The 129236-nt window shown below is 49.7% G+C and overlaps 1 protein-coding gene across 2 annotated transcripts; it reads left to right on the top strand.

Annotated features, from left to right (window-relative positions):
- The first annotated feature begins 24168 nt into the window (after positions 1-24168).
- NF2 (NF2, moesin-ezrin-radixin like (MERLIN) tumor suppressor) lies at positions 24169-120316 on the top strand. 2 transcript variants are annotated; one of them, XM_056116576.1, is made up of 17 exons: positions 24169-24761; positions 63031-63156; positions 65099-65221; positions 68305-68388; positions 80063-80131; positions 81154-81236; positions 84193-84268; positions 87960-88094; positions 91756-91830; positions 95537-95650; positions 97910-98032; positions 98660-98877; positions 100568-100673; positions 105245-105372; positions 107279-107444; positions 109858-109902; positions 120093-120316. In XM_056116576.1, the coding sequence occupies exons 1-16, from the start codon at positions 24648-24650 to the stop codon at positions 109891-109893; spliced, it is 1776 nt and encodes a 591-aa protein (XP_055972551.1). In that variant the 5' UTR covers positions 24169-24647; the 3' UTR covers positions 109894-109902; positions 120093-120316. The 2 variants fall into 2 exon arrangements, with proteins under 2 accessions (XP_055972551.1, XP_055972550.1); XM_056116575.1 differs by lacking the exon at positions 109858-109902.
- Positions 120317-129236: the final 8920 nt, after the last annotated feature.

The raw sequence follows: 129236 nt of genomic DNA, 5'->3' as shown, positions 1-129236 counted from the left end.
GCTAACTTGAGCTCACCTTTTGCCCACCCTGGGCCTTTGTGTCCTTCTTGGTTAAGTGGGAACTCTGAACAATGATACCAAGATTTCTTTTATTTAAGTTTTGTTTCCTTGCCATTTCAGAAGGTGACCCGTCCACTACTCTGGGTATTATGCAGTGGCGGAGCTCTAACCGAGCCCTTCCCGACTGCTTAGCACACTCTCAGCCCTTTGAGTTTTCTGTCCACCAGATACCAAGATTTCTTTTCTTCTATTTTGGATTTGGAGCACACAACCCCTGTGTTTAGGACTTACTCCTGGCTCTGAGGGGATCATTCCTGGCAGTGCTCAGAGGATCATATGTGGTGCCTGGGATAGATTCTCGTTGACTGGGAGCAAGCAAGCACGCAACCCCCTGTACTCTCCAACCCCAAGATTTCATAACTGGGCATGCAATGATGTTCCATATGTGGGAGTCAATAAACCTGTGCGTTTAATATTCTTATCAAAGGAACAATGACTTAATAATTTGGAACAAGGGACAAGACTGCTGCAGTGGAAATGCTTTCTCTTCATGATCTTCCATTTTTTCATCTCCTTCTATCTCAATATTAGGGTCGCACTCCTGATTCTGGTGCTTTCCTGGGTGGCACACATATTTTTTGTTGGGGGGCACTTGGGCCACATCTAGCAGTACTCAGAGGCTACTCCTGGCTCTGGGTTCCAGGGTCACTCCAGGTGGAACTCAGATTATTGGGGTTCAAGCATGGGTCTCCAACATGCAAAACATGTGTTCAGTCCACTGAGCTGTCTCTCCATTTCATATCTGGGGAAGAAGCATTGGGGTGGTATCTTTTTTGCTTAAGGGCTTATCTCAGCTCTGTTCTTGGAGGTTGCTGGGGGTGGGGGGATGTTCAGGGGATCATTCAGTCCTGAGAGTGGAATAGGGGGTTGCAAGTATGCAAGGCAAGTGCCTTAACCCCTGTTCTATCTCTCTTGGTTACAGTGCACTGAAGGTCACAGTTGGCAAATCAGGTGTGGCAAAGGCAGTGCCAGTGATCTTCCCCAGCCCTGTGGAATAGTGCTGGGGATCAAAATCTCAAGCTTATGCATGCAGGCAGGTGCTCTGCCACTGAGCCACATTGCTGAGCATGGTACCATTTATTTCTTTTGTTGTTGTTTTTGTTTTTTTAGGTTTTAGGACCACACCCAGCAATGCTCAGGAGTTACTCCTGGCTCTGTACTCAGGGATCCCTCCTGGTCGGGCTTGGTTGACCATACAGGATGCTGAGTATCAAACCCAGGTTAGCTGCGTGCAAGGCAAGAGTCCTACACCATGTATAATTATTCTAATAAATAATAGAAATTATTTATTTCTAAAGGAAACTGCATAAATAATCATGATAAATGAGAAACCTGAATTAAGCATCATAAGCAGGCAAAACCATTAAAATAAACGCCAAGTAAACCACCATGTGACTGTTGCTTTGCGATTGTGCCCCTGAATCTTTCCCTGCCTGTTAATGAAGAAGTACCCAACCCTGAGAGAGATGAGACACAGCTGGGCCCAGTGGCTCCTGGGGGCTAGCAAGGACCAAAGAGAGTGAACACATCATTCCCAAAGTGCATAGATGAGAGTGCATAGAGGTAGAGCCGATCACTCAGGTAAAGCCAAAGTTGGTAGATGGAAGTCCACCCTTCAGATGTCACTGGTCAGGGAGATGGCTAAAAACACTGGAGGACATGCCTGGCATGCAGAGAGGCCCCAGGGTCAATATAGGAAACCATCTGATCCCTCTGGCTGGAGCAATAGCACAGCGGATAGGATGCCTGCCTCGCAAGCAATGGGCCCGGGTTTGATTTCTCTGCCCCTCTCGGAGAGCCTGGCAAGCTACCGAGAGTATCTTACCCGCACGGCAGAGCCTTGCAAGCTCCCCGTGACATATTCGATACGCCAAACACAGTAACAAATCTCACAGTGTTACTGGGCCTGCTCGAGCAAATCGATGAACAACGGGAGGACAGTGACAGTGATTTAAAAATTTTTTTAATTAAAAATGTTTTAATTTCACACTTAATCACTTAACTTCCCGTTAGTCGTCGATTTGCTCGAGCGGGCGCCAGTAACGTCTCCATTTGTCCCTGTTGCGTGCTAGTGTAGCCCAATGGCATCTCTTCGCTCCGGGAACATGGAGGGCCTCAAACCGATCGTTCATGAATTTGACAAAGAAGTCTGACCATCTGGTAGGTGGGCGGCCACGCGGTCTCTTGACATCCCGTGGAATCCAATCAGTAACAGCTCTAGTCCAACGGTCGTCTTTAAATCTCATTACGTGACCAGCCCATCTGATTTTCGACACCTTGGCAAATGAGACAGCGTCCCTGATCCTTGATCGTCGACGGATGTCAGAACTCCGGATTCGTTCTCTCATTTGAGTGAAACGTGATATTCCAAGCATAGCTCTTTCTATTCTTCTTTGGGAGACCTGAATGGCGTTCTCATCTTGTTTGCGTAGGGCCCAGGTCTCTGAGGCATATGTTAATGCAGGAAGAACAGTGGAATCAAAGAGATGTGCCCGGAGCCGGAGGTTCTTCGTCCTCTTAGCTATTTCTTCGACGTTCTTGAAGGCGTTCCAAGCCGCTCTCTTCCTCCTGCGCAGCTCGGGTGCCAGGTCATTTGTCATGTTGACCTCTCGACCTAGGTACACATAGCTGTTGCATTCGGAGATGGTCGTTCCATTGAGAGCGAATGGGGCGTCAGGAGGAATACGATCGACTGGTTCAGCACCTCCATGAATGTGCGAGGAACGCCAAGAGAGAGATAGCCACAAAAAGTCGCCTATCTTCGAAAACTCTTGAGCTAATTCGCCAGCGTGGTTTGGCGCATGCCGCAGGCAACCGCAAGCTAACGTCCGAGCTCGCAAAGCAGTGCAGAGATGCGATCAAGGAAGACCTCAAAGAGAGAAGAGCAGAAGTACTGGTAGATGCGGCAGAAGCCGGGAAAAGTATTCGTAACGCCCGCCTGTCCTTCGCCAACTACAAGACCAAGATGACTGCCCTCCGACGTCCTGATGGATCCATCACATCCTCCAGAACGGCAATGGAGAAGATTATCCATGACTTCTACTCAAATCTCTTCGATAGCCATGTCCACTTGCCGACATACCAAATTCCACAGGATGGGTATGTTGTTCCCAACGTTCTCCCCTCCGAAATGACACGCCATTTCGTTGGTAAAGAAACAAACAGCACCCGGCCCAGACAAGGTCAGACCTGAACACCTGAAGAACCTGCCGTCAGTACTCATCAATACACTGGCTCGGCTCTTCACTCGCTACCTGTCTGAATGCAAGATTCCGTCCCAATGGAAAACCAGCAGGACCGTACTACTGTTCAAGAAGGGAGACATCCATGACATTGGCAACTATCACCCGATCTGCCTATTGTCTGTCATCTACAAGTTGTTCACTCGAGTCATCCTAAATAGGATTGGCAGAACACTAGATGAAGGACCACCATGCGAGCAAGCCGGGTTCCGCAAAGGATTCAGCACCATCGACCATATCCACACGATAACCAAGCTCATTGAGGTTTCTCGGGAGTTCAAGATGCCGCTCTGCTTAACGTTCATTGATTTAAAGAAGGCCTTTGATTCTGTTGAGATGGAAGCGGTTTTAATTTAAATTAAATTAAAATTTTATTTAAAAATTTTGCTTTCTGTGCTTAAGCCTTAAACACTTTTATAAAAATTTACTTCCCAGTGAGGAAAGCATTTTATTTGTCTCTCTTTTGTCCCAGTAGTACTCAGGACTTACTCCTGGCTTTGCTGTCAGGGATCATTCCTAGTGGGACTTGCGAAACCATATGCGATGCTGGGGATCAAACCGAGGTCAGCTACATGCAAGGCAAGTGCTCTACCTGCTCGACTATCACTCCAGCAGCACCCCTTCTTTTTTTTTTTTTGCTTTAAACCCTCTCTTAAGAACTTTAGGTCTCTGGCCAGAGAGACAGTACAGTGGGTAAGGCACTTGCCTTACAGGCTGCTGACACTGGTTCAATCTCCAGCACCCCTTATGGTCCCCTTGAAATCAGTGGGCCCCCACAGGTGGCTTATGTGAGGTGGAAAGGAAACGTTCACTTTCTGACACCCTGAAACCAGCTGGAAAGTCTAGGACTGATAAAATCTGCAATGAGGCCCTGTGCAGCATGGATCAGAGTCCTACCAGCCACACCAGGTGACCAGCTTGGTCTTCTTAGCACAGGAGTTGATCCCCACCTGATTTCTCGGTGAACCACAGACTCAGACTGGAGCGAGAAATTGCTCTTTGCAGGGAAGGAAAGTCAGTCTTAGGCCTTACCCAGGGTTTCCAAGTCTTGCAGAAACGAATTTCAGGAGTAGATGAGCAGTCAAGTAAAAACAGATTTTATTTGGAGGATTTTAGGAAGGGGAAGGAGAGAAAGTGAGAGACTAATGCATTCAAGAGAGAAACGGGGCTTCCCCAAGGGCGGAGAGAGCCCCTACACACACCCCAGCATTAGATATGAAAGCATGAAAGTACACATCTCAAGAGGGGAGATGCGGACGCCACATGTGCTCAAGCACCACATGTGCTCGGCTACATGGGCACATACAGCACATGGGCTCAGCCAGCATATGCGCGCCCTTCCTTTGCTCAAGGTGGCTTTTATAGGGTTTTCCCCAAGCTATCCTATGTGGGGCTTCTAGCTAAGAAAACTGCTAGGGCAGTTGTCAAGGAGGGTAGATTTGGGGTGATCTTTGAAACTCCTTTTCTTGACCATTGTTCTGGATCATTTCTGTCAGATCATTGTTCTGACCATTTCTGCTGGATCTTCTCTCAGACGGGGATCCAGCCTTGTCTTGTCTGGGCTAGCTCCAGGTAAAGATCTTATCAGGTCTTGCTTCCTATCTCCAGAAAGTGGGGCTAGACGGTTTTACAACTCGCTAGAAATTGGGGGGGGCGGGTCCTGGGTTCCTGTCTACCTGTCTGCCTACATCACCTTGAGCCCACCAGGAGTGACCCCTGAGCACAGAGCCAGGAGTAAGTCATGAGCACCACTGGGTATGAAAAGAAAACAAAAAAGAACATTAAGTCTCATGGTATGAACTTCTTTAAATCACTTTAGGCATATGTCTACCACACACAGATTTTGGTATATAAGTTTTTCAAAGGTGAACAGCTCTACTGTATTGTAGAAGATCCCGTGGTGGTTATCCCAAATGCTGGACCACTCAATGCCTCTGGACATATTTGCCATTCATGCAGCTGACCCAGGTTCAATTTCTGGCATCCCTTTGATCCTCCAGAGCACCGCCAGGAGTAATTTCTGAATACAGGGTCAAGATTAACCCTTGAGCATCGCTGGATGTGCCCCACACAAAAATAAAATAAAAACCACAAGCCCCACTTCTTTATTTCCATTCCAGCCCCAAGGTAATTTTTTTGATAAATTAAATTAATGTATTTATTTATTTTTGGCTTGGGGGCCATACTCAGTTGTGCTCAGGGTTTACTCCTGGCTCTGTACTCAGGCGTCACTCCTTAAAAGGCTTAGGGGACCATATGCTGTGCGGGGATGGAACCCCCAGTTGACTACATGCAAGGCAAGTGCTCTACCTGCTGTACGATCTCTCCAGCCCTTATTGTTTATTTTATTGCCACCTCTTTAGACATTGAGATGTTTCCAAAGGGCACTTTTCCATTTCCGCTGACTCTAATGGGGCATGAGAGCCTAACATGGAGTCTCCAGGAAACCGGAGAGAGGTGTTAGAAATCCCTCCCACATCACAGCTCTGAGACTCACCAGCCCAGCCTGGTTGAGGTCTCTGAAGGTGATACGCTCTTTCCAGTCTACTCCTGAGTTTCCTGATTTTACTTTGTTTTTGGGCCACAGCCAGTGCTGCTTAGGACTTGCTCCAGGCTCTGAGCTCAGGAACCACCCCTGGAGGGGCACTGGGGACCTTATTCGGAGCCCGAGATCAAAACCTGATGGGTCATATACAAGGCAAGCATCCCAACCACCATACTATTTCTTCAGCCTTTTTTTTTTTTTTAAATTTGGTGATGGTGAGCTGTCCTTGGCAGAGCTTAGAGGCTCTCCCTGGGTCCGTTCAGTGTTCAGGACTGACCTCTGGTGGACCAACCAGGGTTAGCAATATGCAAAGCAAGCGCCTTCTCTCCATGACTTCCTCTTCCTCCCCCTCCCCACCCCCAGTTCGCCCAGTTTTAGCCCTGAAAGCCCCTCTCCGAGGATACCTGGGGAAATTCTCATTGTAGGGCTTTTCCTCTCCCAGGACACCTGTCTATGCCTTTCCAGAACCTTCCTGTCTGACTCACTCCATTTGTCTTGCTTGAAAGAGTGCAAGAGGGCTCTCTCTGGGGCACTCAGCGGCCAGTAAAGCTAGACACATGAGTCCTGACTATGACTGGGCCCCCGTCCCATGGACCGTGCATTCTGGGCAGCAAACCAGAGATTGTTGGACAACAATTCCACAAAGAAGGAATTAGATCATTTCTAATTACTGGGGAATAAATTACTCCAAAATTTAGCAGCTTGAAACACTAAACATTTATTAGCTCCCACTGTTCCCAGTGGGTCAGGAACTGAGAAGTGAGTGGTTAGCTGGGCTGGGGCTGGCTCAGGGTCTCCATGACGTTGCCTGAGGGCTGGAGAGATCACTCAAGTGATAGGGCACTGCCTGGCTTGTATGAGGCCCTGAGTTTGATCCCCCACCAATCCTAGGTAAAGCCCTAGCAATGCCCAGGCATTGCCAGTCTGCTCTGAGACTGCCACTGGGTGTCAGCCCTGCCATGAGGGGCCATTATGTCAGCTTGACTGAAAGGAGACAAACTCTTGGACTCTGGCTGCAGAATCAAGGTTACCAAAGAGGGAAGGACGGAAAGGGGACTTAGTGGACTATAGTGAAGGCATATTGATTGGTACTTGGGTGGTGGTTGTAGGGAGATAACATATATTTTTTTTAAATTTTTATTTATTTATTTTTATTAGTGAAACACCATGAGGTACAGTTATAGACTTACAAATTTTTGTGCTTGGGTTTCAGTTATACAATGATCAAGTACCCATCCCTCCACCAGCGCCCATCCTCCACCACCACGGGTCCCAGCATCCCTCCCACCCCTCATCCCCCCCATCCCACCCTGCCTCTGTGGCAGGGCATTCCCTTTTGTTCTCTCTCTCTCCTTTTGGGTCCTATGGTTTGCAAGAGAGGCATTGAGTGGCAGTCATGTTTGGTCTATAGTCTACTTTCAGCATGCTTCTCCCATCCTGGGAGGATCCTCCCAACACCCTTTATTTGGTGCTCCCTTCTCTATCTGAGCTCCCTTTTCCCCTAGCATGTGTGGCTGGCCTCCAAGCCATGGAATGAACCTCCTGGTACTTATCTCAGCTATTCTTGGGTGTTTGTCTCCTATTTTGTTACTTTATGTTCCCCAGATGAGTGCAATCTTTCTATGTCTGTCCCTCTCTTTCTGACTCATTTCGCTTAATATGATACTTTCCATGTAGTACCACTTGTATGTAAATTTCATGTCTTCATCTTTTCTAACAGCTACATAGTACTCCATTGTGTAGATGTACCAAAGTTTCTTTAACCAGTCATCTGTTCTCGGGCACTCAGGTTTTTTCCAGATTCTGGCTATTGAAAAGAGTTCTGCAATGAACAAACAAGTGCAGAATAACATATATTTTTGTGGAGGACCAAGAAATAGTACAGCAGTAAGGGCGCTTGCCTTGCATGTAGCCAACCTGGGTTCAATCTCCAGCATCCCACAAGGTCTCCCCCAGCACAGCCAGGAATGATTCCCGAGTATGGAGCCAGGAGTAACTCCTGAGCACTTCTGGGTGTGGCTCAAAAAACAAAACAAAACAAAAACACATGTTTTGAAAAGTGGTGAAGCTGTACCTTTCAAATATATAGAGTCTTGGGGCTGCAGAGATCATACAGAGGTTAAGGTGCTTTTCTTTCCTTTCTTTTTTTTTTTCTTTTTTTTTTTTTTTGCCTTTTGGTTCACACCCAGCAATGCTCAGGGGTTATTCCTGGCTCTGCACTCACGAATTACTCCTGGCCGTGCTTGGGGGACCATATGGTATGTCAGGGATTGAACCCAGGTCGGCCACATGCAAGACAAATGCCCTACCCACTGTACTATTGCTCTGGCCCCTAAGGTGCTTTCCTTGCATAGCATTGACACTGGTTCTAATTCCTGGCATCATAGAGTCAGAAATAGCCCCTGAGCACGGCTGGGTATGGTAAAAGATAAAAATAAAAATAAAATGTACTATAGATTTTTTATTTGCTATTAGGGGCTGCCCCTGGTATGATTCCTAGCATGGTGCTTTGGGGTGTCTGTGGTTGGATACTCACAAGCATGCCCTCAGACCTAAGTCATCTGCCCAAACTCACCAACCCAGATTGGAAGTTTTTCTTGGGAGGGGGTTGATTTTCAGGCAGGGGTGGTAGCCTTTGCATCCTACCCAGTGGTTCTCCAGAGCTACTCTCAGTTCATTGCTGAGGGTTGCTCCAGACAGTGCTCCAGGGACCATGCAGAGACTAGGTTCAAACTCAGGCTCCCAGAATGGTCCCCTGATAAATTGAGTGTGTTCAGCCCAACTTAATGATGAGGATGGAGCCCTCTGTGAAGAGGGTCTCTCCCTTTCCTTCCTCACCAAGCTCTCTTTTGCCCACCATTGTTCCTAATACGCTCTCATGTGCACCCCCCAGCCTCGCCACTCTGCAGACAGCTGACCCATCCTCTTTTCCTCCTTTTTTCCCCCCTCCTTAAAACTACCCTCATAGAATTCAGCTTCATAACTCTTTGCCAAGCCTGCTGCCCAACCTGTGAAATAAAATGAGAATAGCCAGGGACAATGACAGATGGGCAGAGCTGGGAGGAGAGGAGCAGACAGGTTCATAAGTGTAAAATATGGACAAACCTGCCATCATCTATTCCCGGGGACAAATAGATCATCACCAAATGGGCTGCAGAAGCGCAGAGACAAATTACCCAGCTGGAGCAGTGTCACCCACTCCTTATTGATGGGCTTTTATGCTTAGGTCCAACTGCTCTCTGAGAATTGCATCTCCCAGCTCCTATGAGACCCCAAATAGGAGTGACAGGGACAACGAAGTGATTATGGCTCAGTCAAGGCAGAAGATACACTGCCCAGTCCTGAGTACTGTGTAATATGCATCAGATGCAGATATGACTTATGGCACATTGACACAGTGCCGTATGAAAATGTTGCAGGCAGGAGGCCAGAGAGATAGCACAGCAGGTAGGGTGCTTGCCTTGCATGCAGTAGATATTGGTGCAGTCCCTGGCGTCCCATATGGTCCCCTGAGCACTGCCAGGAGTTAATTCCTGAGTGCAGAGCCAGGAGTAACTCTTGAGCATCACCAGGTGTGGCCAAAAATAAAAAAAAAATTAAAAATAAAATAAAAAACAGAAAATGTGGGGCTGGAGAGATAGCACAGAGGGTAGGGCGTTTGCCTTGCACGCAGCCAACCCAGGTTCGATTCCCAGCATCCCATATGGTCCCCTGAGCACCGCCAGGAGTGATTTCTGAGTGCAGAGCCAGGAGTAACCCCTGTGCATCGCCAGGTATGACCCGAAAAGCAAAAATAAATAAATAAATAAGAAAAACAGAAAATGTTACAGGCAGATATGTAGGGAGAACGCTGGTGATGTACTAAAAATAATAATAAATAAATAAAATAAAAAGAAGAGACTGCCAAGAAGAGATTGCCAAGTAGCTTAGAGACCACATCCCTTTGAAATGCAAATCCTGAGTTTTTAGGAGAGAAGTTGAAACATCATCCAGATGCAGGAATATAAGGCTCCACCCGGAGAATGGTGAACCCCTCAGAAAAGGAGAAGCTAGAGAAGATTCTGAGATTATGAAGGCACCAATAACAGTGGATGAGATTATGAAGACTGTCTATAAATAGTGCAAGGTCCAGATTAACTTCTATGTATGCAGAGAACTCCAAGAAAATGCACACACACACACACACACACACACACACACACACATACACACACACACACATTTGGAGGAGCTGGAGGGATAGTACAGCAGGTAGGGTAATTGCTTTGCCTCACTTGTCCTGAAATTCTATTCTGAGGAAGTGACAATGGATGTGGAATTCCTAAACTGAGGTTAGGACTGACTTTCCTTTGCTGCAAAGAGCAATTCCTCTTTCTAGCCTGAGTCCACTTCATGGCTCCTTGAATAATTGGGTGGGAGGGATCATTTCCCATTTTGTGCAGAACAAGTGAATTTTAGGTTTAGCTTGATAGCTGCCTCGAGGGGTTGGCAAGATGTGCAGTCCATACTGAGTCAGTGCTTGTAGCAGACTTCAGACTAGTCCCGACCAAAGCCAGGGGCATTCCCCCAGTGCAGGTGGCTGAGGTGGCATGAAGAGAAAGCAGGAAGTACTGTTTTCTCAAGTCTGTCTCCCTACCTCCCACTTTACCTAGCTTATAGCAACAGTAACATCCACAAAATGCCACTCCAGGGGCAGGGAAAAACTCACAGGGCGCGAGTGCAAGTTTTGCATGGGGAAGCCCATTCATTTGGTCTTGGTTCAAACCAGCAAGCATATTAAGCAGTAGAAAAAGAAGATGTTTGATTGCTTAGGTACTGAACAACTATAAAATGGCTGTTTCTTTTGTTGTTGTTATGTTTTGTTTGTTTTGCGTTGGTTGTAGGTTTTGGGGTCACATCTGGTAATGCTCAGGGCTGACTCCTGGGGTCTGCTTAGAGATCACTTCTGTGGTTGTCACAGGACCATATGTAGTGCCAGGGATAGAACCAGGGATGGCCACATGCAAGCACTGTAACCCCTGTGCTGTCTTTCCAGCTCTGTTTCTGTGTGTGTGTGTGTGTGTGTGTGTGTGTGTATGTGTGTGTGTGGTACTGGGGAAAACCATGAAGTCATAAATTTTACTACTGAGCCACATTTCCAGCCTTATGCTAGTTTCTTCCACTTGAGACCCTGTTTTTGCCCAAAATGTACCAGAAGCACTGGTGCTACCAGAAGTATCTCAGATTTGTTATGCATTTCATTTTGAATCGATTTTTGGTCATTTCATGGTCATAAACCTTTTACTACTGCGAACATTTTTGTGATCCCTCCACATTCAGTTACAGGACTCAGCATGATCAGCACCCATTGTTTAAGAAGTTAGGGGCAAGAGCCATACTATAGCTGGTTGGGCACTTGACTTGCATGCTGTTGATCTAGGTTTGATCTCCAGCATCCCATATGGCCCCTGAGCACTGCCAGGAGTGGTTCCTGAGTACAAAGTCTGGAGTAACCTCTAAGCACTGCCAAGTGTGGTCCTACAACAAACAAACAAACACTGTCCTCCCATTGTTCATCGATTTGCTAGAGAGGGCCCAGTAACACCTCCATTTTTTGAGACTTGTTGTTACTGTGTTTGGCATATCGAATACGTCACGGGTAGCTTGCTAGACTTTGCCATGCAGATGAGATACTCTCAGTAGTTTGCCGGGCTCTCCGAGAGGGGCGGAGGAATCGAACCCGGCTCAGCCGGGCTGGCTGCGTGCAAGGCAAATGCCCTACTGCTGTGCTATCGCTCCAGCTCACCTACAACAAAAAACAAACAAAAAGAATCCAAGTTATATGGGCTGAGCTCAAACTTTGCATGCAGAAGTTTCGGGCACCTCACAGTAGCCTCTAAGCAGCACTTGATGTAAATACCCACTTTCTCATCCCCCAAGAAAGAAACCAAGGTTATGTTACTACTGAGGCCAGAAAACAAATTGCTGCAATCTGGGTCCATGTCTTTATTGAACAAATTATGCTATTAGTGGGCTTTGAATTACTCAGGCAAATGTCTTTTTTTTCTTTTTTCTTTCTTTTTTTTTTTTTTTGGTGACTATTGAGCTGTTATTTTGCTATCATGATTTTGCTGTCATGATCAACCTCTTTAAAAAGCCATAAAGACATCACTCAAACATTCATGAACTAGAGATGCTGGTGCTGAAGAACCCGCCCCCCAATCAATCTATTTAGAGTGGATTTGAACATGATAAAACACCATAAATCCTGCACCGGCTCTTTGACAGACAGTATTAATTTAGTAGAGTGCCATGGGAAGAGAGAGCAAAGATACAAAGCAGCATCAAAAGAAAAAATACAGTATGCTGATTATAGATTTATGAGCTGCAAGAATGCATTTCAAAATAAAGTCTTTTAATTTTCTGATGCAGAGAGAGAGAGAGAGAGAGAGAGAGAGAGAGAGAGAGAATACATTTCAATGTATACACATTCATTCTGATGGAAGGAAAATCACCTTTTTTTTTTTTTTTTTTTTTTTGCTTTTTGGGTCACACCTGGCAATGCACAGGGATTGCTCCTGGCTCTGCACTCAGAAATTACTCCTGGCCGTAGCTCAGGGGACCATATGGGATGCTGGGAATTGAACCCAGGTCGGCCGTGTGCAAGGCAAACGCCCTACCCTCTGTGCTATCACTTCAGCCCCAGGAAAATCATCTTAGAGGGGGCTGAAGAGATAGTATATTGGGTAGGGCGTTTGCCTTGCACATAGCTGATCCAGGTTTGATCCTAGGCACCTCATAAGGTCTCTCGAGCACTGCTAGGAGTGATTCCTCAGTGCAAAGCCAAAGTAACCCCTGAACATCGCTTGAGTGTGACCCCAAATCAAAAATTAAAGAATTAGGGCCAGGGGGCTGGAGTGATAGTACAGCGGGTAGGGCATTTGCCTTGCACGCAGCTGACCCAGGTTTGATATCCAGCATCCCATATGATCCCCCGAGCACCACCAGGAGTAATTCCTGAGTGAAAAAGCCAGGAGTAACCCCCTAAGCATCACCGGGTGTGACAGAAAAAAAAAAGGCATTAGGGCCAGAATGATAGTGTGCACATGTAGGGCTCTTGCCTTGTACATGGCTGACCTGGACTCAATTCCTGGCACCCCAGACTGTCCCTCGAACCTGCCAGGAGTGATCCCTGAATGTGGAACTAGGAGTAAGCCTTGAGCACAGCCAGGTATGGCTCAAAAACAAAGACAAAGTAAAGAGGGGCCGAAGAAATAGTACAGCAGGTTGGACGCTTGCCTTCCAAGTGGTTGACCCAGGTTGGATCCCTAGCATCCCATATGGTCCCCAAGCACCAGGAATAATTGCTGACTGCAGAGCCAGAAATATCCCTTGAGCACCTCTAGGTATAAAACCAAAGGAAAAATAAAAAATTATTGTTCTAGAGCAGTTATTTTTATTTCTGTGCTATGGGCACTTTGAACCAAATTATTTGCTGCTGTGAGATACTTTTTTTTTTTTCTTTTTGGGTCACACCCGGCGATGCACAGGGATTACTCCTGGCTCTGCACTCAGGAATTACTCCTGGAGGTGCTCAGGGAACCATATGGGATGCTGGAATCAAACCCGGGTTGGCTATGTGCACGGCACATCCTCTGTGCTATCGCTTCAGCCCCTGCTGTGAGATATTTAAGAGCTTCCCTGACCTTTTTCCAAGGGAGATAAGAGCACCCCTAGTTATGACAGCCAACCCAAAAAAGCTCCTAAACCTCCACCAAAAATAACATTGCTAATTGTCCCCTGGAGGTGAGGAACCTCACTCTGAAAATGACTGATCTGGAAGAACTGAGGAATGGAATATAAATGAGGTGAAAGCTGCATTAAAACAGTCCAGGGGGAGAGATAGTACAGAAGATAGGGTGCTTCCTTTACATGCTGCCAAACGATTCAGTCCCAGACACTACATCTGACTCCCTGGCATCCCCAGAATAATCCCTGAGCACAGAGCCAGAAGGGAGACCTACGCACAGCCTAGTGTGGTCCAAACAATAAAATAAATAAAAACAAAAGTAAAAGATGAAAATTATAGCACTACCTTCGTTTTCTTGTTTGTAAACTAGGAATAAGTTCTTACCATAGGATTTTGATAAATATCAAAAAAATTAAAGTAGAGGTCTGGGGTGTGGCTTAGTGCTGGAGCACTTGCCCCGCATGTGTGAAGTTCATGGTTTGATCCCTGACACTATATGGTCCCCCCAAAACTGCCAGGACCAGCTCCCAAGTACCACTGGGTATGACCCCAAAACTTAAGTGAATAAAATAAAAATTTGCATGTGGTCTATTTGATCCCCAGCATCTTATTCCTGGAGCCCATTGGGAGTGATTCATCAGTGCAGAGCCATGAGTATTCCCTGAGCACTGCTGGTGCGGCCCCCCAAATAAATAAAATGTAAAAGATTTACTTTTTAAAAATTTTTGGGCCACACCCAGTGGTGCTCAGGGCTTACTCTTGGCTCTGTGCTTAGGGATCATTCCTGAGAGGCTCCAGGGACCATATGGGGTGCTGAAGATTGAACCCTGGTTGGCTATATGTAAGGCAAGTGCCCTACTGGCTAAACTATCACTCTGGCATCTAAAAAGAAAATTTGAAAGAAGAAGGAGTCAGGTCACCTGGGTTTGAACCCCAGCATCCCATATGGTCCCCTGAACATCACCAGGATGATTCCTGAGTGCAGAGGCAGGAGTAACCCCTAAGCATGCTGGGTGTGGCAAAAAAACCCAACAAAAAATAAAATAAATAAAATGATGTGTATTTAAAAAGTAAAAGGGGTGTGTGCAGAAATAAAGAGAGAGAGTGCATGGGGCTGGAGCGATAGCACAGCGGGTAGGGTGTTTGCCTTGCACGCAGTCAACCCAGGTTCGAATCCCAGCATCCCATATGGTCCCCTGAGCACCGCCAGGGGTAATTCCTGATTGCAGAGCCAGGAGTAACCCCTGACCATCGCCGGGCATGACCCAAAAAGCAAAAAAACAAAACAAAGAGAGAGAGCGCATACAAAATGTCTTGCAGGATACCTTATATGGTAAGCATTTGAGATATATATGTATATATATATTTATATATTATATTATATATAATATATATTATATATTGATAATATATGTATATATACATATATTATCAATATCTTTCCAAGTTGAGACTGTACATATTACTGTATATCCTACACCTGATCCAACAAATTTGGCGAGGGAGGGGGGGAGCCAATGCTTATTCCTAGATCTTCACTCAAATTCACTCCTGGGGGGGGCTTTGAGGTAAAAAGGATCCAACCCTGGTCAGCTGTGTGCAATGCAAATGCCTTACTGGCTGTATAGTATCTCTCCCGTGCTCTCATTCAACAGATATTAACTAGTAATTCTGTGTCAAGTTTTCTTTTCTTTTTATATTTTGGGCCACATCTGGGGTTCTCAGGGCTACTCCTGGCCCTGTGTTCCGAAGCTGCTCTCAGTGGTGCAGTGGGTACCATGCGGAGCCAGGGAACCAGCTGTTGACAAGAGTTCGTGTCAGGGACCGAAGCTGGTGGCACAAGCAAAAAATCCACCTGAACCAGGGTTGGTTCTGTCTCCAGCCCTAGTCCTAAAGTTTTACGCGTACTAACTCGCTTAAAGTTCGCAATAACTTCATGAAATAAGTAAAATTATTAGCCCTACCTCGATAGGAGTCAACATTTCTTCAAATGACAAACATAAGTATTAATGCTATGGGGCAGCACTAATAATTTGGGGGACGAGAGTTGGCCATGTAACAAGTGATTTAAAAGTATGAGAAATAATGAGGCCATCATATGTAATTATGCACAAATGATCACCCCGGGGCCTGCAGGGCTACCCTCGGTGGACGGGCGCGTGCTTGGTGAGAAGGGCAGCGTCTCACCGGACCCGGGATCGCCCTGAAACCTGGGTCAACATCCCAGCAGATACGTGGCTTCCCGGGAAAGGGTGGCAGCGCCGCACGGCCGCAACCAGTCCTGCTAGCGTGGGCGTGGCCCTAGAAACAAAAGCGATCTGAATGACTCCTTCTAGAGCCACTCAACGCCGAGCGCAGCCGCCCGCTTCTTGGACAGAACTTCCAATTGGTCAACTTCTTCTGAAGAAGGCGGGACAGAGGTGAAAGTCCGCCTCCCCTTTGGAGTTTTCAGCCAACCGGAGCGTTTGAAAGGCGGTCTGCCAAGCTATGCAGGTTCGGTTGAACTGTGCGCAGCGGTCTGAAAAGCAGGGGGGCGGAGCGGGAGCTGCTGTTGCAGGGAGTGGATGCGTCCCTTCGGCCAGTGGAGCAGACAGTGACAGCCACTCCAGCGTGTATGCTCCGGGCTAAAAATAACAGTGATGAGGATCGGGGAGGTGACTTTGTATGCAAGAGACCAGGGTTTAACTGTTCAGTTTCTCAGGGTCCCCGAGCACCAGGCCCAACTAACCCCAGACCCTGCCCCAAGACTACCCTGACAGGCAAGGGGTGGCGGTGGGGGCCAGGCACCCCAAGTCCCAAGTCCCTGGGCCGTGCTGCTGTACCGTTGGGGTCCTTCCTACATTGGGGATCAGCTCCGGACTCCCGCGTGTATTTCAGGCTCTCTGAGCCATCTCCCCGCCCGGATGGCTTATTATATATTTTTCCCCCTAGCCTGCACGAGGTTGTGCTCTGGCTTTATTCTAGCTCTGCGGCAAGGGATTAGATCTGGGGGTCTCGGACGTCCATATGAGGTGCCAGGGAGATTGACCCCGATTGGTGGTGTGCAAGACCCTTATCCACTACTCTGGCCACTGGAATTGCTTCTCGCCCCCTCCTCCCTTTCCCTGGCCCCTCACCCCTACCCTATCCTTTATTTTAATGCAAAGTTTACTTGTTGCTAGCAGGGGCTGCTTGAACCGGTTGTGCTAGAATGCATGTATGTAGAATGGTGGAGACCCTGGCAGTCTTTTACTGATTGATTGATTTGATTGATTGACCGTAAGGTACAGTAACAAAACTTTCATGTTTGAGCTTCGATCATACAGTCATCAAACACCCATCCCTTTGCCAGTGCACATTTTCCACCACCAAAATCCCCAGTTATCCCATTCCCAACCTCCCATTCTACATCTTCCCCTGCCTGTGTGGCAAACAATACTCTCTCTCTACTTTAGTTACCTTTAATATTTCGAGACCAGTCTCACCACCACTCATACCCACTGAAAAGGCAATGCTAGACAATGTGTTTTGTATTGCTTGTTATGGATACAATATAATGTCGCACAGTACTGAGAGTGGCCAGGCACTCTAGGAATTCTAAAATTTTAATAATTAGGGTCTGAAGAGATCGCTGCAGCAAGTTGCTCAGGTCTGAGATTCGTTTGTGTGTCTCTGGATCAGGGCCATGTGGGAGCTTAAGCAGACAGTGGCCAGGTGTGGTGTCATCTCAGAGTCTCATTGGGGGGGGGTGGATTGCCACCGCCACTCATACCTGGAGCTCGTCTCTGACTTCTAGAAAATGGCAGCCGCCAGGGCTCCTAGAGAGGAAGCAGAGGGACGGCCCCTGTCTGGAGTAGCCCAGCAGAAACGGCCTATGGCAAAGTTCCAGGCAGAGATGTAAGAGAAGGGAGCACCTGGGCATTTTGATAAGAAAGGGTGAGTATGGTTGAGTCCCTGTCAGTACCCCTAACCTTCATATTGTTCGAAGGTCAATATAATTGTACTTTGCAAACTGGGAAACCCTTGTCATCAGGAGGTTTAGCTGAACTCTATGAAGAATTTGTTCTAAGCAGTTTTCAGCCCAGCTTTAGTATTAAGAGTATGACTCCAGGAACTTTGCAAACCATGTTACTGCATACGCCCTAGAACTCCCTCATATAATGGTTCTAAAGTACACTTCAGGCCAAGAGTGGTATGAAGCTCAGCACATGCCTTGCATGTGTCATGCCCTGGCTTGAATTCCAGCACTGAAAAAATCCATAAAGCATACAACTTGGAATGTAAGCCACTGGACTACTAGAGAACTTTGAGATCAGGGACAGATCGGGGCCTCTCATTAGGTAACTAGGTATAACATATTTGGAGCAGATACACATTGTCCTTATTTTGTATATCTGTCAGTGAGCATAATGTAAACACGAGCAACTCCATCTTGTTCTCCACATAGAATACATTTTATAAATTACTTCTTAGAAAATAAAAGCTGAGACTACAAGCCCAGTGAGGCCTCCTTAGTTTGTCTGTATGTCAGAGGTGGGGTCCTGGGAAAAACTGGGGCTTCTGAGTGGCAGCTGCTTGTGGGGGGGGGTCCTTGGACCCCCTCACTGCTCTCTGTTTCTGTGCTGGGTCCCCTCGCAGCTGCTGGTAGACCACTGCCCAAAGAATCTGGGGCCGCTGCCGATATCAGCCCTTTGTCCTGTTGGCATATCACTAGAGGAGTTAATTTTTGTGGGGGAGCTTTTATGTTGAATTGGGATGAAAGATACTACTCCTTAAAACAAGAAAAACGGCTGAAGAAGGAAGAGCTATTTGTGGGAGTAAAAGTCTTAGAAAAAAATGAACGAGAATCAGAGACTGAACCATTAAGTGACAAAGTGAATGTGGAGTTCCAGAAAAGACATGGTAGAAAGGACTTGCTAGCAGGCTGGGCCTGGACATGACAGTGGGGAACAGGAAGGCCTGATAGCAAGTTTTGGAGAAGACCCAGGCAGAGCTGCTGTGGGTGAAGACCCAGTGCTCCCTGATGGAGGGGAAGCTGCCTTCTAGGCACAGAAGAAAGGAAAAGGAGTATTTTATTTTATTTTTGGGGGGAGGGGCTATACCCTGTGATGGATACTCAGGGCTTACTCCTGGATCTGTGCTGAGAACTCATTCCTGGCAGTGCACCGGGGACCACCTGGGATCAACCTAGGTTGACTGCACGTACAGTAAGCAACTTATCCACTTTGCTATCCCTCTGGCTTTGTGCTTAGGAGTCACTAATGGAAATATTTAGGGATGTCTGAGATATGGGGTGCTGGGGAACCAACTCAGGCCAGCCATGTTCAAGAGAAGTGCCCTACAGGCTGTACTATCTCCAGTCCCATAATTTTATTTTTATTTATTTTTAATTTAATTAAATTTTTTTTGGCATTTGAGTCACACTTGGCGATGCTCAGGGGTTACTACTCCTATCTCTGTACTCAGGAATTACTCTTGACAGTGCTCAGGGAACTATATGGATGATCCCAGGAATTGAACCTGGGTCAGCTATATTCAAGACAAACGCCCTACCTGCTATACTATTGCTCCAGTCCCCCATATTTTTTTTTTCGCTTTTTGGGTCACACCTGGTGATGCACAGGGGTTATTCCTGGCTCTGTACTCAAGAATTACTCCTGGTGGTGCTCAGGGGACCATATGGGATGCTGAGAATTGAACCCGGGTCAGTCATGTGCAAGGCAAGCACCCTACCCGCTGTGCTATGGCTGCAGCCCCTTCCCCCATATTCTTATTTTTATTTAGTTTTTTGGGACTTTACCCGGTGCTCATGAGTGACACTGATGGTGCTCAGGGAACATGTGCAATGCCAGGTATTAAACGGAGTCTGCTGCTTGCGCCTAAACTCCTCCACTATGTCTCCAACCCCAAATCAAAGCTTTTTAGCAAAAGCAGGATACCACCATCAAATCACTAATACCCAGTTGGACACTCTATGTCTAGACCCTGTCTTACCACACATTGTCCCACGTCCCCATTTCTCTCCATGTAAACCCCAGACCTCAGACTGAGAATAAGCTCTTGTTTTGGGAACAGGAAGGCTGACATCTTCTCAGGTTGCCAGCATCTGAATAAACTTGTTTTTCCCTCCACTGGCTTTCTAGAGGTGTCCACCTGGACTTGGCAACAATATCTGTGCTTGGCCACAATATCCCTCTTTATTTTACTGATATTTACTGAATACCTACATTGCTCATTTCCTGTGGACACAGGAAAATACCACAAACTTGGTGACTTCAAAACCACAGAAATGTATTTACGCACAGTTCTGATGTGTTTAAAGAGTCAGCCAGGTGACATTTCGGCTGGAGTCTGTAGGTGAGCATCCGTACCATGCCTTTTTCAGCTTCTATGAAGACTGGCATGGCTGGAGCGATAGCACAGCAGATAGGGCATTTGCCTTGCACGCGGCCGACTCGGGTTCGATTTCCAGCATCCCATATGGTCCCCCAAGCACCACTAGGAGTAATTCCTGAGTGCAGAGCCAGGAGTAACCCCTGTGCATTGCCAGGTGTGACCCAAAAAGGAAAAAAAGAAACTGGCATTCCTTGGTGTCTGCCCAAAGGAGTGCCTCAGTGCCTCGCTGGCACCTAGTAACCTTTCCATAAAAAGGAGCCATTACAGGTCATCAATACCACTTTCAGTCCTGCTGTGTGATCCACCTCCTCCTGCGACTCCTTGGGAGGTTCATAAAGTCACTTATTTTCCTTATTTTCCGTTAGGGATCATGGTGCTGGGTTAAAGACCTGATTTGTTGCCTTGGTAGGGAGCCCATAGAAGACTCCTGCCTGGTTCTCCCACCCGCTGGGAAGAACTGAAGCAGCAAAAATGAAGACACTCCCACGCCAGGCCCTGACTGCCAGAAACTACTGGTTTGGTGGGGAGAATCTGCTAGTGATAGACAGTACATAAAGTTCCCCATGGCAGTCTGCCCTTATGTGCCAGCAAATGATTCCAGGGACATGGCTGGTAGGTCATGGCACAGCAGGGGCTGGTGGGGGAAGAAGTAGATTTATGTATTAGGAGACAGTGTTTGGAAGTGCTTTACTTGGGACTGCCCTGGGGAGGAATTTAGAAATCACAGCCAGGGAAGCAGGGAGAGTGCAGTGTTGATACTTGTGGGTGCATAGTGGGAGGGCACTGGGTTGGGTCCCCCTGATCCTCTCTATCTGGGTGATGGATTGTCAGTGACTGACACACACACACACACACACACACACACACACACACATATTGCTTTTTGGGTCACAACCGGCAATGCACAGGGGTTACTCCTGGCTCATGCACTCAGGAATCACTCCTGGTGATGCTCGGGGGACCATATGGGGTGCTGGGAATCGAACCCGGGTTGACCACACACAAGGCAAATGCCCTACCCACTGTGCTATCACTCCAGCTCCAGTGACACAATTTGAATCTTTTCCTTAGTCTAGAATGAGGATGATGCAAGTGATAAGGTAATACCAAAATGCTTATTGTTCAGTTAAGATATGCTAATTTTTGTTTTTGGGCCACACCTGGTGATGTTCAGGGGTTATTCCTGGCTCTGCACTCAGGAATTACTTCTGGCAGTGCACGGGGTTGGGGGGGGCATATGGGATGGGGTTAGGGGTTGGGGTGAGCAAGACGGGCACCCTGACTACTGTACTATGGCTCCCGCCCAAGATGTGTTCATTTTTTTTTTTGGGAGGGGAGTGGGTCACACGTGGTAGTGCTGGTTATTTCCAGCCTGGCTCTCAGGGGTAACCCTTTGTGGTGGTGGGGAAATCACATGTAGTGCTAAGTATGAATCCTGAATATAAAACATGTGTTCCGGTCCAGCGAGCTCTCTCCAGCCCTGATCTCTAGTCACTTATTCAGTTATTTAAGGAATTCAGTATGGCTGGGAATATAGTTCAGTGGTAAAGCACATCCTATGTATTTTGGAGGCCTTGGGTTGGATCCTCTACCCCCATACCTAATCAGGTAGGAAAAATGAATGAAGTTATTTAAAGGTTTGTTTTTTGGGGCTGGAGTGATAGCACGGCAGGTAAGACATTTGCCTTGCACATGGCCGACATAGCTGGCCCGGGTTCGATTTCTCCGCCCCACTCGGAGAGCTCGGCAAGCTCCCTAGAGTATCTCACGCACAAAGCCAGGAATAACCCCTCTGTCCACTACAGACGAGTAGTGGCAAAGCCTGGCAAGCTACCTGTGACATATTCAATATGCCAAAAACAGTAACAAGTCTCACAATTTGTTGTGAGACGTTACTGGTGCCTGCTCAAGCAAATTGATGAACAGGACAGTGCTACAGTGCTACAATTCTTTATTTTATTTTATTATTTTTTGGTTTTTGGGCCACACCTGGTGATACTCAGGGGTTACTCCTGGGTAGCTATTAACTAAGGAATTATTTCTGGTGGTGTTCTGGGGACCACCAAGAGATGCAATGCCAGGGATTGAACCGCATGCAAGGCAAGCACCCTACCTGTTTACTATCTCTCTGGCCCTGTTCTTTTTCTTTTCTTTTTGCTTTTAAACTTACTTATAGCATTAAGGGCATTTCTGGTAGAAGAAAGAGTTTATTTGATAATATAGTATTTTCGATTTTTTTTTTCTTTTTGGGTCATTCCCAGAGATGCTCAGGGATTACTCCTGGCTCTGCAACCTGCCGTCAGGAATTACTCCTGGTGGTGATTTGGGGGTTATGTGGGATGCAGGGGATAGAACCAGGGTTCACTACATGCAAAGCAAACACCCGACCAGCTGTACTATTGCTGCAGCCCCTTTTGGGGAGTTTTGAGATCACATTTGGTGGTGGTTGGGGGCTACTCCCAGTTCTGTAATTCGGGTTTAGAGTTTATTTATTAATAGTTTTTAAATTCAGTTCATCAATCAGTCAATCTATGATGTTTTTGGTTTTGGGGCCATACCCAATAGTGGACAGAGGGGTTATTCCTGGCTTTGTGCCCAGGAGACTATATGTGGTGCCAGGGATTGAACTGGATTTTATGTTCAACATTTTATTAAATAGAGAACAGTGGGCTGGAGAGACAGCTCAGCACACAGGATCACATGCTTTGCATATATTTTTTATTTATTTATTTTTTGCTTTTTGGGTCACACCCGGCAATGCACAGGGGTTTCTCCTGGCTCTGCACTCAGGAGTTACTCCTGGCGGTGCTCAGGGGACCAAATGGGATGCTGGGAATCGAGCCCGGGTCGGCCCGTGTGCAAGGCAAACGCCCTACCCGCTGTGCTATCTCTCCAGCCTCGCTTTGCATGTAGGAGACCCAGGTTCAATACCCGGAACTGCTGGTCTCCCAAGCTTTGCCACAGAGCTGGTAGTAGCTCCTGAGTACTGCTGGGTATGGGCAAAAAGAAATGCAGAATATTATAATCACTCACCACATATGTAGTTATAAGCCATGATGGCTGAAAAATAAATACTGGGTGGGATATGTAAGTCAGCAATAGAGCACTTGTATAACAATGTATAAGGTCCTGCACAAATAAAGGAAAGGGAAAGGAAGAAAAGGGAAGTGGGGGGGCGATAGAAGGGAGGTTGGGAAAACAGGGTAAAGGGAGTATGGTTAGGGACTGGAGTGCCTCTTGGCACCCAAAAGGCCTGGTTCCCATCCCTAGCTCACAGCAATAACTTCTGAGCAATGTGATATGGAGTAGCCCCTGGTCACCGCAGGGTGGCCTAAATATCAAAGGGGGGGGGGGGGAACCAGTATGTAATTAGAAAATAGAAATCAAAATCAAGTTCACAACCAAAAACGTTTCAATCTTTCAGCCTCCTTAATCCATAAAAACAGAAGTTTCAAAAGATTCAACCTTTTGAACGTATGCTGTCAAGTCCTAAGGGCCCTTTTTTTCCCCCGGGGTGCAGGGCACCCCTGGCGGGGCTCGGGGTGGCGGGATCAAGCCTGTAGGCTAGGTGCAGATTAGTACTTTGCCCGCAGTACTAGCTCTCCGGCCCGATTCCCAGAGCTTTGTGTGTATTAACAAGCTTGAAGTCCTCAACAACCCCGTAAGCTAGGAACAATTATTTCTCCCCACCTCGGTCACAGTTAATACTTCTTACAATGAGAAGCAGAAGGATCCGGGGTAGTGGTGGCTTACGCGAGCTCCAAGACTTAAAAGTTTGAGAAAGAATGAAGCGAGTCTATGTCGTTAAGTGCCAAGCAGGAATAACCGTCCAGAACCCGATCTCCTGCGGGGCCACACGAGGAGGTCGTGCTGGGTCGCGTGGGACCAGGGACGGACCCTACTCCCGGACCCTTAGTCACTCCAGTTTCCCGGGAAAGGGCGCGGGGCCGCGTTGCCTCAACCAGTCTTGCTAGAGTAGGCGGCTCCCTAGAAACAAAAGCAGTCGGAGTGATCTCCACGGTAGCCACTCAGCGCTGAGCTGAGTCGGCGGCTCCCGCGGGCGAGGAACTTTCAATTGGTGGACTCGTTCGGAGGAAGGCGGGACTCGGAGGAAAGCCCGCCCCCTCTGGGAGCGTTCAGCCAACCGGAGCGCTTGGACGACAGCCACCAAGTTCGGTTGACGCGCGTGTGTGTAGTGGCTGGGGGCCTGAGGGCGGGGCGGGGAGCAAGCGGGGGGCTTTGGGGAGGGGACGCTGCCCGCGGGCGCGCGGAGCGAGGACGGTGACAGCCACGCGCGCACGTGCGCGCCGGCTGCAGCGGGGCCCGGAGACCTCTATCGGCCGCTGAGAGGCGCGCGGGGGCCGGGCCGCTGCCGTCCAGGCGCTGGCCCCCAGCCCTCCCCGGCGTCGCCCACCGAATCCCCGAGCGCGCGCCGGGCCGCCCCCTCCCCGCGCGTCCCCGTTCGTTCGGCGACCCCGGGGGCCGTCGGGCCCGCCCCGGCCTCCCCTCGCCGCTCTCGGGACGGGGGTCCTCGCGGCCCATGCCGGCCGCGGGGGGCCCGCGCCGCGCAGACAGCTCTCGGGCCGGCCGGCCGGCCACCATGGTGGCCCTGAGGCCTGGGAGGTGCCTGCAGGGGGGCTAAGAGGCCCAGAGCGCAGGCCGCGGGCGCGGGGGTCGCGGGCTCGCGCCGCGCGCCATGGCCGGGGCCATCGCTTCCCGCATGAGCTTCAGCTCGCTCAAGAGGAAGCAGCCCAAGACGTTCACCGTGCGGATCGTCACCATGGACGCCGAGATGGAGTTCAACTGCGAGGTGAGCGGCCGGCCCGCCGCCCCGACCGGCCCGACGGGCGCCGGCCAGAGGGCGCGGCGGTGACAGTCGCGGCGCGGGCCCCGGGCTTCTGCTCTGTCGGCTCTGGCGGAGGTGGGCGGGGGTCAGCCGCCAGGAGCCAGCTAGGCCCCGGCCCCTAGGTCCGGGGAACCGCAGCCCCCCCCCCCCCCCCACACACACACCCCGAGCACTTTTGGATTGGATAGCAGTTCCTGAAGGTTTTCATTCATTGTTTCTGGAACAGGCTGCGTGCGTGGAAGGCAGGGAATTCTGGTTTTCGGGATCCATCAGCCTTTATTGGCTCCAGTGCTCTCGCTGGTTTGGTTTTGTTTTCATTAGCTAGTACTTTGTCCCCCAGGTATTAAACATTGTTTCTCTTGTAATGAGAAGGCTATCCTTGTTTCTCTTTTTCACAGGTTAAATGTTAGGTGGGTGGGGGCTGAACTCTCTGAGGTTAGAGAGGTGGCGCCTTAACTTGGGATACAGTTTCCTTCAAGTCATCACTTGTTGAATGCTTTCTAAGTGCCAGACATTGATCTGTTTCATTCTTAAGGCAGTTCAGGGAGGCAGGTACTGCAAATGTTTCAGCTAGAAAATAACAGCATGCTTGAGTCAAGTTCTTAGCCAAGAAGGGCTACTTCTTTTTTCTTCTTCTTTTTTTGGCTTTTTTTTTAATCACACCTGGCAATGCTCAGGGGTTACTCCTGGCACTGCACTACAGGAATCACTCCTGGTGGTGCTCAGGGAACCATATGGGCTGCTGGGGATAGAACCCTGCTTGGCTGCGTGCAAGGCAAAACACACTATCCACTGTACTATTGCGCCAGCCCAAGAAGTCCTATTTCTCAAGTCATCTAACAGCGTTTCTCTGTGGGAGCAGGAGCCATAGTACAGTAGTAAGGTGCTTGCTCTGCCTGGTTCGATTCCCCAGCATCCAGTATGGTCCCTCAACCTAGCATCCCCCCACCCCTCAAGAGTAAGCCCATATGGTCCCCTGGCCCAGCCAGAATGTGACCTCAAAACAAAAATAGAACAAAAAAGCATTTTCTACTCAGGGTCATGAAGACAGTACAGGGTTAAGTCACTTATCTTGCATGTAGGGACTTGCCTAGCATGCAGGAACAGTGGTTCGAATCCTGGCATCACATATGATCCCTCTGATCCGCCCCCAAGAGTGATCTCTGAGGGCAGAGCCAGAAATAAGCCCTGCACAATGCTTGACCTGACAATTGGCCCAAAACAAAGAGAGGATGGTACTCAGAATTTGTTTGTTAACTACTTAATCTTCTTATTTGTTTGTTTGGGCCACACCCAGCAGTGCTCAGGGACTATTCTTGACTCTCTGGAATGACCCCTGACAGTACTCTGGGGACTCTAGATATTTTTAAAAATTTTTTTATTTTTAGAGCCATGCCCCATGAGGCTCAGGAGTTACTCCTGGCTCTGCACTTGGCAGTGCTCAGGAGGACCATACAGGGTGCCAGGCATCAGCCTTGGGTCGGCCCTGTGCAAGGCAAATGCCCTACCCATTGTACTGTCTCTCTGGCCCAGGATTCAAGAGTGGTTTGTCAGTAGTGAGTTGGGTAGGGGTTGGCAGAGTTTTCCTCTAAAGGCCTCATTGTGAATATTTTCAGCTTTGGAGGCTAAGGGTTTCTGCGACTCAGCTCTTCAGCCAGCTTTAGTAGTTGACTGAGGAGTGCCACTGACCTGCTCCTCTTAGAACTGGTGACAGTGATTACAAAAAAAAAAAAAACCACAAGAGACAACAAACCCTATGGAAATGCTCTCAAAGCAGACATCAAGGGAAGACATGTATTCAAGCAAACCTGTGAAAATGTGTTAAGAAGAGTCCGTGGAACCCAAGAGGTAGCTTAAGGGGCTGAGCACATGCTTTGCATGATTCAAGAGGCCTGGGTTTGATTCCTGGCACTGCATGGATTTCTGGCACTGCGCCCCCAACACAAGATTGGGAGTAGCTCCTCAGCACCTCTGGCTGTTGCTCCCTTCCCCAAAGGGGGGGAAAAATAACCCAACCAACCCTCAGAGCATAATTGAAGGAAGTCTGTGGGTTAATGAAGCAAGGCCAGTTAATTCTCCCCGCTCAGTACAAGGTGTCCTCTTCCCAGGCTCCCAGTCTTCCCTAGAGGGGTCGGACTTCAGCTCTCTGCATTCCTCCGGAGGCTCTTTGTGACTGAGGCCAAGTCATTGAAGTTGAAAGATGAAAGATGGGGCTTCCGTCTTTCAGTCAGCTCCTTCTTATGGAATGAAAGCTGTACCCTTGTCGCTGTGTGTGCTGCTTTTGTTTCACCCTTAGCGGTGAGCTAGTCATTCCAGCCAGGAGAGGAAGAGGACCACAGCATCTCTGTCTCCCCCCTTCCCCCTAGGATTCAGAGATTTTGGCTGGAGGGCGTAGCAGTCTTTAAAAATTCTATTTCCTCATCACTTCTTCAAAGTAGAGACTTTATTTCCAACTAAAGGGAAATTTACGCCTGAGGATTCCTTCTAGATCTGTGGAGGTTTTGGTTGCAAGAAAAGTCATAAGATAGGTGAATTTAGGGGCCAGATCAATAGCACAGTTTCTTGCATGTGGCTCACCTGGGTGTGACCCTGGCATTCCCTGAGGTCCCTCAGGCCTTCAAGGAGTAATTCCTAAGTGCAGAGCCAGGTGTAAGCCTGGAGCACTGCTGGGTGTGGCCCAACACCCTTTCCAATACCCCTCACCTCTCCCGCCACCCCTGAAAAACAAGCAAAACCCAAACCAACCACATTTGTGGATTTAGTGAAGACACAGCCTTTACTGCAGGCCAGCTTTTTTTGCAGGAGAGGTTGAAGTTGGAGGGGTAGAGTAGAAAGGAGAGTGGGAAAGACAGCTGGAAATACTCTATGTGTCAGAATAAATATCAAACATTGGTCTCAAAGCTTACTTCAAAAGTCACCTCTAGGGCTGCAGTAATAGTACAGCTGGTAGGGCATTTGCTTTGCATTTGGCTGAACCCAATTCAATCACCAGCATCCCATATGGTCCCCTGAGCACCATCTAGAGTAATTCCTGAATGCAGAGCTAGGAGTAACCCCTGAGTAATGTTGGCTGTGGCCCAAACCATTCCCCACCCCCAAAAGAGTTCACTGTTTAGGGTTGGAGAATGAGTTCAGGGGTTAAGGTGCTTGCCTTGCATACTACTGACCCTTGTTCAGTCCCCAGAGAACAGCCAGGCTCTAAATGCTCCCCACTCCCCACCAAAAAAATAAAAAGTCACCTTTTTGTTTGTTTGAGGGCCATACCTGGAAGTTCCAGAGATTGAACCAGGGTTGATTATGTGCAAGGCAAGTACCTTAACTTTCTCTCCAGTCACCCAAAGAGTCACCTTTTGATGATTAGAGCAGTTGATATCCCAGGGTATTATTAAAAATAATAGAGTGATATAGTACAGTGTTAACAGCTAGGTGTGATCAGGTGTGATCAGCCCTACTAAACCTTAGTCTGTCATCCAGGGTGATAGTGGGCATCATCAAATTTTTGTGCCTTGCTGAGGAGGAATGTCAGGGACCTTAACACCACTAGGAAAATAGAGTTCACTAGAACAATCAACTTAATTACTAAACAAATTAAGCAAATTCTGGCATACGGGAGATAACTAGTCCCCAGATTAGTTGTGCAACTAGTTATAACATGTTACATAAAGTATCTGTGGGGTGGGAGTAATAGTGCAGTGGGTAGAGTGCTTCCCTTGCATGCAGCCAACCTGTCTCCAGTTACCAGCACCTCATTTGTGAGTCCCCTAAAGCTGCCAGAAGTAATCTCTGAGTGCAGAGTCAGGAATAAGCCCTGAACACAGCCAGGTGTGACCCCCAAATCAAACAAAAAATTAACCCAACTACATCCAGACAAAAAAACTTTGAATCATGCAAGTAAACTTGGAAACTCGACCATCCTTTGTACAGTCATGTTACTTAAGAACTGGGATAAAGTTTTGAGAAATGCGTCATGAGGTGATTTCAACATTATCTGAATGCCATAGAATGTGATTACACAAACCTAGATGGCATAGCTTACTACACACCTAGGCTAGATGGAAAGGCCTGTTGGTATTACCTTCACAAATGGTCTGACCTTGATTGAACTGTCCGTTAAGTGGTGGATGTCAATGGTGGGGAAAAAGCTATCTTATAGCAGTTGTGAGTGCACAGATGTTAAATTTAATGAAAAGTTTTCAAAGTAGTAATTTGAAATATGTTTGCAAAACTAAAGCAAGGTTTGGTTGAATTTAGAAGGAAGGTAAGAACAGAACTGGAGGCATCACATTCTTTGATTTCAAACTACATTATAAGCCTATAGTAATCAAAACAATATGGTATTGGCATAAACAGAGATTCTTGGCTTTTTGGATCAGAAAGAGAGCTTAGAAATAAATCCATACATTTATGGCCAATTAACTTACAATAAAGGAGCTAAGAATATACCACAGGGAAAGATTAGTCTGTTCAGTAAATGGCAGGGAAATAGGAGAACCACCTGTGAAAAAATGAAACTGGGCTACTGTCTATTTTGGGGGAGGGTGTTACACCCAGTAATGCTCAGGGGTTATTTCTGACTTTGTGTTCGGGAATAACTCCTGGCAGTGCTAGGGGAACTGTATAGGGTACCAGGTGTTGAACTTGGGTCAGCCATGTCCAAGGCAAATGCCCTACCTGCTATGCTAATCGTTCCAAGGGCCACTATCTTACACCATCCAAAAATAACCCCAAACTAGAAGTAATAATTTGTAGTAAGTGCCTTGAAAGGGGTCTTGATAGTGACTTTCTTGGCAGGGGTGTGGTCACACCTAGCGGTGTATAAGACATAATTCTAGTTTTGTGCTCAGGATCACTGCTGGTGGGCTTGAGAGACCATATGGAGTGTTGGGGATGGAACTTGGGTAAGCTGTGTTCTACTGACCACTGGACTATTACTCCAGCCTGATAGTGATTTTTTTTCTATATCTGATACAAAGTGCCAAAAACAGCAAAAGCAAAACAAAACAAAACACCAGTGCAACTTTGCCAATCTAAAAAGTTCTGTATAGCAAAGGACATCATCAATAAAGTGAAAAGATAGTCTTTTTTTTTTTTGAAAAGATAGGACTAGAGTGATAGCACAGTGATAGGCAGCAGTAGGGCATTTGCCTTGTATGCGGCCGACCCGGGTTTGATTCTTCCGTCCCTCTTGGAGAGCCCAGCAAGGTACCCAGAATATCCCGGCAGAGCCTGGCAAGCTACCCCTGGCATATTTGATATGCCAAAAACAGTAACAACAAGTCTCACAATGGAGACATTACTGGTGCCCGCTCAAGCAAATCGATGAACAACGGGATGACAGTGCTACATTGGGACAGTGTGTTTAATGGAAGAAAATATTTGCTAATTGTGTACCTGAAAAGGGATTAAGATCCAAAATATGTAAAGAACACATTCAACTCAGTAACTAGAAAACAATCTAATTAAAACAATAAGGTGAAGATCTGAACAAATTTTGTTTTTCTCCCCTGGTTTTTGGACTATATCTGGAGTTGCTCAGGGCTCACTCCTTGCTCTGCACTTAGGGATCACTCCTGGCAGTGCTTAGGGGAACATAGTGGGTGCTGTGGAATCAGACCTGGGTTGGCCACATGCAAGTCTAATGCCCTACCCACTCTACTATTGCTTCTACCCCGAACAACTTTTTTTTTCTTTTTGGGTCACACCCGGCGATGCACAGGGGTTACTCCTGGCTCTGCATTCAGGAGTTACTCCTGGCGGTGCTCAGGGGACCATATGGGATGCTGGGAGTCAAAACCTGGTCAGCCGTGTGCAAGGCAAATGTCCTACCCGCTGTGCTATCTCTCCAGCCCCGAACAAACATTTTTTAAAAGAAGACATATAGTGACCAACAAGTACCTGAAAAGATGCTCAGCATTAGTTATGAGGGCAATGCATTTCAGAGTCAAAATGTGATATTGCTGCATACCAGTTAGAATGGCTGTTACTACAACCTTAATACGAGTTAATGATATGGGAAAAGTGGACCCCGCATACACTGTTGGTGGGATTGTAAATTGGTGCAGTCACTGTGGAAAAAAAAATAATGGAAACTCTTCAAGAAATTAAAAATGGAACTACGATATACTCAGTTCTACTTCTGGATGTTTATTGGAGGAAAATTAAAAACACCAATTCAAAAATATATTTTTTCATTTCATTTCATCATCCTGTTATTCATCGATTGCCTCGAGCAGGCCCCAGTAATGTCTCTTTCATCCTAACCCTGAGATTATATTCAAGGCTCTTTAGGAGAATGAGACCCATCATTGTTACTGGTATTTGGCATATTGGCCACGGGGAGTTTGCCAGACTCTGCCCTGTGGGCAGGTTACATTCGATAGCCTGCAAGTTTGTCCAAAGTAGGAATGAGATAATAAGATGTCATAAAAAGATGTCTTGATAGCGGCCGCGCGGTTCCGGGAGCTGGATTTTATAGTCTCTGAATCTTGGCCGTTGATGGGATTACACGGCGCCAGGGGGCCAGGTGGTGGGTGTGACCCCCGCCTACTGGAATTTGGAGGATCTGGGTGGAGGATGCTCGAATCCAATCCGAGTAGGCTGGGAGATCTCGGCCCCGGAACCCGCGTGGATTTGTCCCTCTGCTAGTTATATCCTAGCAAAAATATATACCTATCCCTATATACCTATCCCTATGTTCATTGCAGCCTTATTTGCACCAGCCAATAACACAGCCAAAAATACACAAGATATGGGAATAACCTAAGTGTTCATCAGTGGGCGAATGAATAAAGAAAATGTGGCACATGTGTGTATTATACACATGCTGGAATACTACTCAACATTAAAAATGAATGGAATATTACCACTTAACACAGGAAAAATTGTTTAAGCTTCTGTTATTTTTGTTTGGTTTGGTATTTGAGCCACGGCTGAACGTGCCCAGGGGCTACTCCCGCTTGGTGCTTGGAGAGCCAAGCACGAAAAGGGACCGAAGTCAGTCCTCCCGCACGCAGAGCATGCTCCCAACCCAACCTCAGTGTTCATCATGGCATTGCAGATCAGATTAATGAGGTACCACTTTACTATAATGAGAATCAGCCGCTGGGATGACTAGATACCCAACAGACCACACGTGAGCTGGGCTTTGCAGCGTAGTGTGGAGCAGTTGGCCTTGTGCTTGTGAGGCCTTGGGTTTTTGTTGCCCCGGTACTGTGGAAAGGACCAGGTGGAGAGAGAGGGGGGAGAGGGTCAAGGAAGATGTGCCTCACGTGGTAGAGTACATGCCTCCCCGGCACTACCCGATGTGCCCCCTCAATAATAGCAGCCCCCCAAAACGGCATATAATAAATGTTGGTGAGGGGTCAGAGAGCTAGTACAGCAGTAGGGTGTTCGTTGGCCTCGCACGCGGCCGACCATCCCATCCGTATGGCCTCCCGAGCACTGCCAGGAGTAATTCCTGAGCACAAAGCCAGGAGTAACCGCCGAGCATCACTGGGTGTGGCCCCCAAACAAAACAAAACAAAACAAAACAAAAAGCATATCTATGAGAAAGTGGAGACGTTGGAATCCTTTTGCACTGCCGGTAGGAATGTGGAGTGGAGCAGCCTCTGTGGCAAACAAGTCTGGCAGTTCCTCAGTTTATCCATGAAGGTCATCATATGACCTAGCGACTCTGCTCTTTTTTCCTTTTTGGGAGGCCACACTAGGTGATGCTCAGGGGACCACGTGGTCACGAGGATGGCACGTGAGACTTCTGTATGCAAAACATGCACAGCAGCCCTTTGAGCCATTGCCCCTGCCCAGCAATTCATTTCACTGGTAGGAAGCTAAGAAAGAGAACTGAAGATGTATCCTGTCATCAGAGAACCTTATATACAAACGTTTATGGCAGCTTTATTCATAATAGCTAAAGGTAGAAACAATCCCAGTGTCCTTTAGCTGATAGATGGAGGAACAGAATGTCGTATATCCATACAATGGAATATTTTTGGCAATAGAAAGAAATGAAGTACTAATATATGCTTTAAAAAAATGACTGAACCACAACAGCGCTGCACTAAGTGAAAGAAACAAGTCACAAGAGGGCATGTGATTCTATTCACATGCAAGTGTAGAATAAGGGCATCTATAAGACAGAACGTAGGTTTGTGTTGCTTAAAGATTAGGAAAAGGTGCTGGGAGAGTGGTAGAAGCATATAAAGTGCCTTTTTTTTTGTGGGGCTGGAGAGAGAATACAGCATGGAGGGCGCTTGCCTTTCCCTCACTGACTTGAATTTGATTCCCGACATCCTATACGGTCCCCTGAGTACCACCAGGAGTAATTCCTGAGTGCATAGTGAGGAGTAAACCTTGAGCATCGCCAGGTGTGATCCCAAAACCAAACCAAACTAAACAAAACAAAACTTTTTGTTTTGGTGCCACATATAAGCAGTGCTTGGGCAACTACTCCAAGCTTGGTGCTCAGGGGTCATCCTGGCTTGGTGCTCAGCAGGGATCCATGTTGTGCCAAGGATTGAACTCAGGCCACTTGTATGGAAAGCGTGGACACAGCCATTTGAGCTGCCTCCTGACCTAAATGGTAATGATAATGAGTAGATGGTTTGTCTTTGAGGTGGTTTTCAACATTTTAAAATTATGGTGATGATTCTACAAAAAAATTTTTTTTTGATCCACACTTTGGCTGTTCTCAGGGCTTACTCCTGACTCTGCACTCAGGAATCACTCCTGGTGGGACTTGGAGTCCATATGTGGTGCTGGGGATTGAACCCAGGTCAGAAGGTATAATACAAGCACCCCACCTACTGTGTATCTTTTCTAGGTCCACACTTAAATTTTTTTTTTTTTATCATTAGTTCTTGGGAGCTATGCATTGCCAGGAATAAAACCAAGAATGCTAAGCTGGGAATATGACTCAGCAGTTATAGTACAGGTCTTGTGTTTAATCCCCACCACTGAAAAACAAGTATACAACCTAGGACCTTGCATAGACATGAAAGGTATGTGCGTTCCCACTTGTTCGCACTTCTGAATTGTCCTTTTTCTTTTTTTTTTTTGAGCACATTAAGTAGTGCTCAGGGGTTATTTCTGGTCAGTGTCTGAGAAAGCATGTGGTGCTAGGGATTGAACATGGGCCTCCTGCATGCCAAGAATGTGTCTGGCCATTGAGTTCTCTCTCTGGTTCTGAATCACAAACTTATTTTTTGTTTGGACCACACCTGGTAGTGCTTACAAGCTCTTCCTCGCTCTGTGCTCTGGAGTGACCTGTGGCAGTACTCAGAGGACCGTGTGTGGAGCTGGAGATCAAGCGTGTTTGTGTGTTAAACATGCACCTCACCCCCTGAACTCTCTTTCCAGCCCCAATTCCCACCCAGTTATTAAAACATGTACAGATCATCTTATGTCTCAGACTACTGGTGGCAAGGCCAGAGGTGAGGTAGAGTGCTTACCTCATGTATGTGAGACCCTACGTTTGATCCCTCACACCTCAAAAAAGAGGTAAAAACCGAACAGGCAGCAAACAGCAGGAAACAGGTGGTGGGTTGGATTTCTCTTGTGGGCCCTACTTTGCTGATCCTGATTTAAGTTAGTTTGCAAAATGTGAAAGCTTGTGAGACTGACCCACAAGGAAAGGGATTTCGTATGTTTCTTTTGCAAGTCATAATTTTTTTGGGGTCACACCCAGTGATGCACAGGGGTTACTCCTGGCTCTGCACTCAGGAATTACTCCTGGTGGTGCTCAGGGGACCATATGGGATGCTGGGAATCGAACCCGGGTTGGCCGTGTGCTATTGCTCCAGCCCCGCCAGTCATAATTTTTATGAAAATCTTTTCTTTAAGCAGACCCCAGACCCATAGTGGGGGTCTGTGGTCAGCAAGGGGCTAGAGAGAGAGTACAGTGGGTAGGGTGCTTGTGACTTACATGTGGCCAACCTGGGTTCGATCTCCAACATATCGTCCCCAAGCCCAAGAGTGATCTCTTAGCACAAGTCAAGCCAGAGTAAGCCGTGAGCACTTCTGGGTCTGGCTTCCCCTCCCCCTGAGCCTCCTACATGCACACATATCAGCAATAGCAGGATTTGTCAGAATTAGCACTCTTCACATTTAGATAGGCTAATTCTCTGAGGTGCGTCTGTCCTAAACATTGCAGGATATTTATTTATTTATCTATCATTTTGGGTCATTGGGTCATACTCAGTGATGCATAAGGCTTACTTCTGGCTCTGCACTCAGGGATCCCTCCTTGTAGGGCTTGGGAGGACCATATGGAGTGCTGGTGAGCCTCGGTCAGCTGTGTGCAAGACAAGCACCCTACCTGCTGGACTATTCCAGCCGCACCACAGTGGGATATTTGATAGAATTGCTGACTTCTACCTTAGGGCCAGTCGGTTATGACAAACAAAAATGCCTTCGGACATTGGAAGAATCCCTAGGGTGGGTAGGAACATTCTCTCCACTCCCCACCTCCACTGTGTTGAGAACCACTGATCCGTACAAGGGAAGCATGCAGTGATATTCAGAGGGCAGAATGGTTTGGTGTTGGAGCTTGTCAAACTTTGGGCAAGAAAGATCGGGCTGGAGATATAGCTGAATGGTCTGAGCTCCTGCTTTGTTTTTTGGTTTTTTTTTTTTTAATTTTTGGGTCACACCCAGCGTTGCACAGGGGTTACTTCTTTTTCATGCACTCAGGAATTACTCCTGGCGGTGCTCAGGGGACTCTATAGGATGCTGGGAATCGAACCCGGGTCGGCCGCGTGCAAGGCAAACGCCCTTCCCGCTGTGCTATCCTCTAGCCCCTGACCTCGTGCTTTGTATGCTGGAAGCTAGGCCTTGATTCCCCAGCATTGCAGGGTTCCCCAAGAGCCCTCAAGCACTGAGCCAGGAATAGCCCCTGGTCACTGCCAGGTGTGGCCCCCAAACCAAACCAAACAATTCTTCTTTAAAATCTATTGAGTCACTTTGAGGTACAAAGTTACAGAGTTGTTCTTGATTGAGTTTCAGTCATGCGGTGTTCCAGCATCCCTCCCCTCACAAGTGTTCACTTCCCTTCACCAATGTCCCCAGTTTTCTTCCTGCCCCCTCGCTTGCCTCTGTGGCAGATACTTTTCTTTCTTCTTTTTTTCTTTTAGGCTCTGTGGTTTGCAATATATTTCTAAACGGGCATCATGCATATCACTTTACCTACTTTCTGCACTCCGTTTTTGTTTACAGTGATCATTTCCAAAATCATTGTCCTAGTGGTCCCTTCTCTGACCTAACTGCTCCCCCCCCCCCCCCCCCCCCATGATGGTGAGCTTTCCTCTAAGGACCTGTCCTCCTGGCCTTCGCTCCTGTTGACTTTGGGTATTCTCCTACTAAGTTTCTTTATGTCCCACAAATAAATGAGATTGCTCTGGTCTGCCCCTCTCCCTCTTACTCACTCCACTCAGCGTGAGGCCTTGTCCATCTATGTATCAGCAGATTTCATAACTTCATTTCTTCATGACGGCTATGTCATATTCCGTTGTGTAGATGTACCATAGTTTCTTTATGTTCCTCTGTTTTTGGGCACTTAGGTTTTGCTGGAGCGGGCCCAGTAACATCTCCATTGGAGACTTTGTTGTTACTGTGTCTGGCATATCGAATACTCTCGGTAGCTTGCCGGGCTCTCCGAGAGGGGCGGAGGAATCGAACTCGGGTCGGCCATGTTGGCCGCTTGTAAGGCGAACGCCCTACCCGCTGTGCTATCGCTCCAGCCCTTAGGTTATTTTCAGATTTTGGCTGCAATGAACAGGAATGCAAATGCATTTTTCTGTATTGTATTTTGGGACCCTTAGGGTGTATTCCAGGAGAAGAAACAATGAAACAAAATTTTAATGTGCTCATAAATAACCTGAAGATCTTGGTAATATGTGGATTCTGATTATATAATTCTGTGGTGGGACTGAGAATTCTGCGTTTCCTTCCTTCCTTCCTTCCTTCCTTCCTTCCTTCCTTCCTTCCTTCCTTTCTCCCTCCCCCGCTCCCCTTGCTTTGTGCAAGGTATTGAACTCCAGTTTTTACCACTAAGCTACGTCCTTAATGCAAGAATTTTGTATGCTTAACAAACGTTTAGGAGTGAGGAATCAGGAGCGGTGAATCTTTTTTTCTGTCGAGGGTCATTTGGATATTTATTTATTTGGCTTTTTGGCTCACACCTGGTGATGCTCAGGGATTATTCCTAGCTCTGCACTCAGGAATTACTCCTAGTGGTGTTCAGGAGACCAGATGGAGTGCCGGGGATAGAATGTTGGTAGGCCACATGCAAGGCAAACACCCTACCCACTGTATTATTGCTCCAGCCCCCCATTTGGATATTTATAACGTCAACCACGGAGTATACAATACAGACACACAGCCGCGGGCTGCTGATGTGACTGTCCCTTCACATTCCAGGGCTGGACCACATGATTCTTTGACTTTCTACTGCCTGTAGGTTGATACTCCCCACTCCTGTCTAAAATTACCGCTCAACAAACATTTCACACCTGTTGATCAGCACCTTTCCTGCATACCAGTCCTAGGACTGGGCACTGAAAACCAAGATAGATCAGTGGTTGAGGACCACTGTCCTTGATGATGCCACTATTACTGGGTTTTGAAATGAGACACACCTGGGCTTACGGTCAGCTAAACCAGGGCTTCTTAGACTTTTTCCACTTGCAGTCCCTTTCATCTACAAATTTTTTTTCCTTTGTTCTTTGGGCCACATCTATTGATGCTCAGGGGTTACTCCTGACTCTGCACTCAGGAATTACTCCTGGTGCCCAGGGGATCAAACCTGGGTTGACCATGTGCAAGGCAAGTGCTCTATCACTCTGGTTCCTACCTATGAAAAAAATTTTCTAATTAAAAAAGGTAAAATTTTAGGGGCTGTAGCGATAGCACAGCGGGTAGAGTGTTTGCCTTGCACGCAGCTGACCCAGGTTCAATTCCCAGCATCCCATATGGTCCCCTGAGCAACGCCAGGAGTAACTCCTGAGTGCAGAGCCAGGAGTAACCCCTGTGCATCACCAGGTGTGACTCCCCCCCAAAAAAAGGTAAAAAAGGTAAAAACATATGTCTTTTTGTTTGTTTGTTTTGGGGCCACACCCAGTGATGCTCAGGGCTTATTCATGGCTCATCATTCAGGAATGACTGCTGGCCGGTGCTCTGAAGATCATATGGGATGCCAAGATCAAACCTGAGATCAAACTTGGATCATCTGTGTGCAGGGCTAGCGCCCTTCCTGCTGTACTATGTCTCCAGTTCCCCCACCTGTGAATATTTTATGTGACCTTGGGTATATAGAACATGAGTACAAATAAACATTGTGGGGCCAGAGAGATAGTACAGAAGTTACTTGCATGTGGCTGATCCTGCTTCTACATATGGTTTCCTGAATACTGCCAGGAGTTACCACTGAATACAAAGCCAGGAGTAGCTCCTTAACACTTGGATGTGGCTTAAAAACCGATTGAAGGGGCTGGAGCAATAGTACAATGGGTAGCGCATTTGCCTTGCATGCTGCTGGCCCGGGTTTGATTCCCAGCATCCCATATGGTCCCCCGAGCTCCGCCAAGAGTAATTCCTGAGTGCAAAGCCAGGAGTAACCCCTGTGTATCTCTGGGTGTGACCCCAAAAAGCAAAAATAAAATAAAATAAAAACCAATTAAAAGTAAATCAAATACTGATGAGTCATAAAACAAAATTTTTGTAGCCCACCTCCCATATTCAGTTATGGGATCCCTCCCACGTGGGGTTGTGACGTACAGTTTAAGAAATGAGGAGCTAGGAGGCCGGAGAGGTACTTTAGTGGGGAAGTGCCTTGCACACTGCTTATCTATCCCCAGTACCCCATATGGTCCCCTAAGCTGGCAGAACCTGAAGAAATCCCTGAACATCACTGGGTATAGCCCCAAAAGCAAAACCAAAAAAAAAAAAAAAAAAGAAAAGGAGCTAAACTTCTAATTTGATACGGTACTGGAGCTCTTGGTATCTTAATTTTCATATTAGAAGAAGAGGCCTAGTGCTGGAGCCATAGTGCAGTGGGAGAGCACTTGCCTTGCATGTGGTCCACCCAGGTTCCATCCCTGGCACCATGCATGGTCCCCCTTTCCCCACCAGGAGTGATTCCTGTGCTTAGCATACACAGGAGGCAGCCCCGAGCTTCCCTGAGGAGGGGGAGGGGGGTAGAAAGAGGAATGGAAATGAGTCCTCTACAAGGTTGTTGTAAGAACTCAAGAGTAAGCCCCGCGCACTGCTGGGTGTAGTCACAAACCCTCCCACCCACCCCCCTTCTGCAAAAAAAAAAAAAAAATCATGGAATTATGTAGTGACTGGCAGAAAGGAAGAAATAGAAGGACGATTGAACCTAAATTGACCTAAAGAAGGAGGCCGAGGTCCTGAGCCCTGCCCTCTCATGACTTCACAAGCGGTTGCATCTCATTGAACAGCAGAATCCCAGGGGAACTACTTGTTCGTAAAAGAGACTCACAAATGATGTTGAAAGCAGCCATAAAGTGATTTATGATGATGGAGCCTCGAGAAGCAGTGAGCCTCCCCTTCCTGCTCTATTTTTATGTCGTACATTAAATGAGCCAGGTGGTAACAGGGCAGCGTGCACGTCTTGAAAAAAAAGGAAACGTGACGGCACTTGAAGAATTCTTGATTTTACTAAGGTCAAATGTAGGTGGCTTTCTAAGAAGGACTCAATTGCAGAGTCAGTGATAGTTAACATATGAGTCATGTTACCGTGTGCTAATGAGTCCCCAGTTTCTTGTTGCAGAGATGGGGGAAATCTTTCTTGCACTCTTCGCTGCATTGCACATTTGGCTTGATGCTTTGGAGGATTTTTCCACTTGAAAGATTTGATATTTGTCATTTTGAAAAAGTGGGTGCTGAACATAATTTGCCAGGAGGCTAAACAGTTATGTTATTTCTTATCTAGCCTGGAATTTTACTCTAATAATTCAGTGTTTCAGTAAGAAGAACCAAATGTGAAAAATTTCTCAAAACTGAGTTGTGAGAGAGTCCAATACCATCTTATTTTGAAAGCAAAGTCTCTTTCTCCTAAATGTGTTTACATACCCAAGCGGGACTATGATCGGATGAAATACCAACATTGTCAATCATCCATCATACAAGTGTCCATAAAGACGTCCATGACAAAAGAAACTTTCACAGCGGAAAACAGAGATAACAGTCCTGGTATTTTCATTAAGTGCCAAGATTCTGGTGAATGATCCCTTTCCAGACTGTTAATTGTCAGAGAAGAGTAATAATGACTTCATTGCCTGGTTTGTGCATAGTTCCAGTATTTTGTATTAGGACACCGAGAAATCTTTCCTATTTCGAACAATTATGCCTGTATTCTCAGTGACCTCTGCCCTGGCGGGGATGGTCTGGGTGCCTCTGATGCCACAGGATGGGACAGATGACTGATGAGTCAGGGGAGGGATGACTGATTGTGCTAGTGACAAGCGAAGGAAGCAGACCCTGTACTGCCGAGGGCTGCCGCCCCTTGGCCCTTGTGTCTGAGGTGGGAGGAGGGGCTAGGGAATAGCAGTTATGTGTGTCAAGTACCATGCCTAGGGCTTAGCACAGCGGTAGGGCATTTGCCTTACCCGCAGCCGACCCGACTGACCTGGGTTCAATTCCTCCACCCCTCTCGGAGAGCCCAGCAAGCTACAGAGAGTATCTTGCCCACACGGCAGAGCCTGGCAAGCTACCCGTGACGTATTCAATATGCCAAACACAGTAACAAGTCTCACAATGGAAATGTTACTGGGCCCACAAATCGATGAACAAAGGGAGAACAGTGACAGTGACAGTGGTACTTATTTATGTGGTGTTGGGGAATTAAACCCAAGGTCTCACACATGCACTGCAAGTATTCTACACTGGGCTATATCCCTGATCCCATGCTAAGTGCTTTAAATGCATCATCTCCTTTGATGTTCATAACAGAGCTTAGGTTATTCCTTAAACAGACATTTTATTGAATATGGACACTTCTAGGGCGATGGACATGACCTAGCAGTAATTCTGGCTCCCTTCTTCTCTCCTTTGCCCTCCCTCCCTCCCTCACTTCTCTCTTCTTTCCTTCCTTCATCCCTTTCCCTTCCTTCCTTTCTTTCCTTCCTCCTCCCGTCTTCCCTCCTTTCATCCTCTTTCCTTTCTTCCTTCTTCCCTTCTCCTTCCTTTCTTTTCTCCTTGCATCTTCCGTCCTTCCTCCTTCCCTCCTTTCCCCCTTCCTCCCTTCCTTTCCTTCCGCCCTTCTCTCTCCTCTCCCCCCATCCCTTCTCATTTCTGAGGGGAAATGGAGGCTAATGCAGGGTAATTAAAGTGCTTAAAGTCTACCTGAAGCCGTTGTCTATGTTCTACTAAAGAAAGTTGAGGACTGGGACAGGTAGGTAATGGGAACTGGATGGAGAAACAATTTAACTTAATAGTGATCAATGAGGCCAGCAGTTACAGATTTGAATGAGAATTTTAAGTAAGTTGGATTTTAGCTTAAATCTTTCTGTCTGACAGCAGAACCTGGAGTAGAGGTTTCCAAACTTATTTGACCCACAAATACCCCCAGTCTTCCTTTCTTTTTTTTTTCCCCCCTTTTGGATCACACTCGACAATGCTTGGGGGTTACTCCTGGCTTTGCACTCAAGAATTTCTCCTCGCGGTGCACAGGGAACCATATGGGATACTGGGAATCAAACCTGGGTCAGCCACAATCTTCTATTTATAGCCACAACTTGGTGATGAGGGCTTACTCAGGGATTTGGGTTGTGTGGTGCTGGGGATAGAACCTTGGTTGGCCACTTTTTTTTTTTTTTGGCTTTTTGGGTCACACCCAGCGATGCACCTGAGTAATTCCTGGCTCTGCACTCAGGAATTACCCCTGGAGGTGCTCAGGGGACCATATGGGATGCTGGGAATCGAACCTGGGTCAGCCGCGTGCAAGGCAAATGCTCTACCCACTGTGCTATTGCCCCAGCCCCCCCCCCCCAACCCCACCCCCCTTGGCCACCTTTAAGGCAAGCCCTACCAGCTCTAATATGCCCCTTCCCTTTTTTGGGCCACACCCAGTGGTGCTCAGCACTGGCTCTGCACTCCAGTCAGTCACCCTGGCAGGCTCAGGGAACTACATGGGGTCCCAGGGATCGAACCCAGTTGGCCGCGTGCAAGGCAGGCATCCCACCCACTGTATTATCACTTGGCCCCTGTACCTAGCTCTTATCGTACTGCTGTATCTCATGGACACTGTTCCCCTTGTCAGGAACGCCTTGCTCGCTTCTCTCCTGGCATAGATTTTCTCTTTGTGCTCAGGAAAATCCATTGAGAGAAATTTCCAGCTTTTCAGTATCTTTATAATTTTCTCAGAGAAACAAATGGGGAGCACCATCCTTCCCCTCTGTCCCAGGCCTGTGCCCACAGATACAGGACTGGAGCTTTCCTGGCAGTGGATCAAGTCCCCTTTGAGAAGGGGCTGGGGAGAGTTGTGTTCAGATTAGTTGGTTCAGGCCCGAGATGCGTGTGTATTTTTTTTGTTTGTTTGTTTTCTTTTTATGAGAGAGTCTCAACGGTCAGATCAAGGAGATGTATCCATCAGATGCAATGGGGAGCTTCGGGCTTTTTACTTGGAGAATGATGTAAGGTGGCTCTACCCAGAATCATTTGGAATGCTAGAGATCGGGGAGCTCTAGCAGGAAGCAGCTACTTGGGGCCCCTGAAACCTGCACAGGCTGGGGGATGGGGCAAAACTAGGCAGATATCGGGGTCTAGAGATTGCACAGGCTTTAGTATGAGGACAAGGCCGGATATCACGGTTTTCTGTGACCAGGAGTGAGTTTTGGGGGTCCCAAGATTTTGCAGGTGCCCATGTTCAGGGCTAGTCCTTGGCCCAACACAGTTCTTGTTGGAATCCTCGCCAGAGCTCAGCTTAGAATGTCTGTACATATTACTGTGTCAGGTCCTCATGCCAAGTCCGGGAGTTCTTGGGCAGAACCAGGAGAGCCCCGAAGCAGTGTTTGGATACCGGACGAGGTTTTCTGTGTGACCGTGAACGCTTCTTGTCTTTCCTCCAGGCCTCTGTGCTTTCTCTGAAAACCGAGGGAGATGTCCTGAATTTCAAAGCCTGTTTAACGTCCTATTTCAGGTGGTCTGTATTGAAGGAGCTCATTGCACTGCTCCCTCCACCGTATTTCCTTCTTCTCAGGAATTGAACACGTAGGGGTGAGAAAAATGTGCTAGGGGACAGTAAGAAAATTGCTTAAGGAACAAGACCTGTCATTCTGATAGAATGGAAACATCAGCCTGGAGAAAGGCCCCGCCACGGCCACCTGCTCTCAAGTGATCTTAGACTCAAGCCTCAGTGGCCACATCAGTAAAATGAAAAAAATTGCTTAGAGGATTGTTTGAAAGCATGCAAGAGGTGGGCCCCTTTAAGGTGCTCAGCCCAGGGCCCAACCATAAGATGCGCATGGTAAACATCTCATGCTTGGGAGTTTGGTTCGAAGAGAAAAGGGCTGATGCCATAGAAACTGTGAATATCATAATTTTTATTTTCTTTAAACATTTTGAAGATTTTTCATGCTTTTGTAATGGTAGATGCACTAAATTTGTATTTGTCTGAGTATAATAAGGTTTACCTTAAGCCTTGCTCCTATTTAAGGATCTTTTTTTCTTTCTTTTTTTTTTTCCTTTTTGGATCACACTTAGCGATGCACAGGGGTTACTCCTGGCTTTGCACTCAGGGATTACTCCTGGCAGTGCTCAGGGGACCATATGGGATTCTGGGAATCGAACCTGGGTCGGCCACATGCAAGGCAAACGCCCTACCCGCTGTGCTATCACTCCAACCCCTGTTTGAGGATCTTTTTTGGTGCTTTATAAGTGCTCTATTTTTCAGCCTTGTGTCCACCACAGCCCAGATTTTCTGACTTCTGCCAGTTTCAGTTTTTTTATACCCAGTGTATCATTTTGAAAGTTATCTCTTTTGATTTTTTTTTCTTTTTTGCTTTAGGGTGAGGCACTGGTGCACTCAGGGTGGTGTTGGGAGACACATGTGGTGCCAGGGGTCAAACCCAGATCATTTGTGTTTAAAGCATGTGTTCTACCATTGTACCATCTTTCCAGCCCCTAATGTTTTTTTCTGTTTTCTTTGTTTTTAATAATTCTTCCAGTAACTCAGTTTTATACTTCTATCCAAGCATTTTCCTCGTGTTTGATTTTTTATTTTTTGTGGGTTTTTTTGGGGGGGACCTCACCTGACAGTACTCACGGATCATTCCTGGTGGAGCTTGGGGACCATATGAGGTGCCAGGGATTGAACCCTGGGTCAGCTATGTGCAAGCTATGCAAGGCAAGCTCCTTACCATCACTCCAGCCCCAGTGTTTGATTTTAAAAAAAATTATGGCTCAGAGCTTTTGGTTCTGTGCTCAGGGATCACTTGGCGGGCTTGGAAGACTATCGGGGATGCCTTCGGCCCTGAGAGCTTATTTCTTTCTAATTTCAGAAGTTAAAGCAGTTGCATTCTTATTAACCCAGAAATGAGTTTTCTCAGTGCTGCTAAATCTTTCTAGCCAGCTGGTGAAAAGACTTCTCTGGTGTGTTGTAGAATGATTTAGATGTTGTAGATTCATTTACCTGTCTATGCTTTGTCTAATTTGGATTAAATTAATGTTGCAGCATCTTTTTACTATGTAAAAATTTATTGGGAAGGGCCAGAGTGATAGCACAGTGGGTAGGGACTTGCCTTGCTTGCCGTTGACCCGGGTTTGATTCCCAGCACCCAGTATGGTCCCCTGAGACAGTCAGGAGTGATCCTTGAGCATAAAACCAGGAGTCAGACCGAGAAAACAAAAACCAAAAACAAAACAAAACAAATTATGATTCATCTTGACCTAACTTCAGGTAGTAAAATAATCTTCAAGCAAAATCTTCGTCACTTGTGCTGAGATTCTGTGCTTGTCCCCGGTCAGGAATCTCTATGGCGCCACTAGGGGGGGTCAGAGCACCAGTTTCTAAAGGCTCTGAGCCCTGCCAGCTCTCATTCCTGTTCTTTTTTGTCTTTGCCAGATTCAGACCTAACTTTGGAAAATGCACAGAAACTTTGTTAATGAGTTCTGCTTCTCACAGCTTTATTATTCACCTTGCCTGTTTTCAGTCTCCCCCTCTCAGTACTTTCGATCATTTGAATTTCAAATAAAAAATTTTTGGTGAGATGCCCAGGAGCCATTCCTGGTTGTGCTCAGGGACCATGCAGTGCTGGGGATCAGACAAGACTCCTGCACGCAAAACTTGGACTCCAGCCCATTGAGCCAGCTCCCTCATCCTCAGAGAAAATTTGAACCCCAAGATTGGAGGAATTATTAAGCGTAATCCGAACAAATGAAAGGGTTTAAGTTTACCAGCCAGAGAGATAATACGGAGGGTGGGATGCTTGCCTTGCATGTGGCTGATTTCGTCCCTAGTACCCTAGATAGTCCCCTGCGCCTGCCAGGAGTGATCCCTGAGCGCAGAGCCTGGAGTAAGCCCGGAACACTGCCAGATGTGACTCCAAAACAAAAACAGTTCACCAGCCGTGTGCTTGTCTAGAATCCTGCTCATTGATTTGAGATTAAATCATAAGTGCGTTTAGTGAAGAATTGTCATCAGCCCACAATAGCCCATCCATCTGCAGAGATTCTTTCCCAGTCCTACCCACTCATAATTATACCTTCCAGTGATGTGAAAGTCAGCATCAATAGCATCGATGGCCATGAAATTTAATCAAAATGTCAAGCTAGAAAGAGGATGTTTAAATTTTCTTTCAGGGTCAGTCTGGGTTCTAGTTTTTTGTTTTCTGTTTCTCCCTCACATGGGGTGTCATACCCAGCGGTTGCTCAAGGATGCGACTTCTGGCTTAGTGATTGGGGGATGTTTGCTATGGTCCTTAAGGGGACGATGTGCCACCATGGCAGGGTGGCAGGGATCACACTGGAAAGCGTGCACTCCAGCCTGTCAAGCTATCGTTTCTCTGACTCCTAGAGGTGGCGTTTTTTTTTTTTTTTTTTTTTTTTTTTTTGCTAGTTCTGGGGACTGGCGTGATAGCACAGCAGCAGGGCATTTGCCTTGCGCACAGCCAGCCCGGCCAAGCCGGGTTCGATTTCTCCACCCCTCTCGGAGAGCCTGGCAAGCTACCGAGAGTATTCAATATGCCAAACACAGTAACAAGAAGTCTCAATGGAGATGTTACTGGGCCCGCTCGAGCAAATCAATGAGCAACGGGAGGACAGTGACAGTGAATTGGGGATCGAATTCAGGTATTGTACATGCAAGACAAGTGATCCACCATTCAGCCACATGATCCTTGGCCCCCAATGCAGGAATTCAGGGGTTTTCTTTTGTGTCTTTTGCTTTGTTTTGGGTAACTCTCTAGCAGTGCCCCAGGTGCCACTCCTGGGCGCAGATAAAGGGCCCAGTGGTGCAGGCTGACAGCGAGGTGTTCAGTTCTGTTCACTCAGGCTGGCTCCCAACAGAGCCATTCCCAGTGGCGCTTGGTGACTACCAGGACTACACATGCTTGTGGCCACGTGATGCTTCGAGTTGAACTTGGGGCCTCAGGCATGCATGCCGGCCCTTTGGGCTGTCTCCACAGTCCTCACTCCGGTTCTACATTCGCTGGTTTGCATGATTATACTTTGGTTCTGTTGTCCCAAGTCTTTTTGGAAGACTCGGCCTTATTTGGGGCCACACCTGTTGGTGCTCGGGTACCCGGCTCTGTGCTTGGGAACTGCCCATGGTGGTGCATCAGTACCCAGGGAAGTGGAATGGGGTCTGAAGGTTTAGTGCTTGGGTTCTGTTGTTTGGGGCACCAAGGCTACACCTGACAGTCTTTGCTTGGGGGCAGCAGGTCTGCATCCCGCAGTGCTAGGGTAGTACATGGGGGGATCTGCACACGGGCGGGGATCAGTCATACAAGGTATATGCTATCTCCTGCTTTGAGCAGTTTCCCCAGCTCTCAGGATGTGCCTGTAAGTGCAAAGTAGAGTCTTCCGATGTCCAGGGAAAGGAATTCATCCACTGGCTAATACTTAGTCGTGGGTTATGTTTTTTAGTCTATTAGTTTTACGTTGGGTTTAAGCATTTGAAATTTAGCTTTGTGTCTCCCTGCACTATGTTTACTATTGTTTGCTATTCATAGCTCGCTCACTCTCTCTCTGAAGAATTATTCTTAATATTTTAAACATTTGTAATCATTGTTAATTGCTGAATATCAACAGTGTGGTAAGTGCTAAAAAAAAACTATTTTTCAGCAGCATTATAATTAGCATTTTTGTTACATTAGAGAGTTCATTATTATACAGCCAACTCTTGATTATTAGAAATAAGGAACATGATAGTCATAGCAGTCCTGAGTAAGAGAAAAGAATACGTAGATTAAATGTTAAGAGGCATTTACATCTCTGGAAGTGAACTTAAGTTATAGAATGGAATGTTACAGGATTAAAAGAAAATAATTAGGGGCTGGAGTGATAGCACAGTGGGTAGGGTATTTGCCTTGCATGCCGCCGACCCAGATTCGATTCCCAGCATCCCATATGGTCCCCCAGGCACTGCCAGGAGTGCAGAGTGCAGAGCCAGGAGTAACCCCTGAGCATCGCCGGGTATGACCCAAAAAGCAAGAAAAAAAAAATTATATCAATGAAAAAAGTGTTGCCATGGCTTCTACAGAAACAATATCTAGATCTCAACTCAAAGCCTGCTAATCCTGGGGGCTGGAGCTATAGTATAGTGGGTAGGGCATTTGCCTTTCACACGACTGACCCGGGTTCAATCCCCAGCATAGCATATGGTCCCCCAAGCACCACCAGGAGTAATTCCTGAGTGCAGAACCAGGAGTAAGCCTGTGCATCTGCCAGATGTGACCCAAAAAGCAAAAAAAAAAAAAACAAAAAAGCCTGCTAATCCTGACTGTCCACTCGATGCTTATGGAAGTGGAGGCCTGAGGAGGTGAAAGAGCAGCGGGTTTGGGTGTTCAGTGAGCCTTGTGATCGCTCTCACATTGTGAGCTAAATTCTAAGATGGAGATGGGTTAGAGCAACGTGAGGGTATCATTTCTATTGCTTTGTCATCTGTCAGCTGACTTGGAAGCTTTCTCCAGAATTTACAGAATCATAACATCTGGGCATTGCAGGGTTATCAGGAGATTGACTGATGAATCAGTTGAGGGCCAGTTGAGCTCTTGGCTTACCTGAGGCTGGCTTGCAGTAGCGGGAAGGAGGGTGTTGGGGCTACACTTGCCCTCTCTGATTTCACAGCTGCTCTTCCCACCTTCCTTCACTCCAGCAGGAAACACGCCAGCAGCTGCAAACACAGGGCTCCCTGCCCACCCCCGAAAAAGCTGGAGTTCACTTTGACTTGAAAGTCTTGCCTGAGTTTAAAGACTTCCATTCGGTGTCTACCCAAGGTGGATGATGATTTGTTTCTTACTAGTCTCTTTTGTTCTGTGGGAATTTTTTTCTAGGTTGGTTCTTTGAGATTTTGATTTCCTTGCCAAGGTATTTTTAGAGAGGAAATCAGTACATGTCACCAAAGGGGGGGAAATATATACCTTAAGGCCTAATTATGCAATTAGAATTTTAATAAGGAGTGTCATAAATTCTTGCTTCATTGCAATCATTACTTAGAAGACTGTTCTACTCAGAAGCCTCATCTAGTTATCATCATTATCATCAGCTGCATTGCCAACCACAAGCATTTACAGAGTGCCCACAGATTGGACAGCACTTGCTTGGGTTCTGGGAGACGGGTAGGGGGAAAGAGAGAGGGAGAGAGAGAGGGAGAAAGAGGGCGGGAGGGACGAAGGGAGGGGGGAGAGAGAGAGAGAGATTGAGATAGAGATTATTTGTTGGCCCTTGCCTTCAAGGAGTTTGTGATCCACAGAATTGGAGGAAAGTCAGCAATCTTGGGGAAACATAGATGTTTCATTTTTCCCTTTTTTTTTTTTTTTTTTTTTTTGTGGCAGGGAAGGGATACCTAGCTGTGCTGTGGATTTACTCCTGAGTCTTTGTTCAGGGATCACTCCTGGTTGGCTCGGGGTACCATATGGGGTGGCTGGAGATTGAACCATGTGAAAGGCAAGCACCTTATTTACTGTATATTGCTTTGGCCTCTAGGTGCCATTTTTCTCTAGCAATAGGCTGAGTTGTAACAACAGGGCAGGACAATGGATTGAGAGAGGGATGAAGCAACTGGTAGAGGATCTTAAAACCAATCATTAATTTCATCATTTTATTTGGAGGGGGGCACTCCTAGAGGTCCTCAGAGCAGTGGTTGCAGGGGACTGTGTTGTCCCTTGGGGATCAGGCAGGCAGAGCATGCAACTGCATTCCATTGAGCTAGCTCAGCATTTTTCCACCTTTTATCCTGTTTGATTTTTTTTTCTTTTTGGATCACACCCAGCAATTCTCAGGTGCTCAGGGGTTGCTCCTGGCTCTGCACTCAAAAATTCCTCTTGGCAGTGCTTGGGGGACCCTATGGGATGCTGGGGATCAAACCCGGGTCGGCCACATACAAGGCAAATGCCCTATCCACTGTACTCTCTCCAGCCCCCAATCCTGTTTGATTCAAACCAAAGTAGATTTTAATGGAAATTAAAAAATTTTTTTTTCATGTCCTGCACAGCAAAATCTCTCTCTCCTCTTTCCATTCTGTTGTTGCGATGCCTGAGGGTTGCCCACGTGATTAGCTGTGGTGCTCCCTGGGGCTTGGACATATGGTCGTGGTGCTCAGCACTTGGTGCTGCGCCTCACCTGGGTCACGTGCCTTGAGTAGAGCTACTTGCCCTCAAGCTTTCCGCGGATTCCTTTCTTTTTTTTTCTTTTTTTAAAATTTTTATTAGTGAAACATCATGGGGTATAGTTATAGATGTACAAATTTTTGTGCTTGGGTTTCAGTTATACAATGATCGAGTCCCCATCCCTCCACCCGTGCCCATTCTCCACCACCACTCCCGGGGATTCCTTTCTTAAGACACTAGCTCATGCTCTAGGGAGACAATAGAGTGGGCAGGGTGCTTGCCTTGCACAGGGCCGAGGCAGGTTCAGTCCCCCGAATCCGGCCAGGATTCATTCCTGAGCGAAGAGCCAGGAGTGAGCCCTGAATGCCTCTGGGTGTGGCTGCCCTTCTGGCTGTGTGCTCACCAGGGTCACGCTGACTTGCAGGACATGTAGAGGCACATGCACTTCAGTGGCTGTGCTTGCACTCGCTGGGCTGCGTGGGCTTGTGGGCTGGAGCTCACACACTCTCTTGTGTGGTAGGGGTGTGCTGAACTGGGGACTGACGCACAGGCTCATGCTTGCCAGGCAGACGCTTCTGCCACAGTCATCCCCTGGGCCTTGCAGAATCATCTCTATTACGGTTTCTGCAGCGTTTATCTTGTAAATTAAGGTACTTGGCCTCTGTTTTCTTCTTTTTCTCAAAACTGACAATGTCAAGTTGCATTGAGGTTTGTCTCTGGCATGTTAGCTTTTTTTTTTTTTTTTTTTTTTTTTTTGCTTTTTGGGTCACACCCGGTGATGCACAGGGGTTACTCCTGGCTCTGCATTCAGGAATTATCCCTGAAGGTGCTCAGGGGACCATGTGGGATGCTGGGAATCGAACTCGGGTCTGCCGCATGCAAGGCAAACACCCTACCCACTGTGCTATCGCTCCAGCCCGATGTTAGCATCTTAAGCCATCAAATCTCCTGTTAAATATTTGTTCGTGGAGGCCAACCACCACTGCAGAAGTCAGTTAGGGATGAGCGCTGAGAGGGGAGGTCAGAGTCCTGGTTTTCCATTTCTGAAATGATGGCAGACACGTGGCTCATGTCCTGAGCTGGGGAGGCACAGTTCCTTCTGCTGCTGTATCTGGAAGGGAGCTAACCTTTCAGCAGTTTCTATGGCAAATGCTAGGGCAGCTTGTGAGCTAATTAGAAGAAACCCTGATAAGCTAATGCCACGTTCTTGTGTCTCTTTCATTTCCCGTGCAGTAGGCAGCTCCCCGACCAGCACCCCTTGTGTGGCTGGTCATACAGTAGCACAGATCTCCGTGGAGTGGATTGCCTTCTGTAGATGGTTTCTCTGTGGGTGCTAACTCACAGGAACTGCACGCCCGGCAGCCAGATTTGGTTCCCTGCCTTCAAAAGAGTTATTCCTGGGGCTGGAGAGATAGCACAGCGGGTAGGGCGTTTGCCTTGCACGCGGCTGACCCGGGTTTGATTCCCAGCATCCCATACGGTCCCCTGAGCACCGCCAGGAGTAACCCCTGTGCATCGCCAGGTGTGACCCAAAAAGCCAAAAAAAAAAAAAAGGAGTTACTCCTCTGCTCATGGGCTTTCCTTGTTAGGTGGCTGGCTTCCTCCTTCCCCTGCATAAGTTGTATCAGCAAGTACAAGGGGTTCCATTGTTGGTGGCTGCATGACTTTAAGAAAGAGATGGGAGAACTGTGCTTGGAGGCTGAGAGAGCCAAAACTGAAACAACAATTAAACAAACACCAAATCACAGTTTCAGCATTGTGAGTCTGAACCCTAAACCCATTCGTTCTAACGTGGCTGTCAGGGCTTTCCTCCTAATGCTTCCCCAGTTAATAGACCCCCATCAACCCTCTCGGTTATTGGTGCCAGTTGCTTCCTCCCCCATTTAAGTGCTGCATTCCAGCTCCGTTCCTGCTGCGGAGGGTAAGTGCTTAGTGCTATTTACTTAAAACATTCTGGGTTGATGAATTACAAGCACTTCACTTTGGGTAAAGCTCATAAATTCAGCCTCTACCAAAAAAAAATAATAACAAGCCGACAGCACTTAGTCCTGTTTATAAAGTTCATACACATCTGTCTTTGATCCAGCACGAGTCTATATTTATGGAATAGCACTGCAGCCTGTTACAGTAATGGGAGTGCGCAGCCACAAAGCAAGAGGCACTGTATTTCCACGCTCACTGTCATTATTAGCCCCTGCGCTTGAAGGGCATCTCGAGGACGAGGCCTGCGGAGGCCGAGCTCCCCTGCTGGGGCGTCCAGATCTGCGCTCCTTCCTGCCTCTCTTCTCCCTGCAATCGCCTCTCTCACTCTCCCCCTTCCCTTCTCTCTGCACAAGGAGCATTTGCCTCTTATTCTCCTGGTGCTTTACTCGCCCAAGAGGAGGCAGAGCGCTGTATGAGGTGTGTGGGTCTGTTGACCACGGGTCAGGTGCAAGGAGATGGGTTTAAGTGAACACTTAATCTGAACCGGACGTTGTTCTATTTTTGGCCGTCGGTTTGGGGGAAATGACAAACCTGAACAAAAAGCTCCGTAAGAGGTAGAAATACCATGTCTTGAAAGACAGATGCTCTTCGGAATCAGGAAAGGAAATAATAATAATTAAAAAATAAGCATGAGCAGCAGACCTGATCTGTCACTGGCCATAGATTCTTCAAGACCCAGCGGATGCTGTCGTGGGATGCTTGTCTACTTGGAGCCGGTGACTAAACAGTCCGGTTCCTAATCAGCTGTGGAGAGCCCAAATTGTCATCCACATCAAGCCGAAGCTGCATATCCAGTCCTGCACGGAACGTTCAGTACTGCAGATAGGATAATTACGCTGCTTGTCAGAGCCAGGAGAAGTGCAGAGAATACCACTTCACTTTGCAACAGCTCTGGACCCCAGGGGCAGACATGCTGGTCCTCGCAGGTGTTCTGGCCACCCCTTCTTCAGCCTTCCCCGGGGGTTCATCTACCGCCTGGCTTTCAGGACCCTGTTCAGACAGCAGCCCCTCACCCCTGCCACCCCCCCCCCCCCCCCCCCCCCGCCTCCGGGTCCCAGTTGTGTTCCCACAGTCCTCTGCTCGGTTAGCCTTTACCAGGTTGCATTTTCGCTATCCATTTACCTGTCTCCCTTGTCAGACATGAATAGGGACAGTGCCTTGTCCTGGATTCCTCATTTATCTCTGGTGCCGAGCACAATGACTCGGATGTTGTGGGTGCTCAATAAATGTTTGTCAAATGAGTGATAGCATGGTTAGCGGGATGAGAATTGATGGCGCCCTTTCTGATCCGTCATCCGTCATCCCTGGAGTGAGACCGGACTGGGAGGCTTTACCCAGTGTCACTTGAGACGATAGGGAGAGGAGGCAGGGTCAGAATGAATAATGGCAGCCCCTTATTAAGTATTCACTGGGGGCCGGGCACTGTCTTAGGCCTTTCGAATGTATTAACACACTTAATCCTGTGTTCGGTCTGCTAAGGTGCGTTCTGTTTCTTAGACCCATTCTGCAGTACAGAGAAGTTCAGTAGCGTACCCAAGGTCACACAGTGACGGTGCTGAGATTCATGAGAATTGTACCGGGTTAGATGGTCATCTCCTCTCTGTGCCTTTTAGACTGGTTCTTAAAAAGAATTCAGCCCTAAAATCCCGAGACATCCATCTTATTTAATGATTTTGTTGATGGCGGGGAGACCTCCCCAGCGTTGGGTCGAACTTGGGACCTCACCCATGGCAAGCTGTGCAGTGCAGCCTGTGAACTACCTCCCCCACCCTTATTCAGTTACTTTATCTTCCCTCCTGGAGGTCTAGAATGGGACTACTTATGTTTCACCCTTGGGGAAAAAGGAGGAAATACCCTCTCTAAGTACTGTATTTTGTGCTCCTCCTGAGGGAGGCGGGCCTAGACAGCAGACAGGTAATTGTTTTGGGGAGCCGGAGAGATAGGATACTGGGTAAGGCACTTGCCATGCACAGGGCTGACCAGGTTAGATCCCCAGTACCCATCTCCCTGAGTCTGCCAGGAGTGGTCCCTGGGTGCAGAGCAAGGGATCACTGAGTGTGGCCCCAAACAAAACTAACAAACAAAAGTAGTGGGTTTATGTCTTTGTTTTTATGACTCCACCCTCATTCCCTTCGCTGTTGTTGATGTTGCAATGCCTGGGCTTGCTCATGCCCGGTGGCTGATGTATGTGCTTGCCCACTGAACTGCATGCTTGCCGAGATTTGCGCTCCTCAGGTTGTGGAATTTGCACTCACGTGTGCAGGGAGTTGCAGTCCTTTGAGTTGTGGCTTTCACACATCTTTTTAATTTAATTTAATTTTTTGGCCTTTTTTGGGGGGGGGTTACACCCAGTGATACTCAAGGCTTACTCCTGGTTCTATATTCAGGAATCACTTCTGGTGGACCATAGTGGGACGCCGGGGATTGAACCTGGGTCAGGTGTATCCAAGGCCAACGCCCTCCCTGCTGGACTGTTGCTCCGGCCCACGCACATCTTTTTAAGTCGTGGTTGCCAGGGATTATGTGCTTTATGCGCTTACACACATCTGGCTTTAGTGTGGCAGGAAATTACTTGGGGCACCAAGGGTCACTAGAGATCACAGGTAGGCAGAGCCTCCAGGATCTTGCTGGCACGTGTGGTGGCACTGGAAATTAAAGGTTTGGCCTTATGCTTTCAAGGTAGGTGTTCTAAATCACTGAGATAGTCCTCTGGGCCCCAAAGGATCTACCTTGAATGATAATGTTGGCACTTTTGGAAGCTCAGCGGTGTTGTCCAGGCCCTATTTTTCAGTCAAACTGAACTTTAACCACCCCTCCCCCCTCGCTTTTCGCCTGACTTGGCAGTGCTGCGGGGTCTCCTTTGGGCTCAGTGTCTGAAAGTCACTCCTTGGAGGTGCTCAGAGGACTATGAGGTGCTGGAAATTAAACTCGGGCTTCCTGCATGCAAACCCTTTGTGCCATATCTCCCCAGTCCTGAACAGCAGTATATATATTTTTTATCCTGTATAGGGTTTATGTTCAATTTTTCTCTTCCTTGTGCACGTTGAACCTTTGCACTTGCTGTTCTTTACCTGAAACCTACTTTTCTGCTGCTTCTTCATCCTCACTCACACCCAGTCTTCCTGCCTCCTCTTTCCTACTACGAGAACAGTTTGGATGCAACATGAAAAATGCCTAGTTCCTATGAGAGTTTGTCCTGGGGCTCTCTAAAACTCTAGGGTATCTCTAGAATGGCTTCCACAGGTAACGTAGTGCCAAAAAAGACACCTGGAGTTAACTTGGGTGTGCTTGGTTGGTTGGGCCATACCTGACAGTGTTCAGGGGCTGTGCCTGGCTTGGTGCTCAGGGCTCACTCTTTTTTTTTTTTGGGTCACACCCAGCAATACTCCCTGGCTCTGCACTCAGGAATTACTCCTGACGGTGCTTGGGGGACCCTGTGGGATGCTGGAAATCGAACTCGCGTTGGCCGCGTGCAAGGCAAACGCCCTACCTGCTGTGCTATCACTCTGGCCTCACAGGGCTCACTCCTGATCATGCGTGGGAGACCAGGTAGTGCTGAGGTCGGACCCCCTCGGGGTAAAGCATGACCCCCTAGCCCCTTGAGCCCCCTCCCCAGCTCAGGAAATGACTTGCATATGAGACGAAGGACGTGATTTTCTCCTGTTTCAGGCTCTGGGCCTGTTCTGTGAGAAAATTCCTCTTTTCTTCCCTGCTTGTCCCTCTGCACCTGGGGCAGTGCTTGCGCGCAATGTGTATTCACCAAATATTTGCTGACCGAGTGAGTGCATGAACAGGGGTTAGTTTTGCTTGAGACGGTCTTGAGATGGGCTTTTGAGGTAGTTACGTCTGTTTCGTTGGACTGTCAATGTTTGCCATGTCTTGTATGTACACAGCTGCCCAGGCACCATGGGGAATAGAGAAATGACTGATGCTGCCTGTTTGGTTTTTTTTTTTTTCTTTTCTTGGGGGGGCGGGGAGAGGGCATACCTGGTGATGCTGGGGATTATTGACTCCATCTTGGCCGCTTGCAAAGCAGGCACCCTACCCAAACCTGGGTTGGCTGCACATAAGACAGGTGCCCTCCCTAAACCTGGGTCCTCTGTGTGTACGGCAGGTGCCTGCCCCCTGGTCCTATTGCTCTGGCCCCCTGATGGCTGTCTTGTTCCAAGTCACGTATAATCTAGGGAAACATTCAGATGAACAGATACTTCCCATGTCAGTGTGGGACGGCATCGCTGGGAAAACCAAACCTGAATGCCTTTACTTTCTGCACGGAGGAAGTCTCTCCCCCCACTCCCACTACCCTCCAAAGCCACTGGAGCGCCTGGGAACTGCCCAAGCCCCTGGGGCCAGAGGGACTTGTTTAAAAAGAATCAGAAGCCCAAATTAGACTGAGCAAGCTTCATGCAGTTGGCGGGGAAGGGCGTGTTGAAAAGCACAATCTTGTTAAGGTAAACAACATGCTGTAGGTTAGATTTAACCCTGGGGGGAAAAACTTCTTAATTACTAAAGGATGGAACATTTTATTTTATAAATAGAGCTGAGATTTGAAATGTATTTGGGGCAGATCTAACTGATTTCTTCAGACGACTTACCTTGTCTCAAATTCAATTGCCCATCTCTTACATCTTTCTTTGTGGCACCACTGGGTACTCAAGCCGGAAATTGTGATCTTGGTTCTTCTTTTCTCTCATTCCCCCCCCCCCCCCCCCCCCCCCCCCCCGCATTCCAGTCTCAGCTCTGTGGCTCTGCCTCTTTTCCCTTTCTCCGCCTGTCCTCTGTCCTCCCCTCCCTTTGTGAAGGGATTTGTTGACCTTTCTGCCCTCTTCATTCTGCCTCCCCCCTTCATCCCGCTCTCCGTCCTGTTGATCCCTTCCCATCCCTCCCGGGTCCCATTCGTGCCGTGCCCCCTGCCTCAGCTCTGCCAGATGACTTGCAGCTCCCCTATAGAGACGATGGATTTTTTTGTTTTTTGATATGTACTTGTATAAATTCTTTAAAGAAATTTCTGTGTTCTTATATGATTCCGGGCATGGCACGCTTGGTTGTGGTGCTCATGCATTTGGTTGTGTGGAGCCCGATTGCCTCTGTGGCACCGGAAATCATTCCCAGCAGGGCTAGGGATGCACTTAGCTATGTGTGTGTGTGGGGGGAGTGGGGGGTGGGGATGGAATTTGGGGCGCAGCATGTACTCTTCTTCACCACACCCCCAGGAGGCCAGGATGATGCTTGTTTATTGGTCCTATCCCCTTCCCATCTTCACCTGACTCTCACTTGTTCCTGAAGTCTTTTTTGGGCCTGAGTCCTTGCTGTGTTTCCTGCAGGGATCGTGCTTCCAGCACCGCATCCTTGTTATCTAACATCAGGTACCTGGGACGTGCTCTGGAAGTCCTGTTGAAGGAATAAATGAGAGGAAGTCAAGGCCATCCGTCACAGTGAGTCAGTCAGGAGCCATGGCTGGCTCTTCCAAGAATGCCTTTTATCTCAGGGCAGAAAGAGGATTGTTAAAACGCAGTGAAGACTCATTGGGACGGAGGCTGGAGGCTGGCGAGGACTGGTGGGAAGCAAGACAGAAGAAGGAAGTCAGCAGAGAAGGGAAAGAGGTGCTCGAGGAACTGGATTTTGCCGCCCGACGGCCGTGAAAAGGCCCCCGTCCCTTTCAGCAGGCTGCCTTTAGCGTCTGTGACTCAGTGTCCCGACATGTTCAAAAGGGGGGTAGGGCTACAGTCTCTAAGTGCTCTTGCTCATTTGCAACACTGCCGTTCCACAGTTCTCCGAGTCAAAGTTAAAAATCTAAGTAGGTCATTTTGAATCGGTGTGAGAATTTCTTCCCCTCTCCTCACTTTATAGCAGGCTCCACGGGAACCAGTTCTCGTCTCTGAATTCAACAAAGACAGTTCTGTATTTTAAAAAACAAAGAAGGAGTAGGAAACACAGAGCAACTGCATCAAGACAGTGTGTTTGAGGGTTTTCAGCTCCCAGGTCAGGATGCTCTCGCCGCGCGCTCTTTCTCTTCAGATGTGTGTTTCTCAGGCTCCCCCCAGCTGCCTTCTTCTCCTCGCCCTCCCCGCCCCTGGCCCACCGTTGGCCTCCTAGTCTCATGCGGGGCACCCCCATTTCTGTGACTTTTCACCTGTGGCTCCCTTGGGATAGATGCGGCTGCTTTCGATGCTCTGCACATCCATTCTGCACTTGCAGAAGCTCCTGGTGCCAAAGCCTGGCTCGGTCACAGGCGGGAGGAATGGCCGACTAGGAGCCCTTTCCTCGATGTTCAGGCCCTTGGGTGTTTAACTTCTTCAAGTTAATGTCTCTTCTTTAGTGTTCCATTATCTTTCAGCAAGGTAGTCATTTGTAATTTCTATACTATGTACTGGCTTAAAATAGAGACAAGAGGATAATCAGCATCCTGAAGCGTCTGGTTTTCCAAAATAACATTTCTTCAGTGAAATCTGCCTGTAGGAATTAAAAGCTGATGTGAATTTAAAAATCCTTCCCTGGGCCAGAGGGAGAGCTCAACCAGGCCGAGGGCACGGCCTGCGTGGGGGAGGCCCAGGCTTGGGCCCCAGAACCCAGACCTGGGAGTAGCCACGAAACACTGATGGCCGTGACCCCTTCCCCCCCCCCCCCCCATTGTTTTGGCGGGGTCTTGGAGTACGGGTGTGGCTTTGTGGTAGAGCTCTTACTTTGGATCCGTAAATCCCTGAGTTTGAACCTCAGCAAGGTAAAAGCCCTTTGTCTTGGGCAGCAGCTAGGGCAAAGGGCTTAGTGGCCAGGCTTTGTATGCTGGACACCCAGGTTGGTGCCCAAAGCACCTCAGGTGGAATAATCTCTGAGCACCACTGAGTGTGAACCCCAGACCAAAAAAGAGTAACAACAGCAACAACGACAGCAACAACAAAGCCTGTTGTCCTATTGTTAGATTGAGAAGTGGGTATGTTAGGCAGCATTAAGGGAGGGAAGGAATTTTGTTTTTGTTTTTGTTTTGTTGTGGGGCCACCCTGACAGTGCCTAGGGCACCCTGAGCAATACCTGAGTGTGGGGTGCAGAGTCAGGAGGAAGCCCTGAGCACTACTAGGTGTGGCTCCCAGAGGGAGGGAGAGGGGAGGGGGAGGGAGGAAGGGAGGGAGGGAAAGAGGGAGGGAAGGAAGGAAGGGAGGAAGGAAGGGAGGAAGGAAGGAAGTCAACCTTGGTACTGTTGCAGAGACATCACCGAAATCTCAGCGAGGAGGCAGGGCAGAGCAGGTAGGCATCCAGGAGACAGGGCCCTGGGGAAGGATAAAAGCCAAAGAATTTGTTCTGTTTTTTGGGACCACACTTGGTGATGCTCAGGGATTACTCCTGACTCTGCTTTCGGGAATTATTCCTGGTGGTGCTTGGGGAACCATATGGGGTGCTGGGGATCGATCGAACTGGGTTAGCCACATGCAGCCAAGCACCCTCCCCGCGATATTATTGCTCTGACTCCAAACCAAAGACTATTTCAACCACTGGTCTGCTGCGGTTGGTGTCTTTCCCTGACGGCTGCTTTGTCCTCTGCCTGAGGCTGCGAGCGGAGGGAAGGAACAGGCTCTCCTGCGTGGTGCCTCTTGAACAACGCACTGTTCATTCACGTGCATTGGCAATAGAAGGCCTGCTTGGAAGATCCCCGGTAGAATCAGCAAAAGCCAATCGAATATTAGAGGTCTCGCGTATGTTTTCCTTCTGGATCTTCTGTTAAGTCTCTAGACCCTAATTTCCCTCCCCATTCCTTTCCATTCGGTAGTCTACCAGGTTGTCCAAAGTAAGAATGAGATAATAAGATAATATTATTTTATCTGGCAGACTACCAAATGTAACCTGCCCACACGGCAGAGTCTGGCAAACTCCCCGTGGCGTACCCAATATGCCAAATACCAGTGACAATGAAGGGTCTCATTCTCCTAACCCTGAAAGAGCCTTGAATGTGGCACTTTTTAAAATCTCAGGGCTAGGGTGAAGGAGACGTTACTGGTGCCTGCTCGAGGCAATCGACGAACAACAGGATGATCGTGATCGTGATCGTGATTCCTTTTCATTACGCCTCTTCAGCGTGCCGGGACATTGGTGTAGGTTTCTGATGAGGACAGGAGAAGGGCAGATGCTTCTGTAGTTGAGCGGTTTTGCTTTCCCAGTGTCTGAACCCCAAGACCATGCTATTTTTTCTTTGACTCTAGTATCTTTTTTTTTTGATAATCTGTTTTTTTTTAGGAGGGGGGCATGTTGGGCCACACCTGGCTGTGTTCATGGGTTACTCCTGTGGCTCTGCACTCAGTAAACACTCCTGGTAGTGCTCAGAGGACCGTGCGGGGGATTGGACCTGGGTTGGCTGCGTGCCAGGCAAGCACCTACCTGCTGTACTCTCTGTCCGACGCCCTCTCTCCTTTCCCTTCAGTATTGTTGCAGTGGCTGGGCTGTGGGAGTCCTATAGCAGTTGGGTGTCACACAGGTTTTTGCTCACTGAGATTTGTGCTGCTTTGTGTAATATTTTTTTTGTGGGGGTAGGACTTGGGGTCCACACTCAGCGGTGCTCAGGGGCTATTCCTGGTTCTGTGCAGGAGTGAACCCTGGTGGTGCTCAGGGGATCAGCTGCAGGGCTGGGGATTTGAAGCCGAGTTCTGACTGCCCACACAGCCACAGATGAGGCAAGTGCTTCACACTCTGACTCTCGCTGTGTGCTCTGTGTTCCCGTGGTTGGGATTCTTGCACACGTGCTCGCCAGGGGTCTCAGTTGAGCCGAGGCACACAGTTACGCTTGTGGTGTGAGCCAGGGGTCACTCACTGTGGTGCTCACACATGCTCGTCACGGTGGCACTTCCTGGCCATGGCACTCATGCGTCATTTTAGCTGTGCTCCCTGGGGGTCGCAAAACCCCTAGTGATTCTCAGAGACTATGCCCAGCTCTGCTCTACGGTTGGACCCATGCTGGGGTGACCACACAGTGTCCTGGAGCAAACCTCCTCCATGCTGAGCATTTACTTACATAAGGGAGACTGCCAGGCTTTGCCATGCAGGCAGGATACTCTCAGTAGCTTGCGGGGCTCTTCGAGAGGGGTGGAAGAATTGAACCCGGGTCAGCCGCATGCAAGGCCCTACCTGCTGTGCTATCGCTCCAGATATTTAATACAATTATATAATATTTAATTTAATTTCATTATTTACCCTCACAGTAGAGCCTGGCAAGCTACCTGTGATGTATTTGATATGCCAAAAACAATAACAAGTCTCACAATGGAGACATTACTGGTGCCCGCTCGAGCAAATTGATGAACAATGGAAGGACAGTGCTACAGTGCTACTTAAGCTGCTAAACTGTCTGGCCTCGGACCCTCTTTTTGTCACATTATACACACTTGGCTGTGATGCAGCCAGAAATCATGGGGCGAGCTGCGGATCCTTGTTCCTGTCTTTTAAAAGGACTGTGTAGAGGCCGATGAGTGGGGTTTGATCCCCAGCAATCTATATAGTCTTCCTGAGCACCGCCAGGATTGATCCCTGAGGGCAGAGCCAGGAGTAAGACCTGAGCACTGCTGGGTGTGACCCCAAAACAAAACAAAACCAAAAATATTCTACAGGATAAGCACACTAAAGTATATTGGGTTATTATTTGTCCCCTGTATTTAGATATGAGTTGGAAATTGCTTAGTGTGACTTTAGGTGGGTCGTCTCCTGGACCTCAGTCATGCACATGTGGTCAGAGACCCGTATGGACAGACTGGGCTTTATGGTTCTCTTTCCTCCATGATTGATGACTTTGGTTATAATTTCCTTTCATACTGCTTTCCTTTTTTCTTTTCTTCTTTTTTTTTTTTTTGACCATACCTGTATTGCTAAGGAGGTACTCTTTCTGGTGCTTGCCACCGTGTAATACCAGGGATTGGGACCAGGGCTCTTGCATGAAAAAGCATGTACTCCAGGGGGCAGAGCAATAGTACAGAAGGTAAGGCACTTGCCTTGCATACGGCCGACCCAGATTTCATCCCTGGCATCCCATATGGTCACCCCATGAGCAGCACCAGGAGTCATTTCTGAGTACAGAGCCAGGAGTAACCCCTGAGCATCGCTGGGTATAGCCCAAAAATTTAAAAACAAACAAACAAACAAAAATCCCCAAAAATCCCAGAGCAAAAATGGAAAGCATGCCATCCAGTCCATTGAGCCATTTCCCTGCCTCTCAATTCTTTTGGGGGGAATAGCAGTGCTCAGGTGCTATTCCTGGCTCTGTGCTCAGGAGACAAGTGCTGCCAGGGATTGAACAATGTTGGCTGCCTGGAAGGCAAGTGTCTTAACCCCTGGGCTATCTCTTTGACTCCTCACGTCTCTTCTGTAAAAAGAAAAAAAAAGGTAGAGACTGAAATGATAATTTAGCAGGTAGGGTGCTTGCATATGGCCCGCCCGAGTTCTATCACATGGTACCTCATGTGGTTTCAAGAGCCCACCAGGAGTGATCCCTGAGCTCAGAGCCAGGAGTAAGCCCTGAGCACCATCAGCTATGGCTCTAGAACAGAAAACAAACCAAAAAATTAAGGAAGAGGTTGAGGATGTAGCTCAGTGGTAGAACCTCCCTTGCATGTGTGAGTCCCTGAGTTTGATCCCTGATGCTACAAAAAAAATTTTTTTTGAAGTAGAATTGATATATAACAGTTATAAGTGTACAACAATTTTATATCTGTGTGTTAAGAAATGGTCACAGTAAGTCTAGTTAGCATCTATCTTATATAACAATAATTTTTTTTTCTTGTGGTGAGAATTTTTTGGTTTTGTTTTGGGGGTGGTGCTCAGGGATTACCCCATGCACTACGGGGTGGTGGTGGGGAAACCATGTGGTGCTGGGGTTCAAACCTGGGTTTTTTGCACACAAAGCATGCACACTAATTCTTTGAGCTATCTTCCCAAATTTTCCTCCCCCCCACTATTTTTTCCTTTTTCTGCAGTACTTTTGATTGAACTCATGCATGCAAGACATAATGCTTCACTGCTGAACCACATCCCTGTACCTAAATAATGTCTTAACTAGCCTTTTTCCAAAGGGCCAAGTTGTGATTGGGGAAAAAAAAAAATTAACAACCAGATTTCAAGGAAATTGTCTCCCTAGAAGAAGGCCATCTTCCTGGGTTTACACCAGAGGCTAGACTCTCCCAAATGAAGCTGCTTATTTGCCAGCGTTCCTAAAATAGCAGGTTTGGGGATATGAAGATCTGTAAGGAACTGTCCAAGGGAGGTATTGTGTATGCTTTGCAGTGATTAAGCCATTAAGCCCTAATTGGTATTTTCCCACTCATGGTTTTGTGTAGGAAGCTTTAAAATTAGTTAGGAAGTCTGTGCTCACCGGCCATGTTAGTGTCATCCCCCTGTCTTGGAATCTGAGTGAGAGAATTCAGAGAAAAGGGTTTTAACGTGAACAAGTTCCGTCTTCTGCTCACAGTGCCCTTCCCTGTTGGTTTGTTGTCTTGCAGATGAAGTGGAAAGGGAAGGACCTGTTTGACTTGGTGTGCCGGACGCTGGGGCTGCGGGAAACCTGGTTCTTTGGCCTGCAGTACACAATCAAGGACACCGTGGCCTGGCTCAAGATGGACAAGAAGGTTGGGCGCGGCCTCCGTGGGCCTGGGGTGGGGGTGGGTGCTGGCGGGCCCTTTGGGGTTGGCCCTGAACCTGTGCCGAGATTATTTGTGCCTCCCGGAATGTCACGCAGCAGAGAACGGGGCAAGTGCTGACTTAAGTCATGCAGAAAGCAGGCCCTGGCGATGCTCCCCAGCCTCTTCCTCACAGGCTCTCCCGGACAAGCAGCAGCAGCATCCAGGCAAGGCCCAGCCACTCCGGCTCCTTCCCCGGGCTGCTCGCCCTGTCGCCATGTGCTGCTGATCACGGGGCCACTGGTCAGGTTTTGCATTATTTCTATGAGATGATCATTTCTATTATTATTTTTGTCTTTTTTCTGGAGGGGGGCAAACCAGGCAGGCCTCAGAGGTTTACTCCTGGCCCTGTGCTCAGAGGTCATTCCTGGCATTACTTGGGGAACCGTATGTGGTGCTGAGGATCAAATTGGGTCAAATGCATGGATGACAAGTGTCTCAATTCCTACGTACTATCTCTCTGACTTCCAAAATAACACATTTTTTTTGGTGGGGGGGAGTGTTTCTTGAGTCACATCCAGTAGTGCTCAGGGCTTCTTCCTCTCTCTGTGTAAGGGATCACTCTTGATGGGCTTGGGGGACCCTAAGGTCCTACCAGGGTCCCTGGCAGATGGGCTCCCAGGGATCAAATCTGGATTGACTGTGTACAAGGCAGCACCCTCTACACCTTACTGTTGCCCTGGCCCCCCTCCAGAGAAATTTTTAAAAAATTATTTTATTTATATTTTGGGAGGTACACCCAGGGATACTTGGGCTGTTCCTAGCCCAGTGCTCAGAGGACCATGCAGTGCAGAGGTGCAACCATTGAACTGTCTCTACCCTCAAGGTTTTTTGGTTCTTTAGCATTACCACTAATTAAACCCAGGTCTCATGTGTGCTATGGCTGCTATTCATTATTGAGCCACATCCCTGACCCTCAGTAAATCTTATTTATTTTTTTGGTCTTTTTGGGTCACACCCAGTGAGGCTCAGGGGTTAATTCCTCACTTGGCACTCAGGAATTACTCCTGGTGGTGTTCAGGAGATCATAGGAGGTGCCAGGATCAAACCCGGATCGGCCAAACACCCTACTCACTGTACTGTCGCTCCGGCCCCAACAGCAGAGTAAATTTTAAATCCTACCTGACTGTTGGCCAAATGGCTGTTAGATGGGGGCACCAGGAGCCCTGGAACCTGCTGCTCAGAGGAAGTAAATTATGACACATGTTAATGGAGCCTTGTAGCTGTCACATGGCATGTTTATGTCCTGAAATGAAATTCATTCTGGAGAGCAGATGGTTTGAGCTTTTCAGGGGGTGGATGAAATTGTTAAATTAAAGGGAGTGTGGTTTACCAACTGTGCTGAAGTATTTTTTTGGGGGGGACTCTCTAGAGGTTTCTTGAAACAAAGGGTTACCACGATGGACACGTTAACTTTTCTGTTGCTTTGTTAATGTATAGAAGATTGCACAAAAATCTAGTCATTATCTCTAAGCTCCATGGATATATGTGTTGGAGCCGAGCTGCAAGAAAAAAAAAGAATAAAGGGAAGATTCTATTACATGAGAAAAAAAATAAAGAAACCTTCAGCCTGTACTATAAAAGCATAAAGGGGCCCAAGATCAAACCAGAAATTTTCTCTGTCACCTCGAGAGCATTTTTGCCTTAATAACCTTAGTTCCAGTTAGCCCTTGGAGATATTGATTAATTTGGTTCAGAAGCACTATGTAGAGTGAATATTGCTTGTTGCAGATGGCTTCGCGAATGCTTAAAACTATAGACTCACAACCTTTGGGGAAAGTGATGAATTTAGAGGGAGAAAATACTTAGATATTCTCTGCAAGATTCCTTGATGGAGCCATGGGAGTAAGAGTTGCCGACGTAGCTTGTGTTTTGTTCTGCAATCCCGCAGGTGCTGGATCATGATGTTTCAAAAGAAGAGCCCGTCACCTTTCACTTCCTGGCTAAATTTTATCCTGAGAATGCTGAGGAGGAGCTGGTTCAAGAGATCACACAACACTTATTCTTCTTGCAGGTACAGAAGTCCATGCTGTTCCCCTCCCATACTCCTGTGTGCTCTCTCTCTGTTCTCTCTCTCTCTCTCTCTCTCTCTCTCTCTTTCTCTCTCTCTCTCATTCTCTTCATTCTCTCTCTTCTCTCATTCTCTCACTCTCTCATTCTCTCTCTTTCATTCTCTCTTTCATTCTCTCTCGCTCTCTCATTCTCTCTCTCTCTCTCTCTCTCTCTCTCTCTTACACACACACACACACACACACACACACTCGGAGAGAGCCGCAGGCATGACTGCAGGGGCAGCTCAGAAACCCCCTTCCAAGTTGACTGCAAATGTTTTCACATTTTGAAAATGTTCCACCGCTGGAAAGTCAGTCCCTTGGGTTCTGAAATGAAAAAGCCTTCCGAATGAACAATACTCGAGTGATGAGAATTGGTGTCGGGTTAAATTGCAAACGTGGGATGGTAAAAGAATCGAGACGAGTAGCTATCTAACCTAGAACCTCTCGAAGATGGATTCTGTTTTCATCTCACTAACTAAAAAGTACTCAGTAATCTCAAAAAAAAAATAGTCTGATGTGAGGCCAGAGCTATGGTACAGTGGGCAAGGCGCTAGCCTAGCATGCAGGCACAGCCCACCCAAGTTCAATCCCTGGCACCCCATATGGTGCCCTGAGCACTACCGAGAACAATGCCTGAGTGCAGAGCCGCGTCTCAGCCCAAACAAAAAAGCAAACAAAAAAAGAGTAGTTCTTTCAGAAATTCAAAATCTCTTCTCATTAAGTCAAGACTTCAGAAATCCACTGAGACTTGGTTTCCCCACTTGTGTGGTATAACATGAAGCATTGTGTTTTGTGTCATTCTTCCTCTCTAGTAGTTTCCATTCCTCCTCGTTCCTTCAGTTGAGCGGACGCCCCTTAAAGGTGTGACTCATTGAGGGCACAGCAGGCATTCTATAAATTATTGCTCACCCAAACCGAAGAAATTAGGAGCTCCATAATTACGTTTGTAAAGACAGCTAGTTGACCATTTGGAAGCACGGGGAGAGGAGCTTTGTGCGAGCATGAAAACGCTGCTAGTTTTGCATGTGTCATTTTGTGGTTCCCTGTTTTTCTGGATAGCTGTAGTGATTGGTACCGGAACTGCTTGTGTGCCCAAAGGTGCCCACTATTGTTGATGGAGAAGATCGCAACAGGAGTGTTAATTACATGATTTCCCAGAAGACGTATGGTCTGTCATGTAGCCCTTCTGTAATTACTTTGAACCCTAGATTATTTCACTCAGTAAATACTAAGTTTAATGCAATAACCCCCCAAATACATTCTTTTCCAAAAAATGTTTGCAAAAGAAGTCTCATATAGTGGGGCAGGGAGCCGCGAATGGTGGTGGGGGGGGGGGGGTGCACAGTGAGAGTACACAGGGTAGGGCTTTTGCTTTGCATACATTTGACCTTGGTTCAGTCCCCAACACCTCATATGGTCTCCTGAGATCCCTGAGAACAGAACCAGGAATAAATCCTGAGCACAGCTGGGTGTGGCCACCTTCCTCACCAAAAAAGAAAAACGAGGAGTTTGTAGTTTTTCAAGATTCCTGACTGAAATTAGAGGATTCTAATTCTGCAGATCACCTACTCCTTGATGGAAAGGGCTAACAAATGATAAAACAAAACAAAAGAAAGGAAAGAAAAGAAAGAAACCTCACTTGTGGCCAGAGAGATTAACACCCTAGCATGCAGCAGAACCTGGTTCAATCCCTGATACCTCATATGGTCCCCCATGTACTTCTGGGAGCAATCCCTAACCAGTAGTTGAGATTAGCCCTCGGCCTTTCTTGCCCCCCCAGAAGTCTTCTTCTTTTTTTTTTTTCCTTTTGGGTCAAACCCAGTGATGCTCAGGAGTTACTCCTGGCTCTGCACTCAGGAATCACTCCTGGCGGTGCTTGGGGGACCACATGGGATGCTGGGAATCAACCCGCGTCAGCCACGTGCAAGGCAAACGTCCTGCCCGCTGTGCTATCACTCCAGCCCCCCAAGAAGTCTTACCTATCTATCCGTCTATCTATATAAATATACTCTTCCTTCCCTAGCATTTTTCATGTCCAAAGGGAAGCCCTTTATGTGTTGGCTTTTTTTAACCGCTGAAAAGAAGCGCAGGAGTTAGAAAGTTGTGCGTCTTGGAATGAGACCTCATAATGAACTGCTCGGCCGCAGGGTGCCCTAATGGTGTAGAGACGGCTTTCTTGTAAGTGCTTGGCAGCAGTGCCTATCCCTCATGCAACTTTGGCTTGATTTTCCTTCATTCTGAAATGCTGGAGTGTTTTTGTGGCTGAGCAAGACAAAATTTACTACTTTTCTGAATCTGGCGACTGTTGACATCTGTGCAAAGACTTGGCTTTCCTGTTGGCGTTTTTTTCCTGTGTGCCCCCACATCGCCCGGCTCCCTTGACTTTGTATCTGGAACATCACACACTGCACCATTTTAAGAAATTAAATGCAGTGAATTATGTTAATGCAGCTGTATGGCGTAAGAATTATATTTCCTGGACCTCACATGCGCTTAAAAGTTAAATCAATCAAACTTTATTGCTTCCTTTTTTTCCCCTTTGAGCAATCATATAGAAAGTGATTCCCCCCCCCCCGCCCCCCAGTCTTAATTCTGCGGTCTTGCTGACTTTGGTCTTGTAGTAAGACTTAAAAGTAGATTCCATTTCCTCTCATGCAGCATGTGCTCAGCAGGGGCTGCATCTGCAATCACCACTCGCCCTGCTCCTGACACTTCTTGAGTTCACAGCTCTCCTCTGTCAAACCCGGATGTCAGGCTTTCTTTTAACCACGACGATTGTTTTTCCTCTTCAGCATTTGATCATGGGCAGAAGGGCTAAGGGATTGTATGCATGGCTGTCTTGCCAGTAACTCCTCAGCCACCGGACTCTCAACTTGTCTGCGGGGGGAAAAAAAAAAGAAGTAGAGAAAGAAGAGAATCCCCTTTGTCAGAAAATCATTAACAGACTAGGTTGGCAGCATCCCAAAACCATCTGCCATGACCAGACCCCACGCTCCCGTCCACACACACCACAGACTCAGGCCGCCCGTGTTTCCTCTTTCAGGTGAAGAAGCAGATTTTAGACGAAAAGATCTACTGCCCTCCCGAGGCTTCTGTGCTCCTGGCTTCTTACGCGGTCCAGGCCAAGGTAGGTTCGAAGAGGAAAAGCATGTTCTTCTGCGCATTAATGTCCACACGGGATCACTTCAGTCCTCTCTTCGTTTGGATTTTCTAGACCTCAGAAAAGTCTGGAAAGTGAATGGTGGTGGAACTCGTGGACTTGAGGAGCCACTGTCACTACTTCAGCATCTTCTTTTTTTGTTTGTTTTTAATTAAAGTTTTTTTGAGGGGCTGGAGCAATAGCACAGCGGGTAGGGCGTTTGCCTTGCACACGGCCGACCCGGGTTCCATTCCCAGCATCCCATATGGTCTCCTGAGCACCGCCAGGGGTAATTCCTGAGCGCAGAGCCAGGAGTAACCCCTGCACATTGTCGGGTGTGACCCAGAAAGCAAAAACAACAACAAAAAAAATTTTTTTGAGAGGCTCACACCTGATGGTGCTTAGGGATTACTCCTGGCTCAGTGCTCAGGCATTACTGCTGGCAGGGCTTGGGGGGGTCTTATGGGATGGCGGGGGTCAAACCCTAGGTCGGCCCTGTACGAGGCAAGTGCCCTACCCTCTGTACCTTTTCTCCAGCCCCTCCAGCTTCTTTTTAATATTGTGTGTGAAAGAGAGTGTGTGTGTATGATTGTGTGCAAGTGATAAGTACATAGCTTGACCAGTTTATTTGCTGTATAATTTTATTATGCACATGTGGTTAATTACATTTACTAGACTAATTTGTCTTATTAACCAGGAAAAGTGAATCATGGTCTCCACATATGGCTTTAGGTCAGAAAGGCCCACATCCGTATTCCAAACTCATCTTAGGACCACACGCTAGAGAATGCCTGACTGATGGCTAGGCACTGCAGGCTCCGACGCCCACCCAGTCTCTTTGTGCTGTCAGGGTTAACTACAAGCCATTCATCGAAATCACTGTGGGCTGTGGGCCGGGAGTGCTCCAGAGGGAGGAAGGGTGGATGCTGGTGGTCTGCTTTTGTCCTCTTGGTTGATGTAAGATCAATTTCAGGGGGAGCCTGGGGGCTTCTTAGCTTTCAGACTGACCCCTTTAATCACATACCCTCTTTTACTTAGTTCCTGTATCCTGCCTTCCACCAGAGCACAGCATAAGATGATACCCCCCACCCCCACAATTGGGGAACATTGATGCCTTTTGTGATTTTTTTTTTTTGCCACACCCAGCAGTGCGCAGAGGTTACTCCTCACTCTGCACTCAGGAATCAATAAAGTCATTTCCCTGTACTGTTACAAAGTCTAATGACAATCTTAACATTCTGACCCCAGGGCCAGAGAGATATAGTACAGTGGGTAGGGCATTTGCCTTGCATGTGGCTGACCTGGGTTCGATCCCTGGCATCTCATATGGTTCTCCAAGCACCGCCAGAAGTCATTCCTGAGCGCAGAAGTAGGAGTGACCCATGAGCACTGGTGGGCGTGATCCCATACCATCCCCTTCTCAAAAACAAAAGCAAAACAACAAAAAACGTTGTAAGCCCACTTTTTCTGGGTTGCTGAGTATAATTTCAGATCACACCCAGAAACTCGCATCTCTGTCTTTTTGGTGGGACGGATGGGAGGAGAGAGTGTACATTCAGGTCAGACTATCAGAGCCCTGTAGTCACCTTAATCCTTTGACGACTTACCTGACATTACTGGGAACTCTGTATGTATCTGCTCAGAGGAGGGGTTGTTGACTGCCACAGACACAGACATGGAAGGGAATCTGCTGATTTGTCCAAGTTCATTTGAGCAATCTTGGGTAAAGCTCAGGGCAGAGAGCCAGAGAGATAGCCCAGTGGGCTAAGAGCATTCACTGTGTGGGGGACACCTGGTTTGCTTCCCAGCAACACATAGTTCTCTGAGCTCAAAGGGGACCAACTCCCTGAACACCAAACAAAAAAACACCAAGCAAATAAAAAGTGATAGACAGAAATACGGGGTTTTTTGGCTTTGGGGTCACACCTGGAGATGCACAGGGGTCACTCCTGGCTCATGCACTCAGGAATGACTCCTGGTGGAGCTCGGGGGACCATATGGGATGCTGGGAATCGAACCTGGGTCGGCTGCGTGCAAGGCAAACACCCTACCCATTGTGCTATCGCTCCAGCTCCTGACATACAGGGTTTTTGGGGGTTTGTTTTTGTTTTTGATCTATACTTAGCAATGCTCAGGGCTTACTCTTAGCTTTGTGCTCAGGGGTCACTCCTGGTGGTGCTCAGGGGACCACATGTGGTGCTGAGGATTAAACCCATCCCAGTCATGTGCAAGGCAAGTACCGTACTGACAAGACTATCACTCTGGCCCCTGGAAAGTATAATGTCGCCCCTCTTGGGCAGTGGGTAGTCCTTGCTCTCTCTGCCTGTGTGCAGGAATCGCTTACTACAGAGCTGGGGGACCAGGCGATGCTGGAGATTGAACCAGGTCCTCCTGGATGCAGAGCACGCACTCAGGCTGTCTCGCTGTCTCGCTGGCCCTTAACACTGCCTTTTGTGCCTCCCTTCCTTATTCCACTGCCCTGAAAAATGTACTTGAGAAAACAGAAAATGGGCCCTGATTCAACTAAAACATATGCTTCCTTTTATGCTTTGATTAAGAATATTAATAACAGGAAAAAATGTGTCCTTTCAATCAGTATCACTCTGACAGTGATGAAGCCGTCATTGTCACTTTGATTAAATCTGAGCACTTCCTGGCTCCTAGCAAGAATCCCTTGGAGCAGCTTTCTCCCCTGCGGAGTGGAGGCCTAACCTTCCAAGGACACCACTTTTCTTCGAAGGGCTTGTCTTCAAAGTCTGCATTTCCGTTGCATGGATTTTGGGTCACAAATTCAGAGGCCACCTGTGGAAAAAAACAACAACTTTTCAGGCAACCAGCAGCTGTCTGCTTCAACAGATTTCACTGTAGGAAAGCCCTACTAATTTGGATCCTACTAATTTAGCGATAAAAGTGAGTCACAGACAGCATATGTGGTTCATATGGAAGAGGATGTTCTAACTTCTTTTTCTTGTGCTTAATTTCAGGATTTTATAAAGGTAATGTATGGTCCCTAGACTATATATCAGGGCCAGAGAGATAGTCCAGCAGGTAGGGCACTTGCCTTGCACATGACTGACCCAGGTTCAATCCCCAGGACCACATACTCTCCCCTGAGGCCCGCCAGGAATGATCGCTGAACACAAAGCTAGTAATAAGTCCTGAGCACTGCCAGGCGTGGTCCCAAAAGAAAATAAAACAAAAATTAACAAAATATTTTTTTACCGTAAGAGTCTCACAGTGGAGACATTACTGGTGCCCGCTTGAGCAAATCGATGAACAACAGGAGGACAGTGCTATTGTAAGAATAAGATCTTACATACCTGGGATAGAGAGATAGCACAGCGGGTAGGGCGTTTGCCTTGCTTGTGGCCGACCCGGGTTTGATTCCCAGCATCCCATATGGTCCCCTGAGCACCGCCAGGAGAATTCCTGAGTGCATGAGCCGGGAGTAACCCCTGTGCATCGCCGGGTGTGACCCAAGAAGCAAAAAAAAGAAAAAAATCTTATATACCTGTATTACAAAATGTTACAATATGAATACTTCTTGTAATACAGAATAATATTTCCATAAACCATAGCTTGAGAATATTATGCCTATTTTGTTGATGAGGAATTTATTTATTGATTTTGCTCTTTGTATCACAATTCACAGTGCACAGCAGTCCCTTCTGGCTTTGCTTAGGGGATCACAGGTGTTGAGACTTGACCCAAAGCATGCACTACAGACCATTGAACTCTCCTGGTCTTATCTCCCTCCCCCATTTTTTGTTTTATCTTAGGGCCTTACCAAGTGGTGCTCAAGAGCTGTTCCCAGCCTAGTGCTCAGGGGCCGTTCCTGGTTGTGCTTGGGGGACAATACGTCTTGCCAGAGATTAAACCTGCGCCTCCTGCCTTCAAAGCGCGCATCAACTCATTAAGCTCTCTCTAGCCCAGTCCTCTCCAGTGGAATCTGTGATTTAGTTTCTTCTTTTGTGAGGCGACCACTCTCCAGTGGTGCTCGGGGCCACCAGCACTATACCCAATGGTGCCCCTCGTGCCAGGGTTGAACCTAAGGTCCCACACGTGCAAGGCATGTGCTCTACCTCTGGAGTCGCTGTCGGGGCCCCTGTATTGCACTTTTCAATGAACAAGATTTGAGTAGAATGGAAGCAGAGTTGGGAGTATGGGTCGGGATGAAAGCCTGATGTCCAGTTGGCCTTACTCAGCACTTCCCTTTTCTGTTCCTCGTTTTCTAATGTATTGGGGAGGTCTCTGGGGAGCGCTCCCTGCCTGCCACTAAATCCCAGATTTATTTCTGGTCACATTAGTCCAGACTTCTCAGTAAATCAGACTGACTTCCTTCCATTATATTTGCTTTGTTTTCTTCCATAATAACCGTTCTGAAACAGAGAGGGACTTTAGAAATGGGGAGAGGAAAGTGAATTAAGCTCATTAACACATGGAATATAATTATGCACAAATGAATTCATTATAATATTTCAGCTGTTCATATGATATAGACACAGTTAATTCCAAAGCATAAAAAAACAATTACCCTCAAAATATAAATACAAGTATTAATCACATGGTTCAGTTAACAAGAACCGTATTTCTTGGTTGCAATCTGAGCTGTGTTTAAATCGAAAGTTTGGGCTGGATTTTTTGATCTAGTCACCTGATGTGCCAAACCATCTTGAACTGTTTCGAGCCACCTGTTGGATTTTATTTATTTATTGCCATTTTTGGTCCATAGTGATGGTCCTCAGGAGTCACTCCCTGAGATTCTCAGGGGTGCCAGGGATCAAACCTGTGTGCAAAGCATGGACACTTGCCCTTTGAGTCATCTTCCTTGCTCCAAGAACTCTTTAGGTTTAGAAGAAAAGACAATAGAAAAGTGAGCACAAAGGATCTGAATGACAGGTACTTTTAGAGGAGAAAAAAAGAATGATCAGCAAACACAGAAAGATGTGTAATCTGAGTAAGGAGGTGAAATTCAAATACTTATAGGATAGCATTTCAAATCTATGGATAACTGGAGATTAGTAAGTTAGGTAGATGTATTATTGAGCCCACTGTCTTACCGAAAGGGACTCTGAATTGCTAGGACCTTTGGAGAACAATGGATGGTGACGGTGCTGGTCAGGTGAAGAGACCCACTTCTCCCCCAAATTCTTCTTCCAAGTGGTCACTGCAGAGAAGCTCCTTTATACTCCTTTTCACTTATAACGGTCACAGCAGGGGCCCGAGCTGTAGTGCAGCAGGTAAGGCAGGTGCTTGACTTACTCGTGGCCAACTTGAGTTTGATCCCTGACAACCCATTGGCTGTCAAGCCTTCCAAGAAGTGATTCCTGAGTGCAGAGCCAGGAGTAACCCTTAAGCATTGCCGGGTATGGCCCCAAACAAAAAAAACAAACAAAAAAATGGTCACAGCAGATTGACCCACCTTTTTGTTTGTGTGTATGTGGGTGTGTGGGGGGGGGATTGGGGATTTGGGACCACATCTGGCAGTGGTCAGATGTGGCTCTAAACTTGAGGATCACCCCTGACAGAGCTTGGGGGACCATGTGTGGTACTGGAATCAAACGAATCAGCTTCATGCAAGGCAAACACCCCATCTGCTGTACTATATTTTTTGTCCCCACTTTTTTTTCTTTCTTTCTTTTGGGTTTAGGGGTCACATTCTGTAGTGCTTAGGGTGTTCTACTCCTGTCTCTGTGCTGAGGACTCACTCCCAGCAGGGCTCAGGGGACCGTAAGTGGCGCTGTGGGTCTCACCTCGGTTGGGTACATGCAAGGCAAGCACCTTACTCACGTCACTATGTCTCTGGTCTCTGCTCTAAGTTTTAAAAGAAAATAGAGGCGTGTCTTTGTGCGTGGGGGTGGGGTGGGGTAGGGTGACCTGCACCCAGCTGTGTGCAGGGCTTACTCTGGGAACTGCACTACAGGATTATTCTCGTAAGGCTTGGGGGACCATCTAAGGGGGTCATTCAACCAGGGATTGATTCAGGGTTGGATATACACAAGGGAAGTGCCTTACCACCTGCTGTATAGAGTTGGTTCTTTTTTTTCTTGGTTTTGTTTTTGGGCCACACCTGGCAATGCTTAGGGCTTACTCCTGGCTCTGCCTTCAGGAATAGCTCCCGTTGGTGCTCTGGGGAGTGTATGGGGTGCCAGGGATCGAACCTGGGCTGGCTGGATGCAAAGTAACCCACCCTCCCACCCTCCACCCGGTGTACTATCTCTCCAGCCCCAGAAAACAGGGTTTGGAAAGTTTTCATTTCCTTGATTGCCATTGGGGCTCAGCATCATTTGCAGATTTATTGCCCTTCTATATTTTTTCCCTCGGTGAATCAGCTATTTATTACCGATTATTTCCTTTGTAATCAATATAAGGAGCTCCATATATTAAGGGTAGCAATCTTTTTTTTTTTTAATTTGGTATGTTTTTACTTGCCAATCTTTTTCTTTTTATGTTTTTAGTAGCTTTTATAATGACTCTACAAACCATTATTATACAGGTTTTTTTTTTCTTCACTTCTGGTACTTTCATGGATTTTTGTTTATAATGTCATCTTTTTTCTTTTAGGGGGGGAGGCACCACGAGCAAGGCAAATGCCCTACCCACTGGTGATGCTCAGGATTTACTCCTGGCTCTGCATTCAGGGATCATTCCTGGTAGGACTCTGGAACCATGTGGGATACCTGGGATTAAACCTTGGTCAGCTTCATGCAAAGAAAGTGCTCTACCCGCTATGCTATTGCTCTGGCCCCTATAGGTTAAATCTTTAACATACAGAATTTAGTGACTGGTCTGTGATGAGGTCTAAGTATTTTTCTCTCTCTGTTGAACAAATCACTAAGAATTATGAAGTCATATTTAAAATATTTGGTCTGGGTCTGGAGCAATAGCACAGCGGGTAGGGCGTTTGCCTTGAATGCGGCCGACCCAGGTTCGATTCCCAGCATCCCATATGGTCCCCTGAGCACTGCTAGGGGTAATTCCTGAGTTGCGAGCCAGGAGTAACTCCTGTGCATCACCGGGTGTGACCCAAAAAGCCAAAAAAATAATAAATAAAAAATAAAATAAAGCATTTGGTCTAAATTTTTCATAGATAGAGGAAGAGGAAAACATATCCAGAAGGAGCCTCTGTTAAGTCCAAGCCTAAGAGTCTTTATCTAATTAGCAACATCCATTCTTTTTAAAAAAAATTTTTTTAAACATTTATATTATTTTATTTTTTATTGAATCACCATGAAAAACAGTTATAAAGATGTCATGTTTGAGTTTCGGTAATACAATGATTGAACACCCATCCGTCCACCAGTGCACATTTTCTACCATCAATGACACCAGTATCCCCCCCCCCCCCCCGCACCCATCTCTTTGACAATTTCCTCCATACTCTCTCTAGTCTTGGGCATTAGTAACATCCATCCATTCTTGAATTTAAGTTTAATTGATTTATATCAGGTTCTGATCCAAGTTTTTGGGGTCCTAAAGTTTATATAGCACTGTATTATAGCATTGTCGTCCTGTTGTTCATTGATTTGCTAGAGCGGGCACCAGTAATGTCTCCATTGTGAGACTTGTTGTTACTGTTTTTGGCATATCGAATACGCCATGGGGAGCTTGCCAGGCTCTGCCGTGCGGGTGGGATACTCTCGGTAGCTTGCGGGGCTCTTCTAGAGGGACGGAGGAATCGAACCACGTGCAAGGCAAATGCCCTACCCGCTGTGCTATCGCTCCAGCCCAAAGTTTATATAACGTAATAATTTCTTTTTAATATAATAATACCAAATTATGAATATAAAATTAGGTATAAGCCCATGCAGGTGCAGCTGTCTGAAGCCCAAGCTTCATTAATTTCACAGTAAGTTTACCTCTGGCTCTGTTTTGAATGCATCCGAGCGGCTCTCTCCACCTCTGGTGTGATATGGCTTCCTTTTTTGTTCACCAACTGTTCTAACTTAAGCATTTCTTTTCCTTTTGTCTTTTAAAGAGCTATTAAGAGCAGATACACATATAAAAGTGGCTTTCATGTTGTAAGTGGAGTTAGTTCTGTGGAGAGGCTCTTTGACTGGGTCTTTCCTGCCTCTGTATCACCCAGAGGTAAGCATTTCACCAGTTTTATAGCTGGGAGCTCAGATAATGGATTGTAAATTCTGCAAGTCTTTGGAATTTGAATTTATAGCTTTAACTTTGCATATCTGCTTTGTTCTGCATTAGCAAAATGGTCAGCTCAGTTGAGGGGATTTATAAATGCAGCTAGTAAAGCAAAGATCAGAGATGCAATAGCCATTGTCATTATAAATAATATAGAAAGTACCCCTGACACTTGACTTTGACTGTGAACCATGTGCTGTGCAAAATGTTTACCGGGATTGTCTTTATCCTCATCACCTCCTTGGAGGCAGGTGCACTTGGGGCCTTTGTTTTCCCGATAAGGAAACAGGCTTAGAGAGAGGGTGCCTCACTCAGGGCCTGGGGACACTTCAGAGCCCCCTTTGTATCCTTTAAAATGAATTCTAACATTTGACAAGGAACAGGCTCAGAAAAGTGACATGACCCACATTTTTATCTTTTGACATCGGGTTACATTGAAGGCTATGTGTCAGGGATGGTTGAAAATTTTGATAAATATTACTTCATTTACTCTTCACAACAATTCTATAAGACAGATACTAGTATTCTCATTTTGTGATGAGGAATTGAGACACATTTTCAAGGTGATAGCTAATAAAAGAGAGCCAGGACTGAAGCTGAAGCATTCTGTGCCTCTCTGTCCTTTACCTGTGTTCTGCCTCTGCCTCCTGAGAGAGTTTCTTTGAAGCTCTTACAGAAGGGGCCCCAAGAGATAGTATAGCGTTAAGGCACTTGCCTTGCATGCAGCCCACTGCATCAACTGTGATGTCCCTAAGAATCATCAGGAGTGCCCCTGAGCACAGAGAGTGCAGAACACAGAGCCAGCACTGAGCACAGGAAGCTCTGAGCACTACCAGGTATACACAACCATCACTACCAAAAACCAAAAAAAAAAAGAAATAAAGTAAATTTATAGTTCATGCAAAGCCACAGATGTGGCCCAGTGGTGTCACGTTATGTGTGCCTGGCATGCAGGAGATCTGAGTTCCATCCCCCAACACTGCAAAATTATACAAATAAACAAAACTCAGATAATTACAGACATTACATCTCTGGGAGAAACCAGATTCCTTCAAGATTTTTTTTTTTAAATGAAGAAACATCCCAACAGGGCCATAAAAACTGGGGAGTATTTTAAATGTTCAAGTTTTAAAAATGAAGTCCTTTAACATTCAAAAAGCAATGCAGTGCAGTCCTGCTATTTGTAAGGTAAGTATGCGAATCATGAGGAGCATTCATTCCTGGGGCTCCGGAAGCAGGGGTTGTAGGAACGGGGCATGGAAAGTCTCCACGGGCATTTCTCCATCCCCTGGATGCCGAGTGCGCATTGTACAGCTTTCTTGGGAAAGCACACTGGGGTCTGATGAGAGGGTCTTTGGGAATGTTGGGGGCTGGTGTGTGTGTGCACACATTAACCTTTTATTTTTTTCTTTTGGGTCACACCCAGCGATGCTCAGGGGTTACTCCTGGCTTTGCACTCAGGAATTACTCCTGGCAGTGCTTGGGGGACCATGTGGGATGCCGGGGTCATCCGCGTTCAAGGCAAATGCCCTACCCGCTGTACTATCGTTCTGGCCCCATTACTTTTATTTTTACAGTTTGGTGGCTCAGAGGGTCAATGGTCATAGAAGTTTGCACACAAATACCCAGCCTTGTATCTCGGAGAGCCCGGCAAGCTACCGAGAGTATCTCGCCCACATGGCAAAGTCTGGCAAGCTCCCCGTGACATATTCAATATGCCAAACACAGTAACAAGTGTCACAATGGAGACGTTACTGGGCCCGCCCGAGCAAATTGATGAACAACGGGAGGACAGTGACAGTGACAGTATCTTGGTCAGATGAAAAGCCCCTCCTCGTTGCTGACTGTCCAGGATGGACACGTCACGGGTAGCTTGCCAGGCTTTGCCATGCGGGCGAGATACTCTCGGTAGCTTGCCAGGCTCTCCATGGTACAAGGCTGGGTATTTGTGTGTAAACTTCTATGACCATTGACCCTCTGAGCCACCAAACTGTAAAAATAAAAGTAATGGGGCCAAGACTTGTCAGACTTGTCAGACTTTGACCTTCTAGTCTGCGTTGTTTTATGGCATCTCCTAAAAAATGTCTCCATTTGGGACCAGAGAGGTAGTACAGTGGTAGGTAGGGTGCTTGCCTCATGTGTGGCCCACCCAAGTTTGGTTGGTCCCCAGCGTTCCATGTGGTCCCCTGAGCCCTCCAGGAATGATCCCTGAGTGCAAAGCCAGGAATAATTCCTGAGCACTGCTGGGTGTGGCCCCAAGTAAAAACAAATCTCTTTTTTTTTTTTTGGTTTTGGGTTTTTTTTTGCTTTTGACCACACCTGGCAGTTTTCAGAGCTTGCTTCTGGCTCTGCGCTCAGGATTCACTCCTAGAGCTGCTCAGGGAACCACATTGGGTGCTGGGGATCGAACCCAGGTGGGCCACATGTAGGGGAAGCACCCTATCTGCTGTACTATATCACTCTGGCCCCAGATGTCTTTATTTTTTATTATTTCTTGTCAGACATAAGTTTTCTAGAAAAGGGAGGTTTTTTTTTCTCTTTTTGGGGGGTGGACTTCCCATGCAATGCTAAGGGAACCCAGGAGCCACTTTTGGTGATATAGGTCAGATGGTTCCATGCTTGGGTCCAGTGAAGTGATACTTCTGGGACCACCAGAGTCATCTGAACAGTGCTGGGGAGCCATTAAGGCCATATCCAGGAGTGCCTGGCAGCCTCCAGGGCCATATCCAGGGGTGCTGTGGGGTCATGCCATGCCAGGAATTTGATTCAGAGCCTCTGGCATGCAAAGCATGCACCTTGGCGCTTTGAGCTATTGCTCCAGCCCCAGGGTATTTTTTTTTCTTAAGTCAAAATAAAATTTCAAGTTTTATTGAGTGTCCCCAGATACAGACATTGAAATGCAGGGCTGCTGTCGTGTCGCGTCCCCCCCAGTCCCCCCAGTGACGTGCTCTACAGCCTTCGGGAAATCAGTTAACCCTTTACTTGTGTCTCTGTCTGTACGATAGAAATGACAGTGCTGGCATCAGGTTTTTCCCAAAGCATTTTTCAGAGGCTTGAGTGAAAGGTATTAAAAAATATTGCCTGCGTTATTGCTAGCTCCCACCTCGCAATTGGTTCCAATTAACAGCCACTTAGACATGTTTGTAGGTAAGACTCTTATCACACGCTGCTAATCACAACTTCTACAATTGCGTTTTGTTGTTCCATTGCCAAAGCTATTGTTTTGGTCCCCACTGCTTTCTTTGGGGGTTAGAAAACACGGCCTCGTTTCTATACAGATGTCATATTCTTATTAGCACGTCACCCGTCCATCCCAGATGGGATTACGCAACGCGGTTCATAGATATAATCAGCTTTGTATTTTCGTTCAAGGATAACAAACGAGCAAGGTTGAAATCTTGACTTGTCATCGGAATTGAATTGCTCCCCGGAGCTGGGAGGGAACGAGATTGAGTCGCGCCCCATCCGGAGATGGCAGTTGTCTTTAGAATCTCAATCGCCTGTTATCCCTTTCTTCCAGTATGGTGACTATGACCCCTCCGTCCACAAGCGGGGATTTCTGGCCCAAGAAGAATTGCTTCCCAAAAGGGTAAGACACCACACTCCCTGCTTGGAAACAGCCGTTCCATGGCTGGCTGACAGAAGGACATGAAAGCATGTGGGAAGGACACAGCAAGAACATTTTAATAAACATTTTATAATCAAGTCTCTGTTAAGAATATTAAGAAGCCAGGGCTCACGGAGCTAAGTTTTGGGGTTGCCAACTCCAGTGTGGTCTGGAAACGTTCTCGGGTGCATTCTTTTTAAATTTGGGTTTTTTTTTTCTTTTTTTGCTTTTTGGGTCACACCCAGCGATGCTCAGGAGTTCCTCCTGGCTCTGCACTCAGGAATTACTCCTGCTCGTGTTGGGGGACCCTATGGGATGCCGGGAATCGAATCCGGGTCTGCCGTGTGCAAGGCAAACGTTGAGTGCAGTTGGGTGCATTCTTTAGAGGGGGGCATGGCAGCATTTCCCATCCAGGCCTACCCAGTCGACGGGGCCTGACCAGGAAGCTGAGCCGTCCTCAGCTGCTCAGGGTGGGTGCCGGAGAGCGGTGGGAGAGGGGGTTGTGGTTTTCACTCCTCAGTGTCATTCATCTCGCTCACTCACCGCAGAAGGAGGCCCCCTCACTCCCTTGCTGCTTCTGATCACATCAGGTCCCCTGAAGGCCCGCACATCACCTCTTCCTCTGCTCGACCTGCCCCTTTGATAGTGTCTGTGCTGGTGAAGGCTACAGCACAGACAGACTGGCCCAGCTGGCGGCTGGGGATGAGTGAGCACGAACTCCTGCCTCTGGGGACGGGACACACAGCCCGGAAGGAGGGGTCCCCTCCCGGGAGAGAGGTACATGCCCAGGCCTGAAGAAGGGCACCACAGTCCGAGCTGCGACTCACTTGGAGTGGTGCGTGTTTACAGCGCCCACGTCTGCGTGCGCCTGGCCCCCAGTATGTGGCTCTGTAAAAATAGCTCTGGTGTCTTGTAAAAACGATAATTACAAAAATGACAAACAATACCCAAACTTTCCTTGTGTGTGGGTTTTTTATTTTGCCCTATTTTTTTTTCCTGGGTAGGTAATAAATCTGTATCAGATGACTCCAGAAATGTGGGAGGAGAGAATTACAGCTTGGTATGCGGAGCACCGAGGCCGGGCCAGGTGAGGCTGCTTCATTATGGCTTTCCACTTTATGGGTTTTTTAAGAACTCTGAAACTAGGACAAGCTTGTTGAACAAAATGCAGCACCGAAGCCTATCAAAGGAAAAGGGAGAGCTGGGAGTGTGCTGGTCTTTTGTTTTTCTGTGTTCTTTTTTCTAGTGGATGTAGGATAAAGTGGAGGTGAAAATTGTCAGGATGGATACTTTGCTCATTGATAGTTTTGTTTCATTTAAAATATGCACTTGTGGGGGCTGGAGAGATAGCACAGCGGGTAGGGCGTTTGCCTTGCATGCAGCTGACCCAGGTTCGATTCTCAGCATCCCATGTGGTCCCCTGAGCACCGCCAGGAGTGATTCCTGAGTGCAGAGGCAGGAGTAACCCCTGTGCATCGCCGGGTGTGACCTAAAAAGCAAAAATAAGTAAATAAATAAATAAATAAATAAATAAATAAAATATGCACTTGTGGGGCTGGGGGGGAGGGGTGGCTCAAGTGGTAAATGCAGCCTTGCCTATGTGGGGCCCTGGGCTCAGTCCTGGGGCCGGATATTCCCTCCCCCCATCCCCCATCCCCACTCCTCCTCTCTTAGGCGGCCCTAAGGGCCCCTCGGCACATTTGGCCGGAAGCAGCTACAGCTTTTTCACCTCTATAAAATGTTCTGCAATATGCACTCACATTATTACATAATTGTATGAGTCGTTCTGAGTAATTCTTTCGAAGAGTATTGAATCCAAGGATTTGAGCATTTTGCAGGTGCCAGTTGTGCCTGTTTAAATTCCCTCAGTTGTACCTACTCAGACGGTCATTGGCAGTGTGTGAGGGTGCCTCAGGCCTCCCCTTTCTCACCCCGCATCTGTTTCTGTCAATCTAACTTTTGTAATCTGAAAGGTAAAAATTGTGTCTTGATTGTTAATTAACTTTGAGAATTGATTGTCTTGTCATTAGCCTTTAAGACATTCTGGGATAGGACAGCGTGTAGGGTGTTTGCCTCACAAGCAGCAGACCAGGGGTTCAGTCTCTGGCATCCCATATGGTCCCCTGAGCACTGCCAGGAGTGATTCCTGAGCATCGCCAGGTATGACTCTAAAAGCCAAAAGCAAACCAAAAAGCCCACGTTTTTGGTTGGAACTAGAATGATAAGACAGTGTTCGGTCCCCAGCATCCCATATGGTCCCCTGAGTACTGCCAGGAGTAATTCCTGAGTACAGAGCCAGGAGTAACCCCTGAGTACCGCTGGATGTGGATCTGAAAACAAACAAGAAAGCAAAACGTTTTTCTCAGGAGAAAATAGTTCAAAGAACAGGAGCACATGTTTTACATCCAGAGGCCCCAGGTTTGATCCCTGACACTGGGACTCCTGTCCCCCAAAAAAGAAAATATCAAAAGCTTTTCTCTTCAAATCAGTTTCCCATCCCTTGCTATTTTTTTTCTTTCCTTAACTTAGAAATACAACATACATACTGACAAGTGGATGAAACAAAAGATCAGGTAACATCAGGTGACAGATAACACATGTTCCCCGTTACTTCCTCTCTCCTTCCTCCCCAGAGTCAGCCGCTCTCCTGATTTTTCTTTTTCTTTTTGGAGGCTCACACCCGGTGATGCACAGGGGTTACTCCTGGCTCATGCACTCAGGAATCACCCCTGGCGGTGCTTGGGGGACTCTATGGGATGCTGGGAATCAAACCCGGGTCGGCCACGTGCAAAGCAAATGCCCTACCTGTCGTGCTGTCGCTCCAGCCCCACTCTCCTGATTTTTAACCCCTTAGTTTAATCCTTCCTGTTTTAAACTTTATAGGAATATAGTCAGTTTCTCTTTTTTACATTCCTCTTCTTGACTCTGCATTTCTCTTTCTGTTTTTGAGCCAGACCTGGCAGTACTGGGTGTGGGGTGGGGGTGGGGGGCTTACTACAGCAGTGCTCAAGGGACCTTTTGGTGCTGGGGGTTGAACATGGGCCTCTGGTGTGCAAAAACGTGTGCTCTAACCCTTTGTGCTATCTCTTAGCGTTGTATATGAAATTTTGGTGTGTAGCATGTAGCAGTAGATTTTTTTTTTTCATTTTCACTGCCTTGTAGAATTCTACTGTATTAATAAACCACAGTTATTTTATCCATTCTGCTCGTGATAGACATTTAGATTGGTGGGTTGTCTTCTTCTGGTTTCTGTTATTACAAATAATGTCAAACAATCTTCCAAAGTAATTGCACCAATTTATATCAGCAGTGTGCGATTTCTGGTTGTTCCACCTGCTTGGCCACATTTGGTGTTCTTTTCAGGTTGCATTTTTAAAATTCATTTGAGAGCATTTTGAGATGGCAGAGAGGGAGGGAGGAAGGCAAGGTCATAGGGAGAATTAAAACATTTCAATACTGTACTTGTTTGGAAATTTTTTTGCAAGTCATTGTTGCTTCAGGAGCTTACTATAAATTTGACTCATAACTTAGAAAAAGGTGACCTCGCTTGGATTTTACAACCCAGATGGTGCTGGCCCTAGTACCCAGTACCACTCAGAGAAATAAGATGCGAAAAAGTAGCTCTCAGGTAACTTGCAAAGTTGCTGCCTTCCCCAAACTTTCTAGTTGAAGAGGAAGCAAAAGCTTAAAGGTAAAGCAACGACTTAAATAAAATATGGGCACTGAAATCCATTTGAGGAGAGAAGATAACACACCACAAGGTTTTTCCGAATTACTTGTGACGGGTGTCACTATTTACCAAGGGCAGAGCGTGAAATTGAAGCCAAAAGACACTGTAATGAATCTGTCCTCTTGTTTTTATGGGGCTGGGAAATTCTGCCCGACCTCAATGGGATTAATCGACTTGGGGGGTTGGGAAAGGGCAGAGCTGATAACCACTCTGGCTGGTGTCTCCCGGCAGGGCCGACACTCCGTGCGGTGTGCACCTGCCCTCCGGTTTTTCCACTTAGCTCTTTTGACAGTGTCTTTCATTTCCCTTACAGGGATGAAGCAGAGATGGAGTATTTGAAGATAGCTCAGGACCTGGAGATGTACGGTGTGAACTACTTTGCAATCCGGGTGTGTCCCAGCCCCGCGGCGTCCCCTGGGCACCCGGAGAGCGAATCAGGGACAGACTGCTTAAGTGGGTTCCCTCCTCATTCTGGGGCGCCAGACTTTAATGGTTCGCTGGCAGAGAAGGAAAGAGGAAGGGGAGAAAGGGGTATAGTCCAATTTTCTATTTTGGACTTCAATTAGATCCTCGGCAATTAAGTATCGGCTGGGCCTGGGGGAGAGGGACTTGCTGGTTGGCCCTTGGCTCAGCAGAAACCTGTTCGAATGCCCTGAGAGTAGCATTTTGATTATTTCTGGCTCTCAGAGATCTGGCCCGTGGGGAGCATCTGTAAATACTTTCTTCCCCCCGGGACATGAGGAGAGTCAAGCTACATTTATAGATTACTGATTTGTTTGGGTGGGGATGCTTGTTCTCAGTAGCAGCCTAATTGGTTTTCTATTCAGACTATTAATAGCCCGCAGTCCTCTGGGAATCCGCTGCTTTTGCACTAGAGAGCATTTGTTTTCTGCCCAGGCCCGTCCTATCCAGCATCTTTCTCCCCAGGGTCCGCTGCTGGATGTGGCGCACAGGCGTTTCCTTTCACAGACATTCGGGGGATTTGCTCAAGTATTTCCGTGCTGGTTCCAGGCTGGAGATGAAAAGACGTCGAAAAGATGTTAACTCTGCCCTTGTTTTCAGAGTTAGGCCTGGCATTCTTTTAGTGGCTTCTGTACATTTTTGAGTTAAATTTGGCTAAGTCAATAGCATTTCAAATATTTTAAGAGGGCTTTTTATTTATTATTATTGGGGTATTTTGGGCCAGCAGTGTGCAGGACTTACTCCTGACTCTGTATTCAGGCATTACTCCTGGTGGGGCTTGGTGGATCATAGGGGGTGCTGGGGGTTGAACCTGGGTTTGCCGTGTGCAAGGCAAGCACCCTCCCTGCAGGACTATTGCTCCAGCTCCAAGAACTTTCAGTTTGTTTGTTTCCTAGTTGGGGTTGTTTTTGTTTGTTTGCTCGTTGTTTCTTTGTTTTATCAGGTTGTTTCATATAAAGCACACGGAAAAATTATTTTCCTTCCTTCCCTCCTTGTCTCCCTCCCACTTCCCTCCCTCTCTCCTCTCTGTTTTCCACTTCCTTCCCTTCTTTTTCCCATGCCAGGGATAGAACCATCAATTTCACATGCGCAAGGCCTGTGCACTACTGCTGAGTCACATCCTTGGCCTTGAGAAGTTATTTTATTAGCAAACAAGTGCCTAAAAGATTCTTCGTAATAATGAAACAGGCTATTTTTTAAAGTTTTTTTCTTTTTTTTGGGGGGGGGGGCGGTGCGGAGCACACCGGTCAGTGCTCAGGGCTTATTCCTGAATCTGTAGTCAGGAATCATGCCTGGCGGGGCTCAAGGGACCGATTGGGATGCCACGGATCGAATCTGGGCCTGCCACGCGCAAGGTAAATGTCCCACAGGACATACCCGGTAGGGTTGAGGACTATTCCTGGTTCACTGCTTGGGGTCCACTCTCAGTGTTCGGTGGATCGTGCTGTGTCAGTTGTTGAACTTAGTTTTCACCCTTTTGTGCTATCTCCTCAGTCCAATTGTTTGGTATCTTTAAGCTCAAACAAATTTGGCACATTTCTGTGATATTTGTCGACCCTGCTCTTCCTGCCCCAGAAATCTATATCCAACTTTAGAAAGCTAGTGTGTGGGGCTGGAGCAGTAGCACAGCAGGAAGGATGTTTGCCTTGCACAGGGCCAACCCAGGTTCGATTCCCAGTATCCCTGAGCACTGCCAGGAGTAATTCCTGAGTGCAGAGCCAGGAGTAACCCCTGTGCATTGTCGGCTATGACCCAAAAAGCCAAAAAAAAAAAAAAAAGAGGAAACTGGTGTGAAAAGGAAACTAGTGTGTATAATCCTCAAAACTCAGTTACTCAGTTTCTCAATTAGGGAGTAATTTGACTAATATAGATAGATATATAGATATATATACACATATATATTTATAGGTGTTTCTTATATTCACAATTGACACAGCTAATGGATATTTTAATAACTTAATCATTAAGTTCCTGAACTTTTACTGTTAAATAAGGGAAACATACTTAAAACAGTTTTAAGAGGCTGACTTGAGTCCTACCTCTCTAATCTCTAGAAGTGTTGGAGACGAAATAGGAAGCAAAAGGTGGAATTATTTTTTGATTGCTTGTTTTATTTTGAAGCAGGTAGTCACATAGTGAAATACCTTGTTTTCAAAATGCACTGCAGATTTTAAAATTACAAAGATCACTTGTTTAGTTAACAGGGTAGTTTTAGGAGCTTTGCACACAAGCAGAGCAGCTTCTCTCTTGGTTTGGTGATCATGCCTGACTTCAGGGTATTTGGAGCAGTAAAAGATTTTTTTTCTTAGAGCACTCAATTCTCTGGCTGCCGCCTGCTGCTAGATCGGTGCTTGTCATCCCAGACCAAGCACCTTTTCAGTTTGCAGATCTGTTTTCTTGCCCTTGAGTCTAGGTTCAATTTCCTTGTCAGCAAGAAACCAAGTATTATAGGTCCTTGTGTCGGGAGCTTCCTTCCACAGTCTTCCAAGGGCTAGAGCACAGGGCCCATAGGCTTGTGTCGGGGTGAGCATGTGCCTCACGGTCCCCACCTGGGTTAGTGGCAGTTGGGTCCAGGGTTCCTGTACTCTGGCTGCTGACCAGAACCATCCTCAGAGGTAATGGCATACATATAGCACAGGTAGCGCAGGCGCGTGGCGCACACACACACACACACACACACACACACACACACACACACACACACACAAGACCTCATATATGCAGCACTTGTACTCTGCCACTGAGCTACGTCCCGACCTCAATTGATTTTTATTTATTATTATTCTTTCGGTTTGGCTGCTGCTCCTGGTGGTGCTCAGAGTTATTCTGACTCATTGCTCAGGAAATACTTTTGGTGGTGCTTGGGGGACCATGCAGTGCTCGGAATCAAATCTGGAGCTCCCACATGTAAAGGGTAGGCCCCAGCTTGATGAGTTCTCTCCCTAGCCCTCTTGATTAAATTTTTAATAGCTTTATTAAAATACTATTTATGTACAGTTTATGTTTTGTTTTGGGGCCTCACCCAACAGTGCCCAGGGCTTCTGGCTCTGTGCTCAGTGATGATTCCTGCCAGTGCTCAGGAGTCCAGCTGGGGTGCTGGGGATTGAACCCAAGACAGCCATGAGCAAGGCTAGTCGCTACCCACTGTGCTATCCTTCTGGCCTCAATTTTGATACCATAAAATGTTTCAAGCTTTAATTAAAATCTTCTTTCTAGATGCCAGGGTGATAATAAATGAAATTTTCTTTCTAATTGTCAAATTGCTTTTTAACATAAATGTTTAATTTTATGGGCTTTTATTCTGTGCCCATGATAACCTGGTTATTAGAGGTAACAGCATTTAGATTGTCTCCACTTTAGTCACCAAAGCAGTGACAAAAGACCCCAGTTTTCCCTCTGTGATATTTAAGTCACGAGAATATTACAGTTTTGCCTCTGCCTGGCCAGTCAGGAAGCAGGAGTCTCCTGGGTTAGGGGAGAGAGCTGTGACTTCAGCTGGGACCTGTTGAAACTTGTCCTCTCATCTGTAACAGTGCATGCCAGGTTTTCTAGGAGGCTGAGTAAAGTCTTGAGCCCTTAGCTGGTGTTGACAGTAGCTCTTCTTTATTGAATCTGCAGAACAAAAAGGGCACAGAACTGCTTCTTGGAGTGGATGCTCTGGGGCTTCACATCTATGACCCTGAAAACAGGCTGACCCCCAAGATCTCGTTCCCGTGGAATGAAATCCGAAACATCTCCTACAGCGACAAAGAGGTAGGACAGACAAGTGCCCCCACGGATGGCTCAGTGGCTCACCTGTTTTCCCTTTGACTTGAGCAGTCCCCTCCAGTCTTCTTCTTCTTCTTCAAGATCTCAATGAAGTCCTTCCAGACTAACTTGCTTGCAGGCAGCTGAGGATAATGAAATTTGAATAATTTAGATTCACACACTAAGCTCAAATTCAAATATATCTGTGTAAGATAGTGACTTTGCTCACATGCTGTGATGTGTGTCCATTCATTCATTTGTTCTTTGTGAATTTTAAAGAAATCATCCCACATCTACATTAGGCTAGGTTTTGTGTGGGAAGCAAAGATGTAGAAAAATCCTTCCTCAGCCCTCACAGAAGTGATAATGCAACTCAAGTGGTAATACAACTCTTGTCATATTTAACTGCCCTGTAAGAGCCTGATGACGAAGATAACCACACTCAGTGTTTTCGTGCCTGCAAACCCTTCCACCCTGACTCTGATTCATTCCTCCCGAGACTGCTGGGCACCGGGGGCCGTGGTTTGGTTCACTGTATGCTGTCAGGAAGCGGAGGTGCAGAGAGATCAGGTGACCTGGGGCTGGTGAGTGGAATAACAGCGCCGAGCTCCCTGATGCCATCCTACCCTGCTTTTCTGGTGAACACAGAGGATGAGCCCGGATTACAGGGGCACTGACTGCAGAGTGGTCCGTAGCGGTGCCCAGGGATGGTGCCCCTACCGCCAGCATGCTGAGCGCAGTGTGAGTGATAGAGATGGCGCAGGTGCCCGCAGAGCCCCTCCTTGGAGCACCTTCCCGTTTCCTCTTCTGTGGTAGCAGCTTGAAGAAAGGAACACCAGGCCCCTGGTTTCCAGTCTATGGTTGAAATCACTTGGCCATGCTTGATGAGATTGAGCATCGTAAATCAAAACTCTGATTTTTTTTTTTAAACAAGTCATTAGCCCAGGAGAAGAGCATTTAGGTATTTTTTTAAGTACTTAAATTGAAAACTCCACATGACTTAAAGCAGTAGGTGTGCCACCATAGGGTCATTTTTCATTGCTAATTTTATAGTCTATTTACTGCACATCCACACATTTGTGTGCTTAAAGGGCTCCCAAAACACTCGTTCTTCATAGAACCCTAAGAACTAAAGTCTCCCGTAGTATAGCCTGAAACAATAAACTCTAATCTCCCCTCTCTGGGGACACAGTACCATCATGTTCCGTCATGTCAATAACTCACGCAGTAAGAGGACCCCAAGCTGACTCAACATAATAGGACAGCGTCTTGGCAGTTATGCATGACAGCCATGCTGTCAAAACAGAAATGGTTTATTTTCAGTGATCCATTGATTCTTTGTGTGCACCCTGGAGTGATACAGAGCCTATGGTTTCCCCACTGACAGCGCCAAGGTCTGCCCGCAAGACCAAAAATAAACTCCCAGAATTCACAATACCCCATACAAGAGCAGTACTGCTTCTAAGTTAACTTAATCAAAATGGGAACAAAGGATCATTTTCTGTCCTCAGTGTACTAATCCCTTACTGAGCAATGTAACATGTGAAAGAAATACCCAAGAATTTATCTTCCCAAACATACACCCGACATCCACCTAGAAAGTTGGGGGGCAGGGATTGATGCCAGGGTTGGCCACATGCAAGGCAAGCACCTCTACCCCTCTTCTGACTCTCCAGCTCAGAAATAACCATTTTTATTCATTGATTTTGTTTTCTGTGTGGCGACACCCAGCAGTGCTGGGTGGGGGTGCTACTCCCAGCTCAGTACTTGAAGGTCTCTCCCAGTTTTTGTCTGAGGGACCTTGTGTGCTAGGGTTCCTTCATGAAAAACACATTCTCCTTGAGTGTCTGAAACCCATTTTTAAAGCGTACCTTTGAAATTGAGGCTGTCTTCAGGAATGGTTGAGGACAGCAGTTACCCAGTTACCATTTGTTTTGTTGTTGTTGTTGTTTTGTTTTTTTTGTTTTGGCTTTTTGGCTTTTTGGGTCACACCCGGCAATGCTCAAGGGTTACTTCTGGCTCTGCACTCAGGAATTACTCTTGGCAGTGCTCCGGATATCATATGGGATGCCAGAATCGAACCCAGGACAGCGGCACACAGGACAAGCGACGTACCCACTGTACTATGATTTAGCCCTACCGTTTAATTTGTCCTTTAGGTGCTTCCCAGCCTGGTGGTCTGGACCTGGTTCTACTAATGACTCTCCCTCTCCTGATCATTCACCTTTCTCTCCCCTTTCATTTCAGGAACTGTATATTCCTCTTCTGCTATCGTCTTCACACTAAAGTGTGATGACTTCTGTTAACATCAGACAATCCCCACGATCTGGAACCTTTAACCCTGACTATCCAACCTGACTACTCACCATCCCCTCATCCTAAGTCCATGGTGTCATCTAAGAGCTGTTAAGGGGGCTCAGAGGATAGCTCAGTGCTTCATAGCTCCTGCCTTGCAAGCATGAGGTCATGCGTTTCATCCCCAGTGCTGTCCACAAGCCCTGAATATGCCATTTGCATATGCCATGTGCCATCTCAGCAGCTATATGCCACCTCCAGCACATGGTGAGCACCGTACAAGGGAGAGCAATCTGCACTGGGTGTGTCCCCTCTTGAAAACTTTGTGTGAGCACCACAGTGACCCCTGGTGATCCCTCCAGCCAGAATGTGTGCAAGCCCTGCAACTAAATGGTGAGACCCCTGGGGAACCTTGCAAGTGTGGTACCATCCCCAGTCATCACAACAGCGATTAAGGGAAGGGGCTGGAGGGCATTTGCCCTGCACGCAGCCTTCTTGGGTTTGATCCCCAGCACCCCATGTGGTTCCCTGAGCACAGAGTCAGAAGTCCTGAGCACAGACTCAGGAGTAAGCCCTGCGTGCTGCTGGGTGTGGCCCAAAGCAATAAAGGGAAAGGGAATAAAGAACCATTAACGGGGCAGAAGTGATAGTACAGCGATAGTGGTAGGGCATTTGCCTTGCACGTGGTCGCCTGCATTCAATCCCCGGCATCCCACATGGTCCCCCAAGCACCGCCAGGAGTGATTCCCGAGTGCAGAGCCAGGAGTAACCCCTGAGCATCGCTGACCCAAAAAGCAAAAGCAAAAAAAAAGAACCATTAAACACCCTCACACAGTGCTCAGTCTCCACCTTGTTTCTCTCGCCTGCCCTATCTAGAATGACCCTTTTAGTTTCTTTGTCAGATCTGCCTGAGACCAGCTTAAGTTCCGTCCTACTTACGGTAGGTCCACTCTGAACTCCCAGGATGCTGTGGCTGCTGCCTCCCGATGAGGCACTAACCTAAAGTGTAAAGTCCTGAGTAACCAAAGCCTTGTTCCAGCTGGCTTCTCAGCATCCTGAAGGCACCTGCCTTGGATTCTAGAGTTTCTCCAAAGTTGGCCTCAAGGTTGGGCCCATCAAGGGTTCTTATTTCAGGTTTCCAAGTTTCCAAGCTGGTGCCAAGAGCCCACCTTGCGGAATTCAGCGCTTTCACAGTCTCCCTCAGAGGCGTGTAATTCGTGGTGTTTTGGTGCCTGGGTGCCAGGAAGCCGGGACAGTGCACAGGCTTCTGCTAGATCTCGGCCAGTGTGGTAGCTGCTGACGGGGGCTTTCCCGGTTGGGGGCGACATTGTAGGCTGTCCAGCTGAAACTCTCTCCTGCTTTCTTCTTTCAGTTTACTATTAAACCACTGGATAAGAAAATTGATGTCTTCAAATTTAACTCTTCAAAGCTTCGTGTTAATAAACTGGTAAGTTGAAATTCTGGTCTTTTTTTTTACAGTGATAATAACTAGTTTTTTTAGAAATTTCTATTTTCAAAATTTATGTAGAGTGACATCTTGATAGCACACTTTTCTGACAGGCCTTTTTTTTTTCCTAGTAGGGGGATGGATTTCCATTTTTATTGTTTTAAGGATCTCCAAACCGCTTTCTTCAAGGCCACCCCTGTTTGCATTCCTGCCAGCCGTGTGTCAGGCTTCCTTTATTCTCCATGTCCTCAAAACACATGTTTGCAATCCTTTTGAGACCAACCAATCTCACTGGTGTGAGCTGATATTTCATTATGGTTTTGATTTGCATTTTTCCATCTTTAATGGTTTTGACAGACTTTCCCCCCTCCCCTTTGATATAATCTGAAGAATTCAACCTAAATTTTGTGATGAACAATTTTTTAAATACAGTTTTTATTAAACTATTTCTTATACATAAAAGTACAAGTGTAAATAAATTTAAGGCATAATGAGAGGCAAAAATAAACAGCTATAGGGACTGAAGCAATAGCACAGCAGGTAGGGCGTTTGTCTTGCACGTGGCCGACCTGGGTTCGATTCCCAGCATCCCATATGGTCCCCCGAGCACTGCCAGGAGTGATTCCTGAGTGCAAAGCCAGGAGTAACCCCTGAGCATCGCCAGGTGTGACCCAAAAAGCAAAAAAAATAAAAATAAAAATAAAAAATAAACAGCTATATATCCCATCCCTATTCCATTAAGATGTAGCACATGGGGCTGGAGAGATTGTACAGCAAGTAGGGCACTTGCCTTGCACACAGCTGACCAGGTTTGAATCCCCAGCACCCCATAGGGTCCCCCGAGACCCGCCTAGTAATTCCTGAGCAAAGAGCCAGGAGTAATCCCTGAGCATTGCCGGATATGGCCCCAAAACAACAACAACAACAAATGTACCATAATCCCAATACTGTGAAATCCCTCCTGCTAGTTCCCTGTTAGTTTAATTTGTTCCACTCCTTCCTCCAGGGCCCTCATTGTTGGAATAATGTGTTTATTGTCTCTCAGCTTGCCCCCAGCACTTTATTTCACCTTGTGGTAAAAAAAATGCATTATTATTAAAGTTTTATGTGCTTTTGAAGTGTATATAAATACTGTATTCTTCTGTGACTTGCTTTATTTACTTGTTATTTTTTAAAGTTTAAAGATATTTTTTATAACAAGTAAATAGAGTTATAAATCTATAACTGTATTCTTTGGTGACTTGCTTTATTTACTTGTTATTTTTTAAAAGTTTTTTCTGTGTGATGCCCAAAAATATGAACCAGCATTTTTGCTACTGTATAATACTACATTATATGGATGTATGTTTTTCCACCATTCTCTTGTTAATGGACAATTAAGTGCTTTCTGCTTCTGTGCCATTTTAGCAAAGCTGTTAGAGACAATTTTCATCTCTGCCTCTTAGTACCCGGGGCAATAGTTTCCCCAGTAAGTTTCTTCAGAAATTTGCCTTAGCAGTAGAGTGCCCACCTTGCAGGAGTGATATCCTCAGTACTGCCCCAGACTGATGAGGGCAAATCCTGGCACTGCTGTGATGATCCCCGGTGCCACAAGTATGTGACCCTCAGTGCCCTACCACCAAGTGTGTGTGAGATCCTCAGACACCTGCGGGATACTTCACGCACAGGACCCCTGGTGCACAACCGAAAAAGCAACAGAAGGGTGAGGGGGTAAAAAGAATAAATGAACAAAATTTTTAAAAATTAGGGATGGGTCGACAGACAGCTCAAGTAGTCAGGTACGTGCCTCATGTGTGGGAGGCCCTGGTTTGATCTTTGACACCCCCTGCTCCCCTCATGATCCCCTACCCCCACCACAACCCCATCTGGGACGGTCCTGGTGTTGGCATTAACCCCTTTGCACTTTTTTTCCTTAAAGTATCATTGTAAGGATGTAGCATATGTCCAAATTCAAGATTATGACATGTTGTTTTCCAGAGAAGTTGAATTAATTAGCAGAGCCAACAGCTCTGGATGAGATTTTCTTTTGGCTTTATATGCTTAATACTCATATGTTAATCTTGAAATATTTTAGTCATTCATATATATATATGGAGGTATTTTGGTATCAGATTAATTTACATGTTCATATGTAATAATGAGGTTGAACATCTTTTCATATATTTATTGGCCAATCTCATCTCTCTGTCAAATATTTGTTCAGGGGCTTGATGTTTACATTTATACATTCCGCACTTTTTTTCTCCTCTCTCTCTTTCTTTCTTTCTTTCTTTCTTTCTTTCTTTCTTTCATTCTTTCTTTCTTTTGGCCACATGCAGCAATGCTCAGGGCTTACCCCTGGCTCTGCACTCAGGGATCACTCCTGGTTGGGGTTGGGGGACCAGATGGGGTTCCAGGGATCAGTCAAACCTGGGGTCAACCACATGCAAGACAAATGCCTTTTCTGCTGTACCATCGGTCCGCCCCTAAAACACTTTATTTCTTCTGAAGTTGATTTTTATATATGGTGTAAGGGTGGGGCATCCAACTTATTTTTTCCCCATGTGGATAACCTGTCAACACAGTCCAGCCAATATACAGACTCTCTTATCCTCCCTGATTGTGCCCACCCTTTGAGTTGAAGAATGGGGTGCATCTGGAATACATGCTACCGTGTCCTTTGTTTTTCTCGACATGTGTGACTTTTGACCCCCAGCACATCTGAGGCACGTTCACTTCACGTGTCATTAGCAGGGGACCAGGGACAGGCTCGGTGATAGAGCACCTTCCTTGTGGGTGTGAGCCCATGAATTCATGAGGTTGGTCCCGGTACCATCCAGTGTGTTGTCTATGACCCCTAGAGCCACAACTGAGTGGGTCGTCTCTGACCTACCCCAAACAGGTGTGTGAGTGAGCACCACACTAACGTGTCTGAACCCAACGTCCCAGTGTGGCTAGATTCCTGTTCATCACAGTAACAATGGGAGGGCAAGGGGGGAAGTAAAGCGAAAAACTGTGACTCTAACTTGTGTGCCTACAAGTTTGAGCCCTGGCCGGCATGGGCACAAGCACCATTACTCGGGGCGCACAAATCTTAGCAAGCACTGCAGTCTGATGTGTGGGTCCCGGTCATCAGGTCATCATAACGAGTAACAACAGAGCTGGGGGGGAGGTGTTACTGGGGGCTGGAGCAGTAGTGCAGCAGGTAAGGCACTTGTCTCATTTGTGGCCAACTTGAATTCAGTCCCTGGCATCCCATATGGTCCCCGAGCCCTGAGCCAGGAGTGATTCTTGAGTGCAGGGGCAGGAGTAAGCCCTGGCGCCACCAGGTGTGTCCCAGACAAATAAACAAAAAAAAAATGTAACCATTATGCCATTTCCATACCCAGTAAAACGAACAGTTACTGGGACCAGAGAGATAGTACAGAGGGGAAGGTGCTTACTTTGCAAGTACCCAACCCTAGTGCCATCCCTGACCCCACATATGAGCCCCTGAACATGGCCAGGAGGGATTCCGGAGCACCACTGGGTGTGGCCTCCAAAAGAACAATTATTTAAAAAGAGAGGGGCGAGTCAGCAGGGTTTGGTGCTAGCCTTCCTGGTTTCCTCTGCAGATTTCCAGCTGTTCCCAAGAATGCTCAGAACAAGGTGCTGGCTGGTGCGCGGGCAAGTTGGCAGGCAGTGAAGTCAGTTGGTGAGTTTGACTCTTCTGCTTTCGTCGCCGTAGATTCTCCAGCTCTGCATTGGGAACCATGACCTTTTTATGAGGAGGAGGAAGGCCGATTCTTTGGAAGTTCAGCAGATGAAGGCCCAGGCCCGGGAGGAGAAGGCCAGGAAGCAGGTGAGCTCTGAGACCATATTTGCAGGGCTGTGGTAACTGCTGGGAGGGAGGAAGGCAGTGGTCCCGGGCTGCAGGGAAGAGGCGTAAAGGCGAAAAGCTTCACAGAGAGAAATGCGCCTAGTTGTTTCTCCAGGTACTGAAGGACGGTAGGCGAGGGGGTGGCCAAGGCCTCCTCCATCCCGCCAGCCGCCCGTCTCCATCCATCTGTCTAGGTAGCTCACTTGCTTTTTTGCTTGCCTGTCTCCTTTGCCCAGCCGTCTCCTTTTCTAATTAGATGGTGATAGAACGCATGGAGGCATTTCAGCGCTTGCTGCCGGAATGCTAATTAGACGCTGGCTGCCTCCCCCACTGCAGGTCAGCCCCAGTGCGCGGCTCCCGCTGGGGGAGGCGTCAGGAGCAGGGCTCAGCCAGCGGACAGTCTGCACCTTGTTCTCTACTCCTGGGCCTTTCGCTCACGCACTGAAATCCACACAGCTCGTGCGCGGCGCGATGCTGAGAGTGTCGGCTGTGGTTTTGGATGAACCGCTAAAAGAGAAACAGTGGCTGCCATCAGCTGCCCTCAGGACTCACCAGGGGCATCCTTAGCCCGGGAACTGCTCCCAGGTGGGAGGGAGCCTCGAGGGAGCTTTGGAGAAGCTTGCTCCCAGTTGAGACTTGGAGCACACCCCACCCCTGCTTCGAGAGGCTTGCCCCCAGCCTGAGACTTGAAGCAAACCCCCCTCCCCCACCCCTGCTTTGGCCCCAGGCTGCATCAGCTCTCTGCTCTGCTTTCCAAGACAGCATTCCCTATTTCCACTTACCTGAGATGCCTCCATCTTCGGAGGAAATGGAATGGGTCATGGGGAATGCCGCACTCCCCTCCAAAAAAAAGTGACCTGAGCTAAACTAGGGTCTCAGGGAAACTTGAAGAAGAGCCTTCCTCCACCTCTTTCTCAGGAGTGAAGCCTAGCCGTGAGACCTGAAAACAATCAGGAGCTCCCGGGGCTGTGGGCTGGGAGAGAATGGTGTTTGCACGCCACCGCATGTCCCGTGTGTCCCCGCACCCGGCGACTGTAGGCCAGGGGGCACCAGAAAGGACACAGTGTGGGCGCCCAAGAGTGACTCGCCTTCTCGGCCTCGGCGTTCTCATCTGCTCGGTGGAGCTGGTGACCGCTCTTGACTCAGATCCCAGAGGGTCCCCCGGCCGGCATAACCGTCTCGGTGCAGGGCCGGGGGCAGGCGGTCGGCGTGTGCTGGGAGAGAGCCGTTGCCCAGCGCCGAATAATGGAGAAATAATCATTCACCTCATGGAAATCATAATATGCTCGAAATTAGGAAATAAATTGGCCATGCTTTTCATTAACCTACAAGAGGAAAATCGAAGAATTCACAATATTATTTGCTTGTCTTTGCATTGTTCCTTCGAGACCCTGTGCTTTTTTTTTGGGGGGGGGGGGTTGGTCATTAGGGAAAGCAGACATCTTAGAAATCTCGTGTTTAGGAGAAATAAGAAGTAAGTCCTTAAGTGCTTTAATTATTTCAGGAAGAATTACTTAAGGGCAGTGGTCACATGTGACTTCTGCTCTCTGAACCCAGATCACAGGGAACAGCGCTTGTCCCGTGCTTGTTCCCCTTATTAACCACGGCAGGGGGCCCAATTAGTACAGAGATCCATAAGGCAAGGGAGGTGCCGGAGGCTTTGTACTGATGCCTTGAGGATGCGGGTGGGGTGGGGGCTGTGCTCCCTGCCGGGCTCCCTCCTGTCACAGGCCTGGCTCGGGAGTCTGCGCCGTGGCAGCCACAGCCGCAGCTCCCCCTGTGAAGCACAATGTGTTGTGTTTATTGATGCGTCTCGCGGGATGCTTCCCTCTTCTCCCTGGGTGACCAGCAAGCGTGGAGCTCTGGTGGATGGAAGGAGAGCTGTGGGGGGGGGCGGGTAGAGTAGAGGCAGCTCTCCCATCAGAGGGAATGCTGTTTCTGGGCCCAGCTCGGAGAACCCTGCCCTTAGGTCCCGCCACTCCCAGGCAGAGCCACCTGGGAGCTCTCCCAGCCGGCAGCCGCGTTGGCCGGGAACCGTTTCAGCACGCGGTGGGCGAAGAAGTGGCTCGGCCTGGTACTTTGTTGTTGCTCCGTGTTGGTCGGTTCACCCCGAGACGCTTTGACTAGGGGCATCGGGTTGAGCTCTACAGCTGGGTTAGGAGGGGCAGAAGGACACTGTCTGCTGAAGGCTCCGAGCTCCAGGGGCCTGAGTCGGGACTCTGGGCGCTCTCGTCCCTGCAGATGGAGCGACAGCGGCTGGCACGTGAGAAGCAGATGAGGGAGGAGGCCGAGCGCACGCGGGACGAGCTGGAGAGGCGGCTGCTGCAGATGAAGGAGGAAGCGACGATGGCCAACGAAGCCCTGGTGACTGCCCAGGGGCCGGGTGTCCGGAGGCACTCCGGGGCCGCCTCAGTTTTCCAGACTCAGTCCTCTGGGGGCCACACCTTAGTGACATCTGACGGTGACACTAGCTGCACTTTCCCAAACATGCCGGAGCCCTTCCCCGCCCGCGTTGCCAGAAGCGCAGCTCGGCAGGGCTCCTGGGCGGCGGGACGGTTGTCACCCTGGGTTCCCCGGGTCTGCAGGGCCCTTGGGCTCCACACTGCGGCTGCTAGGGCCACATCAGCCTTTGCATGGGAGGGTGTGTGGCCGGGAGCACCGCCTCACCGCTCCCTGTGCCAGGGGTGTCTGCAGGCCTGGGGGACACACTCTGCTCCCCGAACCACCCATTTAAAGGGAGAGAAGAACAGAACTGTTTTACCCCCTCGTGAAGCTCAAGCCTTCGCTTGTGGGTACTCAGACAGAGACACTCTGTGCTCCCCAGGGAGGAGACGTGAGGGACCTTGCTGAGAAGTGGAGGCTTGTGGCTGTCATCTCCTGCCAGTGTCGCCTGAGGAGTCTGGTTCTTGCTGACTCGAGCGTCCAAGCCCAGGCCTGGGAGGGATAAGGGGCTGGGGACCCCCGTCCAGCTGACAGCGCCCCTCTCTGCAGATGCGGTCTGAGGAGACGGCTGATCTGCTGGCAGAAAAGGCCCAAATCACCGAGGAGGAGGCGAAGCTCCTGGCTCAGAAGGCTGCGGAGGCCGAACAGGAAATGCAGCGCATCAAGGCCACCGCCATTCGGACGGAGGAGGAAAAGCGCCTGATGGAACAGAAGGTTCTGGAGGCTGAGGTGCTGGCGTTGAAGATGGCTGAGGAGTCAGAGAGAAGGTCAGAGCTTGGGCTGTCGTGGGCACAGGGCATCTAGGTCCTGAGGCCGGGCTTGACCACAGCTATTTCCCAGGGCTGGGGAGAGGCTGCTCCCTTAACAGCCTGGGGACTGCTGCTTAACCCCCGTTTGTTTTTTAAATACGTCTTTGGTGGGAGGAGCCTCTCCAGCAGTGCCCACTGCTGGGCCTGGTGAGGCTCGACCCCCTCGTGCAGCCTGGTGGTTCCGGGCTTGGACCGCCGGTGAGTCCAGGCTGCAAACTTGGGGACCTGAGAAACCAAGATCTGTGCTTTAGGGGTTGGCCACCAGGGCTTGTGGAAGGAATTCGGACACTGTTGTCTGGTTGAGCAGAGCGCTGCAGTCAGGCTTGTGCCTTGATATAAGCCCTATTTCCGTTGACCGTGTTTGCCAGACCAGCGTTGAGTGTCACCACAGACTGCTTTCAGGAAACAGCCAGAGGCTCTTCTTGCATTAAAACAATGTCCTTTCTCATTTATTTATTTGTTTGTTTAGTTTTTGGGTCACACTCAGCAATGCACAGGGGTTACTCCTGGCTCATAAACTCGGGAATTACCCCAGGCAGTGCTTGGGAGACCATATGGGATGCTGGGAATCGAACCCGGGTCAGCTGCGTGCAAGGCAAATGCCTTACCCTCTATTCTGTCGCTCCAGCCCCCCTTTCTCCTTTTTTATCTATAAACTTGCAGTCACAGCAATTTCTCTCTCCACTTTTACGTGTCAGTGTTGGGATCCTGTTTCCTGTTTCCTGGCCCATCCTGGGCTCCTTTCTTCCTGAGAATCGGCCACTTGCCCTGTGAGGAACGCTTGTCGGGCTGCTCCTTGGCTTTTGTGTCCTATAAGGTGAAGACCTGACCAAGCCTCCAGGCCCTCAGTCTCCAATTGTTTTACTTGGGGGCTATATGAATCAGGGTTCGTTTGTTTTCACATCTTGTCCTTTGTGATCCAGTATGAGACCCTGGGCCCACTGTGTCCTTCCTTTGCCAGGCCACTCATCCAGTCTGAAGGGAAGACTGACTCCTCTCCCCTCCAGCACTCCTCCCCCTTCACCAGCTGCGAAGGCTCATACTGAGTTATTCTCCTCGTTGGCTACCCTGACCTTCCAGTTTTCATTTTCCAAGTTAAATGAGCTGAGCTAGTGGGACGGCTCAGTGATGAAGCACCCACCTCCCATGGTAGAGCCCCAGGGGTCAGTCTCCAATGCCACAAAAAATCAAATAGGGCCCTGGAAAGATAGTACAGGGATTAAGGCACTTGCCTGACATGTGACCAACCCTGGTTCAACCCGGGCACCACATGGTCCCCTGAGCATTGCTGGGTACAGCCCTCTGAGTCCCCACGCACTGCCAGGGTGGTAATCTCCAGCAGCAATTCATTCTTGGGCCCTCACATTCCGTTGTGTTCTGGTTGGCCAAGAATCATGGGAGGAGTTTCAGAACTCCTGAAAACTGCCTCAGAGCTCCTCAAGTGAATGAATGAACAGACACCCAGCAGTGTTGCCCTTGCTCTGGATGGTGTGATTTCTGGTGACTCTCTGTCCCCACCTGACCTTGTTGTCCTGATCTGTGCTGTCCTCAGGGGACCCCCGGTTCCTCCTCTTGTTGGGTGGGTAGGGGAAGAGCGGTGTTTCTCCTGCACCCTTTCTGCAGCTGAAGGCACCTCCTCTCCCCACAGGGCCAAGGAGGCGGACCAGCTAAAGCAGGACCTGCAGGAAGCCCGTGAGGCAGAGCGAAGAGCCAAGCAGAAGCTACTGGAAATCACCACCAAGCCCACGTACCCGGTGAGCCTGGCGCCGCTCCCCGCCCGCCGCCCTTTCACACCCGGTGACCTTTGTTTCTGTCTCTCACAGCCCTTCCTTCTGGGCATGCACGGCAGAGAGTGATGTAGCAGGCCTGAGCTTAGGGGACGGTCCTCACACCTGTCTTCTGTTTGGCCTCCTGCCAGTGGCTCACCTCTCCGGTTCCAAGGACGGGCCAGGGGGCCTTTTCAGACTCTGAAATCAGTCTTTTATTCTCAAGTTCAACCTGCTCTCCGGATAATTTGCTCTTTCGCCCCCTGCTGCCAGGCTAACCTTAATCTTTCACTCCTGACCCCTACGGTGTGTCGGTGTGTCGTAAGCAGCAGTTGTTCTGTGCAGGGCTACTCTGGGCCCTCAGCGGGAGCTGCCGCCACCCGACCCACCCTCCTTCTCAGCTTCAGGCAAGCAGGCACACTTCTCTCTGCAGGCTCCCAGAAGGAGTAGAGATGGCTCTTTTTCTTTTCTCTGCCTTCAGTCCAGCAAGTGTTTTTGCGCCCTTTTCTCTCCTGACACCAGACAGAGGTAGGCTCTGCCGCCAGGCACACAGGTGTCAGGGGCCTACAGTGCTAGGGACCACCAGGTCCACCCCCGTGGTTCTTGGGGGTCACCAGGACTATACCCAGTGATGGTTGAACGACCATAGAGTGCTGGGATGAAACTCAGGGCCTCAGGGCTGGAGTGATAGTACAGAGGGTAGGGCGTTTGCCTTGCACGCGGCCGACCCGGGTTTGATTCCTGGCATCCCTTATGGTCCCCTCAGCACGGCCAGCAGTAATTCCTGAGTGCATGAACCAGGAGTAATAACCCCTGTGCATTGCTGGGTGTGACCCAAAAAGAAAAAAAAAGAAAAAACGAAACAAACTCAGGGCCTCTGCATTCAGACCAGGCTTGGCTCCTGAGTGTTCTCCCAAGGCTGAGTGGAGACTGACCCGTGGGAGAGTGATCGTATTATTCTCGCCTGGTCCTCCCGCGTGTGCTCAGCACAAATGCGTGCGGGGCACAGAAGCGGGGCCGGGAGGCGTGCGCTCCCCGGGCCGGGAGGTGGAAGACTGTGAGCGCGCTCTTCCCATCTGCTCTGGATCTCCACCGCTATGTAACAAAGCACCCCCAAGCCAGTCCTGGAGCTCAGCGCAGCCGTGTATTATTACCACTTGTGGCTCGCTGGGGTGATTGGGCCAATGGTCCTTGCTCGATTTCTCTGAAGCGGTTGCAGGCAGATGGCAGATGCAGGCAGGTGGGACTGGTGTCATCCGAGGGCTCATCTGGGCCCGACACCCAGGAGATGTGTGTTTTTTAAAAAAAAAACTGCATTAGAACAGAACCTTGGGCACTACCCTGACTGTGTTCTTTTCTCTTGGCAGTAATTTCTAGAGATCACCCATACCGTCTCTTTACTATTCTGTGCATGGATAGATTACATTTCATCTAACTAGTGCCCCTGTAGATGGATAGTTATCTGTTTTCTTTTGCAATTGTAGACAAAACTGATACCCACCTTCCCTGAACACATAACTTTGCATATGCATGTGGATTATTGGTAGAGTAAATTTTTCTAAATAGGACTGTGAGGTCAAATTTTTCCCATTTGATGTTCCTGCCAGTAGTATAGCACCTGGCATGAATGTGTTTTTAAATTTTGAACATACATTAAGAGTAGTGCTCGAAGTATACTTGTAGGGTTTGGTGAATTTTCAGAAGCTCTGAACCATGTACCCTGCACTCAGATCAGAAGAAAGAGCACGATACAGCCCCAGAAGCCCCCTCTCAGCACCGTTCTAGATAGCCACAGAGTTGGCCTGAGTGTTTTGAGCCTCTCATCTTTCTTAGACACTGTCCTTGAATCAGTACAGGATTCAAGGATGACAGAGGCAGAGGCTGCCCTTAGGAAACTTGCCAGAAGCAGAAAGAAGTCCCAGCCAAAATGGATTCTTTAACAGGGTGAAATTAGAGAAGTGCCTTTCCAGAACCGGAAACGCGGTGTTCATACAGAGCAAGAAAAAGAGTTGCCGTCTGGCCAAGAGTGATCTAGAAAGACTTCGGTGACAAAGAGTAGAGCCTTGAAAAAGAGACAGTATAGAGAGGAAGAATGGTTTAATGGAAGGAACAGAGGTTTTCTCCACTCTAGAGAAACATGTGTTCCCTCTTGAACATGTATCTCTCTCTTTCTCTCCCTTCACATTTTCTAACTAAATCACAAATCACAACCATCCTGTTATTCATCGATCGCCTCGAGCAGGCCCCAGTAACGTCTCATTCGTCCTAGGCCTGAGATTTTTTTTAAAAAAGTGCCATATTCAAGGCTCTTTCAGGGTTAGGAGAATGAGACCCTTCATTGTTACTGGTATTTGGCGTATCGGGTACGCCACAGGGAGTTTGCCAGACTCGGCCGTGTGGGCAGGTTACATTCAGTAGCCTGCCAGTTTGTCCAAAGTAGTAGTTTTTCTAACTAAATTTCTTTAAATAAAACTTTTGCTTCTCTAGGGGGTAGAAAGGAGCAGAGATGGGGCCAGAGTGATAGCACAGCGGGTAGGGCATTAGCCTTGCATGTTGCTGACCCAGGTTCGATCCCTGGCATCCCATATGGTCTCCTGGGTACCACAAGGAGTAATACCTGAGTGCGGAGCTAAGAGTAACCCCTGAGCATCACCAGGTGTGGCCTAAAACAAAAAAACAAAAAGAGAGAAAAGAGAAAGGAACAGAGATTGGGCCAGAGACATTGGACATTGGGCAGGGACTAAGGTGTTTGCTTTACATCCCATCAACCCGTGTTCTAATCCCCCACACCACTAGGGGTCACTCCTGACAGAGCACAGCATGACACAAACAACAAAAAGGGAAAAAAGAAAGCTTCCGGGATATAAAAAAGGACATGGTATGAGACTAACACTCAAGGATAGCAGAAACAAGTATAAACACTGCTAGAAGCTTGCCACAAGTGGAGGGTAGAAAAGGGACCACTATGACTATCATAGTTGGAAATGATCACTCTGGACAGTTTGTTTAACTGTGCTGAGGGACTACTTCCAATAAGGTACTCTGGGGTCTTTCCCTGCATTGCAGTGCCAGGAATTGAACATGGGTCTCCCTCATGAGCCCTGAGGCCATTTTGTTTTTGTTTGGGGTCCATACCCAGAGATGCTTGGGAGCTACTCCCAGTTCAGTGCTCAGGAGTTGCTCCGAGCAGTGCTCAGGGGACCATGCAGCAGCAGGGATCTAACTGGGGCTCTGGCAGGCATCCACTTCAGCCTCTTAAGCTATCTCCCCTGCTCTTGGGCCGTATTTGGTTTTGTTTGTTTTCTTGTTTTGTTTTTGCGCTACATCCAGCAATGCTCAGGATTTATTCCTGACTCTGCATTCAAGTTATTACTCCTGGCGGTGCTTGGGGGACCATATGGGATGCCAGATATTGTACCCGATCAGCCACATACAAGACATATTTCCTATCCAGCCCTTCTGGGGCCATATTTGAAATGACCCCCCTCTGTTCTAGGATGAAAACCCCCTGGGGGGGGCTGGAGAGAGAGTGCAGGGATTAAGATGTTTGCCTTGTATGCGCCTACCCAGGTCAGTCCCCGTGGTACCACATGTGGTCCCCTGAGCACTGCCAGGGCTCACTCCTAAATACAGAGCCAGGAATAGCCCTGAGCACCATGGTGTGGCCCAAACACCCCTCCCCCCAAAAACGAAAAGAAAAACATCCTTATTGTAAATGTTCCTCACCCTCTACCCAAGCCCTACTCTGGCTCCATCTGCTGAATCCAGAAACCAGACTTTATGAAATCAGACTTTATGGTCTGGATCTGGCTCCCCCACGCCCCCACATTACAGAGACTCCACACTCTCGCCGAGCACTCTGCCCTCCAAACCCACTCTGGCACATTCTGCAACGTCAGCAGGAGGTGCATTTCTTCTGGCATCCCTTCCTTAGCTCCAGCCCCCAAATCCCTACCTACAGTGCCTACTTTTCTTAACTGTGCTGACCTGATATGCGTCTGTTGGCTAAACAGAGGTTTTCATTTATCTTATTTTCATTGTTATTTTGCTTTTAGGCCACACCTCTTGGGTTACTCTTGCCTCTGTGTTCAGGAACCATTCCTAGTAGGCTGGAGTGCTGAGGATCAAACCTGGGTTGTCTGCATGCAAGGCAAGCGCCTTCCCCATGGTGCTGCCTCTCTAGCCCCATCGACAAAAGGTTTTCAGCTTTCAAAAAGCCAGGGGCCCTGTGTTCTCTGCTTCCCACTCCTGAGCACAGGGCCCTGGGGCTTCCTCAGTGTAGCAGGGAGTGGGGGCTTGGGTTCGGTTTGTTTGACCTTTACAGAACGGTTCAGGGTTTGAGGAGAGGGGACTGATTTCAGATCTTTGGACCTGATCTCCTGGCACCGTGAGTGTGGAGCACCTGCAGAAGGGAGGGTCTCACAGGGCTGGGGGCTGGGCCTGAATTCTGTCACCTCTGGTCACCAGAGGGTCAGTGGCAACAAGATCAGAGTCCGCCAGCAGTGCCTCTCTGTGCTTGCAGAGCCCTGATCCCCTAATCCGAGATTTCTCACTCACAGCCCATGAACCCAGTCCCCGCACCGTTGCCTCCTGACATACCAAGCTTCAACCTCATTGGTGACAGCCTGTCTTTCGACTTCAAGGATACTGACATGAAACGACTTTCCATGGAGATCGAGAAAGAAAAGTACGTAGTACCCGTCACCCTGTTTGGTCAGCTGGTGAACCAGAGTCAGTAGGGAAGTTGGAGGGTCCCCACGCCAGCCTGTCCTCCACTCCCATAGAGACAAACTCTGCTCCTGCCCGCGGGAGGGAGAATTTCCTAAGCTGAAGCGAAGGACTGCAGATCTGCCTGCGATCAGTCTCCCGAGATCGGCGGCCCTGGGCCAGGGCTACAACCTCCCCTGAAGTGGAGCATCTCCGCGGCAGGCAGGCTGCTGTCCAAGGCTCAGAGAGCACAGGCAGGGCTCGTGCAGGGCTCGCACAGAGTGTGCTTCGTGGCTGTGTTCCGCAGTACCTGAGCTCTGTGGCATCCTCAGTCCAGAACAGGTCTAGCTCGTGGCTGAGGCATGCAGGAGTCCCAGGGTCCGACAAGTCAGGCCAGCTGTGCTGCTGGAACAGTGTGGATGGGACCCAGGTCTCCCAAGCGCTACTGTCCTGGCTGCTTCCTCCGCTTGGTCTGAGACGGAAAGGACCCACTGCAGAGAAAGTGGCCAAGTTCCTGGCCCCAGAGCTGTAGGTCAGTCAGGAGTCGATCGCAGTCAGCCAGAGAACAGTCACAGTGCCCGCCAGGTAGTGCATGCCTGGGTGTCCAGATCTTTTATCTCATTTAATTCCCAGGAACTGGTATCAAAGGTTGATTTTAGTGCTGCCTCTGGGAATGTGAACTCGGAGGTAGAGCATTCTAATGAACGCACTCAGTATCCCATACCTGATGAGAGGCAGAACTGGGACTAAATTTCAAGCTCCTTGGCTTTACACCCTGTATGTTTGCTCTTTGGTTAGTGCTCTCGGGGAACCTTTCAGGGAAGTGTCTCCTTGGAGCCCAACGTGGGCGGCCACAGGCCGTGCTGGGCTTCACGTGGGACTTGCAGGCTGAGGGCCCAGGTAAATAGCCAGCAAAGGAATCTCTCTGGTCCCCTTCCAGCCTCACACCACAGTCCAGCTGACCAGGTGTTCTGTGCTTGTGGCCAGGGTGAGGCACCACCTGCTTTGTGTCCTACTTTTGAGAACCTGTTATTTCCTTCCTGCCAAGGCAGCTGTTGACAGAGCCCACGGCCAGCCCTGGGAATGGCAGTGGGATTTGTTCTGGTGTCCGTACTGGGCCCCCATAGTTGGGAGCCATGAAGGACATATTGCAGATTTTTATCATCATAGGTGATACAGTGATGATTAAAAAGTCCACTTGCGGGGCTGGAGCAATAGCAGAGGGTAGGGCATTTGCCTTGCATGCGGTCGACCCGGGTTCGATTCCCAGCATCCCATATGGTCCCCTGAGCACCACCAGGGGTAATTCCTGAGTGCAGAGCCAGGAGTAACCCCTGTGCATCACCAGGCGTGACCCAAAAAGAAAATAATAATAATAATAATATCATATTTTTTAAAAAGTCCACTTGCAGGTCGTGGTGGGGAACTTTTTCTGCCTGGTGTTGGTTGATGGTGCTGCCCCCAGTCAAGTAAGGGTGTGGACATGGTCTGTCAGCCGAAAGGACTTGAGTGGAATCGCTTCTCTGAGAAGAGCTGCGGCAAGGAGATGAGAGAGTGGATCGGGGAGCTTGTCTCACCTGTCAGCTCTTAGACAGGACCACAAGCTCTTACTCCAGCTGATGCTCGGGTAGCACTGTGTGCGCGTGGGCAGAGGGCTTTCCGCCACAGCCGCACTGTATTTATCCCTGCTCCGTGGAGAGCGATTCAGGATAGCTATGTGCCTGGCCTAAGCTCCCATAGTTGTCGGTGGGGGGAGGGGGCGTGGGAGGGGAGGTGCCTTCGACCCTGGATCCCTCTCTGGTCCGCCGGTGGGGCGTGGGGCATCGCAGCCCGGAGCTGTCCTGCTGTTTGCCAGAGTTGTGATCCACCACGTCCTCTTGCCGCAGAGTGGAGTACATGGAGAAGAGCAAGCATCTGCAGGAGCAGCTCAATGAACTCAAGACAGAGATCGAGGCCTTGAAGCTCAAAGAGCGAGAAACTGCCTTGGATATTCTGCACAACGAGAACTCTGACCGGGGGGGCACCAGCAGCAAGCACAATACCATTAAAAAGGTACCGGGCCCCTTGCCTTTTGCTGATGAGGACAGTCGTTAATGAAATGTGAGGTTGGCATCTGATTTCTTTCATCGCCTAGCTATCAGACTTGTCATTTTTTATATGTACTTAGTTGAGGAAATTGTTGACTCGTGCCAGAAAGGGAATTTAATCTGCCAATGACTATGAACCAACTGGCTGGATAAAAGGGGAGCTGTGTTAAAAGCTCTCAAGAAATGAATTCCCTGCTGCAGGACAGGTCTCGATCCATCAGTCAGCAGTAAAGCTTCCCTTTTAACCCAGGAAGCTGCGTTCCATGATGAGAAACCATCATGAAGAGTCTGTTGAGAACGGCTTCCTCCTCTGGACTTTCTGTGATGTTCACTGACAAGGACGATACCATCCTGGTCTTTGTTTAGAAACCAAATACTGAAATTTGGGGCTTATTTTTATTTTTCGTTTTGTTTTTGTTTCATGCCCGGCAATGCTCGGGGGTTACTCCTGGTTCTACACTCAGGAATTACTCCTGGCAGTGCCCAGGAGGCCATATGGTGTCCTAGGGCTCAAACGCCGGTTGGCTGTGTGCAGGGGAAGCGCCCTGTCTTCAGACTGTCTCTCTGCTCCGGGCTAATTTTTAATACTGAACACGGGCTTCTCCAGAGTAGGAAAAGCCAGCAAGAGACATAGAGACAAGCCAGCAAGATCCGTGTTCAAGGGAGAACACAGGCTTGAAGGGCAAGCCAATTTTTTCATATTTATTTATTTATTGCTTTTTTGGGTCACACCTGGCAATGCTCAGGGGTTACTCCTGGCTCTGCACTCAGGAATCAGTCCTGGTGGTGCTCAGGGGACCATATGGGATGCCGGGGGGTGAACCTGAGTCAGCCGCGTGCAAGGCAAGCTCCCTACCTATTGCTCCACCCCCAGAATTCAAATATTTTAAGTGATGAGATGCCATTCATGTTGCTAGCAGTTTCATATCTATTGTGAATCCACAGCATTTTCTTTTCATCATTTCTGTTTGTTTTTGGACCACACCCTGTGGTGCTCAGGGCGTACTCCTAACTCTGCACCCAACCCACTGTACTATCTCTCTGACCTTATAGCATTTTGGAGGAAGTTAAATTTCATAATAATTTTCTTTTTTTTCCTTCATATTAATTTTCAACCCAAGAACATACTTTTTGTTTATTTCTGTTCCACACCCAAGGGGTTGGGCCACTCCTGACTTTGCTCAAGGGTCACTCCTGGTGGTGATCAGGGGACCCTCAGGTGCCGGTTGGCACCTGGGCTTCCTGCATGCAGAGCATGTGTGCAGCCTCTTTCGCTGTCTCTGTGGGCCAAGAGCATGTTTCTTCGGCTGGGCCAAGTAGAAGGATGCTCCCCTGCCAGACGTGTCTGCGCCCGGCTGATTCACAGCACTGGGCTAATGAGTGTCACTGGGATCAAACTGTTTGCTTTTCAGGACCCATTTCCAGGCCGAAGAGGGAGCCCAGAGTGCTGAGTGCACGTGGAGCACCTCGGTTTGATCCCCTCTTTTTTTGCCCCCCTTTGGTTTTTGGGCCACCCTTGCAGTGCTTCGGGGCGATTCCTGGCTCTGTGCTCAGGAGCAATCCCATCGGTGCTCAGGGGACCTTCTGTGATCCGGGGATCGGCACCAGGATCACCTGCAAAGAAAGTCCCTTGACTCCTGTGTTCGCTGACCTCAGTGGGTTTGTGCCCTTGAAATACACAATCCTCCACGCTCCCCTGGGAGTGACCCCTGAGCACTGGTCTGGGAGTAGCCCCTCAACACTGCGGTGTATGATCCGAAACAAACGAAACCAAACTAAACTAAAATGTTTAAGTTTTCAAAAGTTAAGCTGTATCTGAAAACTCCAGAAAATCTGTAGCTACCGGCCATCGTTCCATCATTGGTGAGCCGAGTTGGGAGTTCTCTCTCTTTGCTCCCTCACTCTTGGCATTGGCGAGAGAACCATTTTTAGTGGCCTAACCTGGAAGGAAGACCTTTCCTGTTCCATTCTCTTCTTTCCTCTGGCTTCTGTCATGTACTCGGTTTTTCTTCCAAAACCGAATTATTGACAGATGGCAAAAAAGGGAACTAAGGAGAGGCCTCAGCTAGTGAGAAGTAGAGTCAAACCGTGACCAGGCCGGTGGGCCTGCTAGCTCAGAGGAGTGGCTGCCAGCACCCTGCCTCCCCTCCCCGTCCTCTGACCCTGAGGGGCAGATTCATCCTCACCTGCTGTCGGGAGCCAGGCCCACAGCCCCAGGGACGGGGTGCCGAAGACCCGGTTCCAAGCGGCAAGAATTAACTGGTGTCCCCTGTCACAGTCTCAGACCAGTCTGAGAAAATTGCAAATGGCACGTGTGGCATTGTTGATTTCACAGGGTGTGTTTTTGTTTTTTTCTTCATTTTATTTTGCCGGTTCAGCCTCAAGCCCAAGGCAGAAGACCTATCTGCATTTGAATCCTCAAAGTAGGTTGTTCCCAGGTACTCTGTATGTGGTGATGGTACTGCCCTCTGTGATACTAACCATGCATGAGCTTGCCTGTCTCTGGCCCTGGGCCACGCCGAGCCCTCCTGGGGGCAGGTGGCACCAGGGTCCTGGCTGTAGCATGCTTTGAGTCTGAGAGCCGGCGTCTGTCCCCGGGGCCCAGGAGGCCGCCCCGTTCGGAAGAGCATGTCTCAGGACCGTAGGGCCCGTTGTCCTTCACCTCTTGTGTCATTGTGGAGCTGGGAAAGGTCATGGCTTCTTGTCTAGTCAGGTGTGTCTGAAAGTCCTTTGTCTTGGTGGTGTACTCCTTAGCTGAATAACCCGAGCATGGGAAAGGGGTCTTAAGACCGGGGTCTGTAACTCCGGGCCAAGACCTTTCTTGTGGTGACAGCCTCTGAAGACCCCTGCATGCCCCCGGCAACTGCTGGGCCTGGGTGAAGGGCCGCCCGTGCCCGCACCTCTTGGGCCGCTTTCCTGCACCCGCCATTTCCTCCTCCAATCAGACAAAGCCGAGCGCAGGGCGTGATCGGGGCTTCTCTGCAGGGCCGTCTCTGCTTTAGTATCTCCTCTTCCCGGCCCAGAGTGGGGGTCAGAGCAGAGTCCCCTCAGGGACCGCGTCGCCGCGGGCCTCCCACACCGGGGCATTCTGTGGCTGTTGCATGGATTCACCGAATCCAGCTTTCCTTCTGCAGCAGTTCATCATTCTCACAGCACGCCCGGGCAGCGAAGAGAACCTGTGTCTGGTAGTGAAATAGCATCATCCTTCCTCCGCTCCTCGCCCCAGTCCCCAGGAGTCCCCAAGCCAGGGAGGCTCCCAGCATCCCAGCCACGGATGTGTCCTTTCATCCGACTGCTGTGTCTGCCGCTACAAGAAAATAGGCTCGTTGGGAGCTTTCTGCCCCAGAGTGAGAGTTGGCAGGAGAGCGATCCTATTTGTGGTTGTTATCCAAGCAAGGAAAGTTAGCTGTGCAAGTCCCAGATGGATCTCATTATAAGACGGATTCGCTCTCGGTGCTTCCAAGAACCTGCAGCCTGAACCGCAATCGGTGTGTGACACTCTCCAGCAGGCTCCGATCCCTTTCTCCTCCGAACACACCAGCACCTAAGATGGCAGGGCTTGGGGAGTCTCTGGGGCGCCCGGTGAACCCCGAGGGAGGATCCACTTTGGGTTCCTGCACTTTGCGGCCAGCAGGGAGCAGGCCCTTTGTGCTTCAGCCTGTGCTGCCCAGATTCTGTGCACTGGACCGCACAGTTCCGCCTTCATAAGGTTTTCTCTTCCTTCTTTCGGTGTTTAAATCCCTTTTTTCCCGTGTGTGCCAGGGATCGGTCCCTAGGCCTTGTATTAAAGGCCTGAGCTTCAGCATCCCCAGACCCCAGACTGTTTGCATTCTTCAGGGGTCTGTAATTGGCCATCGGTTCTCACTGAACTATTATTACATTTGAATGAGGTTTAACTTGTAGTCAGCTTGGACTGCCCCTAAGACTTTTTTTTTCTTTCTTTGGGCCACAGCCAGCTGCACTCTGGGATGACTCATGGCAGTGCTCAGACAACCATCTGGGGTGCCAGGGATCGAGCCTGGGTCGGCCACATGTAGGCAGGCACTCTGCCTGCTATACTACCTCTTCAGCCCTCAGACGTATTTTTTTTTAAGTGTTTGAAACAAAATGTTAACTATCTTGACGTGAACTTGCTTTCAAAGCAAGCTGCCAGGCTCCAGGTCATCGAGGCTCTGCTCCGTCAGGGATTCCCCAGGGCACAGGCTTGGTGTTAACTCTGCAGTGCTCGTTACGTGAAAGTGGCTTTGCTTCCCCTGGGGTTGAATCTCCCTAGACTCAAGTCGCTTCTGGGGCCTGTGTCCAAGATGGATGGCCAGCCACCTGCTGGTGCCGGCCAGCTCTGAGTCGTGTGTGCTGCAGTCTGGGCCAGCGGGAGTCAAACGGAAGAGCAAACCCCGTGTCAGACTCGGAAGTCCAGACTCGAGCCCTGTCAAGGGCAGAGCTGCCTCCGGAAAGTCCGAGATGAGAAATGCAGAGGCTGGCGGTGAACTGGAGGGTGTCCAGTGTCCTGAAAGCTCATTAATCTTAGTTCAAACCAGCCAGCATCAATTTCTTTTCTCCTTTTTTTTTTTTTGTTTTGCTTTTAATGTTTTTGAGCAGAGATTTCTTCAATGAGAGAGCACTTGTTCTATCTGCCATGGGTGCTAGGAGATGTCGGTGTCCAACATTGTCTCAGGGGCCTCTGTGGGGAGAACTAACCTCATGCTAACTCCTGAGAGTTCCCGAGAGTGGCCAGGGTTCTCCGTGTCCTCTGCGGGCTGCCCAGAGGCACCGCAGGCCCATTAACGTCAACCGAGTGAGGCTCCCCCTGCTGCTGCTCTCTTTCTCTCTCTCTCTCTCTCTCTCACCTGCAGAAGGAGAGAAAGACCGGGCTTTCCTCCAGAGAGTTGCCAGGACTGAGGTGATTCCTGGGAAACGCTTAGCTCCCCCTCCAAGCTTAACCAGGGCTTAAAACTAAAGGCGTGAACTTAACCGGGGAGGCAGGGCGAGGGTTAAGGTACTCGCCTACCAGGCGGCTGTGCCCCATCCTGGCGTGAATCCCACATGTGACTCAGAAATTTTAAAAAATGAAGGTGCATGTGGCAGCCTCCCCGCTTTTATGAGCATGACTTGGGGTCATCTGCCTGTTCTCCTTTACCCGTGCCTGGATTTAAAAAAAAAAAACCCTAAAAAACTGAAATCAGTTTCCCCGGATCCCTTCGCTCATAGAGTGGTGGGAGCAGGTTCCCTTTGGAGTCCGTCTCTGTCACCCTGAGGGCTCATTGGTGCAACTGGTTTGTGTTTGAGTCTGAGCGAGAGCCTCGATGGCCACCCAGAGCTGCCCTGGGAGCCTGGATTAGTGTCCTTCTCAGGGGAGCCACAGGGACACGTGGGCCTGGCTGTGAGTCGGCAGAGGAGAGGGGCAGTGAGGCTGGGTGACGGGGTCCCTGTTCTCCAGGACAGGCTCCCCACATCCCCTCCTCCCCGCCTTGCGCCTGTGGTCTCTGGGAAAGCAGGGGATTTCAATGAGAAGTTGGGAGGGTGATGGTGCTTAGAAAGTTGGCTTGATTAGCAAATGGTTTGAACTAGCGAAGGTCCAGCTGCGGTTTCCGCTGGTGGAGGGGCGGGAATAAGGAGCCCTGACATTTATCTGAGGCTCGCGCCACCGCTCTTGGATCAGGAAGACATCAAAGTTCAGTGTCAGCTTCAGTTTGCCTGGACTCCCCTTGGAGCTGCAGGGCTGGCGAAGTGAAGTCAAAATGCTTCCAAACCGCACCCCCCCTTCCCCTGGAAGCTGTAAATCACAGCAGCTGATTGAATATGCGTGAAAGGCTCTCTGTGATGGTGGTGGCTTCTGTCTGCATGCTCCTGCGGAGTCTGTGTTGGACCCTCCTGGGACCCCAATTCTGGGTCCCCTGGTGGCTCCACTCACTTTGGGACTGGGCATTGCCTGGTGTAGTGTCCGGGGTCCCCACATAAAAGGCAGCGGCCCCAGCTGGGCCTCAGCTCACCAGCACCAGCACCGCACCAGAGTGGCCCTTTGTTGTTAGAACTCAGCATCAGGGCGGGGGAGACAAGAGGGGATGGAATAGGGTGGGGGCCAAAATCAGCGGGCAGCAGCCGTGTGACTCCAGATGGGACCACAGAACACACAGAAGAGCCGCCGCGAGCAGTCCAGGGAAGGCAGGGGGCGCCTTCTCCGGGGAGGAGTGCTTAGGCTTGTCCTGGGCCCCTCCCCCGCCCACTCTGACAGTTGCACTTGGACTCTATTTCCAGGTGCCTCTGAATGGGGGGGTGGGGGGTGCTCGCCGGGTCCTTGCTTGTGTCTGGTGTCTCTGGAGAGATGATACCACCCGCTCCTTTCCCCAGAGCCCAGTGCCCAACCCCCGCGTTTGCTGGCAGCCCTTTACCGGGTCAAGCCTTGAGAAGCCTCCAACAACCCGCGTAGGCCTCCGAGGATGTTTTACGAGCACTGGAAAGTGCCCGAGGACATTGCTGGGCCTTCCTCGATGCGGTAAAACATCCCATTGGGTCCCTGGGCACTGAAGATGTGTCTCAGTGCAGCTTTCCTCCGGCACCTGATTTGTGACTGCAACAGTGGGAGGGAAGAGATGGGGTGCAGACTCATTCTGCGGGCTCGGGGCCCTCTCCTGCTCTTCGCCCTGATCTCCCCTCTGAGATGGTCGGTTTAGAACCACATCCATCTCTCGGCACCTTTCGGTCAGGGGTGTGCGTGGGGGTTGCCGGAGCCCATGGTCGGCTTGCGTCCACCTGCCCAGTGAGGGGAATCAGGCTGATCGGTCCATTTTCCAGGTGGAGGGACGGTGTTCCCCGGGCCCTGGCAGCCTCCCACAGGCAGCTGGAGACTTGGGCCCGAGTCTCTGGGCGTCTTCTTCTGCGTGGGGTCCCCAGGGGTTGAGTGTAATACCCTCGGGACCCCTCTGGACTTCCCCCGGTGGGTTTCTCTCCAGAGCCAGTGAATAGCTAACCCCGCACTGAATTTGCTAATTGGCATGGACTTGGCCTTCCAGCCCGCCTCTGTGTGGGACAGCCCCCCCTCTCCCTCTGCACGTCACCAGATGGCACTTGGGTGCAAGCTGTCACTAGCGAAGCTAGAAACGCTTAAATCTGGCCAGTTTACAGCAGCGCGCTCCCCACCCCCCACCCCCACCCCAGGCGCCCATTCCAAAGGGGAATGTTTATCACACCCCAAACCCAAGATTGTGTTGGAATTTGCCGCTGCTGCGGGCTTGGCTGTCACCTTTCTGCTCGGAGTCAGCGCTCCTCCGCTCCTCCGGTGGATCCCTCCGAATGCCAGAGAACCAACATGTCCTTTTGTATCCGCGCCCTCCCCCGCGCCTTCATTTTCAATATGGAGTGCGGGAGAGGAAGTCTAACGTGATTTTAGGGCTCGCATTTCAATTCCAGTGCATTTTTATGGGACAGGCAGAACCTCAACCTGGAGTTATTAGGTTAGTATCTAAAATGGGTCCAACATTGTGGGCCTTTCTGTTTAAAAATGAGTTAGAGGGCCCCCTCCCACCGCCTTTCCCCCCTCCCTCGGGACGGAGGGGGGGAGGATTGAGGCGAGGCCCCCAGAGACCTGCTGGAGGAGTCCCGGCCCTCGGATTCGCTTTGTTCTCCCAGCGCAATTGCAGCGCTCCCTTCCTCCTGTTATTGATAGCTGAAGTGGCTCTGTGCCCTGCCCACCCCCACGCCACCCTCTTTTGCTTCAGGAACAAGATTATCACAGTGCGGCCTTGTGAATCAATTTTCTGTATGTGCTGATGAAAGTGTAATTCATTCTTAATCAAGCAGCTTTGCTGCTGCGGGCTCCGTGCTGGAATACATTTACTTACCCTCCCGTCATTTTGGGAAGCGAGCCCCGCCCCCTCCCCCCCCCCCCCCCCCCCCGCACTCTCCCACCCGCCCCCCCTGAAAAAATATAGGACTTTTAGAGGAGAGCTGGAAGCAGAGTTGGCAGCTGGCCTGGTGCTGCGTTTTCTCCAGCAGGGGGCAGTCTTGGGACCGAGGCTGGAGTAGGTGCTTCCCAGCTGCTGGGCAAGCCGTGGGAGCCTGCTGCTTGTCACAGGTGCCTTAGGAACGGGCAGGGCCCAGAACCCTGGATCCTCAGGGCTGCCACCTCACCCGGTGAGCAGCTGTGAGTCTGCGCGCAGAGCCCTGGCCGGTCCTTCCCAGCCTCCGGTCTCCGCGGCGTCTGAAGCTGCTGAGGTGGGGTGGGGTGGGGTGGGGTGGAGGTGTCTGTCTGCTCACGCAGTGTGGAGCGCGGGGAGGTGTAACACTGCCTCACCTGCTGCCCCTCCTGCCCCTGGCCAGCCCCACGGTGGTCACAGCACGGGCAGTTTGCTGGAGAAGTGGACGGGGTGTGGGGGTTCCCTCTGCCAGACTCGGGGTGCTGGGCAGAAAGAAGAAGCCAGCCCGCAGTGGGGGGTCGGAGCCCCCGCAGACCAGAGCGAGTTGTGGACTGGGAAGTTTGTCTCCTGGATTAGTGACAGACTTGAACAGCTGGTTCAGTAGAGAGAGAGAGAGAGAGAGAACTTAATTCCTCCTGTATTATTCACACGCTGATTTTAATCAGATGCGAGGCGACAGCTGGAAGAGAGAAACGGGTCAGCCCCGTGCCTGGTGAGGAGACTCCGTGTTCTTTCAGTCATCTGGGGGGACTGGCAGGAGCACTGCAGGTTGGAGCTCTGGGTAGGCCCCTGCGGCTGCCAGCTTCCCAGTGGCATTGGCGGGGGGAGGGGCACAGTGGCCAGCAGTCAAGTGTGGGCTCAGGGTGAGGCTCCAAGAGTCGCCCACCACTGTGGGCAGAGCACTCCCCCCACATCCTCAGGCAGGGCCCCGCCTGACGCAGCCATCCCCCACGAGGCCCAGCTTGTCTCCCTGTGCCCTGAGGTGTCTACTCTGTCACCCCCAGCAGTCAAGAGCCCAGAGGTCACTTCCCTGACGGTCTTGGGCACCTTTAATCAGTGTTTGCTGTGCCCCCCCTCCCCTGGGGCTTAACCCCTACCCCACTGTGACCTGAAGGGGTCTTGCTGGGTCCCCACCAGCACCAGGGCCTGAGTCACCTCCTCTCCATGCCCCCAGGTCCCGGGCCAGTCCGGGAGCAGGACCGCTCCCTCCGCCCCCTTGCATGGCAGCTCTGAGCGCACAGGGCCTGCGCCATGGGCCAGGGAGTCCGGCTGCACAGCAGCGGTTTCCCGAGTGGCATCGAACTGCTGCGGGCTGGCCTGTCTTTCCTCCCTCTGCCTCTGCCACCACCTCCCACCTGTGGCTGTGCCGGAGGTGACACCAGCGCGCTTTCTAGAAACAGCAGGTGCTGAGGCTCCCACAGGTGAGGGGATCCTGCCCGGCCCCCTCTGCCTGCCCCCACCTGTCCGCTGGGCCCTCCTGTGCACGGCACAGGCAGCCCTGGCTGTTCCCAGGTGAAGGACGCGGCTGAGATGGAAGCCGACGGAGGCTGTGACAGGCGCAGGTGGTGACCTCCTCCGCCGACATGGGGCCCCCAAGGAGTCGGAGCTGCCATGGAGGGTTCAGACAACAGCTGATGGGCCTGCGGCAGCCTGTGGGCTAAGCCTTGGGCAGCAACTGTGTCCTGTGGGGCTCCCTGTCTCTCCCATAGCCTTGGGGACACTGGGACACCTGCCTCTTACCGAGGCTCTGTGCCACTGTCCTCCTCGGGACCCGCACGCTCCTTGACTCAGGGGGACAGTTGCTGTGTGGGCAGGGGCAGAGGCCAGCGAGCCGCTCGCACATGTGGGGCTCGTCCCGGGGACACTGTACACTCGGGTGCCCCCTGAGCCCAGGCTCCTGTCACTGGAACCTGGTGCTGCCAGAGCTGCCAGAACCTCCCCTGGCACCTCAGGGGGACAGCCAGCCTGCTCCTCTGGGGGAGGCTCCAGGAATTCTTGGAGCCAGCGTACAAAGAAGCAGGACGCGCCCAGCCCGGGCTCCGTGCCGGGGACAGCCACTCGCCCTGCCTCGGAGACCAGGAAGGCCGGTGCACATGGGACACTGCTTTCAGCTGTGCCCCCTTCTAACCAGCGCCCCGCCCGCCCCCCGCTCCCCTTGGAAGGAGAGCAGCCGGAGTGGGGGAGCTGGTGCTTTCGGTGTCTTGGATTATCACCTCACACCAGGCACAGCGCACCGCTGCTCCCAGTTACCGCACTGGGGCTCCGACACCCCGCTTCACAGCAGGGAGCTGAGACCAGCGGGAGCAGAGAGCCAGCTTCAGACCCAGGAGGGACCTTGCTTTGCATGCAGCTGGCCCGGGTTCGATCTCTGGCATCCCGTAGGGTTCCCTGAGCACTGCCAGGAGTCATTCCTGAGTGCAGAGCCAGGAGGAACCCCTGAGCATCACCAGGTGTGGCCAGAGAAAGAGAAAAACTGACCAGAGAGAGGGAGAGAGTGACCTTCTTGGGGCAGCCCTGCTGGTGGGTGGCTTTGTTCGGACTGTGCCTGTGTGACTCTTTTGGTTTCCTGGACCACTAGTGTTGGGGGGCGACTCCCAGAGGGGCTTGAGGGACCGTGACCGTGTGATGCCAGGGATCAGGCTAGGACTCCCACCCATACTCTCTCAGCCCAGTCTGGTTTCATAATTTTGGGAGGAAGAGGGTTGCGGGGAACCACACCCAGCAGTGCGCAGGGCTTCCTCCTGGATTCAGGGTTGGCCACAAGCAAGGCAGGCACCTGATCACTATTATACTGTACTATCTCGACTATCTCGCCAGCCCCGGGTTGCATAAACATTTTCCCCAAGAGGAGTTGTTTGAGGGGGGTGGAGGGGGGGAAGGGAGGGAGAGGGGCAAAGAGGGAGAGGAGAGCAGGGAGGGAAGAGGGGGGAGGGGAGAGTGTATACTCCCAGCAGTATTTCACTCCAAGGTGTGGGCCTGTTAGTTCAGTGCTTAGGTCCAGTGGTGGTCAGGCCAGCAAGGCTACACCATGCCATATGGGGGAGAAAATTTACCTGCCCCTTGAACTTGCCTTCCAGCCCCCAAGATTTTGTCCTGGCTGTTGTCTGGAAACTGAGTCTCCTTTCTTTCCCAGTAACCATCATGGTTCCCATTACCCTCGGCCTCTGATGGCATGGAGGGAGAAATGCATCCAAATGCTGCTCCCTTTCAGAGGGGATTCAGTTGTGGCAAAGAAAAGATGGCTTTCTTCGTCTCTATTAGAAGCGGGCTTTCCAGAGGGCTTCTGAAATTGGTTCCCCGAAGAAAACAGCTCCCATGCCTGCCTTCATGCCTTCCTGCATTCAGCCTGTGAGGGAGGCGCTTCAAGGCCAGATTGGGCAGGAAGTAAAGAACTGGGCTCAGGCGGTCTCAATTTGGAGCGCAACAATGTCACTGGCTTTTTTTTTTTTTTTTTTTTTTTTTTGCTTTTTGGGTCACACCCAGCGATGCACAGGGGGTTATTCCTGGCTCATGCACTCAGGAATTACTCCTGGCCGTGCTCGGGGGATGCTGGGCATCGAACCTGGGTCGGCTGCGTGCAAGGCAAACACCCTACCCGTTGTGCTATCACTCCAAGCCCCTGTCGCTGGCTTTGATGGGGAAGAGGTGGGCTTAGCATCTTCCCCAGCCCGGGAGACGGCGCTTCAGACCCAGAGACTGCGGGGTGGGGGTGGGGGTGCCCAGGGCATGGGCCATGTCCCGCATGTGCGCACGCATGTGTGTGTATGTGTGTCTGTGTGCATGTGTGCACTATGCATGCGTGTGTGTGCGTGTGTCCGCGTGTCTGCATGTGTGTGTGTGCGTACATGTGCATTCCTATCCTCTAAGGCCCACACACAGCCAGATGCTGCCAGGAGATTCACACCTAACTCACCCTGTGGGGCTCAGCTCTTTCCCAGGGGACTCACCGGTTTGTATCATTTTGGGGAGGGTGTGCTGTGTGTTTGGGCTGCGGGGCCATACCTGGTGCTACTGGGGGGAGGGCCCTCAGCTCAGAGGTGGTGCGGGGAGTTAAAGCCCAGGCCTCCCACATGCACAACGTGAACTCAGCCTGGGGGGCTCTCTGGCCTCTTCAACCCAGCAGGCACCCACAGGGTGAGCAGGTGAAGCTGAAAGGTGTCTGTGATCAGGTGCCCTGAGGGCCGGAGCTGGATGTGAGACCCACAACCTCGCTCAGTGGGCATCTCGGGGAAGCCCCCCCGAGGGAGTCTGTTCCAGGTGTTTTTCCTTACGGAAATCAGGTACTGGGGCTCAGCTGCTGCCCTAACACACACACACACACACACCCCGGCAGACACACACACACACACCCGGCAGGTCTGCTTTCGGGAGGAAAGACAGCCTCTCGCCCCCGACACCGGCTTCCCCAGAAGTTGTATGACCTTGTCCCGGTGGCGTCCGCAGTGTGAGGATCGAGGTGCTTGTCCTGACACATGTACCTCCGAGTGCCCCCGGCAAGGGGACCCTTCAGGGTTCTGTCTGCGCATTGCCTGCTGACAAGCTTGTGCCCACCAGCCGCCCTCGCTGGCATGTCCTGATTCGTCACCCTCATTTGAATTCTCGGAGACAGTTTTTGGGACTGCCGGCGCACGGGGCCCTCCGGAGGCCAGCCCGCGGGCAGCAGGCGTCCAGCGCCCCTCACCCTCTCTGCTTCCTTCCAGCTCACCTTGCAGAGCGCCAAGTCCCGCGTGGCCTTCTTCGAGGAGCTCTAGCCGGCACCCGCCGTCCCGGTCCACCCTGTCTGCTGCTCCCGGCACCCGCCGTCGGACTGGCCCCACGCCTCCATGGAGCTCTAGAACTTTCCCCAGCTGAACGGAGAGCCCCCGCCCCTACCTTCATGTGCAATTGCCCTGGACTCGATCCTGCAGACGTGTTTCTCGCATGGGGTTCCAGTTCTCCTGGTGTTTGTCTTTTCTCCTCTCGCGTGGAACCCCGTTCTCCTTCTTGAAGGGTCCTGGCTAGACGGGGGTCTCAGGGGCTCCCGCTGACTTTCCCCTCCCAGGAGGATTGGTTATGAAATGTGCAGAGCCCTGGCGCCCCCCGCCCCCAGGTTCCAGAACATTCCTTGGCACTAGTGAAGCGTGGGCGTGCTGTGAAAGAGCCCTGGCCAAGTGCACCCAGGCCTGGAGCAGCCTGCCTGCACGGCCACCCGGAGCTTGCCCACACGCAGGACAAGCCTAGCAGTGGGGCCTGGCCCGGCACCCCACGCTCTCCTGGCCGGCAGCTGGCGGGGAACAGGGTGTGGCCGTGTGTCCCCGCTTTCTGCTTCAGCCTCTCCTGCCTCCGGCAGCCTGAGGGACCCCGTCGCGATCTCGGAGGCGGGGGCATCTCCGCACCCCCGAGCCACGGAGGCACTTCTCCTGGTGCAGGCCCTTGGCCCGTGGGCCCCATCTCCACTGCCAGTCTGACTCGCTTTCCCTTATCGCCTGTGCCGCCACACTCCCGCGGCCCCTCCTTGTCCTTCGAGTCCCCTAGGGAAGTCCCCTGTGGTCGCTGGGGTCCCTTTGTGCCCTCCCGGCAGGAGCCACAGGCAAGGACACCTCCAACAGTGCTCCCCACCAGAGCCACCCTTGCAGGGGGACAGCGGGGAGGGGCGGCTGCCCTGCCTTTCTTTTCTCCAAGCTGGTGACAGTAGTGACCCCTCCGCCATCCCACTCAGCTCCTTCCTGAGCTGACCCGCCCAGGAAGTGAAACGGCACACAGAGTGGGGGTCGGTGAAGAGACGCTTGTCAGTGAGCTCTGAGGGGGGCTGTGAGGGGCCCCGGACAGTCCTGGCTACTCCAGGGGACTGGGGACAGGGTGAGGAGGGCTCCCGTGGTCGGTCTCCAGGACCCGCGGGAGCGGCTCAGCTCTGGGCACTGGGTTCGGTGGCCTGTGACTGATGAGCCCCGGCAGGCCCTTCCCTGGAGGTCCCCACCCCCCTCCGGGAGCTCAGTGCTGGTGTGTCTCCTGCTCTCACTGCCCAGCCCCGACCCCCACCCCAGGGAGCTGCTGTCCTCACAGTGGGATGTTTCACCTGTGCAGGCCGGGCTGGTCTGTGCATGTTGGGGGGGTGGGGAGCTGGAGAGGTTGATTTTCTAACCATCCCTGTGAGTCTGCAGCAGACCTTCGGGGGCTGGCCCGACCCCTCCCTGGGCTGGGCAGGTGAGGGGGTGCGGTCCTCAAGAGGACGGAAGATGCGCTTGGTTTTCAGACTCTGCCTGTGGCTGGGGTGACTGCGTCCTGTGTGTGTGTGTGTGTGTGTCTTTTACTGGTGGTTGAACCCAGGGCCTGCCTCTCATGTCTAAGGCTCAGCCACCGAGCTACACCCCTCAACTGTGTTTTTAAACAACCTGTTTAGGCCGTGAAACCTCTCAAGGGCACCCCTCCCCCCCCCCCCCACTGCGTCCACCCTCAGCATCACTGGCCCCTGCTTTGAAGTGTCCTGTCAGGCCTGAATCACCAAGCTGCCGGGCTTTCCCAGTGGCCCCAGGGTCCCCAATCTCTGCCCACAACTCCCCAAAACAAGAAACAAGGGCTCCTGAGCTGCCCCCTGACCGGCCTGTGTGCCAAGGAGCACGCTGCCCACCTGACCCCGTGCTTCTGGAGTGACTGCCGTGTTCTGTGACCTTGGGGACAGCTGTTCTTTCACCCTCAGACCAGTGGCTGACAAGCAGCCCCGGTGACTAATGTTCCTCGATGACAGGGCCGGGGGCCCCCACAGCCTCTGGACAGGCATCCTTGACTGGGTGCCGGCCTCCCCCAGCAGCCCTACGACTGGGCTGCCCCCCCCCCCACACACTTCCTGGGAAACCCCTCCGTTCTCAGACCTGTCAGACCACCTTTCTTCCTGGGTACAGACGTGCCTCCTGTCAGGGCCAGACCATGGAAGGCTATATTCTTTTCTGGGGGATTGTGTAATTTAAGTGATGGTTTTAATAAAAATTCTAAGCCTTAAAAAGTTTGTCTTGGGCATCTTCAGTTGTTTGTTACTTAGACTGTGGGGCTGTGATATTGGGGGTGGGGAGGGCACATTCCAGGGCTTTGCCAGCCGCAGCTGGAGAAGGTCAGACCTTCTCCACTAACTAAACCTTCTACTGTTTTTTCCTGTGGGGTGGGAGAGGCCCCTAGACCCGCATTTCTTTTCCACACCCCTCTACCCCACAATCGAGGGTGTTTGAGTGGATAATCCCGAGACCTCCCCATTCTGGGCCCTGCCAGAAGGGGGTCTTGGGCTTTGTCTGCTAGACAAAGGGGGTTTAGCAGCCCCATATTAGCACTTGAATCACATTTGAAGCTGGGAACTCTCCCTGCAGAGCGTATGAGGTTTTTTTGTTTCTTTTTCATCAAGGTCCTTTTATAAGACCAGCACTACTAATTGGGGGTTGGGGGATTTTATTGATCTTTTTGTTTGTTTTGGGACCACACTGGCAGTGCTCAGAACTGGCTCTATATTCAAGGATCGCTCCTGACAGTGCCTAGGAACCATGTGGGGTGCCGGGGACAGAATCTGGGTGGTCTGCCTTTAAGGCCAGCACCTTCCTTGCCATACTCTCTCTGGTCCCTGGAGGGCGGGGGTGGGAGGCTTTTGGAACTACACCCATTGGTGCTCTGGGGCTACTCCGGCTCTGTGTTCAGGGAACCCTGTGAAGTGCCAGAGATCCAACAGAGGTTGGCTGCGTGCGAGTCACGTCTCTGCAGTCCTGCCTCCCACCCCCAGCTCTACTATAAGAAAGCGCTGAACCAAATCACACACTTTACAGCCAGAACTTTTGGGGTGCAGTATATTCAGGGGACTTAGGAAGGGCCACAGTCCTGCCTGCCGTCCTGGTCAGACCCACAGTGGTTTGCCATTGTCTGGGCCATGAGGACCTAACCAGGCCAGACAGCCAATATTTCCCCCAAACTTTGTGTTAAATAGAAGTTTTAAAGTATATTTTGTGGGGGCTGGAGAGATAGCACAGTGGGTAAAGCGTTTGCCTTGCACGCGGGTTCGATTCCCAGCATCCCATATGGTCCCCTGAGCACTGCCAGGAGTAACTCCTTGAGTGCAGAGCCAGGAGTAACCCCTGTGCATCAAACCGGGTATGACCCAAAAAGCATATATATATATATATATATATATATATATATATATATATATGAAAGATGTGTTTGACGTGAAACTAGAGGATTATAAGAAATATTTCATGATTTTGTTTTATGTGTATAGAATTAGTGACTGGATGTTTTAGTAGGTAAATAATATGAAATAGCTTCTGTGTTTTTAAAGTGTAGATTGTTCTTTTATTTAGTTATTGGGTTTGGAACCACACTGTGCAGTGCTCAGGGGTTAGTCCTGGCTCTGCACTCAGGAATTACTCCTGACAGCAGGGGGACCATATAAGGTGCCAGGGATTGAACCCGGGTCGGCTGTGTGCAAGACAAGCGCCCTACCCGCTGCTCTGGCCTCAAGGGCAGATTGTTCTTTTCAGGGGTTGGCAGTTGTTGGGTTTCCTACCTAATCTAAGCCACAGCACAGACTTTATACACACATTAGAAGCTGTCTAGGCAGTATTTCCACATGCCTTCAAGACCATTCCCTAAAGATAACTTGCGCACACAGATTCCGAAGTCCCCCTAATGGAATGGTAGGATTTCAAATATCCTAATGTTTTGGTACTGGGGAAATTAGTTGTGTGTGTGTGTGTGTGTGTGTGTGTGTGTGTGTGTGTGTGTGTGTGTGTTTGGGCCACACCCTGAGGGGCTTAGGGGCTGTTCCTGGTCTGTTCCTTAGGGATCACTCCTGAGGATGCTCAGGGAACCATCCTTAGTGCAGGGGCTCAAACCAGTACCACCACATGCAAGGCAAGTGCCTTACCCCCTCCACCTTCCTTCGATGTTTTCCCAAAGTGGCCTTTGCTGTGACATTTGAGCAGGTCCGGGGAGGCCGGGGGGATCCCTGAAGGAGGTCCCTTCTGGCCTCGCTGCAAGGTTTCCTTGGTGCTTTGCTTTGGTCCTCTCCTGAGAGCTTGCCATCTAGCTGTGCTCTGACCTGCGCTCTGGGGGAGCAGCTAGGGAGCCCCACGCAGCCGCGAGTTGGCAGCCGGGCTCTGGGGAACCGGAACTGTGAGATGCCTGCAGCTGTGTCTAATCCGGTCTCTTCCCAGTCGAGCCACATGCACGTTCTCCATCGCCTTCCCAGACAGCCCGGGCCAAGGGCTCCAGTTTCCTGCCGCCGTGGCAGGCTCCCTGGCAGCCGCAATTACTGCATTATGGCAGGCGGCCGTGGCCGCAGTCCCCGCTCTGCCTGCTCACCGGGAGATAGCACGGGCCATTCATCAGCTCCCAGAGAAACCCCCACCGGGCCCTCTCCTGGTGCCCACTTGATGCTCTGCACTCCCCGGGGTGGTAACCCCAGAATAGCATCTGGCACGGTGCCGCTGAGCCCAAGAAGTGAAGACGTCTGGACAGCTCTGAGTGGGAGCAGCCGCCAGCCTGGGTCCCTCTCTGCTCCTCGCTAAGCTGCACGCCGGCTCTCGGCCCCCCTCCCCCGTTCCCCCTTCATTCCCTGCAGAACCAGGCGCTCAGCTGCTTCCTGAGACCTGTCTCCCCCTCTTAAACAAAGAGGGTGGACAGTCACACCTTTGGGAGATGTCTGGGCTGTTGTCAGCATTTCATGAAGAAGAGACACAAAGCAGGCGGGTTTCTAAGAAACACGCAGGGCTACAGAGCAGTATCCCATTTATTTAAAAGCCACAGAAGCAACTCGGGATATCCTTACAGTCTGGGTGGGCTGAGGCTTTCCCGGGACTCGGGATTCAGGAAGAGCTGGGTTCCATCCTCCAACTCTCCCAGCTACCCACTGACCTTCGGACACTTGCAGTTTCTTGCTTTTACTTGTTTTTTCTTTTTCCTTCCCCCCAGCCCTGGCTTTTAGGCCACACCTGGCATGGCAATGCTCAGGGCTTTACTCCTGGCTCTGCATTCAGGCATCACTCCTGGTAAAGCTCAGGGGTGTCATCCGAGATGCAGGGAATCAAACCTGCATCAGCTACATGCATGGCAAATGCCTTCCCCTCTGTATTCTCACTCCAACTTGCAGTTTCTCCATGCGTGGAAGTGGGGCTTTGGAGGGGTTGGTGCAGCTGAATAACGCCTGGCAGGCACAGTACAGCCTGGGCAGGTTGGCTCTTGGTCGGGATGCTCCCTGGGCTCCAGGATCCAGAGCCCCCAGCCCACTGGGGCCCCCTGGGCCCCCTGGGCCCCCTGGAGCTTAATGGCCCTGCTTCTCCTATGTTTGTCCTCACTGTGTTTGCCCGATGCCAGCTGTGAAGCCGGACAGATGATAGATAACCTGGGCTCGGGCCGCCTGGCAAGGATGCTCTGGCTTTATCACACAAATGCCCACTACTCTGGTCAATCATTCACCTGAGGCCCGAAGGGAAGGGGGCGGGGTGGGCCAGGCTCAGCTCCGAGCTGGGAGCCCGTGGGTGCCCCGGCTGGGTAAACCCAACCACAGACATCAGGGAAGCCTGGCGGTGACCTAATTTTCTCTTATCAGGCATAAGGAAGACGTCGCCTTGGAGTCTTGCCCGCTGCCAATATAAATAATGTAATTCCCTCGCCTGCCTGCTTGGGGAGGAAGGGGCGGCCTTTGATCTGAAGGAATTAAGTCAGTAAACAACAGAGAAGAAGCTGCGGAGGTGTCTCATTGAGGGCACCTGCTGGGCCGTGAACCCCCCAGAGAGCAGAGCTGGACCCGGATCAGCCACGTGGACCCAGGGCAGTCTTGGTCCTTCTGCATCACCCCAGAGTCTCTCTTTCTCCCCAGCTGAGCCCGAGACGGGCCCTTTCCCCAGGTCCTGTCCGCAGCCCAGCTCCCCTGTCCCGGGAGGACAGGTGCCTGTACGTCCTGCTCCTGCTCGGGAGGTGGAGGGCTCAGGAGAGTGGGTGCAGGTCAGCTCCAAGGAACAGGGCCCCCTCGGCTCCCCAGGCTTCCAAGTGCCTGCCTGGAGAAGGCCAGCTTCAGCCAGGGAAACTGAGACCCCTCCCGATGGCAGTCCATGGACACACGCTGCTTCTAAAGAATTCCTCAAGGGCCAGAGTACAGAGCGTAAGGTGCTTTTCCTTGCATGTAACCGACCCTGGGTTCGATCCCCCTTGCCCCGTAGGGTCCCTTGAGTCCCGCCAGGAGTGATCCCTGAGCACAGAGCTGGGGGGGTGGGGGGCACAGCTGGGTGTGGTCCAGAAACAACTAATTTTTTAATAAAATGAAGAATTCTTGGGGCTGGAGAGATAGCACAGCGGGTAGGGCGTTTGCCTTGCACGCGGCCGACCCGGGTTCTATTCCCAGCATCCCATATGGTCCCCTGAGCACTGCCAGGAGTAACTTCTGAGTGCAGAACCAGGAGGAACCTCTGTGCATTGCCGGGTGTGACCCAAAAAGCAAAATAAATAAAATGAAGAATTCTTCAGGCTCCATGGGTGCTCCAGGGAGCCCCAGAGGAGGGACTGGGCCCAGGGTGCTCCGGGGGCGGGCACTGAAGAAACCAGACTGGAACCAGGGGTCCCACCCAGACCTGCTGCCTGTCCTCAGGCTCCTCCTGCACATTGTGTGTGGTGCCAGCCCCTGGGTTCACATGAAGGGCACTGGGCAAGGCTTCGGTGCTGTGACCGGGGATTTCCCCCGCTCGGGTCCGGTCGGGTTGGGGAGACTCAGAGTGGGTGGTAGGTGGGATACTGTCAGCCAGGCCGGCGGGGACGGTCCTTCTGGCCCGGAACCCCAGGGGACTTGCCTCTTTGCCCAGCCTTGTCCCTCCCCCAGCCTTCCTCTCCTAGCCGAGCTCCTGAGGCTGAATCTATTAAGTCCTTCCTATTAGCCGTAAAGGGGGAACCAGCCCTCTTTCATCTTAACTGGAGTGAATTTGCATCGACACCTGGGGAGTTCTGTTGCCTTGAGAGGCGCATTGCTATTCTGAGCCGCATGCTGGAGTTCGGGCAGGGCCCTCTTTTATTAACGTGCCTTTCCCCACTCACCCTCCTCTCTCCCCGGGATGGGGGGGGCGTGAGCGACTGGGGATGCCAGGGCTCCCCCGGAAATACTGAGAAGGGGGAGCAGTTCCGGAAGGGGGCGAGCAAGAGCCTCCCCCCACCCCATGAGGCAGGCCTGCGAGTTGTTCTCCCTCATCCTCCCACTGCACCCCAGGAGGCCACCCCCTGCCCAACCCCAGCAGCCCCCCAATTTGCCAGTCTTGGTGTGACCCACACGCTGGCTGAGCCCTAGGTCCGGGCTTTGCCGAGAGCCCAAGGAGGGCCCGGCCCATCGGCCCATAGAGCACTCTGGAAGTTTGGAAGGAAGAAGGTGGCGTGGGATGAGGCTACCTTGAGGGGCCTCCAGGGGACTGAGGGGTCTCAGGGAGACAGTATGGAACCATGGACCTGGCTCGGTGGCCGATGCGTGTCCTGGGCCCCGGGCTCCCCGCCCTTGGCCCAGCGCCTGCTGAGTCTTTCATGAGTGGTAGCTCGGCTCATGTCTTATTTTTCAGGTGTCACCTGGTGATGGCCCTTCCAGGAGGAGAAGCTGTTGGAGGGAGGCAGGGGAGGGTCCAAGAGGTGGGGAAATAGCAGTGCTCCCAGAATCCTAGTGTCCCCCAGCCCGCACCCCCTGAGGGCCCCAGAGAATGTGGGGCAGAAACGTGAGCAGAAGGCAGAGGCGGGCAAGGATGAGGGGACCCAGGCAAGTCCCCATCTTTTTTTTTTGCTTTTTTTTTAGTCACACCCGGCGATGCACAGGGGTTAACTCCTGGCTCTGCACTCAGGAGTTACTCCTGGCAGTGCTGGGACGCTGGGAATCGAACCTGGGTTGGCCGTGTGCAAGGCAAACGCCCTATCTGCTGTGCTCCAGCCCCATGGCCCCATCTTTTCTGGAATCTGGCGCCCGGCCAGAGAGACTCCTGAAGGACAGTGGGTGGCACAGCAGGACAGAAGAGGGGTTCGGCTCCCCATGGTGTGTGGAAGAGCCCCTAGTCCTGGACCCTCAGCTAGTCTTGTCCCCCTCGGGGCTGGCCTGAGGCTCCTGCTGGGGGTTGATTGGGACGCTGGGTGCCTGGGTCAGAAGCAACACCTGCTGGGGCAGAGGGATGGTGACCGTTGTCACTCACTGTTTGTCTCAGCTTGTCCCACTCAGTCATGAATGAGAATAGCTCAGACACGGAGGGGTTCTTGCCTGCCTCTGCCTACCATTCATGCTCCCTGGGCCACTGTCTTCCATCTCTGGGAGCCCCTGAAATCCTTCCCAGGGAGAGAGGGACCTCTGGGGGGAATCCTTCCCGCACTGGGGTTCAGGTCCCGTGAACCAAAGGCCAGAAGGGAGCTGGCGGCCGCAAATATCCCTGCAGGACTTAGGGGTCTCTGCGAGCCTGGGTTGCCATCAGCATGCCCCGGGCATCCCAGCTCTAAGGCCGCCTTCCCGCTCCCAGCGGAGCCTGGGTGCGTGCCAGGTGCCACTGCGCCGGCTCTCCAATGACATTTACCGGCTGGGAAGTCGCCACCGAGACGTGAAATCAGCGGCAGCCTGGGGCGAGCCCACTTCATTAGAGGCAGCTCTGCTTGGCTGGGCAAGTCGGCCCTGGCCCACACACCCCTCCCCGCACTGGGTCTTGCTCTTTCTTTTCATTTTGTTGGGGGGCCACACCTAGTGATGCTCAGGGGCTACCCCCTGGCAGCGCTCGGTGGTCTGCGCGGCACTGGGGTTAGATCCAGGGGCTTGCCAAGCCTGTGCCCAGTCTGCTGCAATGCCGCCCCAGCCCCTTGGCCTGGCGTTAATCCTGAGCAGTGCCAGAGAC

Source organism: Sorex fumeus, unplaced genomic scaffold, assembly GCF_029834395.1.
Source record: "Sorex fumeus unplaced genomic scaffold, SorFum_2.1 ptg000032l, whole genome shotgun sequence".
Classification (NCBI taxonomy): Eukaryota; Metazoa; Chordata; class Mammalia; order Eulipotyphla; family Soricidae; genus Sorex; species Sorex fumeus.
The sequence above is the reverse complement of the archived record's forward strand: the minus strand, read 5'-3'. Positions and strand labels throughout refer to the sequence as shown.

What these genes read in the sequence shown, in the direction of transcription:
- NF2 (XM_056116575.1), top strand. Translation starts at nt 24,648, where the DNA reads ATGGCCGGGGCCATCGCTTCCCGCATGAGCTTCAGCTCGCTCAAGAGG. An exon ending in GGCTCAAGATGGACAAGAAG is followed by an intron (nt 63,157 to 65,098) that starts GTTGGGCGCGGC and finishes GCAATCCCGCAG; the next exon opens with GTGCTGGATCATGATGTTTC. An exon ending in AGGAGAAGGCCAGGAAGCAG is followed by an intron (nt 95,651 to 97,909) that starts GTGAGCTCTGAG and finishes TCGTCCCTGCAG; the next exon opens with ATGGAGCGACAGCGGCTGGC.